Source organism: Zeus faber, assembly GCF_960531495.2.
Source record: "Zeus faber genome assembly, chromosome: 1".
Taxonomy (NCBI): domain Eukaryota; kingdom Metazoa; phylum Chordata; class Actinopteri; order Zeiformes; family Zeidae; genus Zeus; species Zeus faber.
In genome coordinates this window covers 64,279,482-64,423,660 of record NC_137193.1, presented here as the reverse complement: position 1 = coordinate 64,423,660, position 144,179 = coordinate 64,279,482, and the positions used below count along the sequence as shown (strand labels likewise).

General features: G+C 42.2%; 4 protein-coding genes across 5 annotated transcripts; 2 read left to right on the top strand and 2 right to left on the bottom strand.

The window, feature by feature from the left end:
• The first annotated feature begins 56,258 nt into the window (after window positions 1–56,258).
• Window positions 56,259–87,796, top strand: stxbp3 (syntaxin binding protein 3). Its single transcript, XM_080013941.1, has 19 exons — window positions 56,259–56,333; window positions 56,797–56,846; window positions 57,049–57,130; window positions 57,494–57,570; window positions 57,704–57,776; window positions 58,195–58,295; window positions 60,893–61,038; window positions 62,877–62,970; window positions 63,541–63,665; window positions 64,520–64,618; window positions 66,078–66,135; window positions 66,487–66,552; window positions 66,896–66,976; window positions 69,407–69,542; window positions 78,306–78,412; window positions 79,761–79,859; window positions 85,553–85,638; window positions 86,328–86,476; window positions 87,160–87,796. The coding sequence occupies exons 1-19, from the start codon at window positions 56,288–56,290 to the stop codon at window positions 87,261–87,263; spliced, it is 1,779 nt and encodes a 592-aa protein (XP_079870067.1). The 5' UTR covers window positions 56,259–56,287; the 3' UTR covers window positions 87,264–87,796.
• A 3,661-nt stretch (window positions 87,797–91,457) lies between these two features.
• Window positions 91,458–105,820, bottom strand: LOC307228587 (histone-binding protein N1/N2-like; the record flags this gene model as incomplete). The annotated part of the gene is made up of 11 exons (XM_079998295.1): window positions 105,711–105,820; window positions 104,998–105,078; window positions 104,293–104,393; window positions 103,687–103,865; window positions 103,049–103,113; window positions 102,013–102,086; window positions 101,682–101,870; window positions 95,077–95,249; window positions 93,592–93,639; window positions 91,904–91,972; window positions 91,458–91,577 (listed from the first exon to the last, which is right to left on the bottom strand). The coding sequence occupies exons 1-11, from the start codon at window positions 105,809–105,811 to the stop codon at window positions 91,458–91,460; spliced, it is 1,200 nt and encodes a 399-aa protein (XP_079854421.1). The 5' UTR covers window positions 105,812–105,820.
• A 935-nt stretch (window positions 105,821–106,755) lies between these two features.
• ctns (cystinosin, lysosomal cystine transporter) lies at window positions 106,756–116,297 on the bottom strand. Of its 2 annotated transcripts, XM_080016880.1 has the most exons (12): window positions 116,180–116,245; window positions 115,745–115,780; window positions 115,348–115,434; window positions 114,624–114,702; window positions 113,012–113,102; window positions 112,369–112,472; window positions 110,906–111,043; window positions 109,336–109,435; window positions 108,622–108,741; window positions 108,368–108,538; window positions 108,021–108,138; window positions 106,756–107,807 (listed from the first exon to the last, which is right to left on the bottom strand). In XM_080016880.1, exons 3-12 carry the CDS (start codon window positions 115,421–115,423, stop codon window positions 107,662–107,664), a joined length of 1,143 nt encoding a protein of 380 aa, XP_079873006.1. In that variant the 5' UTR covers window positions 115,424–115,434; window positions 115,745–115,780; window positions 116,180–116,245; the 3' UTR covers window positions 106,756–107,661. The 2 variants fall into 2 exon arrangements, with proteins under 2 accessions (XP_079873006.1, XP_079873007.1); XM_080016881.1 differs by lacking the exon at window positions 115,745–115,780 and having other exon boundaries at window positions 116,180–116,297.
• Window positions 116,298–116,795: 498 nt separating this feature from the next.
• mrpl55 (mitochondrial ribosomal protein L55) lies at window positions 116,796–124,307 on the top strand. The gene is made up of 3 exons (XM_080008957.1): window positions 116,796–116,961; window positions 117,097–117,361; window positions 123,867–124,307. The coding sequence occupies exons 1-3, from the start codon at window positions 116,918–116,920 to the stop codon at window positions 124,023–124,025; spliced, it is 468 nt and encodes a 155-aa protein (XP_079865083.1). The 5' UTR covers window positions 116,796–116,917; the 3' UTR covers window positions 124,026–124,307.
• Window positions 124,308–144,179: the final 19,872 nt, after the last annotated feature.

The window sequence follows — 144,179 nt, the reverse complement described above, 5'->3', positions numbered from 1 at the left end:
CTTTTGAAACTTGTGAAGTGCGGAAGTTAACAGATTATTTGACTCTGAAAGCGTAAATTACACTTTTTCAAAAGTGCAAAGATAAAGTTTGTTTTCTTTGCAGTAATTTGACATTTTATTTGCCCGTATAGAGAATATTACTTCCTTGGAGTAAGAGTAAAAACGAGTAGGTAAATATTCTCAAGTATTTTCCTAGTATAGGTAAGTTAGACACAGATTCTCAGGATACTTTGACAGAATCCCCTAACGCTAAAGCCGCCCACACATGACAAGCATAAAGCAATTATTTTGGGCTTTGTAGCTGCCATCACGCTATAACAGACTGAAACAGCCCACGGAAAAGGGGAAAAAAAGGTAGTTCATGGTTTTACTTTCTTCAAACTTACTCCAAATTAAGTACTTTTACTTGTTGAATGTGTTCATGTATACAACTCCAAGAGACACTTTAAAGAGACACTTCAAGTCAACAGAATAACTATGAAGTGAAGTGAAGTGTCTGGAATGGTTGGCATCCCAAGAAAGCCCCCATTGTATAAGATAATTACTAACAGTGCCAGGGGTCTCAAGAGAGAGAGCCCATTGCCAGGGGCCCCGGTGATAAGGGAGTTAGAATGTGAACTGTGACCCATAGTTTGGAATCAGATGGGCAACGTTGTCTCTGGACAAGCATAAAAGCACATTCCCTCATTCCGTCCGGCAGAGAATACTTCAGGCTTTGTTCTCTCATGGACGAACCATGGCAAGTTTGGTCTGATGCTGTTCTTTTGTAATATACCTATTATTTTAATCAAGTCAGCATCAGCGGTCACTCGTTCTTCATCAACATTACATTACATTTCACTGCATAAATGTATGTAAGGATGTATATGTATGTGACGAATAAACCTCTTGAACACATCAAAATCATCAAAAAACTTCAAATTGGCATCACAAACAGGATCTGTTGGGCTTCACCTGCCGATGCTGCCCGCTCCAGCAAATTACCACTTTAATACCTCAGGGTGAGTGTTTTCTCACAAATTGAGCTGTGTGTGGTTTTTCAAGCGGTAGTGTTTTGTGCAGATAGTCTGCACTGACAAGAGCAGATTGTGCGGAGATGAAGATGATGTGTTGATGTATGAAGTGAGTTTCCGTCTAAATTGGGGTTTATTAAGTTGTAAAAGACGTAAACAAGGGAAATAAGAGCGTAATAAACAAAGAAAAAGAGACATAGAGAATAGAGACGAGAGAAATAAGAAATAAGTTAAAAGAGAATTAAGTTGAAGTAAAAGGTAATAGTAGAATGGCAGAACTAGTGATAAAAAGTAACTAAATAACCATGCAAGATTAATGAAGACAGGGCCCGTATCTCATCTAAGATGAAAAAGATGAAAGTAAAGTGAAAAAGAGTTAAAAGCCAAAGGCTTAAAGGAGGAAATAAGATGAAAGTAAAGTGAAAAAGAGTTCACAAAGTTAAAGGCAAAAAAGAGGAAACAAGATGAAAAATAAAGTTTGAGAAAAGTGGGAAAAACAGGGCTGAACCAGCCTAGGAGAACCAACATTGAACATGCATGACGAGAGAATCTCATTAAAAAGATAATTTGTTAAAAGTTTGACCAGAGTGAAAATTTTGATGAAATTACAAAAGTATAAATGAGTCAACGTTAAAACATAAAGTTAAGCGCTGTTGAAGTCTTTGAAGGATCAGATGTGCAGCTAGACAGACATGTCTTTTTGTTTTTTTTGTGTGTGTGTGTGTCGGTGTCGGTTTGTGTGTGTGTGCCGCGGCTTAAGATGTGTGAAGAGATTTGTGTATGTAAAATGATGAGCCTTATGAGAAGGAGTAAAGCCAACCAGCAACAGTCTGCCTACACATGCATGTACACATTCAGAAAAGAAAAAAAAGAAAAATCTCCTGTTCTGATTTTGTAAGTAGGATTTTTGGATTATTTGATTAGTGTGTGGGTTCTTTCTTTGTCTGTTTCATGTTTGTTGTGTGTGTGTGACATTGCTTGCTGGGAGTCCTGTCTGGTTAAAAGAACAGATAGTCTTGTTAAAATACTGCACAGGTACTGCACACCACGCTCACGCACCTGGATGGCCAGAAGGGGGCCTATGTGAGAATGCTGTTCATTGATTATAGTTCAGCTTTCAACACCATTGTTCCCACCAGACTGGCTGTCAAGTTGTTGGAGCTAGGATTGAATGCTCCGCTGTGCACCTGGATCCTGGACTTCCTCACAGGCCGCCCCCAGGTGGTCAAGGTGGGGAAGTACATGTCAAGCTCCCTCACCCTGAATACAGGATCCCCCCAGGGCTGCGTCCTCAGCCCCCTACTGTACTCCCTGTACACACATGACTGTGTGGCCAGGTCCAGCTCCAACACCATCATCAAGTTTGCTGACGACACCGTGGTCGTGGGCCTGGTCACCGACTGCGATGAGAAGGCCTACCGTGAGGAGGTGGCTGACCTGTCACTCTGGTGCCAGGACAACAGCCTACACCTGAACGTCAGCAAAACCAAGGAGTTGATTGTGGACTTTAGGCGTGGATCACAATCGAGGACGCACGCGCCCTTGTGGATTAATGGGACTTCTGTCGATAGGGTGAGCAGCTTCAGATATCTGGGAGTCCACATCACAGAGGACTTAACATGGACTGTTCACACAGACACTCTGGTGAGAAAGGCGAGGCAGCGTCTCTACCACCTCAGGCAGCTGAGGAAATTCCGGGTCTCGGTGAGGATCCTCAAGTCCTTCTACTCTGGAGCAGTGGAGAGCATCCTGACAGGCAACATCACTGCCTGGTTTGGGAACTGTACTGCCCAGGACAGGCGGGCCCTGCAGAGGGTGGTGCGTTCAGCTGAACGTACCACTGGAACTACCCTCCCCCCCTTGCAGGAGTTATACACCAGGAGGTGTAGTAGCAGAGCCCGTAGGATCATGAAGGATCCTCATCACCCCAACAACGGACTGTTTCAGCTGCTGCGGTCAGGCAAGCGCCTCCGCAGTCACGCCGCGAGAACAGAGAGACTGAGACGGAGTTTCTTCCCTCAAGCCATTAGAACTGTCAACGCTGACCTCACCAGGGGTCCTAACTGAGCCATGCACTAGGCTCCACTACCTACTGTACTGTATGTAGCATACTGTACCGCATACTGTATCACTGTTCAGGGTTGTTCGTGATGCCGTATTGCTGCGCCGTACTGTTGTATACTGTGCTGTATTATCCCAAACACTACCTCACACTATTCACATTCACATGCCACTTTAATTCACATGCCACTTTAAATGCACATATCTGTATATACATAGGCATATTCCTTCAACCTATTCCATTTTATTTCAATTTATTTTTTATTGTATTTTATTCTATATATTTTTTATCTCATTCTATAAGTATTCCACTTACTGTATTACGTTTTAGGAGTCAGTTAGTCGGTCTATTAGAAAGGAATTTTCTACTTTTTATTTTATTTTATTTTTGTACTTTTTCCTAGGACTTATTGTGTGCTATCACCGGGTGCGTTGCATTACATTTCACTGCATATATGTATGGAAGTATGTATATGTATGTGACAAATAAAAAATCTCGAATCTTGAATCTTGAAATAGAAGGAGAAGCTGGTTTGGCTACCAGAAGAAAGGAGGTTTTGTGTTTCGGCTGCTGAGTGAGAAAAAACAGCTCTGATTTTTGACTCTGTGCGTGACTGCATTTGGCTGGGCTGTTCCGACGGGGAGCCAAGACAGGATGTTCACTCGCTGACGGACACTCCAAACTGGAAGTGTTGGCTAAATTTAAGAGGTGGAGCAAGGGGTGGTGCTTCATACAGAGTGGAACTTATTGACTCCCCCTGACAAGAGAGGCTGAAAAGAAGCTTCTCAGTATGATAGAAGAAATAAATAAATAAATAAATGAATATTAAAATAAAATGAAATAAAATAAAATAAATAAAAATAAAAATAAATTAAATAGGAAAATAGAATAAAAATAATTCATTAGACGTGATATTAGATTGACTAATATACTCTTTCGATTTTAAATGCGTCGTAGGAATAAAAGCAAACATTGCTTTATTTAAAATGCGCGAGAAATAAAGATGCTGATAATGTATGTCTCACTCAATTGTATTATAGTGTGTGTAAGAATTTAGAGTGGTCTTAAGACACTGAACTCTTGTGTTGTTCCTTTTGTTTTTTCTTTCTTCCTCTCATTTACTATGCTGAGTGAGCGCTGGGGGAAAGACAGAGAAGATGGAATGTGTCTGAATTGGATCATCCAAGGGGCAGATGACAAGACATCTGGCCGTTCTCTAAGACACTGTTTTCACATATAGGCTTACAGTAGTTATTTTTCTTATTTTGCGTTTGCAATAAGTTCGTAAGAGACTTGGCAACGGACGGACTAATAAAGGCATTCGCCCAATTAATGGACTATAATTTATTTGATTTATCACTTGTGGAAAAGCTGATTTGATTTAAATGCTGTTGAGTGCTGTGAATATTGGTTTCATTATCTGAGTATGGTTTACCTTGATTGAGGCTGTTTTGAGATTGAACATTGATATACATTTTGATAATTTTAGATAAATGAGTATGATCAGATGCATCAGGTGATGAACAAGTGAATTTGCTTTCATAAGTGGGAAGCTATTGGTCTCCTTTGGGGTTGGTAAATTCAGTTGGTTTTGGTTGATTGTGATTACACGGTACTTTATAAATAGTTTTAAAATAAATCAATTTGATTTACAATAAAATAAATGGATACAAAAATTACAAAAGTAATCTAACCAATTTATGTAGTGAGAAAGAATAATCCCCTTATTAAAGATATTGCAAAAATATCAGGAAACTGGAACAGGTGGCCTGACATTGAACAACCATGGCCAGTTGAGGGAACTCTTAACCCGGATGTGATTAAAACAATGCAGGTGCTTGTGTCCACATGTAAAGTAAATCAAAAGAAAGGTAAAAAAGGAAACAGATGCACGAAGAAAAGACAAACAGAAATTGGCATTCTGCAGCTGTTCTTAAAAGAGGGACAGAAATTGTTCGAAGCCGCAAAAGGAAAAAGGGTACGAAGTATACAAGAAGTAAAGAAAAATTATAAGGAAACAGAAAAATTGATGGAGAATATTAGGGCACCCTTCTCACATACTGCATCGGTAAAGAAGCCCCCGCCTTATGAGAAGGAGGTGAAGTTCCCTGATGTTTATCCCCAGCTTCCAGTGATTACACAGGAGGACAACTATCTCTTCAAAGATGAGGATGAGCAAATAATAGAGATGGGCAAGGCTACAACAACAATAAAGATGTACCCAAGCTCCAACAGTACCAAGAGAAGGAACCGTTTGGGAAGTAGACAACGAGTCAGAAGCCTGGAAATAGGACAAGAGATTGTGAGTGACTCTGACGAGGCTATTGGAGGATACGACCCAGCAGTCAGATGAATGTTGGCTAAATCGGAGCAAAAAGGAGATCGACAAGTGAGGAAAATGGCTCCAGGAACAGGTGACACGGATGAGAGTGAACAGGGTCAAAGTGATGAAGAATCTGAAAAAGAAGGTCCTTCCTGTTTTCAACCGTTAGCAGCCAGTACTGGGGTAGGAGATGACAGACGCATGGTTTTAAGAGCGATTGAGAGGAGTATAGACAGATGCCTCGAGGACAAAAGTGACTCCACCTGTCCAGAATTCAACAAGCATTGGAAAAACAATTACAAGAACTGCAAATAACGGAGAAGAAATTACAGAAGAAAAAGCCTCAAAAGCCAGACACTTTGAGGTATGGACTACACCCAAGAAAAGGAAAGAGACCCAACAAAATGTGTCCAGTGATAATTCGAGGACAAAATCTAGAGTACAAGCCTTGGCAGAATACAGACATGTCTAAAATACTTGAAAAGTTACCCACTCTTCAAGATGGAGGACATCCATGGATTTCAAAGCTGGAAGAGGTTTTGGTGGGAACACAGCCTGCCATGGGAGATATTAAGAGACTTTTGGCTAGCCTCATTGGAGTCCCAGCAATGGAGGAGATCCTGCAGGTGGCAGGCCTTAACAGATACGTGGCAACTGCGGTGTATGAACCAGAATTGTTTGCTGCAAGCAGAGGTCGGATGTGAAGAGCATTGAGAGAAGCATTTCCAACAAACGTACACCCAGACAACATCTTTATTGAGTTATTGGGACCACAGGAAAATCCAACAGCTTATGTGTCAGGGGCTCATCAAGTGTGGAGAAATGTCACAGGTAATGATCCAGATTTGAATCAAATGGAGAAATCAATTCTCCGAGCCAAGATACAGCGCTGCCTCTACAAGTGAGGAGCAAATTGGCAGAAGTGATTGGTATTGGAAGCATCACCAAAGGTGTTTATACGGATCACATAGCTCATCAAGTGGAGCTATATCAGAAAAAGGAGCATGACCAGAAGTAACAGGACCAGGAGATTCTCAAAAAACTCAACCAAATACAGTTGGTGGATAAGAAGAATGAGGAGAAGAAGGTTTATAGATGCGCAGAACAGAAGGTATTGTCGGTAGATAATGCACAGCGGCTCCCCCTAACCGGAGCAGCCGAAACAAGAGGATTCTTGCTGGTGGAATGAGGAAGTAAAAGAGCAGCTATGAAGATAAACACTGATGATTATCTTGATAAAGAGCGTCACATTGAGAAAAGTGTGCCACATATGACTTTAATGGTGGCTGAAGGATTTGAGCAGAAGCATATAGGAGAAATGATGGAAGAAGCTGCAGTATTGTCAAGAAAAAGTAGCTTATTTGGGTCAAACAATAACCCATGGACACAGAAGCATCTCTGAGAGTCATTTGGAAGCCATTCGAACGGCACCAAAGCTTAGAACAGTCAGAGAGATCATGACATTTCTTGGCATTGTGGGATATTCCTCAGCCTGGGCACAAGATTATGCCTGCCTAACAGGGGTTTTGAGAGCCATGATAAAAGAGACTGGGAATGCTTAACTACATCGTAACCAATACTGGACCCAGGAGGGTCATATGGCATTTGAGACGATCAAACAGAGGTTACAAGAAGCTCCGGAGCTAGCGCTGGCAGACTACTCTAAGAACTTTTTGCTGTCCTCAACCTGTATGGCTGTATGGCTCTGCCGGCAATACAGCCACGGCAATCCAAGCTATTCTCATTTGTAGTTCCACGTTGGTGGAACAAGCTGCCAAAAATGACCAGAGTAGGGACCTCCCTCTCTGTCTTTAAGAAGCACTTGAAGACCCAGCTCTTCAGTGAGTACCTCCTCTCCTAACCTACAATTACTTAGCACTACTTAGCAGTATTTATTGTTACACTAATGTCTCTGTCGCAATGTAGCTTGAATGTTATTCTCCCTTGTAAGTTGCTTTGGATAAAAGCGTCTGCTAAATGACTAAATGTAAATGTAAATGTTTGGTATTATTCTACTGCCTATTTGGAAGTAGAATTGGGGCTACCATGGTGCTACAGAGCAATGGTGGGAGTTAATCTAATGTATGATCAAGCATCATCAGTAACTAGGGGTTACCCAGTGACAATACTAACCCATCATAGTCTCAGAAATCTTTTGAAATTTGGTAAATGTACATTGACCATGTCTAAGCTAAGAGACTATCATAGGCTCTTAGAGCAGGAAGATGTCACCTTAAGGTGCGTCACGGTTAATCCAGCTGAGAAATTGCCAACTCCAGAAGATGGAGTACTGTATCTTTGTTGAAATGATAAGACTAGTAGGACGCAAAAGATACATGTTAGTCGTCGTGAATAGATTTTCACGGTGGACGCATGTCCAACCAAGTGTAAAGATGCTCAGTCAGTTGCCAAGCCAAGTTCTTGTGTCGTGAGGTCATAAGCAGGTGGGGGCTTCCAGATCGCATATCCTCAGATAATGGGAAAGAGTTTGTTTATAGAACAGTAAAATAAATTCAGCAAAAATTGGGAATGAAACAATTTCTAGGAGCTGTTTATCATCCGCAAAGCCAAGGTGTTTGTGAAAAAATGAATGGTGTGCTGAAAAATCGCATTGTTAAAATCTGTCAGCACACAGGTCTGAATTGGGTAGAGGCGCTTCCGTTGGCATTAATGGTGTGTCGTTCAAGTGGGCTCTGGGATTTGCGCATGACCCCCCATGAGTTGGCTACAGGTAGGCGGATGCCAACACCTTGTTTGCGCACAAGTGGAAAGGGTCCAAGCTTAGCCCTTTTAGAAGATGAAATGCGAGTGTATATTAACTTTATGGCTGCACTGCATAAGAGAATACACACATATGTCTCTGACAGGAAAAAACAAGAGGAGGAGCTAACACTAGTAGAGAAATATCCATTCTGAATATCTGATTCCGTCATAGACTCAATACTATTTTTGACTGGGAAAATGCATGGACAAAGGGGGGAAAAGGAAAATGTTAATCATATATTGGAACAATGTTAAGGTATAATGCAAAAGTGAAATTATTATACCGTATTTGATGTTTGTGCATGATACTGGCTGGTGAATTTTTCTTTCAGGACCAGTCTGAGGGTGGCTGTGTCCAGAGATCCTAACAGCCTAAGCAAGACATATTACTTTGATTTAGTATTGTCTCTTTGAGGGTTCTTTGAGGTTTCTGTGAAGTGAATACATTGGGACTTCAGGTGTTTTCTTTTTTTGCGGGTTTTGAGGGACATTGGTCTTAGGCAGGGAAAGGTTCACTGGAAGGGCCGATGTGTTGACCAGCCTGACTTTGGACAAAATTTTTGAATTATTTCTGAGGTTCTAAATGTATGCATTTATATGTAACATCCTGTACAGTTTTCTAAACCCTTCTTCTTTGCGGTTAATTGATTTGGAGTGCAATAGGTGGTTGCCTGGGGCAGAGGGACCGTGATAGAATTTTCCTGTCTTCATTGTTTGATGAAAGAACTAAGAAAGGAAGCTGCCAGAAGGGTTTTTCGCTCTCACACTCCACAAATTTATTGTGTTGCCAAGACTAAGCATTTTCAGAAGGGTATATTATAATCATTTTGTTTGTTAGTATGTGATTTCAATTAAGCCAATTAACATCATAAGTTCAATTACTCTTCTCTCTGTCGAGACTTTGTGTAGTCTCGAAGGGGGGAATATGAATTGTCTGGAATGGTTGGCATCCCAAGAAAGCCCCCATTGTATAAGATAATTACTAACAGATGGTGCCAGGGGTCTCAAGAGAGAGCTCATTGCCAGGGGCCCCAGGAGGGAGGTAGGGAGGGGAGGAAGAATTTGAGCTGTGACCCATAGATTGGAATCAGATGGGCAACGTTGTCTCTGGACAAGCATAAAAGCACACTCCCTAGTTCCATCCGGCACAGAATACTTCCGGCTTTGTTCTCTCCCGGACGAACCATGGCAAGTCTGGTCTGATGCTGTTCTTTTGTAATAAACCTATTATTTTAATCAAGTCAGCGTCAGTTGTCACTCCTTCTTCATCAACACATCAAAATCATCAAGAAACTTCAACAGTTACTACTAAGTTTTTTGGGGAAAAAAAATTCACCTGAGATGAATGTAACCACCGTGCTGTCAAAGCCCTTGCACGTGTCTGAAAAAGGGGTGATGACGATCTCGTACATTTGGGCACATTGCATGTCGGAGAGGTCACAGCCGGTGTGGCTTGTGGTGCAGTGTTTGGTGTCGCCATCCCTGCCCTTCGCAGTCACGTTGTAGCCCACTGCACCAGGACTGGCTAGCCACGTCACAGCCATGGTGTTGTGATAGCACGTCAGAGCCGCACTGATGTTCTGGGGTGCACAAGGGGCTGGTATGGAAAAGTGCAATATTATAAGTAGTCATGATGTTCATGCATTATGTCAAAATAACAACTTAAAATTAGTCAACTTTATCGACGTGAATGTTATTAGTGCATTATGTCAATATAACAACTTAAAACTAAAACTAGTCAACAACAAGAATGGTCAACAATAGTTATAGCTAAGATATAAGAAAAAGAAGAAGAAGAAGAAGAAGATGAAGAAGAAGAAGAAGAAGAAGAAGAATGCAGTGACGGCGACCAACACACACACACACACACTTCAAATGGTGGCCGGTGAAATGAGAGCTCTGCTTTTGACCCATCCTGGCTTGTCCTTCCTGCAGCCAGAGTTTGCATGTTCTCCCCACGCTCACATGGGGTTTCCTCCATGTAATATCAGTAAGGACCCCCACCAAAATCATGCAGAACATACTTGTCTGACCAGCGATGGACATTTTTAACTGGTCACATCGCTGTATGCTGCCCACTGCTCCAGTACTTCCTGGAAGAGAAGGGTCTTCAGGTGTTTCTTGAAGGTTGAGTATCGCTGCAGAGTCTAACGAGTCGGGAGCTCATCCACCATTGAGGCACCACACATGAGAAGAGTCTGGATTGAGAACTCATTCCACACAGTGGGGGTACCACCAGCCGCTGCTCATTTGCAGTCCTCATAAGCTAGTTAGCACATGGCTCTAATTTGGGAGATAACCCGCGGGGCACTGTTGGCACCGTGCTCCGGTGGGTTATCTCCCAAATAGGAGCCTTTCTGTGTGGAGTTGAATGTTCTCCCCGTGCTCACATGGGGTTTTCTCCACCTAACGTTAATAAGGACCCCCACCAAAAACATGCACACATCATCGTCTGACCAGCGATGGACACTCATCACCAGGTCGCCGGGCGCGTCCACGAATGCTGCCCACTGCTCCTCGCTGTGCCCCCAGAGGAAGGACAAGCCAGGATGGGTTAAATGCAGAGGCCTCATTTCACCGGCCGCCATCCAAAGCATGTGCATGTGTGTGTGTGTGTGTGCGTGCGTGCATGTGTTGTAGTGTGGTGTGCTGTGTGACGATTAAAGATTGTTCTTCTTAATAATTCATACTTGTAATTTACACCCTATATACACCCGAAACAATAATTTATCCTGTGTATAGTATCACATTTTGTAATTTTGTCAAATAACCTCATGTACTTAAAATTAATCATTGTCTGATTATTTATGTTTTGTGGGGGGCCTTTTGTGGCTATTTGAATCTATTTCACTATTATTTTTTTATTTTAATTACTATTTTATTTTTTAATTTTATACTATTTTATTTTACTTTTATTCTTATTGATTCAATTTGGACTGTGAAGCTTTTTTATTTTTTTGCCAGTGGAAGGCACTCTAGTCAGGAGTCACATAAAATGTACATGCTAAATAATATATATGTTTAATTTATATAGTTAGTTCATAATGATTGAATTCATTTAGCCTATTGGCTACACGGTTTGCTAATATGACACCCAGTAATATAACGTTAGCCTATCTAGCATTCACCCGAGACACTCACAGCTCACGTGCGGTGGACTTTTTACCTGTCTGGATGTGTGATGCAGCTGACTGTCTGCTGCTACATTGCGCAGCCACAGCATCTATGGTCACATCATACAGCTGTCCACAGAGCAGGGAGGTCAAGGGGCAATGGGTCTTGGTGGTGTTGCAATAGTCCACGTGCTGTCCAGCACGGACACTGACGTAGAATCTCTCCCGGCCCAGAGTCTCCTCCCAGCTCAACAAGGCGATGCTGGTACCACAGGTGTACTTGGACACCACAGCATCAGGGGTACAGGGAGCTGTGGGGAGGAGGAGTGTAAACACACAAGCTTTGCCTTTAAATGCAATATTTAGTTTTATTAAATGGATTAAATGGATCACCTGTGACAATCTCAAAAGAGGAACTGGGGGCACTGTTGCACAGATTTCCTTTGGCAACAGCCTGGGCAGAGTAGGTCTGTCCGCAAAGTAGGTCATCAAGGACACAGCTTGTGTTGAAAGTGGAGCCACAGGAGGAGGCGTGACCCAGGGTAGATGTGGCATTGACAACAAGGCGCACCATATCCTCATCCTCAGCCCAGGAGATGAGCACATGGTTGGAGGCGCAGTCCAGAGAGTGGCCCTTGATTAGTGGTGGGCAAGGGGCTAGAAGAATAAAAATATAGTTTATTTTTCTAAACTATTTTAGCACCGGGGCTCTTGTGAACTCAAAGATGAGGAAATCCCCATCCCAATTTCAACCTGTCTTTACCTGTTGTTACAGTGGTGGATGCAAGCATTGTACTGTTACAGGTCCCGTCGGCCCCCAGTACGGTCACAGTGTGGACCTTCCCGCATTGCAGTTGATGTAACTCACAGGACATATCGGTGGAGTGGCAGGAAGTAACATGAGCTTCACTGGTGGCCTGAGCCAAGACAGTATAAGCCAGAGCTCTGGATCTAGACTCCCAGGTCACCATCACCGTGCCAGAGTTGCAGTCCAGGACAGCTGTCACGCTTTCAGGATCGCAGGGCGCTGGAACAGCGAGAGAGGTGATGTATTAGCGCAGTGGACAAGATAAGATAGAGTGAAAAGAGGAGGCCTACGTGGCAATGTCTGAGTTGCATACGATGACTATTTTAAATGGTAAACATGTGTAAAAATTGGAACAAAAAAACACGTAGCATAGATTTTCCACTTATTACCAAACCAATTTATTTTATTTCTGATATTTGGGGAAAAAATAAATTCAAACCATAAAATAAGAAATGTACCCGTCATCGCAAAGACACCAGCACTGACTGAGCTGTTGCAACGGTTGTCAAGGGCAACTACAGAGAGGGTGTATTGCCGAGCGCACTGTAGGTTGGGGAAGGAACACTCATGAAGGGCTGTAGAGCAGGAGGTGGAGAAGCCTTCGGCTTCGCTCAGCATAGAAATGAAGGACACCGCACCGCGGGTCGCGCCCCAGGAAGCCCGCAGGGTGTTGGAGGAGCACTCCACCGCCCCGTGGATGTTAGAAGGAACACAGGGAACTGAGGGACAGAGGGGAAGCACAGCCAAGAAAGCAGGATAGTCGGCAAACAGAGACAACAGAGAGAGAGCGAGAGAGACAGAGAGAGAGGTAGATGTTTCACGATCATAGCAATGCCTGCAAGACAAACAAACATCAAAGAGGGCTTTTTCATTAGGGCGTGTTTTTCAGAACAATGCTTCAAAATTATGCTTGTATGTGTGCCATTAAGTGATTCGAACAACGTCCTGATTGCCCTGATTTAAAAAGCAAACTATTTCAAAAGAGAATTGTGTGTTATGGAAAAGTGATTAAAGACTTAAAGCATGGTCAGAAAAGTGTGCCTGAATGTGAACCTGAAACCCAAAATAATGCTGCATTGCATCTAGAAAAATGAAGCAAAAGTACACACACCAAAAAAAAAGGTTGAAAACTGCAAAAATCATTGATAATCATTAATATTGTATCCCATCTTTATAGTGACGAACTTAAATATAAATCACATCATTGTCAAGATGTCATTTGTCATTGACAAAAGTGGTAGATTCCCTCAGGTAGAGTAGACATCTTGTCGGGAGGAACAACAGATATCATTACCTTCTGGGGCAAATGTATTCTTTCCCAGGACAGGGGTTCGATGTTTGTCTGTGACATCATTGTGGACTCCCTGATCAATTACCTTCAGTAATCAGCATTAGATCAATGCAAAGAAATAATACAATTTGTCAATCAACATTTTTTTGTTGATCAAGTGTCACATTTTGATGAAGACATTGTCACACTTGGCTGGCATTGCTGCATACAACATTTTGCATTCCAGTTAACCTACCAGACTGAACAGCTTGTGGCGCAGTGCTAGGTCCCTCACACTCACTGCTGACGGCTTTGACGGACACTGAGTACTCCTGCCCACACTGAAAGTCATTCACCTCACAGCTGGCCCCCTCTGTGGTACAGGAGAAAGAGCTCCCGTCCCCAGCGAGGGCAATGGCGCTGTAGTTTAGCTGGATGGATCCCAGAGCCCAGCTGACAGTTAGCGAGTTAGTATCGCAGTCCAAGGTGTTGACAACACTCTGAGGGGCACAGGGACCTGAAAGAGCAGTAATATCTATTAAGATAACCTGACACTGGCTTACATTCGGTAATGATCAAATAGGTACTTCAAATAGGTTGTACATTTGAACAGTTGAATGGGTACTTTACTCGTCTCCGAATGAAAATTGAGACAAATCAAGTGGCAAATCACAACACTGCACAACTTATTAGTAAAGATGCAATAGATAAAAGATATGTAAAATAAAAAAAACAATAAACAATACATATCTGGCTAGAAATGGTAACATCTTATCCAACTAAAAGAATCTCAATAAGTGGAAAGAAGAAGTGGAAATCATTGAATCTCAGAATGGACTCTATAGCTGTCATTCAAAAAGAGAGAATATCGAGTTTTACTAATTGCACAAAAACACAAGTGCCTTTTTACTTTGAAAAAGTATACATGATTGATAATTTTTATGTTTAGACCATCTCTTTCAACTCCTCCAGCGTTTACACAAGCATTGGTGGACTTAAGGATATATGAAATGAGTAAGAGTACATAGTTTAACTACCAACGGTAAGTCTCTCTTACCAGTGACTTGAGCCAAACCCTCGTTGTCAACACTGCGACAGTTAATGTCTGAGGCTGAGACCGAAAACATGTATTCCTGGCCACAGTGTAGACCATCAAGCTGGCAGCCTAGGTTCAATGTGCCATCGCAGCTCACATTGTGCCCATCTGTGCCCAATGCCATGGCAAAGTAGGCCTCTGAATTGGGGGTGGCATCCCAGGAAAGTGTGGCTGAGTTTGTGACACAGTTCACCGACGCCCTCAGGTGAGATGGAGGGCAGGGCACTGTGAGGTAAAAGCACAAAGAAATTTGATTTCATATTTTGAGGATGCTATTTAACCCAAAAGCCTATTACGGTGGAAGCAAGAGATGAGATCATCATCACAAGTCAAGTCACGAGTCTCCCCAGAACACATATGGCAATTTCATGAAATTTCTCTGCCTACTTGTGGAGTGAGAGTTGTGGGATACTAGGACAAAAATAAAATTAATTCATAAAGTACATTTCAATTCATTTTTGAGTCAAGTTTGAGTCAAGTCGGAGGTCTCTTCCAGTGCGACTTAAGTCTGAGATGACAACAGAAGGGTCTCTCTGTCCATCCTTCCTGTGTAAGCTCTGGCTCTCTAACCAACTGTTTACCTGTATGTAATGTCACTATGACGCTCTCTGTGCTGGAGCAGGCATCATCCAGGGCAAATACGCTGATGTTGTACACTTCACTGCACATTAGCTCTTCCAGGCTGCACACCGTCCCATTGGATGAGCAACTGGAGTGATGGCTGTGGCTTCCTGTGGCGACTGCTGTGTAGAGCTTGGCGCCTCGACTGGCTTGCCATGACACCTCCACAGTATTGCTGCCGCAACTCCTTTCCACCACCATGTTAGTGGGAACACACGGTGCTGATGAAGAGTTTGTTTGGTTTACTTAATGCAGTCAGAATGAATTGTGTAGTGTAGCACAATACAGCCATACCAAGAACTTGGAATCCCCATGTGATTTTACTTGCAAAATCCTATAGTGTGAGCACTACTGGGATGGTAAAAAAGTGTGTGATGCTGTCATTTGAAAGCCTTTTGAAGATCTTTTGGTGAATACTTGCTATTAGGAGTAGAACTTTTGAATGTTCTCGTACCTTCCCTGATGACCACAGTCTTGCTGGGGAAACTGAGACAAGTTCCATTCACCGACATCACCTCCACCTTGTACTGCTGTCCACATTCCAGCATGTTGGTGCTGCACCAGGGCTCAGTGGAGTTACAATTCAGCTTGAAACCGTCGCTGCTGGTGATGATAGCGATGTAGCTTTCAACATGCCTGGATGCATTCCACCCAATGGACAATTCAGCAGACTGGCAGTCCACGCTAGTATGTACGTTTACAGGACCACATGGAACTGGATATAGTGGAGAACAGTGATTGTTGGACAATGCGAGTTTGCAAAGAAACTACAATGGAAGACTTGAGATTAATATGGATATGTCCAATTTCACACTTCATAAACAGTTAATAAATTAGAAAATAGGGATAAAGCAATGAAGCCAATCAAATAATTTCTAGATCCTCCCTTAAACGGGGATAGTTGGTTACAGAAGTGTAAATTTGTACCATAACATGTGCACCGTGGCAAAAGGACTAACAGCAGACGCTTTTATCCAAAGCGAATTACAATTGTTCAAACAACAATGGACGCAGCCATCAGGAGCAATTAGGGGTTAAGTGTCACTACAGCATGCTAGCAGGAGGAGCCTGGGATCGAACCAGCAACCTTTAGATGACTAGACGACCAGCTCTACCGCCTGAGCTACCACCCCCCATACTGTAGGCTACAGACTGAATGGTTTTGATGCTTGGCCTTGCTTACCAGACTCCATGTATATGGTCTTGGAAGGCATGCCGGAACAGACACCATCATGATGGGAGACGGACACAACGTAGAGCTGGCCGCATTTCAAATTGGGGATCCTGCATCTGTGTTTAGTGGTGCTGCAGCTCAAGAGGCCCCCTGTTGCATCTACAATAGCTGCTGTGTAGGAGATCATGTTGGGTTGGCCCTGCCATGAAATCAGAGCCTGGTTGGCCGCACAGTCCAGAGAGGCCTGAATGTGGTCAGGAGGGCATTGGGCTGGGGCGACAGGAAGAACCAAAGTTAGTGAGTTAGTGAGTGGCTCAGTGCAACTTGAATTATTAGACTAATCAATATAATTACTGGTACCCTCTTCAAATTGCCAAAAATATAGATTCACGAATTGTTTCCTCCCTTCAGGCATTACTTACCAAGCTACAGTACAGTGTGTATGCAACTGTGTATGCAAAGGCCACTCATTTTCACTCGCCTTCAGTAATTGCATTATCAGACTACATTATACAGAACCGAACCAAAACAACTTCAGGATCTGTTTGATTTACGTTGCCTCCCTTCTCATACAAATTCCTAAACATGGAGTTGAATGAAGTAAATCAACAAGCTTGACTGTACCTGTCTCAACGCTGACTTTTTCGCTGTTGGAGCTGTTGCATTTAAAGTTAGAGGCGGTGACAAAGGCAGTGTATGCAGTGCTGCACTTGAGGCCTTTGATCTGACAGGAGTTCTCCATGGAGTGACAGGTGTGAGTCATGCCACTGTCGTCCACCGCTGTGCCAATGTAAAAAACTGCACCGGCGGTCATCTCCCAATTCACCACGATAGAGTCAGCACCGCAGTCCATGGTGGCCGAAACATTTTGGGGAATACATGGAACTGCAGCGGAGGACAAGGTGGAATGGAATTATTGTTTTATTAAGCTGATAGTAGTGGTAAATATCATTGTTATCCCAATTTGCCTGTATGTGTTTTTTTTCCTCTGGATACAAATAATGCAACAATCAGTGAAGCAAACATTCAAAATTGGAGAAAGACCACTCATTTTCTCTAAATGGGAAATGTTGGCGTTGCATGAAAGTTGTGCTTGTAATGAAAGTTGTGCTTTCGCAACAATAGTGCTGCAGAAGCACAACTGGGAATTAGGAATAATCAAAGCTAATTTCTTCCAATGCCACTTGCTTACTTACTGTCTATAATGGAATGTCCAAGTGAAAAATGGCAACTACTAAAATTAATGTTTTTAGGTAGAGGATTTCTTTCTCCTCTGCCCTAACCACAAAATGTTAATCGATAGCTCACAAAAATGTTGGAGGAGGCTGAATGAGTGTGAAAAAAATTGTATGAATTCACATTGCGTAGTTATGTCAATTTAGATAATAATAGGTCTTTTTTTTGGTCAAGTGGTGTTTTAACAAGAGTTTGAGATTCTTTTTAACTCTTTATAACTCTTTATATAATTCTTTACAACTTTAGGTGCATATATCACTCTTGATTTATGTAGGGCAGTGACAGTGGATTCATTGAATTGGTAGCGGGGGTTGCCATGGGAAAGTATTACTCGCACAAATATCAAAAATATACAGGAAGTGGACTTCATTGCTTTATGGATTCTCTTTACTAAATCGAAGCATCGTGTGGGAACAGGCCACTGGCTCTACAAAGATTGCCCTCACCTGTCTCTGCCACCTGCCCCAGAGTCCTGGTGCTGGAGCACTCGTTGTCAAATGCTGTGATGTAAATGGAAAGATGCTCCCCACAGTGTAGGCCCCATATGACACAGCTTTCGTTAGTGGAGCTGCAGTTGTATCGGTTTTGGTCGCCCCGATTACCCCAGGCCTCCACAGTGTAGAACAGAGCCCCTTCCGCCACATCCCATGTGTTGACCAAAACATCTGACCAGCAGTCAGCTGATGTCTGTATGTTCCGTGGCATGCAGGGTGCTTTTGAGAAAGAGGAAAGGGTGAGGTGAGGCAAATCTATACATATATATATATATATGTACAAATATATTTATTTTCAATTATTATTATAATTTTTGTATTATTATTATTATAAATAGGGATGGGACCCTTATTGTTAGGATTTTTATTATTTTCATTGTCCTTGACACTTTTCATGATCAAAATGTCTGGAACAGGACGACCGTGCAGCTTTGGACATGGTCGATGTGTTGTTAGAACCGGGACATTGCAGACATGTCGTGGTACAAGTTTAATTCAAATCGATCCACATACGGAGCAGGAATTTGTGAAAACCTATGAAATTTGAACGGAAGTAGTTGAACTTTCGTGCATGTAGCTGAACTTTGAAAACTTCCAGTCAGGTGGTGGAGCGAGATGAGTTTGTGGAGTAAGACATTATGACATCATCATCCAATAATAGCTGTGTAGGTTGTGTCTCTGAACATCCATTCATGTCGTGCCGAGTGTAGAGTCAGTCTCTCTGCAGTGGTTAGAGTTTACAGACTACGCACGTGTGTGTCTGTGTACCGTCTTACCTGTTTGATATCCGCGGTGTTTGGCATCAAACTGTGTGACTACATGATGCGTTTTATGTACTCGGAATGCGTCGGAATACTAGGAGCCGAAAAATTTTAATTACTCACAGAAAGACGTAAACACTTTTCAGATTTCATGCAACCGTAAGCCATCGGAAAATGTAATTCACAGAAAGGCGTCACCATTAAAATTACGTAACCTCGCTTCTCTTTGTAAGCTTCTGTGAGTATGTCAATATTGCCCACATGTGATTAGACGTCAACCTTCCGTTATAACAATGAAAAAGGTTTGGTTTAGAGCCAAAATTAGAGACGGTTGTTTTCAAAAGATTTCATGTACATCAGCTTTGCACAGCTAAATGTAGCACGCTTAAAATGAGAAGGAATAAGGCATTAAATAATGAAGAGTCCTTTCATCATAAGTCAAATTCCAAATTAATGTTAATGTACAATAAATGTTGTCAGTGTTACATCACAGACAATTATTCTATTTAACTTTTTTTTAATTGTAGATTGTTGGCACAATAAGTGTGATAAAGTAACGTGCATTTATTGTGTTTGTTATATAAAATAATTACAAAGTTTGTTTATTCTTGTTCCAGGTGCCGAAAAATAGCCGAACGTCTAAGGCAATAAAGAAGCAATTGTCGAAACATCTCGCTTTAGAGGTCAGTCACACTGTTCTAAAAGAAAATCCCCCAAAAAATAAAAAATTAAAAAAGGTTTTCCTTTTTTTTTAATTACTGAAAATTGCCATTTTTAAAAATGATGACATATCGTGCGATCTTTATAAATACTATGATATTTTGTTTAATTGTTTTGTCTAGATGATTTCGACAACTGTTTAATAAAACAATTATCTGACCTGTCTTGTCATCTCTTCTCCCAATTTCCCAATGCACTCTATTTTACAATAATAAATAGTACAATTAAAATAAAAAAATAATAAACAGTTTGACTCACATATGTTCAACTGGTCAAAATTTACAATTGAACAATTTTACATTTTGTAATTCGTGTCAATATAAAAAGATATGTTTAAAAGAACATCAAAAAAATCAAGAACTTCTAAAAGTTATCATGTACAAGCCCTTTTGTCGCAGAATTATGTCACACTACACAGCATAAAGACGACTATTATGGCCGGACAATTAAAATACTGTCCTATATGACAAAATTCTTGTCAAAATTAGATTGAATATGTGTAGTTATGTAAAAATCGACAAAATGTAATACGTACCTAACATGACAAAAATGGACCAAGTGTATTGATGCCTGCAGCTATATTTATTAGGGTCTGGGCCCACAGCATATATTGTAATTGTTTAGTTTATTCTTCTTCTTCAGCCTTTTTGAATCGGCTTTTTGGGGGCCTTAAGATACTCTAAAATTCGTGAGACAGTCCCGGTGAGGCATTTGATGTTCTATGGGTCCAAGGCGTGGCCCCCTAGAAAACTTTAAAAAATCAAACCTATTCACTTTTTTTCCACAAAAACTCACGAAATTCGGTACACATATGACATGCTGCATCACTAGACTTAAAAAAAAATATGTATTGCCGCCATGACCAAAACCCAACAGGAAGTCGGCCACATTGAAATAAAGGTGCCATTTTAGTCACTTTTTTGGTCATTTTTATGCTTTGTACTTTCGGGAACTCCTCCTAGATCCATAGAACCATAAGAACTGTCAACGCTGAACTCACAAGTGGTCCTGGCTGAGACACACACATAGGCCCCACTGCCTTACTGTACTGTGCATAGCATACTGTACTGCATACTGTATCACTGTTCTGGGTAACTGCATACTTTGCTGTATTGCTGTTTTGTTCGGTGTTACTGGATTGCCATACTGTTGTATACTGTAGTGGTTATCTCGCACACACTACCTCACTTTATTCACATGCCACTTTAATGCACATATCTGTACATACATAATAGCCTATCCCATATACATAAGTCTATTTCCTTTATTTATATTTTGTACCCCCATTTTATTTTATCTTATTTTATTTTATTCTATATTATTCAATTTACTTACTCCATTACATTTTAGGAATCAGTTAGTTTCAGTTAGTTAGTCAAGTAGAAATTAGGTAGCTATTGTGTTCAGTCTCGAACATATTGTGCCAAATCACCCGGTGCGTTGCATTGACATTTCACTGCATATTTGTATGGAAGTATTTATATGCATGTGACGAATAGACCTGTTGAATCTTGAATCCTGAAATCTTGAATCTAGATGATTTATTGGGCTTCAAACTTGGCGAGTGTCTACAAGAGACCTTCATGATCAAAATGAAAAAAAAAATGTTTTTGTCACACAGCATGTGCATGGCAAAGCGTTGAATTTCATGTTCAAAAAAATGTATATGGTGTATGTGATATTTTTGTCGCTTTTTGACAATTTTTATGCCTTTTATGCTGCGATTAATTGGATCGACTTCAAACTTGTGTCCCACCGAAGCTTGCACGCCCAGGACCCCGTTATCGCTTCCTGCAGCTTTAATTATTATTATTATTGTTATTATTATTATTATTGCACATATTTTAATGACCAGGAAATTATTTTGTTTGATATATATTTTTGTCTTAGGTAGGTCTCATACTGTATGTACAGGTATGCAAAAGTCAACCACTAGAAGGTGCTGCTACACAATTCCATCCACGTCCATTTCCCTGAGACAAGTCATTAGCAATGAGGCGGAACAAGATGAATTGCAATTAATTTACAGTGTGTATAGATGGATCGTACCCATTTGGATTTCAACAGGCAGACTAATCTGGCTGTTGCAATTTCTTGTACTGGAGTAGACAGTGAAGGTATAGCGTCGTCCACACACTGTGCTGGTGAAGAAACAGGAGTTTTCTGTGGTCAAACACTTTTGAACCACTCCCTGCAAAATGAGGCACAACTATCAGGCAACAATTTATTCAACATATTTTATTTATGTATTACTCTCCATACATCCGGCCTCAGGTTCCGGCTTTCTGTCACATTATCTATAAAAAGTACAATCCTGAAGGCGGGGTTGAGTGGTATACTATTTCCATGTGCAAGAATTTATTTTACATACATGCTCTATACTTTGTCTCAGCTGTATAGTCATTTTGGTCAAAATGTTCTCTAAAAATAAAAAAACGAGCCCACCATTTTAATCTTGTGTTCTCCTGTTCTGAGAGTCCTGTGTACTTGTTGTAAAAATAAATGTAATGTATCTGAAACTTTTGTGTACCTTTTCAACCACAGCTTAAAAATAAAGTAAACATGTTGTAAGTTGTTGTAAAGTGTTGGTTGCCAATTTGCCAATCATCCCAACACTCCACAAATACATTTAACACTGTTGCTGTTACACTAATCTCTGTCGCAATGTAGCTTGAATGTTATTCTCCCTTGTAAGTCGCTTTGGATAAAAGCGTCTGCTAAATGACTAAATGTAATGTAATGTAACACGTACATTGCAACACTGCCATGATACCTCATGCTCCAAAGACAAAGAATTCTTCTGAAGCATTATCCTATAGTATAATATACCTAATATCCTGTACTTTATTAATCTTATTAATTAGTACTCTGCATCACTGGCCTCCAGCCTCCAACATACACAAAAATGATTCTTAAAATGTAAGGTGTTCCTTAAAAAACAAAAAACAATGAAAATGGAATACCTGTGAGTCAACGGCCTTGGCGTTATAGTAGTCAGAGTGATTAGTGTGATCCCAGGAGAATATGATGGTGTTGCTGGAGCATTCCCGGTACAATTGTAGGTTCTCGGGAGGACAGGGGACTAGTGAGAAAGAGGAAGCAAGTTAGACAGGAGAGCACATTAATGTTCTGTTTCATTCTTTCTGACCACCGGAGACTGTGCTTCGCACCTGGATATCCATTGATTTATTGTGCTGTGGTCTAAAGTACTTTTGCCTTGCAATGAAAAAGGAAGGAACGTTTTTTGTTCGGGGCAGTTTTTATTGTATGTCTTGCAACTCTTTAACCCAAAGATCAGCGGGCTGAGACATGGGGCATCCCAGGTGCAGAGAGAACTGCCATGTTGGCCATTCTCACGCTTTCTCATGTACGAAGGAGAATGTCTGAAACTAGGTCTTTGATTTAGATGCCCTGACACTTTGAGGAGGTAGAGGAGAAAGTCTCCAATGTTAGGGAACTATTTATGGAGGTTGTCCATATCTGGGCAACTCATTTATATGAACCCAGTTTAGGGGACATGCACAGACAGACAGCTACTCTGGTGTCCCATGTATCTGACCATTGTAAAACAGTCCAGACCGAGAGACAGACAGACAGACAGATTATGTGAATTTGGGCTTCGATATAGATAGATAGACAGATAGACAGAAAGACAGATAGATAGATAGATAGATAGATAGATAGATAGATAGATAGATAGATAGATGGATGGCAGAGACCAAATAAAGTAATTTAATGGGGTCAAACATTAGCATCAAAGGAAAGTGCTATGCAGCCTTTTTAGATCAAACGCTCTGATCCTGAAGATTACACCTCCGCGTTACTATTCACCGTATGACGTCTCAGGTTTTACAGAAACACAGGCGTATTCTTAACCGGTTGAATACAACACAATGTGATGGTGACAGCTCTATAGAAGACCCAGTTCCCAGAGAGACACCTTGAAATACGTGCAAGTCAATATCAGAATTTGAGAAGTCAAACAACATTGAAAAAAGGTAATTGAGGTAAACAATTATTCTCAAGTGAATAACCATGTTAATGCCATCATTAATGTTTTTTGTATAATATCAACATGGTGTGACAGCGGTAGTCACATGGGCCAAGTTGTGTTTACGGGTGAGCTTCCATATTTCATGTTCTGTTGTACAATTATCAATTATCTGGTGACCTGAGCACATGAGCTTTCCTCTTGCTACGGGTAGAAACTCATAATATACAGTATGTATCTAAATTGCTTATTATTTAATATTATTATATAATATATAAATGTATATATATATATACAGTTATATATACTAGTTACTGGAATTGTTGGTGTACATATTGTGGTTTGGGGGTGGTGTGATCTAAGCAGCCACACCTGTATTGGGTGTAGGTAATTGGGCCCTTACAGGGTGGCTGTACACCTGTTCAACAATCAAAGAGAAACAGGTAAATCACCCAAACCCCCCACACACACACGGGGAGAGCCTCTGTCTTGACAAGTTTCCATCTGCTCCCGGCTTGTTAAATCTTGCCACTACAATAAAGTGGCTTGTGGCAGGCGGAACTGCCACACAACTCATATTGCGGCTCACCAGTTTCAAAGGTGGTGCCTGGGGTGTTAGTCCTGCTCTCACAGCTCTCTGAGAGGGCAATGACATGAACCTGGTAGCTCTGTCCACAGCCCACTCCGAAGATTTGGCACTCGGTGCTCGTACTCGTACAGGACAACACTGTGCCATTTTTGTTCACTGCCTTGACCCGGTACGATTCCGCCCCAAACACGGGCAACCAAGACACCATTGCAGAGCCGCTGGTGCAGCTGTAGTCCACTGATACAGACATCACAGGATTCAAGGCTGCAGGCGATAAAATCAAAGAAAGTTTTGTATGACATTGTGTGTGTTTGTACCTGCTAGGTTTTACCAGGTCTTACTTTAGAAGGACATTATAAACTTTGCCTCATGAACGGAAGATCAAATTAACCCAAGAAGGCACCAAAATGGGTGATTTACTCAATGTAATTTCTTACAAACTGTTACTCTGTTTAAATGAACAGCTATAACAAGGTTCTATGTATGGAACACATTCTGGATTTTACATTATAGGATAATGAAGAAATTCCTAGAAACTAAAAAGTTCTAGAATAAAAAGTTGTAGAAGCTAGTCAGAGCATATTTGATACTTTCTTTAACATACGTTTATGTGACAGCCCTAACTAGAACATGGGTTAGAGCACCAACATCCTCGCCCCTGGGGATTATATTCCATATGTCTGAAAGCAACATGGTGCGTTGAATAGGCCATATGACCCAGATTCTAATCTCCGAGATACTGATAGCAAGGATGGTGCCGTGTGAAACTCACTGTTTGTGGTGTATGTTAAATCCGTGGATTCGCCAGGCTCCAGAAAGGTGGTGACCGAGGACACAGACACCATATAGGTGGAACACGGGAGGATGTCCTGAACTGTCAGTTCGGTGCCTGTGACATTCACCACCAACGGTCGGCCGTTGGGCTCGTCTTTGTCCCTTACGGTGACTTGGTACAGCAAGACGCCGTCCACGGGTTGCCATGTGACATTGGCTGTGCGCCTGCCAATCTGCTCTGCCATGACTCTGACTGGCGGCTTCACCACTAACGATCAACAAAGGGATTTGGTTAAAAGGGGGGGGGGAATACTTACGTCAGTTAAATTTAATTTAGTTTAGATCAATTATATGATAACCTCTAAGACATCAGTCCCTAACACAACATTTTTTTCATGTCGGGGGCCCACAAATGGTTTGATGCTAGGAACTGCCACTACAGTCATGGAACATCATATAAATAAGATAAATAAATAAGCTGTGACAAAAACAACAACTGTTGAAAACTACACACCATATGTATTGAATTTGGTGATTCTAATGTTTGGAGGCGTTATAGGGATTTACAATTTGACATTGATTTTATGAATGGCTAATAAATGTGATTCACTGAGAACAGGATCGACTTGATTGAATGCTGGAAAGGACAGCCAGGAATTATCTGGCTGCTGTTTTGCCTCCCAGTCAATGTCATGTAACCATATCGACTGATAATTTGGTCTTTCTCAATTGACATGATAATCCAAATAATTGGATTGGATGGTCATTATATCAGCTTAAAAAACTGCTTACATTTTTAAGACTTCTTAAGGTTTCCTGAATTTCATTTGCTTCATTTCAAAATGTTATGTTGAAAAAAAAAAGAAAATTGACAGACAATGTAATTTTCCTGGATAAAAAAAAAACAACTAAATAACACTATGACTCACAGGTCCTAACACTCTTCGCCCTGCTTTGCACTCCGACTCCAGCCTCGTTTGCCGTGTAGACGTAACAGTGGTACACAGTGGCGGGCCGAAGGCTTTCCACCACGGCGCTTGTATTGGTGAAGGTCAGGTTGAGCTGCTCCCCGCTTTGCTGCGACTCCAGCAACAGGAAGTAGCGCTGTGAGGAAGGCACCCGGGCCCAATCCAGCCGGATGGAAGTGCTGGTCAGTGCCCTGGAGTGCGTTATCTGAGAGGTAGCCGGGACTGGAGAAGAGAGGGGATGAGGAGAGCAGAGTGTCAAAAGTGGTGTGTTGCGTGATAAATAAAGACTGTTTCTGTTTCTTAATATGTAATAAAATCACAGAGACAAGAGGTTAAAGATGGGGGAATCGACCCCACACCCACTTGGGACAATTAAAAGAATAAAAGCATAGAAATCAAAAGTTACCTGAAGTTATAATAATAATAGTAATAATAATGATAATAATTAAAAAAAAAAATAATAATAATAATAATAATCATAATAATAATAATAATAACAATAATAATCAAAAGATAAAAAGGTATAAAAATCAGTTTGCAAATTGGAACAGGCTTATTATTGACTGGAAGCACAGAATATTTTCACTACGCTAAATGTTTTCTTCTTTCTGATTTTGAAGTATTCAAAAGAGGCTGTTGGAGGTACATCGGATTTTAACGGCCTTATATACCTTCAAACATTTCACTTCAAATTTGTAGATTTGATAGTGGGGCTGCTACATAATTTACCTGTTATAGCCGCTTGTCTGTCCTGGCACATCACAAAGAAGAACTGGAAGACCTTAATTGTAACACTGTATTTGGTCCCTGGTCTCAGACCCTGGACGGCTTTCTCTGTAACGGACGCCGTTAATGTCACCACGACAGGTGCGATGTCTGTGGAGTTGATCACGCGGAGGTCCAGGAAATAATATGTCGCTCCGATGTATTTACTCCATTTGATGTTGAGTGATGAAGGGCCAGGAGACGCTATGGACGTGATCTTGCAGTCTGGAATAAATATAGACAATCGTTGTTTAAAAAAATGAAAAAGATATTTGCTTAAGTTTGCTTCAAAAAAGGCAATAATATCCTATATGTATTTTGTAGGAATTAATATTACATTCAGTTGTATTAGTACTAATACACCTGAATCTATTGGCCTAAAAAGCCTGTCAAAACAGCAATTCACCTTTTAAGCACACACATACTGTATAAGCAACGAACCACGTTCGACTTACCTTTCGCTTTCATGTATGGTATCTGAAAATAAGAAAAAATAAACAATTTATTACCTGCATGGAAATGTTATATTGTATAATGTCTGCGCTATTTTCACAAGAGGAAAAGCCTTATAATTACCTGAGTTAGAAATGCAAATATGAAAGAAAAACCTATTGCTCCCGAGAATCCCATGTTTGACGTTAACTGTGGCATTACAATCATTTTAGTATACAAGGGAGTCAAACACAAATGGTGTTGTGGATTCTTTTGAGCGGTCGCACAAGAACTCCTGCTGCCAATGAACCAATCATTGAGACCCAGACAGGCAATGAGAGGTGTGATGGGAAGATAGCAAAAGGGCGGGAAGATGGGAGGGACAGGTGAGAGTGAGAGTGTTGGAGGATTGGAAGTATCTCTCCAACCTATCTATCTACCTATCTATCTATCTGTCTGTCTGTATGTCTGTCTGTGTGTGTGTGTGTCTGTCTGTCTGTCTGTCTGTCTGTCTGTCTGTCTGTTTTTCCATCTCTTATTTCTCTCACTCCTGATAAAACCAAATAATGAAAGAACGCTATTTGATATTAAGGGTGCAAACTTGAACTTAAACTTTTCTTTGCTCTGCAACTGCTTACTTTAGATAACCTGCATTTTCTCTGAGTGGGAAAATCATTATTTATTTGACACTTGTCAAATCTGGCCAAGTGAAGCTCCCTCCTACCCCCATCCTTACCAGTTTCAATTGTCAACACAGCACAGTATTCATGGTAGTATTTCAGTTGCTTATGATCATTTCTCCAATAGCCTATTTGGGGGGGGTCTAATTTGAGTTACGGTGATTTTGTTGAAACATCGAATAATGGGGTCAAGGTCACATTTTGTCATTTTAACATAAACCTGTGCCCTCCTGACATATAATCACTACATTTTACCCAAATAATTGTTATTAGGCTTCTCATCTACAGAACATGGATGATGATCCTATTGTTATTGTTCTGTTTATTGTTCTTCACTTCACTTCTTCACATTTTACATGCTTTGTACTTTTGTAAACCCCTCCTACACGATTTATCGGATCGACTTCAAACTTGACGGGTGTCTACAAGACACCTCCATGATTAAAAGTTATTAAAAGATTGGTGTGGCAACGCGTAAAATTTCATGTTCCAAATGATTCTAGGAAATTCACTTAACTTTGCACACTCCTCAGTCCCAGTGCGGCAATTGATATTCTATGGGTTCCGTGCATGGGTGTGGCAAAAGGGTTGGCCACGCCCTCTTGCAAAATTTCTAAACATTAAACCTATTCACTTTTTTCGATGAAACCTCACGAAATTCGGTACTCACATTCATCACTAGACTTAAAAAAAATTATATTACCGCCATTAACGAAACTCAATGGGAAGTCCGCCATATTGGATTAAAGGTGAAATTTTAGCCACATTTTGGTCATTTTCATGCTTTGTACCATTGCAAAATTCTCCTAGGCCATTTATCGGAGCAACTTCCAACTTGTTGACGGGACAAGATACCTTCACGGGTTAAAAGTTATTAAAAGATTTTCTTTTCCTCACACTATGTGGGCTTGGAATGCGTTGAATTTCATGTTCAAAATAACACTTTGTTTAAGTAACTTTTTTGTCACTTTCTGGTCATTTTCATGCTCCGTACTTTCGCGGACTCCTCCAAGTGTCCCGCCGACATTTGCACTTTGAGGACCCGGTCATCACTGCTTTAATTAGGGTCCTCATCTACCGAATGAAGGATGAGGTTCCTATTGTTTATTATTGTTTATTGTTTATTATTTTTCTTCAACAAAATTGCATCAGCTTTTTGGGGGCCTTAAGAAACTGGAAAAACTCACAAAATTTTGCAAACACGTTAGTCCTGGTCCCCCCATCGATAACATTCGGTATTCGGTGCTTGGTACGTTTGCAAACTTCTCCGAGGCGATATATCCGATCGACTTCAAACTTAGCTCGTGTCCACAAGACACCTTCACGATTAAATGTTTCGTCTTTGTCACACGATGCGGGGGCGTGGCAAAGTGTTGAATTTCATGTTCTAAAAATAGCGGTGTTTTCGTTATATTTTAGGCACTTTTTATGCTTTGTACTTTCGTGAACTTCTCCTCGGGGATTTATCGGAACGACTTCAAACTTAATGAGTGTCTACAAGACACCTTGAGTTTATACATTTTGTGGCCGCCATTTCCGAAACCCAACAGGAAGTCGGCCATATAAGATTAAATGTGTAATTTTAGTCCTTTTCTGGTCATTTTCACGCTTTGTACTTTCAAAAACTCCTCCTAGGCCATTTATCGGATCGACTTTAAACTCGTGACGGTACAAGACACCTTCAAGGTTAAAAGTTATTCAAAGATTTTGTTTTCGTCACACAATGTGGTCTTGGTGATGCGTTGAATTTCATGTTCAAAATAACACTCTGTTTAAAGTGAAAGTTTTTGTCACTTTTTGTTCATTTTCATGCTCCGTACTTTCGCAGACTCCTCCAATTCGATTTATCGGGTTCCACAGACACTTGCACTATGAGCACCTACGTCATTGCTGCTTGCAGCTTTAATTAATTGGTTATCATTGACCACCTTAACCCAGATTCCAACATGTTCTGTGAAGCCCAGAATGACATGCATTTTTCTATTCATCCTCAATGGGAACAGGTTACATCATATAAAGGTATGGCTATAAATTCACATTTGGCCTAATTTATTATACTGGATCCTTTGTTCAACCTCAGTAACAATGACCTAGGGATAAATGCAAGGGTGGGGCTGCCTGGTGAAGGGCCCTAGACGCTGCTTGACTCCATCTAAACCAGACGTACTTAGAATTGTTATCCTTATAGAAAGTGTTGCTAATGTAAAGCATTGTTCTTTATATGGAGACCTACGGAGACATGGTCCAAAGAACATTTCTTAATCACATTTCTTTCTTAGTTCATTTCCTGCGGTAATCCCATTTCCCTATTTGGACATTATGTAGGCTACATGCTGAAAGGATCTTTTATCACGGGAGAATCAAGGGCTGTGCACTTTTAGTTTTTTTACATGAAAGTGGATATGTCCCCTGCACCCGGCCAGGAAACTGGAGCTGCCTGGCTTTAACAATAGCATGGTGGATTAGGGACATGGATGTGAACACCTTGAGCTCTCATTGTATTTTCAAGCATGATACTGCTCTGATACCGTCCTGCCACCAATACGCGTCACAGTGACTGAGCATCTAATGACGTGCCAACATACTGATTTTCCTGCATAGTGATTATGTTGTGAAGTGGTTCAAAACAAATGTTTCAGCCAGAGAGATCTTAAGCCAAATGCAGTTATAATCATTATTATTATTATTATTATTATTATTATTATTATTATTATATCATCTCTTGGTTTAAATTTAACCCAAATTGATCCACATACAGATCAGAAATTAGTGAAATATCGACAAAATTTGACTGAAATCATATAAATGGTCAAATGCATTCAACACCAAAATATGTCCAACCCGGCTAAAAGTATCTTAAACACAACAATGACATAACTATGAACACGGTTGAGGTGTTTTTTGAACCATTATGTCACAAAGATCTTTTGGTTTAAACCTCATCCAAATCAATCCACATACGGAGCAGATATTAGTGAAAAACCAAACAACTTTGACCCAAAATATTCAGTTGGTCTTAATTGAGACATCACACGTCTCGTTCTATAATGAACGAGATAAGATTTACAGTAAGATGCCTTATGAGGTCATCATATTATTTACTATAAATGCACAGATTTTGATTGAGAATGTCAAGTTATACCGTGTCCAGTGTGCGGACACGAATTTGGACATGGACTCAGTCACTCTGTAGTTGTTCGATGTTACAAAACTATCGATTTATGTGAATATTTATATAGCTTTTTACCTGGTCAGTAGATCTGCTCGATTGAAATTTACATAACTTGGCCAGATTAATGAAAAAGAATAAAAAATAATCCGTTATTTATTTATTTATTCATTTATTTTTTATTTTTTTAACCTGTGCTGTCAGCATGGTGAGCATACAACCCAGAGTATTTGTATGCCATTGCATCTAGAACAGAGTTAGTCCCAAAGTGGAGTTCAAGTTCTCAACCTGCAATGCAACTCTTTATTCTAAAATCATCAAGAACTGCTGCAATAACTCTGTCCTGTAGATGACCTATAAGAGCACAGTTCTTGGTTATACAAAACCACCGCCAATCCCTCTCTTTGGAGAATGATCTGACCATGTTTGGGTCTGTAAACAACTCATCACTACTCCAAAAGGGTAAGACTCGCCACGGGTGGGACAATTAAACATAGAACCAAACAACATTTACACGAAAACATAAACAACCCCCACGCCTGGCCCTGAGGAACATAACCCAGTCTCAGGGAGCACGAGGAACCACACACTCCAGGGGGGCACACGTACAACCCACCCCTCAAGTGCAGGCACTGTCAGGGTTCGCCCGGGTCCTACCAGCATCAGCCACTAGATGCCGCCAGTACTGCCTTTTCAAGGTTGCTCTGCTTCACCTATTTCTGTTCCTGATTACCCTGCCTCATTAGATGATATGTTTCACCTGTGTCTCGTTTGGTCGTCCCTATTTAGACCCTGTGGTTTGTGTCCTCGGGCGCTCAGTCTTGAGTTTGTCTAACCTCATGGCAACGCTCTTGTTCCAAGCTCCCGAGACTTCTTATTTGTTTTTGCCAGGTTTTGTACTTGTTCTGAGTAAAACCTCTATTTTTGCCACCTCGCCTCTGCCTTGTTCTCTGCACCTGGGTTCACTCAGCATACCTCCTAACAGCAAGACTGAGCCACAACATGGACCCAGCAGAGAGCCAGCCTCCAGAGGTGGAGAGCCTGCGGGTGGCCTTGACGAACCAAGGGGCTGCGATTGGCCGACACGAGCGGGTTCTCCAACAAGTCCTGGACAACCTGCAGTCGCTCGCCCAGGCCGTCCAGCAGAGCCAGGCACAGGCTCCACCTATGGCCCCTGCGCCAGCGCTGCCTCCCATGGACCCGCGTCCTCCAGAGAACCGCGAACCACGACTGCCGGCGCCAGAGAGGTACGACGGTAACCCAGGGGGCTGTCGTGGCTTTCTGACACAATGCTCCCTGGCTTTCGAGCTCCAGCCGTCACAGTTCCCCACCCAGCGCTCACAGGTGGCATACGTGGTCACGCTACTCACCGGCAAAGCACTCTCCTGGGCCACAGCCATCTGGAATCGGCAAACCCCGGCCTGCTCCAGCTACCAGGCTTTTGCCGGGGAGATGCGCCGAGTGTTCGACCACTCAGTCAGTGGGAGGGAGGCGTCGACACGGCTCCTCCGGCTCCGCCAGGGGGGACAGAGCGTGGCGGACTACGCCATCGCATTCCGCACCCTCGCCGTGGCGTCTGGATGGAACAGCGAGGCACTCATCGCGGCCTTCCAGGAGGGCCTCAATGAGGGGGTCAAGGACGAGCTGGCATCCCGGGAGGCGCAGGAGGACCTGGACACGCTCATCGATGCAGCGATTCGGGTGGACAACCGCCTCCGGGAGAGACAAGGGGAACGCGTTTTCCCCGCTTCACCAATACCAGCGCGCAGAGCGGCTCTGGGGACGAGGCCTCCCGAGCATCTCCTGGCTATCCCGAGCTCGCCTCCAGCATCAAGGGAGGAGCCGATGCAAGTAGGCAGCACACGGCTCTCTCGGTCCGAACGTGACCGGCGGATGAGAGAGCGCTGCTGCTTGTACTGTGGGATCCCGGGGCATTTCCGTTCTTCCTGCCCTGAGCTCTCGGGAAAAGCCAACTCTCGTCCAGGGTAGGGAGAACTGCGACGAGGCCAACCTTCTCTCCCGAGCTCGAGGCGACCAGGGTCCTGCTGGCTGCCTCCCTCGCCTGGGGAGATCAACATCACTCCCTCCAAGCTATGGTGGATTCCGGCGCTGCAGGAAGCTTCCTGGATGTAGGGCTAGCAAAAGCCCTAAGGCTCCCTCTGGCACCTCTAGAGCATCCTCTCACGGTGACAGCCCTGGATGGAAGACCACTGGGTTCCGGTAGCGTGTGCCATCTCACCGCCCCCCTTTGGCTGTCACTGGAGGGAAAACATTCAGAGGTAATCCAGCTCCACCTCATCCACTCTCCTGAGTTTCCACTGGTCCTGGGCTACCCATGGCTAGCCCGTCACAACCCACATCTGGACTGGGCCTCCGGGCGTCTCACCGAATGGGGCCCTGCCTGCCACACCACCTGTCTTCGTTCTAGTCCGTCTTCTCAACCTCTCGAGTCTCCAGTCCGTGTCCAAGCTCTGGCCCCTTCCCAAGCCCCTGCCCACTCCGGAGTTCCTGTCCGTGTCCTGGCTCCAGTCCGTATTCAAGGTCCCATCCATCCCGAGTTTTCACGAGTGCCCCACGAGTATGCCGATCTGAGGGAGGTCTTCAGCATGAGACGGGCCACCACGCTTCCTCCCCATCGGTCCTATGACTGCGCCATCGACCTTCTGCCTGGCACCTGCCCTCCTCGAGGACGTCTCTTCTCTCTCTCTGGCCCTGAGACTACAGCCATGGAGGAGTACATCCGGGGGGCGCTCACCTCAGGGTTCATCCGCCCTTCTACCTCCCCGGCGGGCGCAGGGTTTTTCTTCGTGGGTAAGAAGGATGGCGGCCTGCGTCCCTGCATTGATTACCGTGGTCTGAACAAGATCACGGTCAAGAATCGCTACCCCCTTCCTCTCATGTCCACATCTTTCGAGCAACTGCAAGGCGCCACCATCTTCACCAAACTCGATCTTCGAAACGCATACAATCTCGTCCGCGTCCGCGAGGGGGATGAGTGGAAGACCGCCTTCAACACACCTACCGGCCATTATGAATACCTGGTCATGCCTTTTGGATTGGCCAATGCTCCCGCTGTCTTCCAGGCCTTTGTAAACGACGTCCTCCGTGAGTTTCTCAACCGCTCCGTGTTCGTCTACATCGATGACATCCTCATCTTCTCCAGGACCCTTCCCGAACACATACAGCATGTGAGACAGGTCCTTCACCGCCTGCTCGCCAATGGCCTCTATGTGAAGCTGGAGAAGAGCGAGTTCCACGCCACCACCGTTCAGTTCCTGGGGTTCGTCATCACCGAGGGTCACGTCCAGATGGATCCTGCCAAGACCGAGGCCGTCCGGAACTGGCCACCACCCACCTCGGTCAAACAGGTGCAGCGCTTCCTCGGGTTTGCCAATTTTTACAGGCGATTCATTCGGGGTTTTAGCACGGTGGCAGCTCCCCTCACCGCCCTCACTAGGACATCCACAGCCCGCTTCGCCTGGACTGCGGAGGCTGAGGGGGCGTTCAGGGCTCTCAAGATGCGGTTCACCGCTGCCCCTGTCCTGGCCACACCAGAGCCTACCCTACCCTTCGTGGTGGAGGTGGATGCTTCCGATGTGGGAGTGGGGGCCGTTTTGTCCCAAAGGACTCACGACAGGAAGCTCCATCCATGTGCTTTCTTCTCCCGTCGCCTCACCCCAGCGGAACGGAACTATGACATAGGGAACCGGGAGCTACTGGCAGTCAAACTGGCGTTGGAGGAGTGGCGGCACTGGCTGGAGGGGGCCCAACACCCATTTGTCGTCTGGACCGACCACAAGAACCTGACATACATTCAGGAGGCCAAACGCCTCAACTCCCGTCAAGCCCGATGGGCCTTGTTCTTCAATCGGTTCAACTTCATCCTGTCGTATCGTCCCGGGTCCAAGAACCTCAAGCCCGACGCTCTCTCCAGACAGTTTCAACCTCCTGAGCTGGTTGAACTCCCCGAGCCCATTCTCCAGAGCTCCTGCATCTTGGCTCCGGTCCGCTGGGGAATCGAGACGCAGGTCCGGCAGGCCCAAAGGAGGGAGGCCGATCCCGGCAACGGGCCCCCGGGTCACCTGTTTGTCCCGAAGGCTGTCCGATCACAAGTCCTGCAATGGGGGCATTCATCCCGCCTCACTGGCCACCCGGGGATCTCCAGGACCCTCGAGTTCCTCCGCAGGCGTTTCTGGTGGCCTACCATGGAGCAGGACGTCCGGTCCTTCGTCGCTGCCTGCACCATCTGCACCCAGAACAAGAACCCCCGGTCACGTCCCATGGGGCTGCTGCATCCCCTTCCCATCCCCAGTCGGCCCTTGTCACACCTCTCAGTGGACTTCATCACCGGCCTTCCACCGTCTCGGGGCCACACCGTCATCTTCGTCGTGGTGGACCGGGTCCATGGCTTGCCGCTTTATTCCCCTGCCCAAGCTCCCCTCAGATCTGGAGACTGCTGAGCTCATGGTGCAGCACATTTTCAGGGTGTTCGGCCTGCCCCGGGACGTGGTGTCAGACCGCGGCCCGCAGTTTGCATCCCGGTTCTGGAAAGCGTTCCACCTGCTCCTCGGCGCCTCCGTCAGCCTGTCCTCCGGTTTCCACCCTCAATCCAATGGCCAGACGGAGCGGGTCAACCAGGACCTGGAGACAACACTGAGGTGCCTCGTGTCCTCCAACCCTGCCTCCTGGAGCGACCATCTAGTGTGGGCGGAATACGCTCACAACACTCTGCGCTGCTCTTCCACTGGCATGTCCCCGTTTGAGTGCCAGTTCGGGTCGGCAGCAGCAGATCCAGGCCAACCGACGGCGCAGACCAGCGCCTATGCTCCGTCCGGGCCAGAGGGTCTGGCTGTCCACCAGGGACCTTCCATTACGGGTGGAGTCACGCAAGCTCGCGCCACGGTATGTTGGGCCCTTCAAGATCGTGCGGAGGGTCAATCCTGCCGCATACCGTCTTCTGCTCCCCAGGTCCATGAGGATAAACCCCACCTTCCACGTGTCGCGGCTCCGACCGGTGGTCACCAGCACCTTGGTGCCCACCACGAGGCCTCCTCCGGCGCCTCGCATCATCGACGGTCAGCCCGCCTACACGGTCCGCCGGGTCCGCGGGGCCCTGCAATACCTGGTGGACTGGGAGGGTTACGGGCCGGAGGAGTGCTCCTGGGTTCCGGCCCGGGATATCCTGGACCCCTCTCTGATCCAGGATTTCCGCCGTCGCCACCCGACACTCCCTGGAGGAACGTCTTATTTGTTTTTGCCCAGTTTTTGTACTTGTTTTGAGTAAACCTCTATTTTTGCCACCTCGCCTCTGCCTTGTTCTCTACACCTGGGTTCACTCAGCATACCTCCTAACAAGAATATGGCGACTTTCCCTATCACACAGTGGTGCGGTTGCTAAGCCAAGGAAAAGTGCTGAAAAGATGTTTCGAGTTGCACGAGGAGATTTGTGAGTTCATGAAAAGCAAAGGGAAAGACACAACAGAGCTCCAGGACAAAAAAATTTAATGGGAGTTGGCGTTTCTGTGTGACATCACAAGCCATCTTAATGCGCTTAACCTACAGCTTCAGGGGCGGGACTGTGTGATCACAGACATGTACGCTTTAGTGAGGGCTTTTAAAACCAAGCTGGGAGATGCAGATGCTGCAAGAAAACTTGAGCCATGTTCCGTGGTGCCAAACCATAGAAGTGCAGGTCTCTACCATTGTGTTCCCCAGTACACATTTTGCCGAAAAACTTAGCATACTTGGTGCCGAATTCACTCTGCGATTTGCCGACTTTGAAGCCCAAAGAAATTGATTTGAACTGTTCAGTAATCCATTTGCAGCTGACGTGGAAAAAGCACCATCAAACCTCCAAATGGAGCTGATTGAGCTCCAATGTAGTGAACCACTCAAGGCAAAATATGATGATGTGGGCGCTGCACAATTTTCACGTTTCATCCCCGACACAATGCCCCAGCTACGTACCCGAACTGCTCAAATGCTCTCTGTTTGGCAGTACATACCTGTGTGAACACCTGTTCTCTTTGATGAAGATAAACAAAACGTCACACAGAAGTCGTTTTACTGATGAACACCTTCACTGGATCCTAAGGATTTCCTCAGCCCAGAGCATGACCCCAGACATTGATGAACTTGTATCCAAGATGAGACACCAAGTGTCCGGTTCAGAAGATAGATAGAAAGTACTTTATTAATCCCTCGGGAAGGTTCCTTTGGGAAATTAAGTTTCGTCAATACTCAATACTTTGTCCCTTGTGCACAATTAACAAAAATGTTGATTGCATAAACTACATCTATTACAATCAACGTTTTTCTAACTACACATTTGATTTGTTCAAGGCCCTCGGTGAGCAGCTAGATGCAACTTCCCGAGTGGCCTGGCAAAATGGTTTGGCCCTATATTTATGTTTGATGAGGAATGTTGTACGTTCATAGCCAAAAATACGGGCTCCGAAGGTAAATTCACTCTCGGCCTAGCCAAATTTGAACTCCTCCGAAAATCGTTCAAAGACAATGCCAGCCATGGTCAATGGGGCATGGATTGGCTGGACAAAATGTTTGGCAAATGGGGAGCCCTACTTGCCAAAGCCAGTGTTATTTTCCTATTGCTATTTGTTATTTTTTGTTATGCATTTTCGCATTTTGTTTTTATTCGTTTTATTCTGGGTTTCTTTGAAGTTTATTTTATTCACTATTTTATGTGGAGATGTTCCATCTCCAAGGGGGGCAGGTGATGAGTCTCAGACTGGTTGAACAAAGTACTGATTCTCGTCTGGACTCTGCAAAGATAAAGATAATTTCTTATCATAAGGGCCCGTCCAGCTATGCACATATACTCACCCTTGAAAATATATATTACCAGCTTGCTCTGAGGATCGGGGCTCTCTTCATAAACAGACTCCTGTGTTAATGTACTTAAGACATTGTACCACTACTTCATAAAACTTTGTTTTTTAATCCCTAACTCTTGGTCTTCTTTCACTCCAGCACAAAACCAGACCATCATTTAGCGAGCTAGCAAGGAGGTGGCGTTCACCACAGACCATCATCTGCTCCGCGATTTGGCCAGTCAAGAGCGCCGAAGGTGAGCAGAGCCATTTTTTTCAACTCTTGGTGTGGACGTCAGAAGACTTTGGCAGTTGTGTGTTCACCCCTCCTAAAGAACCCAAAGTCATTTTGGCTGTGTTTGTGTTGAGTGAAAACTTTGATAAAGAGTGGGAATAATCATGCTAACTATAAGGGCTGCGGTCCCAATCAGCCACGGTGGGCTAATAATTTGAAGGTAGTTGTACCGTTATCAGGCATAAGACCACAGTGGGTCACAAGTGGACATAAAGTAACAATAAAAGTAAAATAGAGTTGTGAATTTAAAACCAGCCACTGTGGGCTATTATTCTGGTTATATAGCCAAGTGTGTGATATATTCTGGCACCAGCTGTGGTTGGGCTGCTGTCTAGGAAGCACTAAAATAGAGGTTGCCAAGCTGTGGTCCGAAGGTACATGTATGGACTGCGGTCCAAAACAGCCATGGTGGGGTGATATATGTGTGATTGGAGTGCACTGTGTTGTGATATGAGTTAATCTGATTTGTGTTAACTTTGTCATCATGCTGTGGTTTGAAAATTGTGTGCACAAACTGTGGTTCGGATTTGTGTTGAATTCACTATAATAAATGTTGTTGTGAAATTTTGTATTTAAAACATCTAAGGACTGATATTGAGAGGAGTAGAAAGGCAATCAAGATGTGAATGAGATACGACTATTAGCAGTCACAGAGAGCAATAGGAGTAAGTGAACAGGTAGACGGTTGGAGTGTACTAAGAACGTTTTCAGAAGTAATATTGTATTGCATGCGCTTTGTTGATGACGTGTGACTGTGTGTGTGTGACTAACCCCGTTCATAGGGAACTGCATGTATTTTCCCTTTTCTCATCTTCTTTCACTCCAGCACAAAACCAGACCGTCAACTGATTAATTACACTTCATGATTAATTTACCCAAATTAAACCCATTAATTTCTCCCGACTAAATCAACATGGAAGTGGTGCCCTGACAAGATAATTACTAATTATTCATTATTATTTTTTAAGCTTATTATTGATTAAATTATTGACAAATTATTACATATTAATTATTTAATATTATTGCAGAGGTGGTACGCTACAATTGTTGTCACTACAATAGTCCTGAGCATTTCTTAAATGCCAATTGGTCAACCCACCAGCTATGCCAAGAACGATGTTGAGGCCCCTCTCACTAGTTGAGGTCCCATTCAAAAGACTCGTTATGGACCTCATCATGCTGTGAGACTGCAGTGCATGCAGGTATTGTTTTGTATTAGTCCTAGTGGATCATGCAACACGATACCCCGTAGATGTTCCCCTGCCACAGTATTACAGCCAAAAAGGTGCAGGTGCTGTTTCAGGTCATCTCCCGAGTCAGGATTCCAAAGGAAATCCTGACCAACCAGTGCACTTTGTTTATGTCACACACACATCGGGAACTGAAGATTACTTCATGAATTACATGACGTCCACTCAATTCGGACCAGTGCTTACCATCTCCACACCGACGGTCTGCTTTAATTAAACGCTGATAGACATGATTCGGAAGTTTGTTCACAATGATCAGCCATAATGGGGACAAGTGGTTGGACCCTCTGTTGTTTGCGGTGCGGGAGGTTCCCCAGGAGTCCACGGAATTTTCTCCCTTTGAGCTCCTTTTTTTGGCAGGAGACCCTGGGGCATGCTAGACCTAATTAAAGAAAACTAGGAGGAAGCGACTGGCAACATTTTACAAATGTTAACCATGTTAACATTTGTAAAATGTTCAGCTTGGTAAATAATCAGTGTAGAGACCAGAACCACTAAAAGCCAAAAAGATTCAATGCTGAATCCGTACACACAAGGCCTTCCTTGTTAAATAGCTGACCGACCAGTTTGATGTTATTTTTGAACCAATACTCTAGAGTAGAATAAGTGGTTGTTCATATCAGAATATTAGAATTATTATCCAAATGATGTGGAGAAAGGCATGTTTATAGATTAATGTACACACCAAGAGGACTTGTTGATGGAAACTTGGATGTACTACTGGGAGTTTATTGATCTTATAACTACATAGCAAGATTAATTTCAAACCACCAGGTCCGAAAATGGTGAGAGATGAAATTCCAAATAGATGTTGGATTATTCAAGTATTGTTTAGTCTGTTTATTTTAAATGGAAAGGAAATTTAAATGTATGACATTTTACCCATCATTATTGTATGATTTTAAAGCAACAGATGTAAGTAATGATTTTTTTTTTCTTCCCCACAGAGATTTAGTTTACATACCGTAGGGGTTTGTCTGAATGATAAATTATGGGAATAATCAGATACAATCAAGGGATGAAGTTCGGTATTCACACCACTTTATTTCCTCTCTCCCAGAACATACCACTGCTCACATTCCGCACGTGCAGTCCAACCCCACCCTATTGTAATGGGTGTGGTTAAGACCCAATTGCAGCACAAAGACAGGCAGGGATATTTGGTAATGTCTTTTATTTGTAGAGCGGATGGAAGACAGGCAGGGGGCAGGCCGGATACGTCGTCGGGGGCAGGGAGGTTCGATAACGGGGAGCGCAGACAGAAGACAGGCGGGGGGCAGGCAGGATACATGGTCGGAGCGAGGCAGAGTCGGTAGCGGGAAATCAATCCGGAGAACTCTGGAGAGTCTGGTGCAAGCATCGAAAACAATCTGGCAATGGGTGACTGGTGAGAGAGGATTATATAGTGGTTAGATTGCTGATCGGGAACAGCTGTGTGCGCAGGTGAATGGAGTTGGGCTAATGAGACAGGTAAGGAGAGGGAGGGGAAGGTAGATGAAGGCGGAGAAAAGTCCATGCAGGGTGGGAGGAGGGGGGAACCTTCCTTCGTCCACTGGATCCCCGGGTGGCAGGTGACTGCTACCATGGCCCACTGGAGAACCTCGGACCGGAGGTCAGGCAGGATGAACAGACGGTCGGGCGGACATGCGCTGGGTCCGGGTTGGTCCTGGGCGGCGGCTCTGACTTTCTCTTCCACCTCCTGGGTGAGTGTGGCGACTAGACGGGAGGAAGGTAGAATGGTGTCGTGGTCAGCAACGTCTTCCTCCTCCTCCTGGAACTGCCGGGACAGGGCGTCGGGTTTGACATTGCATGACCCCGGCCAATAGGAGAGGGAGAAATTTAATCTGGTTAGGAAGAGCGGCCAACGAGCCTGACGGGAGTTCAGCCTCCTGGCGGACTGGATATACTCCAGGTTCTTGTGTTCAGTCCACACCAGGAACGGCAGCTGGGTTTCCTCTAGCCAGTGTCTCCACTCCTCCAGGGCCAATTTTACGGTGAGAAGCTCCCTATTCCCAATGTCGTAGTTCCTCTCGGCCGGGGTCAAATGCCTGGAGAAGAAGGCGCAGGGATGAAGTTTCTGGTCGGAGGCGGTTCTTTGGGACAGAACGGCTCTGACTCCCACCTCAGAGGCATCCACTTCAACCACGAACTGCCGTTCGGGGTCAGGCAATACCAGAATGGGGGCTGAAGTGAACCGTGCCTTCAGGGCCAGGAAGGCGTCATTGGCGGTGGCGGACCACAGAAATGGCACCTTGGAGGAGGTTAGGGCTGTGAGAGGGGCAGCTACCGTGCGGTAGCCTCGGATGAACCTCCGATAGAAGTTGCCAAAACTGGAAGCGGAAGGAAGCGGAAGAGGAAGGAAGTGATGGAGTTGTTTGTGGGAGTCCGGGCCGGGCCAGGTGGTGACGGCAGAGACCTTTGTGGAGTCCATCTGGATGGTCCTTCTCCCTACGACATACCCCAGGAAGGAGACGGACGGGATGTGAAACTAACACTTCTCCGCCTTCACAAAGAGTGAGTTCTCCAGGAGGCGCTGCAGGACCATCTGGACGTGGTGGACATGCTCAGCTTGGGATCGGGAGAAGATCAGGATGTCGTTGAGGTACATGAAGATGAATTTGTTGAGCATGTCCCGGAGCACGTCATTGACCAGGGCGTGGACCGGGGCACCAACGCCCCTGCCGTCGGTGAGGCCAAAGGGCATCACCAGATATTCGTAGTGACCGGAGGGAGTGTTGAACACCATCTTTTAATTTGTCCCCCTCTTGAACCCAGACCAGATGGTAGGCGTTGCGTAGGTCGAGCTTGGTGAACACCGTGGCCCCCTCCAGGAGTTCGAAGGCCAATGAGATGAGGGGCAGGGGATAGCAGTTCTTGACCGTCATGTCGTTGAGACCACGATAGTCAATACAGGGGCGAAGCGACTTGTCCTTCTTCTCCACGAAGAAGAAGCCAGCCCCCGCCAGGGACGAGGAAGGACGGATGACGCCCGCTGCCAGAGCGTCGTTAATATAGGTGTCCATGGCCTCTCTCTCCGGGGCGGACAGGGAGTACAGGCGGCCTCTGGGGGGGGTGGAGCGGGGCTGGAGGTCGATGGCAATATTGTATGGCCTGTGCGGGGGAAGGGTGGATGGCTGGGGTGCGGCGGCTTGTTACAGGCAGACCTGATGGCACGCAGAACTCCATCCCAGAATAGCCCCTGTGGTCCAATCGAGGTGTGGGTTGTGACGCCGGAGCCAGGGGAACCCCAGGAGGAGAGGGCGACGAGGTGAGTGCAGGATGCAGAACTGTATCATCTCGTGGTGGTTGCTGGACAGGAGCATGCGGATGGGCACCGTCAGATCTATCTAAAAGCTGCATAATGATACTGAACAAACTATTGATGGCATATCATTGTAGCTGTGATTACTGTCCTGTTCCAGCAGCCCCCACGGCCTCCTTTGCTCCAACAACATTAACCTTGAAAGAGACAGTAAAGTTAGGCTACATCACATTCAGCGTCCACTCAAATGGCACATTTTTCCCTGCAAGGCGATGCAGGAGCACAGCACAATGAGCAAAGTCATTAACAAATGCCTATAATATGAGCACAACCCAACAAATTGCAAGGGGTAAGCCAAGTCTTTACCGTGTCTGTGTTCCTGGTGTCCAGCTGGAGGCCCCGGCAGGAGACAATGTGCCCCAGAAACACCACATGATCCCTGGCCAGGTGGCATTTCCGTGTGTTGAGTTTCTTTTCAGCTGATTGAATCCTGGAGAAAACCTACTTAAGGTCAGAGAGATGGTCCTCAATACTACGGCTGTAAATCAAAGTTTCGTCCAGTTAGACTGAACAAACATGCCATGGCAGGCCCCTGAGCACCAGTTCCATCATGCTTTGAAACGTAGCTGGAGAATTTGTCAGGGCCATAGGCATGGCCCTCCACCAGTACAGCCTCTCGGTCGATAGTGAAGGCAGTTTTCTCTCTGTCTTCCTCTGCCACCTACACCTGCCAGTAGTCGTTAGAAAGGTCCAGAGTGCTGAACCAGAAGGAGACTGCCAGCTTGTCTAAACTGTCATCCATCCAGATACGACTGACATAAGGGCCTCACTGAGAGGGGTATAGATTAATTGTAGGGACCAACTGCACCATGGAACCAAACGGACAGGACCCTGATCTTGAGAGCGGCCCCCCCATGTGTCCCGAGGCCCTAATGACTGGCATCCTGTTTCTCCACATGCACAGCCACAATGAGGCCAAGAGGGCATGCAAAAGCCTTGTTCCCTGTCATCTGTGCCCCAAGCTGACAACAGCCTCGAGTTCTCCCCCGAAATCACCTTCATCTCTTTCCTCATTGAATACATCAGTGAATACATCAGTGTATCAACCGCCCTCTGGAAGCCGCCCTCAGCCGATAGAGAGTGAACCAATGCACCATTCTGTGTGAGGTGGTTGCCTGCATATGCATGTGCACAGTCTTATGCCAGAGCCTCTCTAGCATTTTCACATAAGCCAGCTGTGTTCAACTTCTCAACCTGCAATGGCACTTTTTCAAGAACTGCTTGCAACAACTTGTTCCAGTAGATGACCTGTGGGATGACAAGAGCACAGCTTTTTGTTACACATAACAGCTACCAATTCCCCCTCTTTGGAGAACGATCTTACCAAGTTTTGATCTTTAAACAACTAATCACAACTGCAAGAGGGAGAGAATCACCACAGGTGAGACAAATAAACATAGAACCAAACAAAATGTACATGAAAAAACATAAACATAGAAACGTCAGGTGACATGTATCGACAAAACAGAGTTCATTAAGTCCAGGATAACTGGAACAGCAATTCAGCACATGGCCTCTTCCTGGGATTTGTCAGACATCTTGTTGTTCGAGTCTGACCAATATCGATGTACATTTGGAGCAGAAATTAGTAAAAAACTGTTGAAATTTCACTGGAAGTAGAAGAACGTTGGCACAACTTGCAGGGCCCTTTGTGACATCATCAAAAGTCCAACCTTCGTCTCTCAGAAGTTATTTGCATCCAGCAACCTGTGCCCTGTGGACTGCATAGTGGTTACCACGCATAGACAAACAAACTGAAACTCAGAAAACTGTCACACTGCTACTTTTCATAAAACCCCCGCAAACTATGATCTGTCACAGAAGGCGTTTTCGCACCGCAGGAAGTTCAAAGAACCTTTGGAGGGACTAGGGCTGAGTGATAAAACCATCTTGATAATTTTCACAATAAAATATTCAACAATGACGATGAGGTAAATTTTTGATACAGTTCGAAACAGAGTCTGTTTTCTTCTACTGTTGTGGTTGATTATTAACCCCCACATGAAAATAAACAGATTATATGTTATATTAAATCACCAATATTCAAGGTATATATATAAAAAAAAAACGTTAAAAAATGTATGCTATAAAACCCCAAAAATTACAGTAATAAAATAACAGAAATAGCTTAAGAATTCAAAAAAAAAACAGGCCTAAATAGAATACCAGCCAAATACAGCTGAAACAAAGAAACAGGCCAAAGTCACATGCCCATATATGGCGCGGGTGTTCCAGGAATCGTGGAAAAAACTATCTTCCAGGAAAGGAGAGGCTTCCTGGTAACAGGACTGTGATTGGTTCACACCCCACAAAGATTGTGGTTGGTTCTTTGGAAAACCACCCCCAAAAAGAGAAGCTCTCCACTAACAGGACCGTGATTGGTTCACATCCCACAGGACTGTGATTGGTCTACTGCACTCAAAAGGGTAGGGAAGAAATCCCTAGTAATAAGACTATGATTGGTTCCTGGCGCTGAGAGGGGCAGAACATGTAATTGGAGAAGAGAACATCTTGGGTATATAAGGAAGTCCGAAAGATCAGTTTGTTAGTTGTTCTCCAACGAAACCTAAAATATTGACCTATTTAAAAATTACTATAATTATAAATTGAATCAGAAAAATAACTTAAACAGAGAATAATAGGGAATAATCTATGTGCATGTGTGTTTATGAAAAACCATGGTGTGGAAAGTATGATCCTGTGTTGAATGTTGCGAAAATCGGTTGGTGTGTGGTTTGTCTTGTGTATGCTGGAGGATTGGTTTGGCAACACAAACTACCGCCAAAGGCGTAAAAGAACCATAGGGAAAAGGTGTAAAAGTAGCATGTCTGTTCACACTTTGGATCACAGCACTGTACCTGTTACTGAGGGGAAAAAAGGGGATTTTGGGTGTCGTCCCACGCTAGATAGTAGGGAAAAGTATCAATAAAAAGTCTGCATGCGTGAGATTATTCCATAATGAGATTGGCTGTCTAACTTACAAGTTGAAAGATAAATGAGAGTTAATGGACGAAGAACACTTTAGCAAGGACAAAGTCTTTACAACAGAACACCATAACAGGGAGGGGGACCCAGAGACGCGGGGTATATGCACAAATTTTGGCTTGAACGAACATACAGAGATGAGGGGGCGCAGAGCACTGGCATGATGCTGAAACGTTGGCAAATCACCAAATTTGTTAATTTAACTCAAGTAAAAGAGGATTTCCCAAACGTTCCCTGATAGCGTTGCGTGACTGGTGGACCCCAAGAACTCTAGCACAAGTATCAGAACAGTGATCCGAGTCTGGTAGCCACCATCCCATCAAACCAAATATTCAGGGTACCGGAGGGGTTTGCTATAGAGGGCCGAGACAGACAGATTCCAAATCCATGACTGAGTATCACCATCAGTCCCAGGCGAGTTAGGTGGGAGACAGGCAAGTGGGCACACATAGTCAGACACCACGAAGGAGACGGCTCAGTAGGGTCAGAATCTAACCCCACAGGAGGGAATGAATACGTCGCCGGAGTCACCGCAGAGAAAATAATTTTACTAATTAGAACAAGGGTGCTAGACGAGGAACCAGAAATACTTAGGTCTCTATCAAGCAACGCATGACAAGGATATATGGGGACCAGCCAAAGGGAGGAGCAAAGGGCAGGGAGATGGGGTCCCCAGCAAAGCTTATCATAAAGCGTTATCCAGATCACAAAAAAACAAATTCAAAACTGCATGAAAAAATGGCATGACAGAATCCCACAGTGGCCAAATTATGGCACTTTCAACATGGCGTGTTGCAACGAGATGGAGACTAACATGAAACATCACAAAGCCAAAGACACGGGTGATAAGAGGGCAGGGAAAAGAGCAAAAGAAAGAGAAGTGCTAAGTTGGAAGATGGAAGAGGGAAGCAATCACCAACAAATGGTTAGAGCAATACGAAAGATAGTGATGGAGGTTAATAAGGAGCCAGGGAAAGGAGACAAAGGAAAAGTGAAAGAAATAGAAGAAGGTCAGAGGCCCCACCCCACAGTGACAGGGCAGTGATGTCGAGCAGTAGGTTTAAATCCACACTCAGGTTAGGAGCCTGTGTCATGACATGTTCAATCTGCTCCTGGCTAATTCCAGCTAGCGCACTCTCTACATTTAACTGGTGTTAACAACCCCTGTCGTCTGTGTCTCTGTGCCGGAGTGCCACCACACGCCACCCAAGTGGCGTTTTCCTGGCTCGGGAGGTCTTCTATCCTGAGTGTGGATTTAAACCTACTGCTCGTGAGCCTAACCAATGAGCATCAGGTGTGGTTTCTCAAACCACCCCATCCACACACCACATATTCCCAACACCAAATTGAGGCCAGACTCCCTTCCTCTCAGCTGGAGCGTGGGACCTCAAGCTGCTGTGTCGGCTGGTGAAGGCCTGGCCTGTCTTGGCAGTTGCAGGTGCTGCCACGAGGGGTGGCCTGGCTGCTGGGCTGTTGGATGGTCCCGGCAATGCCTGCTGTTCCCACTGGAACAATACCTTAAGGAAAATGCACTAATGCTAACATTTCATATCATTTAGGCAAAGTGATCAGAAAATGACATATAAATTGACTACAATACAATTTTACTACAGAGATATACTGAAGAATTCTATCTTGTTTAAATCAACTGGGTAAACACACATCTAATACTAAATATAACTATATAAACTCAAAACCAAATATAAAAGATTAAAAACATCCCAGACAGAAATCAAGAACATCTCCACCTTATATTGGCAAAAACTCTCTTCCCACATTTGACCAAAGAAGAGTAAAAGACCATTGAGGGTTATCTAGCCTATACTATGACAACGCACTAGGAAAAACCCAAGTCGTACAGAGGGAAAAATCCTGTGTGAAGCATTTCTACAATTCTAACTAGGAAACAAAAAAAATAATAAATCAAATTTTGAAATAAACGAACATAGACAGATTCCATAAATACATAAGGCTATGCAGATTAAGCAATGGTTATCACTCAATAATGACAACAGCAAAATTCATTGTGTTAACATAATGACTAACACATCCTATAAGTAAGGATAATAATAATTAGACAAACATATTCATTTTTCAACATCTCAATGTTTCAACAATCATCACAAGGTGGGTTCCAATCAACTCGTGGTATGGAGACGAAACTGTCCCACCATCATATTAGTAATCATCTTCCAAAGGATAGGTATTATACACGCTAGATAGCAGCAAGGCATCAAACACACATCTCACCACAGGTATCAATATTTTTATCAGCATAGAAATCCATGGTCCCAGGAATCTGGCGGAGTTCCAGCTTTTCCTCCAGAAGTCGCGGACCACCACGAGTCACCTGGTCGTGTAGTTGTCCTTCAAGTGGGACTTGAGACACACATTATCTGTGATTTCCCAAGCAGTGATGTTGAATATCAGACTACAGTCTCAGTACAAAAATAAATCTACGCGCCTAGTGTAACAACAGAATAATATTATCACAATGTCTAATATGTAGGAGATAATGTCCATAGAATATCGAATGCATTTCTCGAATGTTGTCTAAACCCATCTAAACAATCCATTAATAAAGTAAAATCTAAAAATGATAAATACAAAACTGGACAATCTGATCACTACTGGTTTACAGTTTGTGATGTAATTCATATGTGGCTTTTGTCAACAGAAGAGGGGCCTGACCGCATTGGTCTTCCGATCAGTACTTCATGCTGGGACAGTCCTGTCACACCATGTGATGGTCCTTGCATTACCAGTCATCACTAATGGCAGGAATGAAACTCAGTTGAGCTTACCTTCATTGGGATTCCATTCAGAAAAACATCACACACACACAATTATCACTAAACAATATTTTAAATATGACGGCTCAATACATACAGTACCAAGTGGCTCTGCCACTACAATTATCCATGCAGGATGCCTTTGAGTAGAGGAAAAACAAGGTTTGTGAGGAATCCTCTGACCTCATCTGAGGAGGAGACAACCATTATTAGACAAGAGCAAAATCAGGTATGGTGGCTTTGTTGGCTGGGTTGGCTCCAACATTTCCAGAGATGGGGTCATGTACATTATTGTAAACACAAATATTAAGATCAAAATGGGGGTTATGGCATCAAAACATTAAACTGATGTTCTGTATGTCTCATTAATCAGCTACACCACACCGTATCACAATTGCCGTACATATTCATGCAACCAAATAAAACAAAAGACAGTTTACAACAGATAGAAACACAAACACAACAAAATCCCTAATTTTTGTTGTACTCGTGAGTTTAAATCATCGTAGTTGAACTTTTCAAGAGCTGCAGTGGCAAGATCTGGGCGGGGCGAAGCCACAATGGCTATCGCTGCCAAGCAATCATGTGAATCTCCAGAAGAGGGAAGAACAGAAGTTGGAGTAAGCAAAGTTAAAGTTGTACATGTTGATGATGGAGAGGTGTTGCCAGAGAGAAATGACCAAGATAAAAGCTACGGCATGTAATAAACCCAATAACCCTAGCACCAAGTTTCCGAGCATTTTATATGACAAGACGTAATTCATCTCCATAAGATTGCAACAACACATCTAACATAAAACCATCTCCCTCATCCACAGTTAAAGTAATCCAGCAAACCCAACATGCATCTGGTGCAAAAGCTTGTTTGAAAAGCAACAAAACGTTCTCCCATCTAATGGCAGGGCAAGCATAGCCTCATTCCACAATCCGAACACAACAATAACCACAACAGCCCAGAAGGCCATGCTAGCGTGTGACTCAGAGGAGAAAAAAATAAAAATAAAATAAATGTCATGACTCAAATCGTGAACGTTCTTTTGTGCTGGCTGGAGTTATAAGGGAAAAATAAACTCAAGACCATCTTGTTCTAAGTATTTTAGGATGTCATGTGTATCCATGACACAAGCAGATCAATTAACCATCAACATTCAAATTAGTGTGCTACCATAAATAAACTAAAAATGAGTCAAAATAAATTTCCGTGAAGTGGCAGAAGAAAAACAATTCATTATTATAACATTACTTCAACGATAGGTTAACAACCTGAATGGAAAAGTGGAATGGAAATGTAATTCGCATACCAAAACATTTTAAAAATGTAGCGTTCAATACTATTTTCCTAATTGTATTTAATTTTTATTTATATCATTAAAAGTACAATTCATAACTGCAAAAAAAAAGCCTGAGATCTCTGCATTTACCAATCTAATAGAAACCTAATTGGCGTTGATCAATAACATTTGATCAACAATCCATTATCTCACAGTCAATTTATGTGACTCAACTCCTAAAAAATCACATAATTATGTGTTAAGCTTTGAACTGCTAGTCTTAGCTTTTGACCAGGGAGTATTCAACTATAAGTCACATCATTCTGCTCTCTGATTAGAGAAAATCTATAGGTTATTTGGCATTTCCAATCAAGTGAACACCTTTACCTAAAAAAAAACATATATATAATGAAAATAACATAGCCAGCATTCAAACTGAGACCAACTAAAAAACCTAGAAGGGCTATTATTATCATACACTACTCACCAAAAGTTAGGGATATTTGGCTTTCAGGTGAAATTTCTGGAAAATGTAAAAAGTTCACGCTACAATTATAGCGATTCCACCCCACAGAACTGCAAGATACACGTGATAATTCAAGTTTTGTTCCAGCAACTGTAACAAAGACGTGCGACAATATAAGAAATCTCTCATTTACTGTCACTACTGTCCATACCGAAAATATTTTCGACAATGAAGAAATGCAGAGTAAAGATATCTATGGTAAAGATACTGAAACTAAATACAGTGTGTCATGAAGAACCACAACAAACAAATGATAATTTAAGAACAAATTCATATTTAATACAAATGACTATAAAACAACAGAAATGTGTTAATACTTCAAATATTGCAGAAAGCACTGAAGATTAAACACATTTAAATGTAACTGATTGTAGTCATAGTAAATTAATCTGACAATACAAACTTTCAATTCCTTCCTTTGACAATATATCAACAAAATAAACTTTGTTTAAAATGTAACATCTGTCATTCAAATAATAATTTTAGAATAGATAAAGCTATAGTAATGAGTGACCCTTGTGAAACAAAATCCATTGTGGCCGATGTAACTGCTGCTTTAGGGCGTTCACAGGGAAATCAAAGAAAAATAAGACTTATGGTGGTGAAAAACATGGAAGAAAACTGCAAATTGTACAGTAATCATTTAAGACATGACTACTTATCAGTTGAAAATGTTTCCAATAGTCACGAATGAAATATGTTGGAAGTGAGGCTACTGAAGTTCACATACAGGCAGCGGCATAATATGCGCCTGTATTTCAACTTCAGTAGTTGTATGTTCTCGGTGTACATATATTTATTTGCTGATATTTTCACATATAATGATAACAAATGGTTAAAATATTGTACATCAAAGCTACAATGATGGTGAAATGGTAAAATGGTGACAGGAATTTAGGAATCTACGCCACGCCAGCACCAGTTTTCAAACTGGATCCTCAAATGTCAATTTGAACTCAAACTCACCCTCTTCCCAAGCCTGGCTTGGCCCCCATCCCCACAAAGGGAAAGCGCTTAAAGAAAGAATCTACAATTTTCAGTGACGTCTGGTCTGACAAGGTAGGAGAGAGTCCCTCGGCCCACTCTAAACGCCCCCGCATATAATCACAGAGCACAGATTCGGGATCCTTGGATTACGGAGCCGTTGAACCTCAAAAACTGTAATATGTACCTTACATGAGTTAACTGGACCCCGTGTATTGCTGCCTGCAGCCTTATTTATTATTATTATTATAACTCTGCCTGATAAATCTCTTTTTGACCATAGATTGAGTTTCATTTTCTTTAAGGGGCATTTATATTTTGATGATATGTTATTGATGATGAGGTTGAGTTTAAACATATAACAGTTCTAAAAAGAACTATAAACCAGGAAATTATTCCTCTCCAAAAGCTGTGAGATGGCGGGGGGGGGGGGATATTGTACAGTTCAGGTCAGTATCAGGAAGAAATTTGCAATATATGACTTAAATGATTGGATCCTATGCATGATATTGAAATTAACTACTCTTGTTTTGGGGCGGAGAGGGTATTATTTCCTTAAAACCATAGAGCATTCCAACTATTTGCTTTTGTAAATGTTGAGCTCCAAAACTAATACGTTGTTAAATAAATCCATCAAAAACTACGATATCTAACATGATAAAACAGGATAACTAAACTGTGTCAAGATGTTTGAAGATGGAGAGAGGTTTAACACTAATGGAACAAACTAGAAGACACAGCATCCATAACTATCGCAAATTCTTGTGAAAGAGACCCTGTGCATTGAAAAGAACAAAAACAATTTGTTTTTCAAACCATTTTTCAAAGAAAATGGATTTTCTTTTCGCCTGTTGTTCTAGGGAGAAAGTGATAGAATGGCAGTTAAGCTGCTCTTAAAACTTAAGTGAAACTGGGAAGGTTTACCGGGCAGTTTATTTTCATTGTAATCACATTTTGAAATAAACTCAAGATGCCCAAAGATAAAATAAATAAGGTTTAGAATATGAAACCAGATGGAGTTTTTAGAGGCCACCGCCTTTGGAATCCACCGATTTTTATTCAAACTCTCGTTTGTTTTTTGTAAAATATTAACTGAAGGTTTCAAATGTTGATTTGTGAATAGGATATTTGGCTGATAATTAGTAGATACATTCTATATATTTATCTCAGCTTTTTCTCTTAAAAGGATATATATATATATATATCCCCAGCCACGAGTGTGGACGCCTCCCTGACCAACCAACTGAACTCCTTTTATGCGCGGTTCGAGTCTGGCAGCAACACCGCTAGCTCGCCGGCTAATTGGAATTACACCGCTGGGGATGAGCGCGCACTCTCAGTGTCCGTGCACGAGGTCAGGAGGGCTCTGATGCGGGTGAACACCAGGAAAGCTGCGGGCCCAGATGGCATATCTGGGCGAGTACTGAAGACCTGTGCTAACCAGCTAGCTCCGGTGTTCACCACAATATTCAACATCTCCCTGGCTGAATCAGTGGTCCCATCCTGTTTCAAGAGGTCCACCGTCGTTCCTGTCCCGAAGATCGCCTCTCCAACCTGCCTGAATGATTACCGTCCGGTGGCCCTCACCTCGGTGGTCATGAAGTGTTTCGAGAGGCTGATTAAGGATTACATCTGCGCCTCCCTCCCCCGCACCTTGGACCCGTTGCAGTTTGCGTACCGGCAGAACAGATCCACGGATGACGCGGTCTCCCAGGTACTGCACACCACGCTCACGCACCTGGATGGCCAGAAGGGGGCCTATGTGAGAATGCTGTTCATTGATTATAGTTCAGCTTTCAACACCATAGTTCCCACCAGACTGGCTGTCAAGTTGTTGGAGCTAGGATTGAATGCTCCGCTGTGCACCTGGATCCTGGACTTCCTCACAGGCCGCCCCCAGGTGGTCAAGGTGGGGAAGTACATGTCAAGCTCCCTCACCCTGAACACAGGATCCCCCAAGGGCTGCGTCCTCAGCCCCCTACTGTACTCCCTGTACACACATGACTGTGTGGCCAGGTCCAGCTCCAACACCATCATCAAGTTTGCTGACGACACCGTGGTCGTGGGCCTGATCACCGACTGCGATGAGAAGGCCTACCGCGAGGAGGTGGCTGACCTGTCACTCTGGTGCCAGGACAACAGCCTACACCTGAACGTCAGCAAAACCAAGGAGCTGATTGTGGACTTTAGGCGTGGATCACAATCGAGGACGCACGCGCCCTTGTGGATTAATGGGACTTCTGTCGATAGGGTGAGCAGCTTCAGATATCTGGGAGTCCACATCACAGAGGACTTAACATGGACTGTTCATACAGACACTCTGGTGAGAAAGGCGAGGCAGCGTCTCTACCACCTCAGGCAGCTGAGGAAATTCCGAGTCTCGGTGAGGATCCTCAAGTCCTTCTACTCTGGAGCAGTGGAGAGCATCCTGACAGGCAACATCACTGCCTGGTTTGGGAACTGTACTGCCCAGGACAGGCGGGCCCTGCAGAGGGTGGTGCGCTCAGCTGAACGTACCACTGGAACTACCCTCCCCCCCTTGCAGGAGTTATACACCAGGAGGTGTAGTAGCAGAGCCCGTAGGATCATGAAGGATCCTCATCACCCCAACAACGGACTGTTTCAGCTGCTGCGGTCAGGCAAGCGCCTCCGCAGTCACACAGCGAGAACAGAGAGACTGAGACGGAGTTTCTTCCCTCAAGCCATTAGAACTGTCAACGCTGACCTCACCAGGGGTCCTAACCGAGCCATACACTAGGCTCCACTACCTACTGTACTGTATGTAGCATACTGTACCACATACTGTATCACTGTTCAGGGTTGTTCGTGATGCCGTATTGCTGCGCCGTACTGTTGTATACTGTGCTGTATTATCCCAAACACTACCTCACTCTATTCACATTCACATGCCACTTTAATTCACATGCCACTTTAAATGCACATATCTGTATATACATTGGCATATTCCTTCTATCTATTCCATCTTATTTCAATTCATTTTTATTGTATTTTATTCTTTATATTTTTATCTTATTCTATACGTATTCCACTTACTGTATTACGTTTTAGGAGTCAGTTAGTCGGTCTATTAGAAAGGAATTTTCTACTTTTTATTTTATTTTCAATTTTTTCCTAGGACATATTGTGTGCTATCACCGGGTGCGTTGCATTACATTTCACTGCATATATGTATGGAAGTATGTATATGTATGTGACAAATAAAAAATCTTGAATCTTCTTGAATATATATATATATACACACACACACACACACACACACACACACACACACACACACACACACACGTCGTGTGAGCCCTGTGTAGTTTTATAGGTTTACTGTTAATATTAGTATGCTGATTTATGCAATGTTGACTGGTAATATGGCGGTGTGCTTCATGGACTATTTGGGACAGTGGGATTAATGTTTTTGCTGGTGGGTAGTTGTTTTCCGTATGGTTAGGCGCTAACCAGCAAGACCCGGCTGATGGCAACGAGACGCAGCTGTTGCTAATGGGCGAGAACGGCGGACGGCAACCGATTGGTTGCCCTGTAATGGACAGCAAATAAGAGAGGCCGATTGGCACTCGTTGGCAGGACAAGTACACCGTGAGCCGCCACGGGACGACGACGACGACGACGACGACGACGACGACGACGACGACGACGACAGTTGGTCAAGGGGTTGGATATACTGGCAACAAGTGAACAATCAGTTCTTGAAGTTTGAAGCAGGAAAGCGTAAGGCTCTGAGCAACTTGACAAGGGCTAAATTGTGATGGCTAGACAACTGGGTCAGAGCATCGCCAAAACGGCAGGTCTTGTGGGGAGCATGCAGGGGTTAGTACCTACCAAAAGTGATTCAAGGAAGGATAACTGGTGGAGGGTCATGGGTGCCCATGGGCTCATTGATGCACGTGGGGAGTGAGGTCTGGTCCAATCCCACAAAAGAGCTACTGCAGCACAAATGTAATGCTGACTGATAGGTGTCAGAACACACAATGCATCACAGCTTGCTGTGTATAGGGCTGCGTAGCCACAGACCGGTCAAAGTGCCGATGCTGACCCCTGTCCACTGCTGAAAGCACTTACAATGGGTACGTGAGTGTCAGAACTGGACCATGGAGAAATGGAATAAGGTGTGATCAATCACATTTGGATGGCTGCGGTTAGGGTCCGATCAGAACGAGCATCTGTGGGATGTGCTGGAACAAGCCCAATCCATGGAGGCCCCACCTCGCAACTTAAAGGATCTGCTGATAATGTCTTAGTGCCAAATACCACAGGACACCTTCAGAGGTCTTGTGGAGTCGATGCCTCATTTTTACTGTTTGAGCTGTGTATTTTGTTTAATTTCACCCTTCATGATGAGTCCAAAGAAGAAGGATGATGGGGAAAAAGAAAAGGGCAATGATTCCCATTAAAACTAAGGATATCATAAAAAAAGGTGTATATGGGAAAAATTGCTTCGACATACGACCGTTCTTATAGAACGAATTAGTTGTAAGTCGAGGTACCACTGTGTGTGTGCGTCTGTGTGTGTATATATGTATGTGTGTGTATATATATATCTATCCAATCCATCTGAAACGCTATACCGCCAGAACAAAGAAAAAAGTAAGGTTTCTGTGAGAGTGTGACGTAAAAAAAATGTGGTCACATTTCTGTTGATAATATTGTTGCGTTGTGTTTTTTTGTGGGAATTTAAATATTGAATGATATGCATTACTACTAGACAGTAGGGGGCAGCAGAGCCCAACACGGCCGTCCATGAGTGCCTAGATGCAGAACATGGCGGACGTCTGCACACACTTAATATTTTCAAATTTCCATTATATCTAGTTCATTGAACCATGAAAAAAGATTAAAAAAAAGAAGGTAAAAACAAAATATAAAAAAGAGCCCTTACGGTCCTTATTGTTAGTTTTTTGCATTAATAATCTACAATAACAAATGCAGAAACCAATACACGGCATGCATACAGTTGTATAAACAGATATACCTATGTAAATAAAATAACGTTTTATAAAACTTGACATTTTTTTCGGGGCTGTTTAGATTTTTATTAATTTAAGGGATTCCCAGTAAAGTTAGAATCGACGGCGTTCATACTTCCATATTGGATAGAAACGACGTCTGGCGCACACGTCCTGATGCCGATGACGTTAAACGCAGGAGACAGGAAGTGAGTGCAGGAAATAACAGTAAAGATGGCAACCGGTTCAGATCACGGCCTAAAAACAGTAGTTTGGGAAAGTAAGTTGATTGTTCAATACTGTACAAATGGCTATCATTTGTCCAAAGAACGCCTCTAGCCGGTATAGTCGCGTTTGAACACTTTTGGATCGTTTTAGAGCTATTTCCTGTCATTTAAGTTTAGTTGCGCTGTTGACCGCCGTGCAAACTCCGACTTCACAAAATAACAGTGGTTAAGAAGCTTGGACTCTTAAACAAAAATATTTTTGCACAAAATTTGATTGGCTTTCTTGTTGCATTTAGTGAGCAGTTAATTTCAGTAAACTCAATCGTCTGATAGAGTCACCACCTTATTGCCTGCTGACAACCTAAGCGCTATCCCTGCGTCCAATATGGCGTACTACGTGATTTACAATGGCTTCTCACGCATACTATTTCGTCATAGAGCCGCGCCATTTCCTTTCAGCAGTTTCAGGGTGTGTGTGTGTATTTTCAATGATATCCATGGCATTTTCCCTTCTAGAATTAAAGGAAACAATCATTGCGGATTGTCGAAAGTCTGAAGTATGGAAGGTAGGATATATATTTAATTATCTTCTTTTTTACCGTTCAATCTCTGCTTATGGGCAGAATGCATTGTCTTATCCTCTTGGCTGTGGGATTTCACATTTTGTTACATCATTGATGAGAAATATACTCTGTTTCTGTCTTGTTAAATAGATGTCTTAAAATACTCCTTTTAATTGCATGTAATTTCTTCATCTTGCTTTCACAGATATTGATTTTGGACCCATTCACCACCAAGCTTCTCTCGTCATGTTGCAAAATATCGGATTTGACGTCAGAGGGAATAACAAGTAGGCAGCATTGTTGGATAGTGACATGAACCAGATTGCCACAGTAGAGGCATTCACAGGCTTCACAGGAAACAGGCTAGGTTTCTGTCACATAATCAAAACTATTCACAACGAATTTCAAATCTGTACAAATCTACATCTATCTATCAATCTATCCAAGGCATTGCTGATGTTTTCTGATTGTCATAAAAAATTATTATTAGGAATCATTAGACTTTAGCTTTTCCTTTTCTAAATTATTATAAAACCTAAGCAGTTTAAAAGTAGGAGAAAAGTTACATTTCAAAAAACAGGTTTAGTGCAGGAAGAGTGTTTTAAGTAGACACGTGTCTATCAAGGATTGCATTTTTTTTTTTCTTTCAGTTGTGGAAGACCTCTACAAAAGTAGAGAGCCTGTTCCAGAAATGCGGGCTATCTACTTTATGACACCAACTGCAAAGGTTTGACCTTACAAAGCTTGTAGGACATTCCACTGCAGATTTATACCATTCTTGTGCTACATTTTTGCTTCACAATTTTGTTCAAAAATGTTTGTTAAACAACTAACTGATATATGTTTATATTTATTTGTAGTGTGTGGACGCCTTTATTGCTGACTTCAAGCTGAAACCCAAATACAAAGCAGCATATGTTTATTTTACAGACTGTGAGTAGCTGAATCTTGTGACATAACAAAACGAATTTATACATATCAATTGTAGGAATGAACCCGACTCAGAATTTTGTCAGTCTAATCAGATTTGGCTGTTCAATATGAATGTTCGAGTTTTCGTTTTCCGAGTTCCCGTGAACGCAGCATTGCTTCCTGCTTTCAACGCACTTTTAACCAGTGTCTTCATCTTCTAACGTAATATCAGAGAACGAGTCCAATAGTTAATCGATCGCGGATGATGGTGTTCTCTCAGACGGGTTAAAAAATTAAAATAAATGCCCCCGCCCCCAAAAGTGGGCAGCCCTAATCAATTGCATATATTGATTACAGATTTTATGCCAGAATTGGGATACCATTTGACACATTTTATTTAATATAAAACACGTACACTAAATGAGCTTTCCTCCAACAGACTGCCCTGATGAGTTATTCAACAACATGAAGCTTTACTGTGCGAAATATATCCGCATCTGTAAGGAAATCAACATTTCCTTTTTACCATATGAGGCACAAGTAAGTGTTTGTCCTTCAGGATTTCATGGTTCTGCTACTGTTCATTAACTGTTAAAAAGCTAAATATGGAAACATCCTTTGCTTTTTATTTATATTTTTCCAACCAAAATAGTTTCTTATAACCTCTTGCATGGAGTGACCATTAGAACTCTTAAGGTGGAGGTACACTTAAAAAGAAGTAGAAGTTCTTGACCAAAATGACGTCTTCAGATAAGAATAAATTGATGCAGCGATCTGGGGTCTTGCCGTGTTCTCAGCGCAAGCCCCAGAGGTGAACTTTGTCTTTGATCTTTCTCTCGTTCTGAGAGCTCCCCTTGTCTTGATTGGTCCAAATGCCGTTGCATCATGCCAGGGGATGGACCTCCCTTTCCAGGTCATGCAACCACCTCCTTTTCCTGGGTCAACAAGCATGTTTCTTTCTGTTAATTTCTGGAACCGCACCACTCGGAGCATGTTTTATGTATCCCACAAACATAAACCAGTACTCAAATAAAAAATGGTAAACAAGGCTGAATCAGTCAGTGTGTGTCTTCTATTTCTCCTCCAGTAGTTTCCATGTACTGGTTTTATTGTGTTTTTATTCAAGTTGTATTGTTTTCATTAGTTTGTACTTGTATGCTAAAAACAATTCAAACAAAGGACATTCAGCCCTAGTTCAGGACAGTGGGTTTCGTAATGGAGAGAGATCTTTGTCTTTTGTTCTTGCATTTTTTTAAGTGTACCTCCACATTTTTAAATCACAGGTTTGCTATTTTCCAACAGAGGCCTTGTTGAAATGTTGGTCCCCATCATTTAGAACTGTTCATAGCACATCACAAAGCACGGTGTTCAAAAGGCTTCAGGTTTTTTTGTGTACTTCGGATGTTTCATTTTGTAATGAGATGGTAGAAAAGGCTTCTGGCAACTCTGCCATCGATGTTGGCCATAGGCGCTTCAGAAGAACCCAGGTGCCACTTTTGCAGTAGCATCTGGGTTCTTCTGAGTATTTCTCACCAGGTTTCAGGCCAGTCTTTCTATAATCTGGGGGCCTCCGTTTTTGTCACTATACTAAATCCCTTGGTTATCTTGATAACCTTGGTGATCCCGTCCGATGGCTTCTCCTATCATTGCTATGCAGATGACACTCATCTCTTGTTTCCCAAATCTCTGCATGTCTTCAAGACACTTACGCATGAATGTCTGGTCACAACCTGAAGCTCAAGCTCAAAAAAGACAGAGCTTTTTGTCCCTGGGAAGGACAGCCCTCACATAGACCTCTCCATTACCTATCAAGAGAACGTATTTCCTGCTCAATGTCAAGAACCTTGAGCTAATTCTCGACAACCAACTGCCCTGCGCCGCCCACATCGCTTCTACAACCTGCCCCTGCAGGGCTTTCCTCAACATTTGCAGGCTATGCCCCTTGCTCACGAGGGAAGGGACGCAAGTCCTGGTTTAGGCACTTATCTGCCGCCTAGACTACTGCAACGCTCTTCTGCCTGGACTATGCGCTATCTCGGCTTGGATCAAATATTAGATGCTGGTACTCTTCTACAAGACAGTACATCAAACTGCCCCTCCATAACTACAATACCTGTTCAGGTTCTAGACTTCAGCTCATTTGCTCCGCTACGCCACCCTTCAGGCTGCCTAGCTCCTCCATCGCTATGTGGACTCAGAAGTCGCTTGTCCCAATCAAAACTCTTCTCATCCCTGGCGCCACAATGATGGACCGAGCTCCCCCTTCTATCATAACGGCTGAATTGTATCCCATCTTTTGTCACAGACTGAATACCCATCTCTTCAGACTATACCTGGAGCACCCCACCTGCACGGACCTGTCTATCTCATAAGGATCCCTTTACTTTCTTCACTTGTTTTCCGAAAATAAGCTCTCTTACTCTATTAATGTTACTTATTCCTAGAGAAGTGGTCTGATACTTCCGTCAAAATGTACTTATTGTAATTCGCATTGGACAAAAGCACCTGCTAATTGACATAATGACATAATGTGATCTTTATGTTCATCTTCTTGGTTTTCCAGAACTTGGACTTGATTTCAACTGTTCCAGTTCAGGGTTTTATTGACTCTTTAGCTCTTCGGTAAATCAGCTCTTTTGGCCATAAACAGGAAGTTGCGCCGCATCATTTTTTTCAGGCAACCCACTGTAGCCACTGTTACACTTTTGATGTATAGCAGCAATGCAAAAAGTAGTTTTAAATAAATTGGTATATAACTATCACATTATTTAAAACATGCTAAAAAAAATAACAAGAAAAACAGTAATGATTTATAATAACATTATTGCACTGTGACTTTTTTGAAAAAGGCGATATAAAACGTTTTTGTAAAATCTAACATGTGCCCCCTTGCACTGCATTTAGGAACATTAAGATGCTGCAGCATAGCAATTCTCAATAGTAAAGTTTCAGCAGGGTTGTGTGACGTTATTAACAGTTATAAAAATAATCATAAGCTGTATATTCACAAAAGTACATTTTCGTATGTAAGGAGTGTGTCTCCGTAAGGAACTATTGGCAAAAAAAAGGCCTTAACAGTCAAAAGAAGCGCACAAAATGAAATGGAGAAATTTCTAACCCCTCAGTGTTTTCTTTAGGTGTTCACATGCGATAACCCGGGGGCTTTCCAGAGCATCTACAGCCCTCACAGTCAAGACAAAAGGAGGACAATGGAGACTCTGGCAGACCAGATCGTCACTCTGTGTGCCACTCTGGACGAGTACCCAGGAGTTAGATACAAGAAGTAAGAATCTCCCTACTTGCGTTATGCCACTCCTTAACCCCTGTTACCTTTTACAACAAAAGCTTTTTTAAACACCAATGCTCTGACATGTATTAACTCTGGTCCAAAACAAGATGTCATTGTTTAATTTGTTTGTTTCAGATTGAATTTTAACCTGCATGGTCTGCAATGTCCTATATCATACTCATCCTCCAGTGCAACCCCTGATTAATATATTTGTATATTATGTTTCATACAATAATACACAGCTAGTGATGTTAAATCCAGTACGGTGGAATGCAAATATTTAGGCACCCCCACTAAACCCCTTTCACACATGCAGACTTTCCCAGTAATGTTCCAGAACCGTTCCTGCATGAGGTCAATTGTGAACAGGAACAGGAATGGATATTCCAGGAAATCTGTTCTGGCAATTTGCCACCCCCAAGCCCTTGTAACATTTCCGGTAAAATGCCGGTACAACTGTGTTACGGCTGTGCTGTGAATGGAAGCAGTAACATTGCAACAAGCAAGTAAAGTAGGGGTGGAGCCGAATACGGTATCGGCTGAACACAAATAGTGGGTTTTTACAAATATTTATTTTGTACAAATACATCACACATACATCCTCTTTGTGCGTGCAAGTGAGCTTTGTTCATTCGTCGCTCTGTGTGCTGCTGCTCCGTCTGTGGCTCTCTGGTGTGGACCACACCGGGTGACTTCTGCTGGACTGTCCCTTGCCCCATCTTTTCCGGAATTATCATGGCATGTGTGAAATCATGGCATAAGACAAAGCTAACCTGACGTCTAAATGCTTCCTGTAGTGAGCTAGGAGTCAATTATTTTGGAACAGTATTGGGCCTCCTTGCATATATGGCATATTTGAGATCTTGCCACAGATTTTCAATGAAATTTAATTCTGACTCTTTCCTGGGGGAAACGTCATGGTTGATTTTGAGGTATGCTTAGGATCATTGTCTTGACAGTCAAGACTTCTATGTCTTGATTGACAACATTAGCCCCTACAATATGTTGATATTTGATAAAAATCTGTTCTTCCTCCTCCCATTACCATATCTTCTATGCCACCAGCTACCATAAATCATAAGGGATTCCACCCCAGGCTTGACAGTTGGCAAGGTGTATTTTTTCTCCAAACACTTCTTTGGTTCAAGTTCAAGTGGTTATTTGTCACATACATATACATACAGTCATACATACATGCAGTGAAATATCATGACACCCGGTGATTACGCACAATAAGCTCTATGGTCAGAAACGTAATTTTTGGTTTCAGCAGCCCAAAGCATATTGTTCCATGAGGCTTCAGGCTTCCTTTCACAGTCTCGTGTTATGGTGGATGTCTTTGTTGGCTAAAGTGTGTTGCATTGTTGTCTTATGAACAACCAGACCTGTATCCGCCACTGTTTTTTGAAGCTCTTTTGCAATGATATATGGGCTTTATTTAAAAAAAAAAATACATAGTCGAATGGCAATTTGAGAATTAGACTACCGGTAGTTAATTTTTTTTTATATTCTAATTCTATTAGAATTTGGAATTTCGTTCCTGCAGCCCTAATGGTAACTATTTTGACCTGGGGTGTCCACATTGCATTCCGTTGTAATAAGGGCACTACACACCAAAGCCCAGTCTTACCAAACAAATTCACATTCGCTTAAGCAAAGAACCTCAGGCAGTGCCATCATTATTCTCCATAAAACCCAGCACCGAATAGCATTGTTGGCTACTGATTTGCAACCACTCATGTTACTACTTCACAAAGGGTATCAAGTCAATGAGGTATTTTTTTTTTTATGTACTTTGCCCACTCTGTTATCTTGTGCCTTGTCATTTCAAGGGATGGCAACTTGGAGAATGCCAAGTACCTGGCGGAGCTGGTGGACAACAAGCTGTCCAGGCACTACGAGCTAGATGACAATGGAAAGAAAAAAGTCAGTGCTTTGTCCTATCACCCCCCCACCACACTCAATCACTGACTCACTCACACTTCACCCCACCCTTTAGGGAAAAAGAAAATCCAAGAAGCAAATCAGCCTGAGCTTTTATTTCTAGTGTCTAGGGGATGGTAGCTCAGGCGGTAGAGCTGGTGGTCTAGTCATCTAAAGGTTGCTGGTTCGATCCCAGGCTCCTCCTGCTAGCATGCTGTAGTGTCCTTGAGCAAGACACTTAGCCCCTAATTGCTCCTGATGGCTGTGTCCATCGGTGTTTGAACAATTGTAAGTCGCTTTGGATAAAAGCGTCTGCTAAATGACTAAATGTAATGTAAATGTAGTGTGCAACAGTAATGGCTTGAAGTGTTTTTTAATCACCTAAAAGAAGATGTACAGATTTTGACCTCAGAATCCCTTCAAAACTTGGAACATGTGGACAAAATGTGTCGTTGCCTTTTATTTAATTCTGCAGACTGGAAAAAGTAACCATAACAATTGACAGTATAATTTTCTCTATGTTCCATGTGTTTCATGTTAATATATATTGCTGTGTATCCCCCCTTCCACCAGGGAAAAACCCAGGCCCAGCTGCTAATAGTCGAGAGGTGCTTTGATCCCGTCAGCCCCATACTACACGAGCTGACCTACCAGGCCATGGCCTATGACCTGATCTCCATTCAGAATGAGACCTACAAGTAGGAAGACCCTTCTCCACCGTCTCTCTGTGTTCAATAATCCACTTACTTTAAATGGGACTCATTACGCTAATTTTCAACAAGTTAATATAGGTTTCTGAGGTCCCCAAAATGTTTTGGAACAACTCAAATATAAAAATACAACAAAATGATGCATTCTAGCCATTCTAACATGCCTCTAAATTCGTCATGACTTTGTTTAAGTGGGAGGAGCTACCCTCCTGAGGCCCCAAGTTCTGTGAATCAATGGGGGTTGAGCACAAGTTCCGGGTTCTGTGGGCTAATGGGGTTTGAGCTTGACTTCCGGGTTCCATTTTATTTAGTCTTTAGTCTAGCTTCAACTGTTTCACCTCATCAGTGCACCAAAATCTGTTTCTGAACAAATTTGAGCGAGAAACATTTTAAATTAAATAAATTCATTTACAATAAAAATACACTACCTTTATTGGTTTTGTTTGGAGTAACCTACAGCAGATTGCGCACCGCAGCCTATAGTCTATCTACTGCATATATATGGTATATATCTTTTGAAAGAAACTCACAGCAGAATTATATTTTAAATACTTACATTTCCATCTGCAGGTTCTTCATGGACAGTTGGTATTAATTCCTTCAAAATTATTTTAAAAGATTTGTGCTGGTCTTTAAGCAAACAGAACAGTAGGACTGAGACGACAGCTCACAAAAACTGGGTTGTCTTATTTCACAGTTTGTGTATTAATAGGCACATCAGAGACCCGAATGTATGTGCTTAAGCACTGAAAAAAGGAGTTCTTAATAATTAATGATTAAAGTTTTCTTTAATCCCATTGCCATATCAGATCACATTGCCATATTCCTTTGCGTGTGCTCAGGTATAAGACCAAAGATGGCTCAGAGAAGAACGCCCTGCTCAACGAGGATGACATGCTGTGGGTCAAACTTAGGCACATGCACATTGCTGAGGTCTCAGAGTAAGTATCTAGGGGCGGATGTGAGCTGCATTTATATTCTGTTGTACAGTCAATGACTCGAGAGCCAGAAAATCGATCCCTCCAGTAATTTGGGATCTCATTTATTCGTAAAGACACAAATCCAACTAGTGGCTCCATTCGTGAAAGCTTGCAGTTTTTTTTCAATGCTCACAATTTAGGGATGTTAACAGGGATGACTATCAATTAATTGCTAATAATTTTATTGATAAGATTTCAAATTAAACAATTAACTGACAATCTACGATCTTGTTGTAATTGTATCAACGGGAGTTTTCCTCCCGCACAGAGAGCGCAGGGTGTTTAAAAAGCTGGCACATTCTCCATTACAGTCCCTCACTGGAACGACAGGGGGCAGTATAGAAAAAAATACCCAGTGGAGCAGGAAGTAGTTGTAGAAATATAAGGAGGCTTCCAGATGAATGACAAATAACAAACATGGCTGGGCCTTAAAAACGGGAGCTTGATGCTGAGGAGGGAACTGTATTTTCATTGTTGCTCAACAACTAACCCTCATGCGGGCCAAGACGAGTCAGAAATATTCCTGTATGCGCAAACCAGCTCAGTGTGTCTTACCTAGAATTGATTCATATTGAAATGAAATGAGAAACAGCCCTCGCGCCAAGTCACAAAATCTCAGAGCTGCTGTCGCGTAGATCCCCACTCGCTATGGCACCAACCCCTGATGACTTCATTAGCTTTTGTTATCAATTAATCGATGATTGTTTAAGGTTAACAACTATCGATTAAGGAAATTCCTTTAAATTTGCATCCCTTTTGCATCCCCATTTTTTAATGTCAATATGACATTAAAAAATGTATTGCGAATTCAGCCAATCATTGCATTTTCCGGATAAAATGATCCAATTCACAACGATTTGTCCTTGCAAATGACATTACTGTAGCAATTTTACCAAAACCTCCTGCCTAGCCACTTGCTAATGCTATCTACACTGACTGATGACTATTATAGCAATGCAAATAAACAGATCACATTTGCCTCTCAAAATAAGATTGTGCATTACAATTTCCCAATCTTTTGCATGAGAGCGATGGAGAAAATCACCGACTAACAGTCACATTTCGAGGCAGAAACTTTCAAAGATATACTTTTACATTTTCGCAAATTGAATTCCCTTTCCTTGAGAAAAGCTGTTGCAAATTCAATTGTTTTAGGAAGCAATAATTGCAAAATAGAACTCCACGAGGAACTGGAACCTTGTATTGTTGCAGCCAAACAAAGAACTTACTTAATTGCCATTATATTATAGATCATTATTTTGTCAACAGAATAACTTTTATTTTTTTTGTTGTGTCATATGCTTCCACAATGTGATTTGATGAGTTGTTTTTTTTTTATAATTTCTCATAATTGATGTTGAACCCATAATTTTCTGTTTTGTTTTTTTTATGTCTGTGTATATATATATATATAAAAAAGGCAAATCCCAAAGTTGGTAAAGGAAATATCTGCCAATAAGAAACAGCCAGACGGAAAGGTACGGCATCCAACCTTTTTTTTCAGAGTAATTTCCACCGAACATTTGTGAACTCTTGACCTCTCTTTGAGGCAATATTTCAAACAGGAGTAGCTTATTGATTTATTTAACTTAATTAATAAATAAATAAATTAATTTATTTATTTATTCATTTTTTTGTCTGTTTGCCATTAGTATCCATCTATATGCTAATCTAACATCATAATCTTGCCATATTTTATGACCTTGATATCCATCATTTTAACATGAAATATCAATAATCTTTCTCTTAATATCCATCACCAATTCTGGATTGATCTCATTTACTTAATTGCTCTCCAAAAATGGATGATTCAATGTATTTTTTCCCAGATCACAATAAGTGGTTTGTCCCAGTTGATGAAGAAGATGCCCTCATTCCGTAAACAGTTGACTCAGGTATGTTGGTGGCCAGTATGTCTCATGTCTCTATGCATTCGTCTCTGTGCTTTGCCTAAAAACAAAGATAAAAAACATGAGTTTGTTGTAGTCTTGGATCTTTTTCCTTAGAGGGTCACAATTAACTTTTAAAGGAAAAACTGAATATTTTAAATATTCTAATAAAATATGTTTAATAGATGAATCATAACTAGTAGCAGGTCAAAGTTACTATCGTAAAATTGAATTATAAGAAGATTCAAGAAGATTCAAGAAGATCAAGAAGATTTTTTTGGGGGGGGGGGGGGGTAATTATAACACACTCTATCACACACTAAGCTTTGCCTTTCTGTCCTAACTCCAGAAAACGGTTCATCTGAACTTGACCGAAGATTGCATGAACCACTTCCAGAAAAACGTAGAGAAACTCTGCAAAGCCGAACAGGTCTCATAACCCTCTATTATCAATTTCTATGTGTTTCTATGTGAATGTACAGTGGGGGAAATAATTATTTGATCCCTCACTGATTTTGTAAGTTTGCCCACTGACAAAGAAATGAACGGTCTTTAATTTTAGTGGTAATTTTTGGTAGGTTTATTATAACAGTGAGAGACAGAATATCACATTAAATAAAAGCTAGAAATTATTTTGCATTTCATTGAGTAAAATAAGTATTGAGTAAGTATTGAGTAATCCCCTATCAAAACATGACTTAGTACTTGGTGGAGAAACCCTTGTTGGCAAGTACAGAGGTCAGATGTTTCTTGTAGTTGATTTCCAGGTTTGCACACATCTCAGGAGGAAAGTTGGACCACTCCTAAGGTTTCGAGGCTGTCGCTTGGCAACTCCAAGCTTCACCTCCCGCCACAGATTTTCTATAGGATTAAGGTCCAGAGACTGGCTAGGCCACTCCATGACCTTAATGTTCTTCTTCTTGAGCCACTCCTTTGTTGCCTTGGTTGTATGTTTTGGGTCATTGTCGTGCTGGAAGACCCATCCACCACCCATTTTTAGTGTCCTGGCTGAGAGAAGGAGGTTGTCACCCAGGATTTCACGGTACATGGCCCCATCAAGTCGACCTGTCCCCTTAGCAGAGAAACACCCCCAAAGCATAATGCTTCCACCTCCATGCTTGACGGTGGGGATGGTGATCTTTGGGTCGTAGTCAGAATTCCTCTTCCTCCAAACACGGTGAGTCGCATTGATACCAAAGAGCTCGATTTTGGTCTCATCTGACCACATCACCTTCTCCCAAGCATTCTCTGAATCATTCAGGTGTTCATTGGCAAACTTCAGACGGGCCTGCCATGTCCCTTTTTGAGCAGGGGGACCTTACGGGCGCGATTTTAATCCATTACGGCGTAATGTGTTGCCAATGGTTTTCTTGGTAACTGTGGTCCCAGCTGCCTTGAGATCATTAACAAGCTCCCCCTGTGTAGTTCTGGGCTGATCCCTCACCTTTCTCATGATCATTGATACCCCAAGAGGTGAGATCTTGCGTGGAGCCCCAGACCGAGGGAGATTGACGATCATTTTGTGTTTCTTCCATTTTCGAATAATCATGCCAACGGTTGTCTCCTTCTCACCCAACTTCTTGCCAATGGTCTTGTAGCCCATTCCGGCCTTGTGCAGGTCTACAATCTTGACACTGATGTCCTTAGACAGCTCTTTGGTCTTGCCCATGATGGAGAGGTTGGATTCTGATTGATTGATTCTGTGGACAGGTGTCTTTTATACAGGTAACAAGTTGAGACAGATGTGTTTTATACAGGTAATGAGTTGAGATTAGGAGTACTTTCTTAAAGCGAGAGGACTAATCTGTGGGAGCCAGAATTCTTTATGGTTGGTAGGGGATCAAATACTTATTTCACTCAATGAAATGCAAAATTATTTATACATTTTATTTAATGTGATTTTCTGGATTTTCTTTTTGATATTCTGTCTCTCACTGTTATAATAAACCTACCAAAAATTACCACTAAAATTATAGACTGTTCATTTCTTCTTCAGTGGGAAAACTTACAAAATCACTGAGGGATCAAATAATTATTTCCCCTACTGTACCTGTTGACTGACAATGTCGTAAAATTATTCCAAAAACCTTGTGGGGGCTTTAATGGCTTGATGTGAAATATAACTTTGAAGTGAGTAAATTGCTTTTCAACCATATGAACTGAGCCTCAAGGCTTCCATAACCAAACGCAGTCTGTGTTGTGCTCAGATACAGTATGTCCTTTAATGGACATTTCAGTTTTGAAATTGAGAGAAGTTGAGAAATTGCCTTTTGTCTATGTTACCCAGATTCAGATGAGAAGGTCAAGACAGATTTTATCCTTGTGTGTCCAGAGTTCATATAGTGATGCATAAAGGCTGCATGCTAACTGTTTTAGATCAATACAAAGGCTGCAGGGGGAAACAACAAGCCCAGTTCTAGTGATGTTAGAAATGCACCCTCCAACATCTTTCAAATCTTGAGTTATTTAAGCAATATGTCTAGAACGTCTTGGGTTGTTCTTGAGCGGACTCTCTTTCATTGTCCCCAAGGAACTATTCAAGTATGGAAAAAAAATATATTGTTCCTTTGGCAATCCAAATATCACAATGAAATCTTGTGATATTTACTTTATTTACCTTACTTTATACGACCACATATTTTATTGTATTTGATTAGCTTATTTTGCTGTGCTTCTGTAAAAAGACCAAACACTGCATCACAACAGTCTTATGTAGAAAGCTTTCATTAATTGGTAGAAAAATTCATGGCTGCTCTCAAGTAGGCTGTTGTATAAAGCTGAATGTATTTGGTCTCAATGTTCTGTTACATGTACAGTATAGATGAAGGGTAAAACTTATATACATTCGTATCCTGCATAGGATCTGGCAGTTGGCTTGGACGTGGATGGATTGAAGGTGAAGGACCCAATGAGGACCCTACTGCCTGTACTTCTCCACCCCCACAGCACCCATGATAAGATCCGGGCCGTCTTGCTCTACATCTTCAGCCTCAATGGTAGATCACACCCCTGTTGCTAGCACTCCTGTCGCTGTAAACTGCCTCTTCCAGACCTGCCAACATGCCCACATTTTGTGTGGCATTTACGCACACAAATGCTACACAAGACTTAAGACTAGGAATGCAGGGGTTAATTATTGCAGTTATCCACTGCCAATTACACTGAGCGACGAGTGTATCCTTTGGTTCTGACTAATAGCACTGTGCATGTGATCACAGGGATTTTGGTTTAATACAAGTAAGAAACAAAACTGAATGGAAAACAAAACTAAATCAATCTAAATCTTTCTCGGAGACCAAGGTACAGTGCTGGTCTGTTCAGCCTGTAGCCCGGGTCTGTCTCAACTTGCCTTTCAGAGCTTTAACTGATTATCAGATTATGTTACATATTACTACTATTAGGGCTGTCAAACGATTCTAATAATTAGCGTGATTAATCTCATGATATTGGTGGAGTAACTGACGAGTCAATCAGGAAGAGTATATTTGAGTATAAAGAGTATTAGTTTGTTAAACAAATGTGTGTGGCTCTTCTGCTCTTCTGTTATCCTGTTTTGGGACAGCATGAGGATGCCAAAACTTTTGTGATTATTAAAAAACAGAAAAAAAAGAGGAAGAGTGGACTTGCGGTGCGCTTCCCGGTTCAGACGACTAAGTCGAGGAAAATAGAAAGTTACAAAAGGAAATCTTCAGCCAATAAACCAAAAAAAAGAAACAAGGACTTTAAAAGATAAGGCTCCGGGGCAAAGAGAAGATGGTGTAGGTATTTATCCCGGAGAACTCGAGAAGATGGAGCTCCGGGTCTAAAAGGAGTTGCTGTGTGTAGAAAGTTGCCCAGGGAGACTCATTGACAAAATGGCTATCTACCGGTTTTGTCACTAGGTGGAACGGGGCATTTCCTTAAACCAATCCCTCGGGATGACATCACGTGTCTTCGCCTGATGAGCATTTTAGGATTACTATCTATTCTATTCGCTATCGATATATCTAATTTACGCAAACATTTCACACACATTTCTCCATTTGACCGTCAATCCATGATTGAACATTGTAGAGTAACGATGTTATATCCCAAATTAAATCATTTTCGAGGATTTATGAATACATTCAAGCATTGCATATGTTTTTACATCGCACCCATGCTACATTTAAGGAGATGTAAACATTGGTTTAACACTTTGGCAGAACAAATTAATACTTGTACTTATTAATAAAAGAAAGGTATTTAAAAAAAACAAACCTCTTATATTCACTTATTCGAGTGAAGCGCACAATATAGAGTGTGGAGCGCAGAGAGACGATGGGGGCATTCTTATCTTTCCTGCCACTTGGTGGTGGTAATGGTTCATGAAAGAAATGCCTTGAGATCCTGGTGTGGATATCTCCACCATTTCTTGGCGTAGAAAGACAGGGTTTTGATCCACTTGAATGGAAACATTAGTAGCTTAAACATAGATTAGTTACAGATTGCTTCAATTAAAAACTCAGGTTGTTTAAGAACAGAGAATGACTCTAGAGAGGTTCTCGAGGTATGGTCAGTTCATGGCAGGAGATGTGGGGTAAATTCACACCTTTGTGCAACTTTGGTGGGAGACAATAGAAGAGGTGACGTGTGTGTTTTACACAATGGCAGTGAGGTTATCAATTAGGCCTGGGCCGATATTAGATAATATGCAATATCGCGATATTGGCCATCATAGACAATATTTTCACAGTATCGACATATCGCCCCTCCCCCTCCCTCGCTCCCCGTGGTCCCACGGAGGGACAGACAGAGCTCATGTGGCCGTATGCGCGCAACAGCGAGGAAGCAGATGAAGGATCTGGACGAGGTGATTAATGCAGGTCTAACGGCACAGACGATGCACACTGCGATGGGTTGCCCACTATCGGCATGCCAAAACAGTGTTTTTATTTTAGATGTAGGTTATTTAATTTTAAGTGCGTATGGAACGGTATGGAACAAAACTGCGTTATGGGGACACTTTCTCCGTGCCTCTCCCCGATCACCCACTCTCCATGCATAATAGGCAGAAAATAATCTTAACGAGTGTATGAGTCGTGCTCTGTCCCCACACTGTTTTTAGTTGTTTTATTTGGAGGAACAGGGCACGGCAATCGGGGCGCACAGAGAGCTGTGTTCGATTGACACACATCAATAACCCTAACCCTATTTGTGACCCACCGCATCGTTTGAAAGTGGAGAATCAGAGCTTCCAAACAAGGTGTCACTTGTGCAAATTAAGCAAATATTTTTAAAGCTATGACTTGTTAATGACAAGGGTGTGGCAAACTGTGATTCTGAGATAATCACCTCCAAAGTTTCACTTTCACCAGGTTCATTCATTCAGCTCCCAGAATGCAAATGGGGTTAGCAGACAAACAAAGCCTCATGCCTACTTAACATACACACAACACAACTCATTTTGTTTTTAAAAAATATTTTATTTAACAATAAGAATGTGCATGTTTTATAAAAGTGGAATTATTTTGGAGTTTAAAAGTACGGACAACACAACAAAATGTAGAGTATCAATAATGTGCGTCTGAGAAAATCTGTAATCTGAAAATCTGTCACCAACCTCAACGGACTTCATCACGTCATGAACTTCTTCCGTTGTAGCAACAACGAACATATCGTCGGTCTCAACCGGTGGTTCTTGAAAATATTCCATTTCATTGTGGTACGTTACATAATGATTACTGGAATTTTAGGTAACATCAAATTAACCATAGCTAATATTTATGGCCCCAATGAGGACGTCCCAAATTTCTTTCACAATATATTTTCGAAACGCTTAGAATTCTGTGACTCCATTTTTATACTGGGAGGACACTTTAACACAGTACTGGATCCAAGTTTAGACCGTTCACAAACCAGAAATAATCACCAGCCCTGGCGTTCACCGGACACTATAAAACAATATGAGTGATCTTGCACTTTGCAATTGTTGGAGATCAAATAATCCACATAATAGAAATTACACATATTATTCACCACCGCACTAAAGCTTCTCTAGAATTGTCTTTTTCTTGACAAGTAACTCTGTAATGTCCAAAATCACTAATCCTGAAATCCACCCAATTGTATTCTTCAATCATGGGCCGATTAGTTTCAACCTCATAAATGAAACCAACCAGAACCCTCCTGGCAGGTGGCAGTTTAACCCCTCACTTTGCCGGATAAAGAACTTAACCATTTATTTTCCAGAGAATGGACTTCCTTCATTGAACTGAAAGACTCTCCAGAAATGTCACCATCCTTACTCTGGGAAACGGCTAAGGCAGTTCTAAGAGGTAATATTATTTCAATCTCCACTCAAAAAAAGAAAGGACAAGAACGCCAAAATAAACTCGAACGATTAAATGACTTGCACTCCCAACAAGCCCACTCACCCATTGAGCAAATCCGAAATGAGATCCAGACAATTACATCTCAACTTTATAATATCATCCATCAAAAGACACAATTCCTCATGCAACGAACAAGAGCAAATTATTTTGAATTCAATCACAAATCAGGTAAATTTCTTGCCAATCAATTGAAAAACAATCGAGAAATACTACAGCCATCAAAGATCCACAGGGTAGGATAACAAGCAAGAAATCACTAACATATTTAGAGACTTTTATAATAAGCTATATCACTCGGATAATGAATATAATATATCAAACATTTACTCATTCCTTGATGATATTGACCTCTCTAAACTTTGGACAGAGCAGGCTACCACATTAGATCAACCACTTACTCACTTACACCACTTAATATCTCAAAGGAACAACTTAAATACTGTTATGGCCAATTTAGATGCCGAAAAAAGCATTTGACACTTAATTGAACATATCTCTTTTTAACCCTCACAAATTTGGCTTCGGAGAGTCACTCATTCAATGGATCAGAATCCTGTACAACTCTCCATCTACTTGTGTCATCCCCAATGGTTACACTTTGCAGCGTTTCACTCTACAACACGGCACAAGACAAGAACGTCCACTGTCCCCGTTACTATTTACCCTTCCCTTTACTATTTGTCATCTTTATTGAACCCCTCGTGGCGGCCATCCGTCAAAATAGTAATATCGATCGGTGATATCGGTACCCAATATTATCCCTACTGGAAGTGTTCAATGTCTAAATTCTCAGTCATCCCAGACTATTCACTTAATTGGACTAAAACCACAGTCTCCCACTCAGTGGGGAGGACTGGATTGGCGTAACCCAGAAACTTCAATGAACCATCACAACAGGCAACATTAGATACCTTGGTATTGATATCTCCACCAATCTGTCAGATTTGTCTACCCTTAACTTCACTCCATTGCTCAAATCAATTGAAGAAGACCTCATTCGATGGAACAAACTACCCATCTCACTAATTGGTAGGATAGCAGCAGTGAAAATGAATATAATACCAAAAAATAGACAATATATTTTCAATGACCCCGGTGCAACCAATAGTACATTAGTTTAATACTCTAGTCTCAATAATCAATCCATTTTATTGGAAATACAAGAAACCGAGAATTAAACTCACAACACTACAGAAAAACAGACTGTGGAGGTCGAGTAGCCCAAACTTCAGATATTACTGTCTAGCGAATCATCTTCAATTTATAATAAAATGGTTACAACCAGAGCAACTACTGGATCATGGTTGGTGAGACATTGAACAAAACAGAATTTCAAGAGTTGTCAATATCTGATCTCCCATTCCTAACTGAATAAATACGGAAACATAATTACTTTAAAAACCCATTCATCGCAACACCCCCTACCACGGGTGTTAGGGGGTCCGGGTGGTAGTTTCCTGGGTTGAGCTGGCCTGTCTCCGGGGGGGTGGTGCGGTGCTCCTGCGAAGTGCCTGCAGCTGGCGTCCGTGTGTTGGTTTGAGGCGTGGTTGCGGGGGGTGCGGGTTGCAGGTTCGGGTCTTGGCCCCTGGTTCCCGGGTCAGCGCGCCGGGGCTGGTTAGACATTCGGTCTGGTCCTGTGATTCAGTGGCCACTGGATCACAGGACCAGACCAAACGTCTAACCAGCCTTAGCCTGGCCGGGTGTGCTTGGCATGGGGCTCACCATGTGGCCTCCTTCGTTGGGGGGGACTCCTGTTGTCACACAGGGCTGCCGGGGTACCTTTAGAGTGCTCTCTGTGCGTGACTGGCGCTTGTCACTGGGGGAGCGGGCTGTGGGTGGGGGGGCTGTCTGCCACCCTCTGTTCTGGTCCGCATGCTCGGCAGCCACGGGCTGACCAGGGCCCTATTGGGGGTGCGGACCTTGCCATGTGCCTGCTCCATGCCGGGCCGCTCTGCATCTGTGGCTGGTCACTATAGGTGGCTGCGCCCCAGCCTGCTGCGTCCCTGCGTTGATCTGGTTGTGTCACACCAATCCTACTCCAAACACACTCCACCGGACCAGGGTCTACGGAGCAGGAAGGGTGTGAGTGATTCGGGTTCGACTTGCTTAAAGGAGTCGCTAACATTTGGGTGCCCAGCGCTGAGCACACTCTTCTATGTGGATGGGCGTCTGGTCGGCTGTGGTGGGGCGGGCCTCACCCTTGCGCAGGGAGTGGGTGGGCGGGCATGGGGATCTCGCTGGCTTGCCTGCGGGGCGGGCGGTTCGGTCGGTCTGTCAGTGCAGGGTCTGGCACCCACAGCCCGGGTTCTGCGCCTGCAGCTGCATCTTGTGCCTACACTTGGGGGTGGGTTGTATGTGTGTGACCTGGCGGTGCAGGGTCTCGTGCTCCCTGGGACTGGGTTCTGCTCCTCTGGGCCGGGGGGTTGCTCCACAGGCTCCTGGCTTCTCTGGGGGCCCGAGGGTCTTCTGTGGCTGCGGGGCAGGGTGCTCGGGGCTTTCCAGCTGTGGAGTTCAGGGGGGGTGCTTCGGGGCCCTTCCCGCTGCTTGGAAGCACCACAGCATAATACTGACCTTACACACCAGAACCAATTGGGATAAGTACTGTGTACACACACACACACACACACACACACACACACACACACACACACACACACACACACACACACACACACACACACACACACACACACACACACAGGGTCCCATCACACACACACACACCACCAATACCTGCTTTGAATGCACCCAGCACCCTCCTGGTTGCATTCCTCTCCTTTCTTCCCTCATTTACTGCCATAATTATGACAGGAAGAGGCCACGTGCCCAATTGCTGTTCCAGTCTTCCTGGACCTGATTAACTCTTTTTCAATACATGTTGCCGTCTGATGTTTATGTTTTCCGTGGAAATGTTGTTTAGTTTTATGTTTAATTGTCTCACCCGTGGTGAATCTCTCCCTCTTGGAGTAGTGATTAGTTGTTTAAAGACCCAAATATGGTGAAATAGTTCTCCAAAGAGGGGGATTGATGGGGGCCCTGTATAACAAATGTGATGTGCTCTTGCCATCCTATAGGTCGTCCACCGGACAGAGTTATTGCAGCAGTTCTTGATGATTTAAGAATTAATAAAGAGTTGCATTGCAGGTTGAGAAGTTGAAATGTACTTGCAGACTCTGTCCGAGATGCAATCGCATACAAATACTCTGTGTTGTATGCCTAGCATGCCATGTATGCCCCCCCTGTCAACAACGACGATGATATCATGTATTACGATATTTGGGCGTGACTGCATCACAATACAACATTTTTGATATCGCCGATCAGATAAGTGGTTTCACATCTGTCCGGGTTAGGGTTGGCCAAGAAGGCCGGTTTGTGGAACCCCAGGGGGTTTTGGTGTAGATCCCCAGTGATTCAGATTTGTTATCCTTGCAAATCTGTGATGGGTTAATCCTTGATAATGGAATAAAGTCCAGTAGTATGAGGCAGTGTCAGTACACAAATTATAAAAATCAGGAGTTTGTAACTGAAAGTTGGTATGTATCTTTGTATCAGTTTCTTTAAAAAGTCACTTACTTTCAGGGAAAGCAATTTAGTGTAAATGGAATAAAGTCCATTTTATTAAGTTTCGACCACTTTAAGTGGAAATCAAATTATCCGGACATCCGGAGTTCATGTGCGAAAACAGCTTATGTCTATGATTGCGCAACCGAAATAAATAAAGTCAAACGTGTGACAATTTCAATTTACCTCTTCAGTGAACATGACTTCTTTATTCCCTTTTATTTCCAAAGGGGGGGTTGATCATTTCTATGTAGCGCATTGAGGAAAATGTAAAGCGATCTGGTTGTCTTTGCAGCAATGGTGCAGAAAATAATGCACTAGGGGGGAAGCTGAAAAGTTGTCTATTGCTCCTTTAAGGACTGGGTTAAAAAAAATGGTGAAGCTATCTGCTGACTAAGCTATCTATCCGACTGCTACACGCTACTTGAGTGGCGCTTTCAGGGCCCTCTGACACAGACACAGGCAGAGATGTTGCAAACACACCAGTATATTGTAGTGATGGGCAAGATGGAACAAGCCGGGAGTAGATGGGCACATTACTAGAGGCTCTCGTGTGTGTGTGTGTGTGTGTGTGTGTGTGTGTGTGTGTGTGTGTGTGTGTGTGTGTGTGTGTGTGTGTGTGTGTGTGTGTGTGTGTGTGTGTGTGTGTGTGTGTGTGTGTGTGTGTGTGTGTGTGTGTGTTTTGCTCGTTGATTGCTCTGACCAGCAACAGGTGTACGGCCACCCTGATCCGTGGCCCAACTACCTAGACCCAAGACAGGTGTGGCTGCTTAAACCACACCACACTATTAACCCTTTCCCACTGCGCCAAAAACCCGGTAACACCCACTAACATTCATTTGATTTGTCATTAGTGGGCAGATAACAAATGACCCTGCTATTCACACAGGTTTTTTTTGGCTCTGGCTCAATCAGTTCTGATGTAAACACAACACCTAGGTTTCGGTCCCGGGTCAAATGACCCTGAAATTCATTCAGGTTTTTATCAGTTCTGGCTCAGCTTTGATGTAAACACGACACCTGCTAATTTTGGCCCCTTGCGAGATGCAGCGCACGTTGAAGTTCCGGACGCTGGTGGGTTAATAGACAGGAATATCTGTGTATTATTAAACCATTTCATATTCTATTTAGAATTCAAAATCAGAAGTTAATAACTTTTTTCCCCGCAGGGAGGACCATGAAATTATTTGAGTGTGGGGACCACAGTGGAGAACCCCCCCCGCTACCCGCCGGGTTCCAAGCCCCTCCAGCACTGCCCCAAGCCACTCTCTGAACCGAAGGAGCATCTCTGCTCCCCGCCAATAGATACACGAATGATCCGATTCTTTTGAAAGGCTATTTTGTAGGAGCGAAGGGAACCCGAGTCTTGCTGGGTGATGAGCTGGGTTTTGTTATTTTTTTTTCTTAAGTATTACAGTTGTATGCTGTTGTTTAAGTTGCTGTCTCCTCTACTGATTTTTTCCCCAATCACACTGGAACCATGACACGCCGCATTTGCAGCGCGTTCATGAAGTTGAACCTGACACACCAGGAAAAAGAAAAACACCATTTCACCTGGCAATGGGAATCGCCTATTTTAGTGGGTTTACCGTTTAAAAAATAAAAATAAAAAAACATGTATACCCTCTCATTTTGGTGTAAAAACTATCTTTAAATCCATGCCCACTGGCATATTGAAGGTTAATTTATAAACCCAATTTTTATGTAAATGTATGAATGGCTGATCTTATTACAAGACAAGATTTTCTGTAGACGTTTCATCCCATTGTTTTTTTGTGTATCTATGTATTCATGCACCTAGGGCTGTTTTCTCTTGCTTTATGTTTACTTCTTGTGACCTAGGAACCACAGAGGAGAACCTGAACAAACTCATCCAGCATGTAAACATTGAGAATGACCGAGAGTTCTTCCTGAACTGGAAAGAACTCGCCGTGCCCATAATCTCATCGGTATGTGAGAGTTCTGACAAAAACTGTTACAATGACTGTTTTAAACTGCTCGCCTGATTGAAGTCATAATTTTGAATTAAGTCATTATAAGGCAGTCCATTAGCACCAAGCAAAACAGCACTTGTGTGAATCAGTTGTCTATAGCAAAAAAATCTTCCATCTGAAGTTTTGCTTAGTTTTTCGCTATGTTCCCTTTCACTCCCCACTGACGACACTGGCTAGTGGTCTGGTATTGGTGAGAATGCACTTTGTTTCTCACTGGTTAGTAACTGAGTGCCATGCACCATCTCAAAGCAAGGCAACCAAACAACCATTTTACCTATGGAGAATAATTGAATGGTGAAGCAGGATGTGAAATTGCTTGGAGGTGGCCTTTAGCAAACAGCGCAAACATAGCTCACCTCTCCAAAATGTCAAAGGCCAGCGCAATTGGGAGAATCTGCGGTCTAGTCTGGTAGTACTGATGTTTGGTGAACACTTAACTTAAAGTAAAGACCCAAGAAGCGAAAGCACAAAGAATGAAATTGAATGGAGGTTTTCAGGTGGGTTTACCTTGGGTTAACCTTTAAAACAACTTAAAAACACTTAGGGGTCTCCTTTTGGTTTCATATTTATTATTGTTTGATTAAATGCAAAGCTGCACTCTCTTGTACAGGTAACATTGTGAACAAGTATGTTGGCAGACACTGAAGCAAACTTATTCACACAACGCAAACCGGTAGATGCAGAAGTGTGTTTCAGGCAGTGGTAGAAAAAAATACTCAGACACACTTGAGTAGAAGTAGAGCTATCTAAAACCACTCTGGTAAAAGTGAATCACTCATTAGATACTACTTGAGTAAATATCGGGCAGGGGTCTCCATTTCTAGGCCAAAAAAACCCAAACTATCCATTTCAAAACATGAAAAGTAGTCCTATTCTGCGGGAAAACCACGGATCTGTCAACTCTGAACACGGGCTCGAGAGTGTTTGTTTACCCTGTAGCTACCCTTGTAGCTTGCTGCTAGGTATGACCCTCGATTTGCTTACATGAACCTTCTGATCACTGGTTTTCACTAACCTCATTACCTACCAGTTTTCCTCTGATTTTATTTTGTAGCGAATAACCAAGTTGTTCAGGGGAAATGTATGAGTAAAGGTATGCCTTTTTTGTGGCTAAATGTAGCTAATAACTTAAGTACAGTAACAAAGTATTTTTACTTTTTTACTTTACACCACTGGTTTCAGGAATGTACTGTGTGAATTGTGAGTGATTTTGTCCACCAGTTTAATGTAGATTAGGGTATTGAGATTTGAGTATCTAACCAAATGGCCAGATTCACATTTCTGTTTCCTTTGTTTGTCCGAGATGAATTTGTTCTCTCGCAAACCAATGAGGCGCGACCGCTCCGACGAGGAGACCTACAACCTGTCCAGGTGGACCCCTGTCATCAGAGACGTGATGGAGGTCAGTGTGGCTTCCAAATCACTGGAATTTATAATACTTTATTTGTGGTTAACATTGGAGGTCTGACACAAATTCAAATAATTATGAATAGTTGTGTTTGTTCCGGATTGGAACTTTGACTTTAGGTGTTGCTATAGGACAATGCTTCTAAGTGGGTTCCAGATGAGATGTTGGATAACAACGAAAGAAAATAACTTTCAGAAGAACAGAGAATAATTGTCTCTCTCTGGCCAAATCTGGGTCACTATGCTACCTTGACCTCCCCATTTGAATTGCATCCATGTGAGAAATTATGAATGGAGGTGTGAAAGCAGGGCAAAAGAGTGATCAAGAGTTCACCCCAGTCCTTGTTGTTTGTTACATTTACATTAAACTGCTAGCTGTTGTCTAAATGTTGGTTGGATTTTCTGTTATCCGGTAATGGCCGGCTTTTGACCGGGAAAATCTGTTGGAAGTGCGACATAAATCTCTCCAGTCATAATGTCCAGTGAAAAAAATTCCCTCTGAGCACAATTTGAATTAGTGCTGGGCGGTAAAACAATAACGATAACAATTGCCATATTTTTTTTCTTGTGTCGAAATAACCATTTAGATTCTGTTATATTATATATTATCTGTTCATTTCCGCGTTCAGCAAGTTGCAACTGAAAGCCAATCAGTTTGGACGATCTAAAGCTGACATTTCACCTCTGACCAATCACGTTTGTTGATATAGAAATAAGCCCCGCCCGCAGGATGCGCTTGTAAACACAGTAGACACATACACGGAACAGAGAGCGTCCAAAACTCCAAGAAGCAGAAAGCTGATGTATCGTTGACAACAAGGACACATCCGGAAATATGGACAATTACAAAGCGGTGTCATACAATCTGCGGAGGGCGGTGAAGGACGCTAAACGGACGTACAGAGAGACTGTGGAGCTACAGATGGAGCAACGGGACACCAGACGCTTGTGGCAGAGCTTGCAGACTAATACTAACTACAAGAGCAGCTCCTCCCCAGCCACGAGTGTTGATGCCTCCCTAGCCAACGAACTGAACTCTTTTATGCGCGGTTTGAGTCTGGCAACAGCACCGCTAGCTCGCCGGTAAATTGGAGTTACACCACTGGGGATGAGCGCGCACTCAAAGCATGACGTCAGGAGGGCTCTGATGCGGGCCCAGATGGCACATCTGGGCGAGTCTGAAGACCTGTGTTAACCAGCTAGCCCCGGTGTTCACTACAATATTCAACATCTCCCTGGCTGAATCAGTGGTCCCGTCCTGCTTCAAGAGGTCCACCGTCGTTCCTGTCCCGAAGATCGCCTCTCCAGCCTGCCTGAATGACTACCGTGATACCGTCAGGATCATGAAGGATCCTCATCACTCCAACAACAGACTGTTCCAGCTGCTGCAGTCAGGCAAGCGCCTCCCCAGTCTCACAGCGATAAGAGAGACTGAGACGGAGTTCTTTCCCGCACGCCATAAGAACTGTCAATGCTGACCTCACCAGGGGTCCTCACTGAGCCACACATAGGCTCCACTACCTTACTGTACTGTATGTAGCATACTGTACTGCATACTGTATCACTGTTCAGGGTTGTTCGGTGTTACCGTATTGCTGCACCGTACTGTTGTATACTGTGCTGTATATCTCACTAACCCTACGTCACTTTATTCACATGCCACTCTAATGCACATATCTATATATACATAATTAGCCTATCCCATATACATAAGCCTATTCCCTTTATCTATTTCATTTTATTCTATATATTTTGATTTTATTTTATAGTATTCGACTTACTGCAGTACATTTTAGGAATCAGTTAGTTGGTCAAGTAGAAATTCTTAGGTAGCTCCTGTGTTCAGTCTAGGATAGGGGTGCCCACTCTTTTTGGCTTGCGAGCTACTTTTGAAATGACCAGGTCAAAATGATCTACCTTCATTAAAAAAATGCTAAATATATTTATTTATATGTATATACTGAGTATATTCATATATACAATATATGTTGGCGTACCTTGCATCCCTGCATGAACCCTTACGGCACAATAGCATTAAATACATTTCTGGACACTACCTTACTCTGATGACTTGCATTGAATGGAGCTGGCTCACATAAATAAGTAGAGCCGAATAATGCAGTCAAGGAGGTAGCACATTTCCTCATGTTTGGGTAATTTTCCTCTGTGAGTAAGTTCCAAAACGGTCCATGAGCCCTGGACTTGAGCTGAATGTCAGCCTGTAGTGTCAACATCTCATCCTCCACTGCAGATGAGTTCAGGTGAAACAGTGTTGCAATTTTTGATGCGAGTGAATCAACCTCAATATCTTCCCTAAATGGGAAGCACATAAATGTAGCGATTGGCTTGAGTAAAGCACCTTGAAACAGTTTGTCAAAGTCTGACAGACAGTTTTCAATCTGCTCTGTGTAGCGCATTGTCGGGGCGCTCCTGGCGCCCCTCCCCTCCCTAGGGTCTCCAGCTTTGATGCAAGATCATGTTGACCACGGTTTTGTCTTTTCCTTGCAGATTTTATTTTTTTAAATGTAATTGTTATTTTTTGAATGGCGTTCGATCTACCCGCACTACCTTCGCGATCTACCGGTCGACGTATTGGGCACCCCTGGTCTAGGACATATTGTGTGTAATCACCGGGTGTGTTGCATTGACATTTCACTGCATATATGTATGAAAGTATGTATATGTATGTGACGAATAAACCTCTTGAATCTTGACATACAGTGGGGCAAAAAAGTATTTAGTCAGCCACCAATTGTGCAAGTTCTCCCACTTAAAAAGATGAGAGAGGCCTGTTATTTTCATCATAGTATACCTCAACTATGAGAGACAAAATGAGAAAAAAAAATCCAGAAAATCACATTGTCTGATTTTTAAAGAATTTATTTGCAAATTATGGCGGTAAATAAGTATTTGGTCAATGACAAAAGATCATCTCAATACTTTGTTATATTCCCTTTGTTTGCAATGACAGAGGTCAAACGTTTTCTGTAAGTCTTCACAAGGTTTTCACACACTGTTGCTGGTATTTTGGTCCATTCCTCCGTGCAGATCTCCTCTAGAGCAGTGATGTTTTGGGGCTGTCGCTGGGCAACACAGACTTTCAACTCCCTCCTAAGATTTTCTATGGGGTTGAGATCTGGAGACTGGCTAGGCCACTCCAGGACCTTGAAATGCTTCCTACGAAGCCACTCCTTCGTTGCCCGGGCGGTGTGTTTGGGATCATTGTCATGCTGAAGGCCCAGCCACGTTTCATCTTCAATGCCCTTGCTGATGGAAGGAGGTTTTCACTCAAAATCTCACGATACATTGCCCCATTCATTCTTTCCTTTACACGGATCAGTCGTCCTGGTCCCTTTGCAGAAAAACAGCCCCAAAGCATGATGTTTCCACCCCCATGCTTCACAGTAGGTATGGTGTTCTTTGGATGCAACTCAGCTTTCTTTCTCCTCCAAACACGACAAGTTGAGTTTTTACCAAAAAGTTCTATTTTGGTTTCATCTGACATTCTCCCAATCCTCTTCTGGATCATCCAAATGCTCTCTAGCAAACTTCAGACGGGCCTGGACATGTACTGGCTTAAGCAGGGGGACACGTCTGGCACTGCAGGATTTGAGTCCCTGGCCCTAGTGTGTTACTGATGGTAGCCTTTGTTACTTTGGTCCCAGCTCTCTGCAGGTCATTCACTAGGTCCCCCCCGTGTGGTTCTGGGATGTTTGCTCACCGTTCTTGTGATCATTTTGACCCCACGGGTGAGATCTTGCGTGGAGCCCCAGATCGAGGGAGATTATCAGTGGTCTTGTATGTCTTCCATTTTCTAATAATTGCTCCCACAGTTGATTTCTTCACAACAAGCTGCTTACCTATTGCAGACTCAGTCTTCCCAGCCTGGTGCAGGTCTACAATTTTGTTTCTGGTGTCCTTGTACAGCTCTTTGGTCTTGGCCATAGTGGAGTTTGGAGTGTGACTGTTTGAGGTTGTGGACAGGTGTCTTTTATACTGATAATGAGTTCAAACAGGTGCCATTAATACAGGTAACGAGTGGAGGACAGAGGAGCCTCTTAAAGAAAAAGTTACAGGTCTGTAAAAGCCAGAAATCTTGCTTGTTTGTAGGTGACCAAATACTTATTTTACCGAGGAATTTACCAATTTATTCATTAAAAATCCTACAATGTGATTTCCTGGATTCTTTCCCCCCATTCTGTCTCTCATAGTCGAAGTGTAGCTATGATGAAAATAACAGGCCTCTCTCATCTTTTTAAGTGGGAGAACTTGCACAATTGGTGGCTGACTAAATACTTTTTTGCCCCACTGTACATCCATGGTTTGGCATTTATTTGGATATTTAAGTTCCGACCCAAAGCAGACAGTAAATATTCATTGCGTTGAAAAAATATGTAGACAAGGGCCGAAGACGCACAACACCACAAATGTTATTTATTTGTTTAGACCAACTTGCCATTTTTATTTTGTTTTGGATTTGATAAAAATTGTATTCAAGTGAAATGTTAATTAAATCAGCTGCACTTGTTGACATACAGAATTTTTAAATTAGATTAAGTTGTAATATTCTTTATCAATTGTTTTTAAGCTCAATAAACATGAAAATATTTGACCGGAATCTCTCCCATTTGTCCAGGATATTGAGATCTTCCAGGACACGTGGACCGGCAACAATTGTCTGTGTCTGTGTGTGTGTGTGTGTGTGTGAACTTGCTGTCAGAGAGAAGACAGAGCGAGGAAGCGCAGCTGGTACCGGTATATCGGTAGTGCGGAAAGTTTGTATTAAACGTTTCAAATATTCAAAATCAATATGTATAGGAAAATAGATATTTTTGATAACACTAGTCTGCAGACATTTGTCTCTTGAGCGCAGGCATCGGCAGATGGCGATTAGCTCAAAATGCGCACGTATCGGCCCAATTAATCGGCTGACCGATTAAGCGGTCTGCCACTAATTAGGGGTCCATCTCCTAAAAGAGCTGCCGCTTTGGAGATGCTCTGATCCAGAAATCTTGTCATCAGAACTTGACTCTTGTCAAAGTCACTCAGATCCTCAGCTTGCCCATTTTTCCTGCTTCCAACACATCAACTTCAATAACGGACTGCTGCCTTTAATTGCTGCCTTATATATCACACCCCTTGACGGGTGGCATTGGAATGAGATGAGCAATGTGACTCACTTCACCTGTCAGTGGTTTTAATGTTGTGGCTTATCGGTGTATATAAACACATATTAATCAAATATATAAAAATATAATATATCAAATTCCCTTAACGAAACGCACCAGAGAGCTTATAGATGGGATGCCCAACACGATTGGCGTAGTAGATTACACCATATGTGCATATTTTTTATTCCAGCCAAAGTGCAAACCTCGGGGGAGACGGTGTCCAATGCCTCCACTACTGCAGCTCCTCCTGTTTTCTTATCTCTGCGCATGTGGGTAACAACAAATCTGGCTAGTATGCAGGGGACTTGAATCTGGCGGTGATTTCATGTATCCAGCTGGAAACTACGATTTTAACATTGGGTTGAAAAATAGGGGACCTATCTTTTAACCCCCTTAGGGCCAAAAGCATTCCAGCAACTCTATGTGCTTGACTTTAGGAGCAATAGCAGCATGACTCCTGACAACTTCTCAAATAGTTGTGATTTCTACAATGTTTTTAAATGTGTATTGTGTCCAGGATGCTGTGGAGAACAAGCTCGACATCAGAGAGTGGCCGCACCAGTCAGAGTGTCCTGCAGCCTGGAATGGCTCTGGGGCCGTCAGGTGGGTTTAAATGGGGGATGACACCCAAGCACAGGCAAAGGATTTGAGCATTTATTGTTGAACCTGCTTCAACTGCTTCCAAGGCCAAGCTGTGATTAAAGCGTGACAGAAAAAGCTTGACAGCATTAATCAAGTAATAAAGAAATAATTCTTCATTCAAAGCAACGGAAGTAAACCCTCACTTCCCTCTGTATTTTTAACTGTTGGTCTCAGCTGCACATATAGTGGTGGTATTATTGGACAGTGAGGCATTTTTTGTTGATTTGGCTCTGTATTCCAACACAATGGATTTGAAATGAAACAATCTGCATGAGATTGAAGTTCAGCTTCTAAGATTTAAGTGTTTACATTCACGTCAGGTGAACAGTTTTGGATTCATAGCCATTTTTAATACATAGTCCCCCTATTTAGGGTCATTTTTAGATTCAGTTCAGATCCATTGTGCTGGTGTCCAGAGCCTAAATAACAAAACAATTATACTCAGCACTGTATTCACATAAATCAGCAATGTTTGACACCCATTTGTCATCAACTTTTTTTCTTTTGAGCTAACACACGCGCGCGCGATGGGTGCGTTTCTTTAAATGAGGCCGCTCTCATCAGCAAACAAACAAAATCACAAAGCAAACTCTGCTACTGAATCTGATCTTATGGCTGTCCTTTGTGCCTGTTCCATAACTGCTCTGTAGTGCACGTCAGAAGCACAAGACGAACTCACAGGATGAGCGGCGGAGTGGCTCGCGGCTCATCATTTTCATCATTGGAGGAGTCTGCTACTCGGAAACCCGCAGTGCCTACCAGGTCACTCAGGCGGTCAAGTCCTGTGAGGTCATCATAGGTAAGCCGGGGCTATTGTGTGAGATAGCGTTCACACAGAAAAGGGTAACCATGATGGATCTCTCATCCTGTGGATAGTTGAACTCAGCTGGCACAGTGACTCATTTTGTGGCCGAGGTTGTCTATTTGCCATTTATTTGATGACATTCAGATGGAAAATGTTGCGTTTACGCCCACTGCTGAGTAGTGCCAGTACGGCTGTTGCTGATAATTTATTTGGAAATACTGTCTCTATATTATACTACATGTTTGTACTTTCATCCAGTGTGCTTTAGTATGTAAGTGGTGTTCTTGGACTTAACTCCATCTTCATATAGCTGCGCCACTTCCTTTCAGCACATTGCGGGTTAATGACAACGCTGCACAAAGTGTTTTCCAACATCTTGTAGGATACACTTGCCAGAATGGTGCAACACTGCATCAATTTCACAAGATGTAGTAATGTGTCATACAGTGGTTTCAGACACACTGAACACTAATTTGGTGTACTAATTAGTATGCGTGTATCATTTTTCACACAGCGTGGTTCTATGCATGTACAGGCTGTAGAGATAAATGCAGAAAAATCCAATATTTTACTCAAAGAACAAACTTGGACAAGCTTTATTGGGGTTTTTAAGCTCTGAATTAATGTGATTAGTTCATGGAAGAGGCATGTTTATCAGTTTTTGATTTTCATTGCAGGGTCTTCCCACATTGTGACCCCCACCAGTCTCCTGGATGACATCAAGATGCTGAATAAAGGCCCCATGGAGACCTTCACAGTAGATGAAAGAAGCAATGCCTGAGGGGTGGCCTCCCGCCATATAACCCCTTCCTCTGCCAATGCTTCAAACCACACCCCATTCTCTCAGCTTTCTCAATGGAAAAATGAAGGGAATTCATTTCTTTGTTTAACAATGTTTTCTTCTCTTTAGTCTGGGCCTTGTTGTGGAAGAACTGAGGACGCTCATCTCAATTTGTTTCACATGTTCCATATTTTGTGGATTCCAGGAGTTCATGTTGAGGACAGTTTCATACCTATTTTTTTTCATGCCCAGAAGTGACCGACCGTGAAAGATCTGGCATCGGTATTTAAACGGTAGTATCTATTTTCGTATTCATTGAGTTTTAAGTGAATTGTACTTAGGTTCTATCTTTAGTCCCACGACGAAAACTTGATTTAACATTGTTTAAACTGTCTGCCTAAGTCAAATTTACATACATATGCACTTAATCCCAACACCATTGTAATCACATTATGTAACAATCAAGTCTTTTTATCAGCGGTATAATCTTTTGTCTTGAATGACCAATGAATAAATGAAAATTATCAATATTGTATCATTCTGTCATAATCTACAATTATGGCTATTCTCTAGCAAATTAAACCAAATTAGATGAAACATTTAGTGTATCCCCTTTATCTCAAGTATCTACAGAAAACCTGCATTTTTATTAAACTCTTGGTTCTGGTACAACCCTCTGAATCAAATACACAGAAATGTGGTTAATACAGAGACTAAATTTAGTACAGAGAAGTGAGATGCAGCCTTCAAGTTTCTCAGTAGCATCACTAAGCCGTCACTCTTGCTTTCTCCTTTAGCAACATTGATATTGTGGTGATCATATAGGATTTATTTATCCATCTTAAATAGTTTATGGGACTTACTTGAGTGCCATTACTTTTCATGACAACTTTCACTTATTCTACTCTATTCGCGTATACTAGCGGTACTCACCTTGGGCCTCATTCTTGAACAGTGCACCGCCCAGATTTATGCGGTGCATACACATGGTTTAGCAAAAATTTGGATTTAACAATGTTAACACTTGAATTTGTTCTTACTTTAGAAGAACATTTTTAACTTCCCCAGGCCATGCGTCAAGTCCTGGAAAATGATATTGCTGAACTTTACTACATGTAAGTGGCATATTAGAATCACAATTAGGAAAGAAGATAACAAACATAAAAATAAGAAATATTTACTACCAAAATTTTTTGCGTGTCTTGATTTGTGTTTCTTTCTCCCACATGCTGGACTCTTATCCCGACCCAATGTAATCATGCACGTGTTTTTAGAGTGCGAAAGTGACACAGCATAGGCTACTTGTGGTGCCAAAAGGGAGGCCTTATCATGAATAAACCTCTTGGATCTTAGGCCTGTGGTCTGTATCTGGCTACAGCTACCACCAGAGGAAACTTAATAGGGGCTTGTCTTCGGGGAGAACGCGGACCCAATCTGACTAACAACCTTCAGGCGGACTTTTTTTTTTTTTTTTTTTACACAGTGATGTGGGTCTTTGTACATCTGCCCTTGGCTGGAGTTGCAAAGGGAGGTACATACTTATTGTGGTTGTTTTAGCAGCAGCTTGGCTATTTCTTTGATTCATCTGATGGAGTGCTGAGGTTATTTTTTTTTTTTTATATTATATATATAATTTTTTTTTTTATACATACAATGACATCAAATAGATGAAAACTGTTACATTTCTATGTTGTCTTTTTAATATCTAAAATATATTTTGAATATTTAAATTGGTGTTCCAAATTGGTGTTTATCAAATTGTACACAAATTAGGGTTTATATAATTCCTGGAGACCCTCTCTGCCCCTGTTATCACAATTTGTTTCAGTCTTATAATTCTGTCCAAGAGACTCCATAACCACAGCACCTTTGCTCATCAAGAACCTTACAGAAAGGTTTGTAAACATGGCCATCTCTGGTAGTTTAAATGTTAGGATCTCAGTGAGCACGCTATGTTCTAATTTGGCAGAGAATTAAATTACCCATGGTGGAAACTAACAAAGCACAAATAAAGTCTGGCACACTACAAGTAGTACGACATGACTACCAAGACAATTCTTAAGGTTCTAGACAATTTTAAGCTTGGCTTAAGTTGGCGTCAACTAGAGTCTCTCCCCTCTCAAAATCCAGTGGAAACCCCCCCCCCCCGCCCCACCCCCCCCAAAAAAAAAAAAAAAAAAAAAAAAAAAAAAGTATACCCAAATCAAATTTGAAAAGCACACTTTGAATGTTTCTCTCAAATCTTATAATTGTAATGTGTCCCCCACCACCTTTATTTTGTGACTTGTGTTAATCAAGTTTGTTACTGTATTGCCTATAAGTCAAACAATTTTACAATAGCAACTTCTGTCCAAATTTCAAAAGACCTAGACACAGCCTCTGCAAATATCCTTTATTTTCTTAATACAAGTATAGAAAAAGAATGACAGAAATTGATGTAATTTACAAAACCAGAATTGAAAGGGAGATGGACAGGCATACTGTGCCATTTTGAGATCAGGGAGTCGAGAAACTGTCCAGCCGAGCACTCCACAGAGGTCCAAGTCTTCGCAGGCTAATAAAACATTATTATTATTTTTTTTAAAGAGTTCAGGCCACAACAGCAGGTTGTTGGTTTTTTTCAAAAGTTGTGTAAAATTTGAATAAAGTAGGTCTTAAAAATGTATCCGAAATCATAGCGGCAATTCAAACTATGTGTCCTGATTTCATAGGGGATATTTTATGCAAAACTCACATTTTCAATGGTTGTGCTCTTATAAAAGAAAGGAGTTAATACCAACTCTGCGAAAAATAAATTCTGCTTTGCGTGTTTCCACGGTAGGACCGTACTGTAGGCTACAATGTGGCACGATGGCGCAGGGATTATCTCCCAAATAGGAGCCTTTCTGTGTGGAGTTTGCATGTTCTTCCCGTGCTCACATGGGGTTTCCTCCACCTAACGTCAGTAAGGACCCCCACCAAAAACATGCACACAACATCGTCTGGACATCGATGGACACTCATCACAAGGTCCCCGGGCGTGTCCACAAATGCTGCCCACTGCTCCTGGCTGCGCCCCCGGAGGAAGGACAAGCCAAGGATGGGTGAAATGCAGAGGCCTCATTTCACCGGCCACCATCCAAAGCATGTGTGTGCATATGCGTTGTAGTGTGGTGTGCTGTGTGACAATTAAAGATTCTTCTTCTTCTACAGCGTGTGATCCACGCCATGTTTCTCCAAACAAAACGTAGATTGAACCCGGGAAGCCATGCTCAAACGCCATTCGCTCACATCCCGGAACTTGTACTCAACCGACTGAACAATACCAACTGGTCGTAGAGCTGGACGTAAGTCCAAACAGTTGTTTAACAGGTAGGTCGTTAACTGAGGAGTACCTGTATTAACTTGGTGGAAAGGAGCATAATAGGTCCTCCTTAACAACAAATTTTGATCTACAGTATTTGCTCATATCTTGAAAGTGGACCCATTACCACTCAGATTATGTGTAAATTATGCAAAATCAATTCATCTCATGACATGTAGGCCTAAATAGCAATCACAATTTAAGTCTTAAAACTATATATATATCAATTACATTATTTTCTCAAATCGTTCAGCCCTCCTAGAAGTCACGAGTTACTCAGATGGAGGGGTAGTTCAAATTTTAATGTGTCTAAATGCTATGTAGTACTAAGACACCAAAAGCTGAACAGCTTGTTTGAGGACATGTTTTCTGAAACCTCACAAAAATAAAAATTGAGTGAATTGTCTTATTTCATACTTAGTGTGTTAGTGCTTGTGCAAATGTATCTGCACAAGCACTGAAAAAGTGAGTTTTACATAATAGGTCTCCTTTAAAATTGCCTAGGAACTTGTGCATTGATGTGAAATAAAATAAATTGTTTCATACCCTTGAATCAAGGACACATTAACACACCTTATCACGAAAGTCTTGAGGCTGTCATAAACAAATGTAAAGCTACAATGGCTTGATATTTCAGTCTACCTGTGCCTTCATGTGTCAAGCCCTCAACTTGTGGGGGTTACTACAGAGATTAAGTCCTCCCAGACTAACTGGTGGGGATTTAAACAGCAAGTGGATTTCTAGGATACACCGCTGCTGAAAGGACAGAACTCTTGCCTAAGAACTGCTTATCTACAGTATGACATCGATATTCAGTTTCACTCACCTCCTTTGCCTTTTTGGCCTGGATTTTAATTGCCGGCACTGGAGTCTCCACTGCCATTAATTGCAGCTTCCCGTTTGGCCTGCTTGGCATCGGCATCCTTCACTAGACTACCCGCCTCCTCCTCCTCCTCCTCCTCCGGCTTCCTCTGTGTAGAACAATTAAAACATAGGCCGGAGGCTTCTGGAAGGGGGCCTTGGCTTGAGACACGATGACAGCAACAATTACCCTTACAGTGAGAGCCCAGAACAGCTCTTTTGCACAGACAACTGCCGTTCACTTTCTGCTCAACTTAAAAAACACGTCAACGGCTGAGGCAAGGTGACCTGACTAGTACATGAATTAAAAAACAACAAACCCAAAAAGCTGCAACAACATCCTAGTTGCAAAAGAACAAGGGACAGATTAACTGCAGCAGAACATCCACCTTATATACAGAGTGTGTTCCAGATTTAAAATTCTGGTAGGACTCACCTTTTTCCTGATAAGGTGGGAAATATCTGAAACTGCTTTGGATGATGAGGCACCATCAGATTGTCTGATCTGGGGGGAAGAAAAAAAAAATAATCATGGTTAATTGGATGGAAAATGAAATTGTGCGGCTTAGTTTTACTTTTACCAATTAAAGCTTATATTCCAATCTTATCTGTGGAACGATTTTGCCATGGCAGACTCAATAAATCTTAAAAAGCTAGTAAAAAAAAAAAAAAGTTTAATTTCTGAAATATTCTGCCTAAATATGCTTTCTCACCAACAAAATTACACAATTACAACTAAAAATGTTAAGATTAATTCAACCGACCATTTAACATCAAAAACACCACCACAAATCACCGTCCAGCAGACTCTACGTAGGCACGAATCAACCTGCCTATTACGTCCTAGGCTCCGCCTTCATGTGCAAGCTTGCAGTGACATGTCTAGCTGATTGTGAGCTAGCTGACAATAATGGCCGACCAGTCCACTCAGTAGATATTTTAGCTCAAACGCTAATCGAAATGAAGGCTAATTTAGTTGAGGATGCCCTTGCAACCCTGCAGTTAAGAAACGGAGGTGTTCAGACAAAGCAGTGAGCGAAAAAAACGTACGTTTGAGGCGCGAAAACGCATAGGGAGGGGGGGGAAATAAATAAATAAATAAATAAAAGCAGTAACTGACAAAGAAACCAGACTTTACAGTACCTTAAGGGCGTTCCTTGCTTTGGCAATTAAAGAACTAATTACTAATTAAAGAACACGCGTAAGATTTTACTCGTCTTAAATCAATCGTAATTGGGGAAACAAAGCAAACCAGTCACCTTGGAGCAAGCAAAAAGTATTGTACACACACACACACACACACACACCGAATGAGCACTTTTAAGCATTCGTAGTCCAATTCATCCTCTTGTGCAAGACTTGGGATAGCTTTCAGACAGACCTAGTTTTCAGTCCAAAAATAGAAGATTTCGCTCTTCCATGGGTTAGTGCACTGATGTGCACTAATGCATGTGCCCATTGTGCAAGCTTTGCATACATAGTTATGACACTTTTTTTTTTTTTTTTTTCTTCACAATTTGTCCAATAAACTAATCATTGGAAACCTGGTCGTTAATTAAAAGGTCCTAGCGCAAACTCTGCCCTGGAAAGTGAAGCGCATAGCTACATGTCAGAAATCTCAAATCAGCATAGTTAGGTTTGCAGCCTAAAAACTGTATGACATGCAACACCTGAGCTAGGTTACCTATCTAAATGTAGTGCAAGTGTGCAACAGAAACCTAGTACACAACAGACAACTCTTACATGTAGAAAGACCAGCAGTTCCAACTGTCAGAAGTAGTACCGTCTAGCTGTATCCAGACGACAGTATAATCTTTTGCTGCGATTACCGCATATTGCGAGCATTGACAAAGAAACTAGGACCTTATAGTACAGCTAACAACATTTTCTGTGTCGCATTTGGGGCAGACTTGTTTTTATGACTGACTATTTGGTTCGACCACTTCATTTTCTAATGCATTTTCCTGAAATAAAAATTTGGAGGAATCAGATAGTCAAAGAATCATTTCAGTTGTCTATGCAGAGCTATGATTCTTATTAGTAAAAAAGAATAACAAAATAGCAGTAGTAGAGTGTAAATATTTGGCACCAAAAATTTCCAATATATCTGAACCATGTCCTTACCTGGCTGGCTGTTGCAAATGGGAATGCTGAAGAAGTGAAATTACCAACCTGGAAGACAGTCATCTGTTTACTTCAGCGCACAACACTTAATTCAGCTAAATACTGTTTGAATTCAGGAGGGAACTTTTTTTGTGGGTAAGTAATGTCAATTTAATTGTAGCATCACCGCTACATGATTAGTCTCCATTGAAACCTAATTCAGAGCTCATTGCTTTACTTCATGCTGCTTTATCAGGTTGGGAGTTTTAACAAAAGTGTTCACTGTTTGTCAATTAGTTTTGAGTCATATCCATACATACAATTCAGCAGAATGCAGGAAATGAGATCTGACACTCAAATTTGTGGGATAGGGCAGAGACCGTCACCACACACCGGCCTTATCAATACTTATTAGTCAACAATACGGGACAGGGGAAAAACTGGTTAAATAAAACATGACAATTTTCCAGTAACAAGTTCTTAAAAATCTCCAAACTGAATACATTGTATCTGGGTCATTTGCATCCCTTTGGTTCTGATTTACATTTATTTTCAAATGAGCTTTTCTGTAATAAAAATAAGGAGGAATCTTTTAGAATCATGAAATTGTCTACAATGGGCTATGGCTTCATTATTAAAAAAGACTTCACTGTAGATGGTGGCAAGAAAATTTAATATTGAATAAATATTTTATTTCACATAATTTGACTAGTATGAAGTGGAAGCCCCACCTTAGAACAGATTTCAGGACACACACACACACACACACACACACACACACACACACACACCTCAACAGCAGATTGGCGCTGCTATTAAAAGTACCATGGTTGAACACATTGGTACAGCTGCAGAGGACCAAATTAAAATTTCTTCCTTTAAAATGCTAGGTATAAACACATTTCCTGGTCGCAGAACATTACAGTAACTCCTTGTAGCATCATCCCGACATGAGCATTCTCTGTTAACCGTAGTTTGTAGCTCATTTCAGCTGTTTTTTCTAAACGCATTGAATTACTTTACTTCGTTCATCCTTTTTCTCGACAAACTATTGATTGCCCAGTTACCCCTCTGGTTGCTGGGGTATTACCGAAAGCTTGCTTATGCATTAAGCAACACTTTTTATGATAGCCTGGTTAATGTCTAATAAAACTGTTAGTATTCAGCGGTCATATAAGAGACCAATGATTGACTTCAGTTCCGCACGATAACCTCCACTTCATACTCAAAGACACTGTGGGGGAAAAATAAAAGAAAAGTCATCTTGACAACCAAAAGCTGATGGAAACCAACTTGAAACTGTGGACAATAGCGTTGGGGCCCCGAAATGTCATTGTAATTTAACATACTTTCAGCACCATATTCACTTAAACTCCTCAAAACTGACTCAACTGAAACCAATGCATTACTTCACAATACTGACCATAAGATTATACAGAACAAATCTGCATTTTGATACCATATAAAGTGTTAAATTGTTTCATGTCAGCTGCTGCAGTTACCCACCAGTGTTTGTTGAATGGCCTGGGAGGCAGCGCTAGCAAGTCTCTGGCCCTCCTTGACATCCTCCACCTTCTCTCTGATGTCAGGGAGAAGCTGCTTCAACTCCTCCATCTCAATTCTCTCCGCCAATGCCCTGTCAGGGCCATCCGCTATATTTACCGCATCCCGTAGCATGGCTGAAGGACAGTTTAGAGTTGACACAGGATTATTCATAACCTTGAATCAAAGACACATTAACACACCTTATCATGAAAGTCTTGAAGCTGTCATAAACAAATGTAAAGCTACAATGAATACATTCGTTTCATCTCATTTTTATTGGCGCCAACGCGGTCTACACCGCATCCCAAATTATTACATCTTGTATCACATCTTTATGTGTTAATGAAACAATCACACCCCCCCACAAGAGATGAGTGAGATGTGATACATGTGATACAACACAGATTCGATAGGGCCCTACATTAAGTGAGTGCTAAAAGCTGACTGGAGATTTGCGAGGGAAAAAAACAAACAAAAAAAAAAAAACTATAGCTCAAGTCTTCAAGTCTGGATCAGCGGTTCTAGACCAACCAAGAAATCAAAACTGATCACTTTAAGGCCCAAGGAAAAATGGGCACTTGGTGCATTCCAGTCGCTTATAATTGTGTCCTCTCCTTCATGAGCACTGGAGTCAAAGACTGGTAGGTGAAAGCAAGCCAAGTTGTATTTTTTGCTACCACCGTTGTGTTAAAACAATAAAATATAAACAATTTACACACACACACAAAATATGAAGTGAACACAGTACAAAAAGGAGAAAGGACAGGAGGAAGAACAGAGACACAAGCTGGTTAGAACCCACTCATCCTTCCCCACACACACACACACACACACACACACACACACACACACACACACACACACACACACACACACACACACACACACACACACACACACACACACACACACACACACACACACACACACACACACACACACACACACACCCCTCATTGGAAAAATGATGAAATTAAAAGCAATTTTCTTATGTATACCTGCATGCCTTTGGTATGTCAGAGTAAAGCAAAGAAACTGTGAAAAGAGATAAATTATTGCTAAAGAGAAATGATATTCTAAAATGGCCTGGACAGATTTGTTGGTACCCCTGAGAAAAGATTAGAAATAATTGGATTATAGGGATAAGTGTTTTCTTTAATTGGTTTCACACATGTCTTCAATCTTCTAATCAGTCATTCAGCCTATTTAAATGGAGAAAAGTCGTCACTGCTGTTTGGTGTCATCATGTACACCACAATGAACATGGACAAGAGACAGCAATGGAGAGAGTTGTCTGAGGAGATCAGAAAGAAAATTATAGACAAGCATGTAAAGGTAAAGGCTATAAGACCATCTCCGAACAGCTTGATGTTCCCGTGACTACCGTTGCAAATATTAAGAAGTTTAAGGTCCATGGGACTGTGGCCAACCTCCCTGGACGTGGCTGCAAGGGGATAATCGACCCCAGATTGAACTTCTGGAAGGATAGTGCGAATGGTGGAAAAAGAGCCAAGGACAACTTCCAAAAAGGTACAAGCTGAACGCCAAGGTCAAGATACATCAGTGTCTGATCGCACCATCTGTCGCTTTTTGAGTGACCGTGGGCTCCATGAAAGAAGACACAGGAGGACTCCACTTTTGAAAGAAAGACATAAAAAGCGAGACTGGAATTTGCTAAAATGCATATTGACAATACACAATGCTTCTGGGAGAATGTCCTTTGAAACATGCAGTCTGGAGAAGGCACCCCTCAAACCTGAGACAGCTGGAGTAGTTTGCTCAGGAAGAATGATCCAAACTACCTGTTGACAGGTGCAGAAGTCTCATCAAGAGCTACAGCAATCAAGCACTGCTTGATTGCAGTAATTGCCTCTAAAGGTTGTGCAACAAAATATTACGTTATGGGTACCAACAAATTTGTCCAGGCCATTTTTGAATATAATTGAACAATTAACCCTAACACTTCAGAATTGTATCATCTTTCAGGAGGAATGAAGCATTGTTTCAATGAGCTGTAAGGATACCAACAAATTTGTCCACGTCTGTATATTGGGTAGGTCCCAAAACAGCTGTCCCGTCAAGGCATGGATTCCACAAGACCTTGGAAGGTGTCGTGTGGTATTCGGCACCAACACGTTAGCAGCAGATCCTTTAACTCCTATAAGTTGCGAGGTGGGGCCCCCAAGGATCAAGCTTGTTCCAGCACATCCCACTGATGCTTGAGCGGACCCTAACCCGGCCATCCACATGATGCAGAAGTAAACGTGATTTAGAACAGACCACCTTCTATGGTCCAGTTCTGACCCTCACCTGCTCATTGTAGCTGCTTTTGGCGGTGGACAGGGGTCAGCATGGGCATACACAGCAAGCTGCAATACACTGTGTTCTAATACTTCCCCCTACGGGCTATTCTATCATAGCCCGTAGGGGTGTCACGATTGTCCGAATCCATGATTTGAACATATGCCCCCCCCCCCCCCACACAGCACTGATGGCTACGCTAAGCCTTTTTCACACATGGCTCCTGGTAAATTACTGAGCTAACGTTTCCAGCACAGCAAGTGAGTTTCACTATTCACACATGCAGCTACAGTGAGGAAAATTTCCATCTTGCACCTTTTCACACATGCCATGATAATGCCGGAATAGAATTGGCAAGGGATAGTCCAGCAAAACTCACCTGGTGCGGACCCCCCACGCCAGAGAGCGACAGAGCATGTAGCTCATTCACTTGCACACACAAAGAGTATGTATGTGGACCCAGCATGTAATGCCTATGAAATAAATGAGGCAAGTGAGTAAATATGCGGCCAACTGACCGGGCGGAGATGCGCCGTGGCCCCACGTGTACCAGCCAGCCAGGGGGGAATCTTATAACCAGTTGCCATTTTCATGCACACAAAGTGAGAACACGAAACTCCTGCAGCGAACGCCGTCCTGTGGCGTTGCAGCGCAGGTCCACCTGCGGACACTCTCTCCCATTTGTAAAACAGAATTTTTTATTCCCCCCCCCTGTACAGACCATTTTGGAAAACAGTACAGATGCAACCGTACAGTTGGCTCACGGTTCGGTATGTATCATCATATTTAGAGGTCATGTAACTGTACCTTTATATTTAAGAAAAAATAAGTTACGTTTAAAAGGTGTAAAGAATATTTATACTAGTCTGCAACAAATCACTAGTGTAATACTCTGTGTGTACGTCTGCGGGGGGCGAGAGAGACTGGGGTTCAAGTTAATTGGTGGGTTATAATTTGCACAAGTTCATCTGATTGTAGGGGAGTTGAAATTTTTTTTTTGAAGTTTCACAATATGAAAGTCAGTAATATAGCTAGCTATTATTTGTGTGGAAAAATACTGTTCATACCTGTTCTTTACAAAAATAACATTGAAATAAAACCTCAGTCAGAACAGTGTATGTGTGCCTTTGCTTTGTGAACCTGACAACGGATGTGCTTCTTTTCCGACAGGGCACCTTCCGCAAGGGAGTAGCATAGGCCATGTCTTACATAGAGAGGGAAACATTTGCCGGTGATGTTGACAAGATGGCAACTTAAAACAACATAAAACATGACCAAAAAAAAATTAAATTAAATTAAATTTAAAAAAAACTCATCACCCAGCGAGTCCTTCATGCCTACAAAAGAGCCATTCAAAATAATCAGCTCGTTCGTTCGTTCATACATATATGTATGAATGCATGTATGTGAAAAATAAACCTCTTGAATTTTGAACAACGTGGTGACGAGAAGTTCGTAATAAAGAGGGGCACTGCCATCCCAGGGGGTTATTTTCCAACTGGACACCTCGGTGCCACTCGTTACAAAAACATTTTTACGTAGTTTTACCTTGTGTTTCTCTTGAAAAGGTTTCGTAGCTGTGCTCAGTTGAAAAACACACTTCTCGTGCAAAAATAGAGAAATTCTGCACGGCTCCCGTGCAGCTGACGGGTGCGTTTTGAACCGTAGGGGGGCGTACCGAATGGATTGATAATATACCATTGCATCACTATAAACATTAACGTTTTTACAATGTTTTGAATAGGACATTACCTGTTTACCGGCGGATCTTTACTGCCCCAATATGGCGACCATGTCAGACATTACCCACAAAAATAGGAGGCGAATCGAACCCACTTGTGAGTTCAAAGTTGAACGCTCATTTCGGTCAATTTCGAAACGGAAGAGTGACACCCTTATAGCCAACATTAACTTTTTCAACAATTTGTGCTACAGTAGGTTTTCTGTGGGATCGGCGTAGACGGGCTGGAGTAGCTCCCAAACGCATCAACGAGCCCACGACCCTGTCAATAGTTGTCCTTCCTTGGACCACTTTTGGTCGATACTAAATACTGCATAGCGGGAATACACCACAAAGCCAGCTGTTTTGGGGATGGTCTAATTCATAATTTGGCCCATGTGAAAATCTCAAATTCTTACATTAGTCCATTTTTCCTGCTTCCAACACATTAACATCAAGAACTGACTTTTCACTTGCTGCCTTATACAGTATATCCCACCCCTTGACAGGTGCCATTGGAATGAGATGAGCAATGTTCTTCACCGTCACCTTGTCAGTGGTTTTAAACATGTTTAACAACTAGAGATGCACCGACTGCAATTGTCTTGGCAGACTTTTTTTTTTTTTTAATAAGTCTGACCTGCCGATTCCAATTTCGGCTGATTCCCTATCAATTGTGTGTTTTTATAACTTTGACATTGTCGTCCGATCTTTGAGTTTATATACGTGATCGGAGAAATCAAATCTTGTTTGGTCTCATTGGTTATTTCTGCTGTAAGTCAATTAAAAATACACTGTATGATCTGATCACACTCATGTGAGCAGACAGCTGCTGCACATATGGACTACCCCTGCAACTTTCAGTTACAATAGTGAGATTGCTGATTTTAACACTGTTTATTATTGTTCATTATTCACTATGGCACAATAATAGAACATGAAACTGCCACCCCGAGTCCCAATAGAATACAACATGGTATGGTCACTGAGTTCCAAGTAAAATAGAATATGGGACTATCACCAAGTTTCAGTGTAATGCAACCTGTAACTCACAGAGTGTTACGACACATGTATGCATAACTAACATGGAAATGTCCAGTTCAAACGTCAAATTAAAGTCTCACTGTTAAGTGCAAATATACCTTTTAGTCTAACCTTTCATCACGGCCAGAGCACCGCTGTGACAGCAGTAGACACTCAGTCTGCACAATTCTAGAATATTGTCAGACAATAAATTACACATCTAATCTTTGTTTACCTTGAATTACCTGCAAACAGCCGACATTTTTACACTCTTTTGAGCGTCAACTACGCAACATTATGTTGGTATCGGGTTTGAGAATGGGAGCATTTTTACCAGTACATGAGAACTGTATCAGCCATGTAAATTTGACAAGCACAGAATTTGAAAATATATCTGATCTGCCGGTCAATCGGTCCATCTCAGGTTTTATGTTAACAATACGGTCACATTTTTCTGCTTGATTTTTACTCCCCAATTCCCATTTTACCTCAGCAATGCAGAATTACATCTCTGTGGATAATAAAATACCGCTGCGTATCAGTGGATGTTGAGTGGGAGGGGTTACAGAACCGCAATGTCCAATCTGAGTGATTTAGTTAAATAACAGAAGCAAATGTACAGAATTGTTATGTATTGATTGGACCTTGTAAGCAGGTCTGCTTACATTTAGATTTGTTTATTTAGTATTTTGGGTCTATAAATTAACAATGAAGTCGCAATATTTAACTCCATGATATTTTCTTCTAAAGTACTACTTGACTTTCCCTTTAAAATTAAGCTACACATTGTTAATTCTAGAAGTTGTATTACTGATAAATGCTTTGGTAATAGACAGTTGAGATGAAAAAAAGAATATGACTGTTGCATGTCGATTTCAGAGGTGCTTTCATTTTCAGTAGAGAGCACCAGTGCTCCTATTGGAAAAAGTTAGTCTGGAGCCCTACATTAAGTGCAGATATTCTAGAGAAACTGCATCTACCGGGTCCTGCACCTGGAGTTTTGTAGGGCAAACATGCGCAGTAGAATTTACAGATTTTGAGCATGTTGACTGATATCTTAATGCCCAGTATCATGGGTTTATTAACCGGTGGGGAAAAATTCCTCACTGAGCCGTCCCACTGTGAGAGTGAATGAGATATCTCTGGCCGCCAGACTTGGAACACACTGGGGGAACCCCTGCAATATGAAATGAGGCCCATTCATTGACATTTGTCATATCATTTATAATTGGAGATTCATTTCACCGCATCAGAGAACTAATTTTAAGTCTGAAAGTTAGCAAATCAATGCGAAATGGGGCACATGCTAAATTAGAAGCAGGGCAGCCAGGCTGATGGGTGCAGGCAGAAGAAATTATGAACCAACAAAACGTGCTGGTCCACGTGTCCTTAAAAGGGAATAAATTTTACCGGACAGATTTAAAAGTCTGATTTTAACAGATTTTCCTGGTCAAAAAAACGGTAATTACCAAATAAGGGAAACTCTGGTTGTAGCGTCAGTGTTTAAGATAATAGATCTTACCAAGACGGTTCTCTATGACCTTTATGGAGCTGTTGTAGTGCTGGATAGCTTGGCTGTATTCCTCCATATAGCACAGCGTGGTGGCGACATGGTAGTGGCTCTCAGCCAGCAGGCGGCTGTGGATGGGCAGGTGCTTCAGCTGCAGGGACAGACACTGCTGGAAGTCCTCTAGGGCCTGCTGATTATTGCCTGGGATGGGGGACACTGTTCCGCTCAGCCGATACAGATGCAAAGACAAATTGTTCCAGCTGTATTGGAGGCATCAGGGCTGCGTTCTGAGTTTGCAGGAAGATGACAACGATGAAGTAAAGTTAACAGGGAAATAACCTACCAGACTCCACACTGACTTCACCTAGTTTGAGGTAAGCCTGGGCTGCCATCAGCTGATCCTCCTTGACTTCATTTCTGAGGAAATAGAAATCAAAAAGGGCTGCATAAGCAAACAAAATGGCAGAATTATAAAGAAGCATTAATTGTTGAATGTTCATTTACAGACCTGCCCTGGAGCACTTAACCAATAAATAGATATAATTTGGCCAACATTATCCTCCAAAAAGTAGACTAATCTGAAGTAAACAAGTGGCTTTGCAGTGCATGTGGAGTAACGTCATCTAATAATGTAACAACCCCAACTTGAGATACGTTTTCTACATGTCAGTTAAGGGGGCCGTCCATGTTCTCCCAGGACCCATCAGTTTACAAACACGCTGCATTATGTGTGTAACAATATATTGTGGCACAAAAACATGAAAATCTGCTCTGTGGAGCACAAAAATATAAATGTCCTCATTTACATACTTTCACCACCATCAGTGGATGATAGCAATCATGAAACGCAACTCAAGCATTGAAACGTTAGGTTGACTGATGTCCAGTTAGTCCCAGGAGTGTAGTGCTGAGTAGTTCATAGCAGCCATAGCTATATGATCGCAGCAGGAAAACTGAGTATTACTTTAAAATAAAATTATGAGAAACTAGACTAAACAGAAGTTATTGCACATTTTATGCGAAAGAAGTAGTCAATTTATCAAATATTTGCTTACATTCAAACTTTATCGAACTATGAAGTGTGTAATTCAAGCAAGCGAGGGTGAGTGACCAACTCAAACAGAAAAGGTTAACAAATCAGGAAAAAGTCAAGGTCAAGCCTTTTAACTTAACTTTTAACACTACTAATTTACAAGCCACCAAAAATAAAACTATTGACAGAATTAAAGGATTCCTGTGAGAACTGCATTCACAACTCAAAGCCAACTCTCTTTCACTGGAGGTCCTGCCTCCGAATAAAAAATAAAATAAAAAAAAACTCAGAATGAAATTGCACTCATCTTGTGTCTAACTTGGGGGGGGGGGGTAAGCTCCGATACCTTTTGTAGATCACTTTAGCCACCTCTAGCATCTCCCATGCCAGCTGCAAGTTTCCAACTTCTTCCTGTCAAACAAAGGAAACTTTAAATAGTCTCATAACATCTATTAAGATGAGCGTAATTGCAGTGAAAACATGCCTTGTCATCAGAATTTCCTTCATCCTCTTCATCATCATCCTCTTCCTCTGTGGAGACAGTTATAACCGTTAACACCTGTTCCATCATTTTTCTGAAAGTAACCGTGGGACAACAGATTTGACTAAACATGCATCACTATTCCATCACCAAAGCCCCCTTTTGAGAGGCCAAACCCTATTGTGGCAAAACACAAATTGTGAGAGGAAAATCAATTGCATTTCAGTCTCCCATAACAAAGTGTGGCCTGTGGGAGAAGGAAGGGAAAGAGAGAGAAAAAAAAAAGTGCAGTTTCCAAAGATACTGCCCTCATCATCCAGAACCTCAGGTTCTGCCTTCAGCTCAATGCCAGTCTCTTCTGTTGGAACCTCAGATTTCATACAGTCTACTCCAGCACATGTGGTGGAAATACCAAACACTATTAGACAGCAAGACTTTGTTTTGATCCTAACTTTGCGTTATACATTTATCAAAGATCCTAGATGTTTTTCTTATCCATTCACAACAAGCTCTGGCTGGCTCTGCTGGAGCCATGACTTGGCTATAGCTGTCTCCAATTCCACTTCTTCACAAGTCTCAAAGTCAGCTGACTGGGTTTTGGTGGAGTCTGATGCTGTGACTGTCTCCTGTTGGGCGATTGCCTCATACACTTGCCTTGGAAGTTCATCTCTGGTTTTCTCTGCTCCAGGGAAGCACATGTTTGTCACCACTTGTCAAAAAAGGTTCATGTCAGAGTTCTCAATATTTGGCCCATGTTGTTAGATTCCCCATTTGAGTGCAATACAGATTCTGGATTGTTAAAGTTGGTCGATGCCGCATAAGGAACCATTACTTATACTTAATAGACAGACAATTAGTTTGATTTAAAAGACCATGATAAATAACATGTTAAGTTTTACATGGTCAAAGAGACCTGGAAATGCAATGTTTTTAAATACCTGATGTTCAATATGGCATACTTTATTTTACTGAGAATATTCTTATTCTGCTTTGGGTGTCAGATCCCAGTTTTGACTGATCCCTACACTGAGTCAATAGGCCTGACTTTAAGCTCCCACTTACATTTGTTAATCAATGCTCAACTAGGAAAATCCTCAGATACTGACCACCAAGGTTGTTGGCACTCTTGATGTTTGAATTTTCAGGTTTACCCTCTTCTTCAGACTCTGGAACACTTTCCAAAGCATTACCAAGAATGGAATTTTCCATCCTGTGGCAAAGAAAATGCAATGAAGAGCAGAGCTAACAGGAAGGCAGAATGGCAAGGCTTTGTGGCAGGAGAGCAAAGAAAATGAACACAAGTTTTGACTTTGTTAAAAGGACTATGCTTAATAGCTTGGACTGCTCAGCTGGGACATAGGAGAAAAATTACTTTTTGAAAGTCTGAGTGTTTTAAAATTAACCTGAGCATACCATATTAAGCATAAAATTAGCTGAACAATTATGTAGTCTAAAGAAACCTTGTTCCAGTGACATTGACTTCTACCAGACACTTGCATGTGACTGAATAATTCTGCATTATATTGGCTAATGATTTATGGTTCTCAACATTTAAAAGCTGAATTATGCGAAGGGCAAATGAAAGTTGTGCTGTTAAGCATATTTACCATCGATTCACCCCACCCTTATAATTCATTTTGCAAATTATACAGATTTAGATACCAAGTCAGAAATTCTGTTAAAAATGTCTCTTTTTTTCCTAATAGGTTTGCAACTGTAAACAACATTTATACAAGAAATCCCTTACACAGTTTAAAATTTAGATTGTACAAGTTCCAGTAGCCCAATTCCAAAGGGACGGGAACAAAACCAACCTGGCCAGCTCAAGCAGAGACTTTCCACAAAGGAAGAAGGCCTCTCCACATTCATCTGCAGTGTCTCCATACCTTGCTGCCCTGAGGATATGGGGTGAATTAGACTTTGGCGACTGGACGAATATATCGGCAACCGGTGATTGGTCCTTTTATTTTGTTAATTTAATGGTCCGTCTGTCTTTCAAACCCGCTGCGTCGCCACTGACAATGCTATGATTCGCTTCTCTTGTTATCACTTACTGATTTCACACTCAGCCAATCATAAACTAGATTACTATCCACAGCAGTCCAATCAGAGGCGAGATTCTCAGACAGATCCTATCAGCTTCAAGCCATGTGCAACTTTTGGATTGTGTTCACGCTTTAGACTTGCTTTGATTTGCCAGTTTTGTTCTGCATGATGGTTGCAAATAATTGTCTAAGACTAAATGTAAATTAGCGTTGAATTAATTTTAGTACCAGATTTATCTGAACCCGATCAGTGACAATCGTTCGCAAAACATATCCGCCATTGTCGGGTGCCGGTAAGAATATTTTGACATATCACCCAACCCTAGGAGGGATAAAATAATATTAATATTGGTGGCAATGTCAGCACTTCCAATAAGGGCATCTGATTGATTTTACATTTGGGAAGGTTGATCACAAAATATTTTCTTAAAATTGCAGCCTAGACACCTATAAAACGCCCCTAAAATCGCATCCCAACTTACAGCATTCTAGAAGCCTGCTGGAAGACATTGACGGCAGAAACAACATCACCCATCACCAGATGCCTGTTTCCTGTGGCGATGAGTTTCTTTGCCTCCTCCATTACATCATTGGAGGATGAGCTGCAGAAACCAAAGCAAAAATAACTTTGAATGTCAACTTTATGTAGATAGTGTACATGTGCTGTAGTTGTCTGTAGCTGTCGCTCCCTGCAGCTGCCTGTAACTGCTCGCATCAGGTTCAAAGCCTGGACGCTCAAATACTACACCGATCAGTTAGTTGTGATTTCACCTGTCACGGTGACAACACCGAATGGTAAGGGACGGGTATACAAATACTTGCCAGGCCAGTGTCAAGTCCATCCAGTCAGATGCTAACTAGCTTTGTGAATTGGTAGGCATTGATCGACGTTCTCACAGCGCTAACAAGCACGTGGCTTACCTTCCAGTTTCGTCTGGCATTGACAACTGGATTTGTTGGGCGACGGAGGGATCCAATTTGGCCTGCTGCGAGGGGAGTCTGATCTCTTCTCGCTGCCTTCCCTCTTGCTCTGTCGGCATGCCTATACAGAGGATATTGGCAACGACCAGACAACTTGGACGCAAGAGATCGGAATAGAGCCAAAGAGTGGGCGTGGTCAAATGCGTCCCGGAAGTAGAAATAACCCCCCCCCCAAGTGGCAAGGTGAACAAGGTGTGAACAAGGTGTATTACGTGAGAGATCCACTACAGAATAGGGAACCGGATCTTCGTTTCGTTCTTACTTAATGTGTGAGAGGTGGGGGGCAGAGGACTGTAACGCCTGCCACTGTAAATGACATACATTACACGTGAAAATGTTTTTTTTTTCTAATTTCGTTAATATTTATATTAAAACAAGTTTTAAATTAAGAAAATAAACAAGTAACAGCTGTCAACCCTCTAATTTCCCCCTGGATTCCCTGGTATTTACCTTTCCCGCTGTCCTCCCGTTATTTACATATCCTGTATTTTTAACCTTTCTAAAATAAAAAAAGTTGATGGCGCGACACATCTCACAGTATTTTTATTGTAGAGGTATTTATTGTGATTAAATGAAATAACAAAAAAAACAACTGCGTAACGGGGAGACTGTCAGTCACTCTTACGTTCCCATAATATAAATTATAAAAAAATAATATAAAAACGATATATATCAAATTATTAGACACACGTTATACACATTTTCTTATTGCACACAATCGTTTACATTTAGGGATTATCTTCTTATTTTATAGTCTTATCGTTTCAGTAATTACTTTAATAACTAGTGGTGTATCAGTATCATAAATATCTCAATCATTGTGTGTCAACCAGTCAAAATAACAGATCACAATCATGAGGGTATAATCACAAATTAACCAATACTTGTGCACACCTATGTGTGCACATGGGAGAGAGTTTGAATTAAATAAAAAACATTTCAAGTAAAGAGCTTTCAGTGCCAATAGTGGGGAGAAAATATCCATAAGTACAGCGCATATAATAGAGTAGGTTTATTGGTTGCATACAAGAAGTGGAGGTTTTTTTTTCCACTGCACTGGTCACTGAGATTAAGAGCTCAATGCCCTGTACATAAAAAAAAAAAGTTAACAAGACCATTAAAGATAACTGATGTTCACCACATGATACATGGAGCTCCAGGGAATAAAGATTTCATAGGAGTTCCGTGTTTTCACCAAAACATTTTTGTCATGTCAAAAAAGAGCATCGAGAGATTTGTTTCTATGGCAGTAAAAAGAACACAATGATGACTTAAAAAGACAAAGGCTTTCCCATTTCAAAAGTGACAATGATCCATTGCTCTACAATTACAGCATGTAGCACTATTGTGTGTGTTTGATTTCAGATAACTGGTAGTCCTGGCCCACCTAGAAATGTATATGTGCATATACATTGTTTACTATTTAAGCCATTTGGCCAGGTATGTCGCATATTAATCCTCTTGGACACCCACAGCTTCATACAGGCTGGAATGTTTGTAGAGCACATAGTGCTGAACCATGAACAGTAAATCGAACGACACCGAAAACAGTCCCAACCCGAACTTGGTCACATCGCCAAATATCAGTGCCCACTCATCTAAAGAGAGAAGGGGGGGGGGGGGGGGGGGTTGGTGAACAAAGGAAAATTGGATGAGAATTTGTTGGTATCATCATACTATTTTATTATAATTGAACAACTTGACCATTTCGATGTTACAAATGGATTAATGTAGAATAAATTAGAAAAAAAACCTATAATTTAATTCTCAAGTCAACTAAACAAAACAGTTTTGTTTTATCTTGATCTTACTGTTGTTGAAAGACTGGAGGACCATCTGCAGAATGCTTAAAACTCCACCAGTGAAATCCAGCAATACATTACCAATGCTCCACCCTACAGTACTCTGTCGCCTGTAGTTCATATATGCCTGCAGCACACAGACACGCAATAAAAACCATATTAGTTATTAATAAAGAAAAATTTAAAAAAAGAGAAAAATTCAATCCAATGAAGATTTCACTTTCAAGACACGTTTCAAGCAAGCAAGTTTAATACCACAATTTTTTTTTTTTCTCAATTCATACTATTTGGGATTGTGTGTCAGAGAGAGAGAGAGATTGAGAGAGAGAGAGAGAGCGAGAGACAGAATTACTCACTTGTGGTATGTATTTTATCAGAGTGATCGAAAGTTTGATGTAAGAGAAGCAGTAGAGGTAGTCAAGCCAAGTTATTTTTTGTGCTATGGCCACAATCAGGCTGATGAGTGCAAATGTCCAGCTGATGAGCAAAAAGACGACTGAGACGCGGGATACCCTTTGACTGCCCCTCTAGGAAAAAAAGAAAAAAGGCGGTCACACACATGCACAAGTACACACATGTACTGTAACACTTTCCTACCATAAGAACATACCTCATATACAGCAGCCTGACAGACATACACCAAACAAAGTAGGACAGCATGAAGACTAAAGAAGACATCATTTGCATTGACAGGGTTTACTCCATTAGGGTTCTTCTTTAAAAACTCCTCCTACACACACACACACACACACACACACACACACACACACACACACACACACACACACACACACACACACACACACACACACACACACACACACACACACACACACACACACACACACACACACACACACACACACACACACACACACACACACACACACACACACACACACACACACACACACAGCAAAAGAAGAGGACCAAGATTTTTCTCATCATTCAAAACGTTTTGTTATCGACACATATCTCGATCTAAGGATTTCTAAATAGCTACACTCATTGATCTTATTGTCCTTCATGTAAAAGAGAAGAGCGCTTTTGTGAGAGGCTATAGACTAAAATTGCTTGTTTTGACCAACCATGGGATACAATGCCCACCAATATGTGTGTGGTAACAGAGTAGAATGAAATCTGTTGTTTCACTGAATACTTAAAAGGCATATAGATTTTAGATTAAAAGATAAACGTGAGATAAGTGTACAGATCGCTTTTTTTTACCCCATGGTATTTACATTCATTTATGGTTTACCATTTTACAGAGTCTGACATTTTCTTTGTTCATTACTGTAAAGAGCATTGTATATGATGAAGTTACCTTGATATAAGGAACCCAAAACAACCCGATATTGAAGACACTGTAGGTGATGAAGCCGGTTAAGTTCAGAGCCAGGAAGTCAAAGTTCAATCCTATAACACTGAGAAAGAAAAAGTACAGATCTCAAACTCAACAATACGCATGTGACAATCATGTGAGTCTAAACATTTGCTCCCTTGGGACTGCATTTAAGCACAATAAGAAGCCGCGTCACGACGGGAGGTTTCACAATCATGTGAAATTGTTGGCACCTTTCATCAGTAGAGTTGAGGAAAATGAATAGTCTACCTTAATGTTTATGTTTTGATGCTCAAAACAAATAAATGGCTCTATTTCAAAAGTTGTATGTGTTTTATTACACAATAATATAGGCTTACACAATACTAATGACATAAAATAGAAAAATACAAATCTCAACTCAACCGTGACAGCGGTGGGTGAGTGGGTGAGTAAGAGTGGGTTGAAAAATAGTTTACCAACCTTTTGAACTTAAAGCCTGTATACAGTACACCGATCAGCCACAACATTAAAACCACTGACAGGTGAAGTGAATAACATTGCTCATCTCTTTCCAGTGGCACATGTTAAGGGGTGGGACATATCAGGCAGCAAGAGAACAGTCAGTTCTTGAAGTTGATGTGTTGGAAGAAGGATAAATGGGTAAGCATAAGGATCTGGGCGACTTCAACAAAGACCAAATTGTGATGCCTAGACGTCTGGGTCAGATCAGCTCCAAAACGTCAGGTCTTGTGGGGTGTTCCCTGTATGCAGTGGTTAGTACCTACCAAAAGTGGTCCAAGGAAGGACAACCGGTGAACCGACGACAGGGTCATGGCCACCCATGGGCTCATTGATACATGTGGGGAGCGAGGTCTAGCTCGTCTTGTCCGATCCCACAAAAGAGCTGCTGTAGCACAAATTGCTAGATAGAAAGATGTCAGAACACACCATCGACCGAGTGCCCATGCAGACCCCTGTCCACTTCCGAAAGCACCTACAATGGGCACATGAGTGTCACAACTGTACAATGGAGCAATAGAAGAAGGTGGTCTTGTCAGACGAATCACGTTTTCTTTTACATCATGTGGATGGCCGGGGTTCGGGTTTGATCTGATCGAGCATCTGTGGGATGTGCTGGAACAACAAAGCCCATCCATCGTGGCTCCACCTCGCAAAATACAGGACTTAAAGGATCTGCTTTGAACGTCTTGGTGCCATATACCACAGGACACCTTCAGAGGTCTTGTGGAGTCCATTCCTCGATGGGTCAGAGCACGAGGGGGAGCTACACAATATTTGTGGTTATAAGTGGTCTAAGTGGTATAAGTGGTGGTTATAAGTGGTATAAGGTCTATATTTCCATTATGGTCAGCTTTTTTCTCGTTGCAGTCAATTATTGAGTGGGATGCCAGAAAAATTTCTGCTCCTCGACCCACAAATACAGTGAATATCACAGTTGTTGAAGTATTCAATGACCGTTGCTGGACAGCAATGTTCAGTCAAACTTGTGGAAAATTGAAGAAAAAACAGATAAATATTGGGAAAATGCTGACAATGACACAAATGTTACCTTTTCCTTCTCCAGTTTTCCCAGCATTGTGGGTAGAAAGAGATTGACCAAGCCACAAAGTAAATCCATCCAATCACCTGGCTGAATATTGACAGAAGGTTGCTGCGAACAACCATGAAGCGGATCCTTGTGGCGAAACTAGAATAGCAAGAAAGAAAATGTGTCAGCAAGCAGCGACAGAGCGAAAGACTGGGGAGCTAAAGCTATTTGTGATTATACTTCTAGAGGAGTTTTATTGACCTTATTTGAACAACGGTCATTTCTCACCGATTTCACATTTAGGGTGAGAACTACACATGGCTGAGCATTACATTACATTACATTTAGCAGGCGCTTTTATCCAAAGCGACTTACAATTATTCAAACACCGACGGACGCAGCCATCAGGAGCAATGAGGGGTTAAGTGCCTTGCTCAGGGACACTACAGCATGCTAGCAGGAAGAGCCTGGGATCGAACCAGCAACCTTTAGATTACTAGATGACCAGCTCTACCTCCTGAGCTACCATCCCCTTGCATGGCCTGTGCATGAGCATGGCCTGTAACAACTGGAAAGTAATGACATATCTCTTTACACGCATGATATAATAATGACAGCCAGAATGCATTATCTTTGAGTATGTTGAAGTGGTGGAACTGGTTTTCTGTCTCTAATTGAAAGAGAAACATGGCAAGTCTTAAATCACAGTACTTAGGTTATAATTAATATCCAGGTGAAACATTATTTTGCACCAATATTTAAATATTATCACCCTCCTAACCGATTCCCAGCAGTAAGCACCAAAAGGTGACAAACTTAAGGGGAGTTTATAAATGGATTAACAGCAAAAAGAAATTACGCACGCACACGCACGCACACGCGCACACACACACACACACACACACACACACACACACACACACACACACACACACACACTTTCTTAAATACAACTCATGGGGTGACACATGCAACCACACATGCCTTTTATTTCAGGTATGTAAGAGGACAGCTAGCCCCCGGGTGAGGTCTTCTTCCCAACCCAGAAGTGCTAGCCTCAGTAAGCTAAGCTGTTTACAAACAAAACAGAGTAAAGAAATATAAATGTTATATTTACTGTAAAATAAACTCTAAAATGATGAATGAACGGTGTTTGACTGATTATATTGTATTTAAAGTAATGCTATCATTTTTCCCCAGCCTAATTGTGTGCACCCCCTAGTAAAAATGCTATTACTCTATACGTTGAACAAATACTGACTCCCAAATCAAGTACTAGAGTACTAATGCCCATCCCTAACGTCGTCAACAAATCTGAATATTGCCATGATATGAATTTTTTACATTCATCATTCTAAACAGTATTTTAATCTTGTCTGTTTACGGTTAACGAAGATCGGCTATCGGTCAGAATTTTTTCTAATTTAGCATTCCCTATAACACACGATTGTTAAAAATCATTACAGTACACTCACTGAGCCTACCTTTCAATTTCTGTGCCATTGCTGAAGAGATAGGTGGTCACCTGACCAACAGAGACGGATCTCACTTCAAAAATCACTGATGTTGTATCTGCTTGCAACAAGACCTGAAGACAAACATGTCACCAAGGAGTAAGTAAAAAAACAAATGATTTGCTGATGTAAATGATGTAGAAATTAAATACAAAGATCTTTTTTTGTTGTGATTGTACAATTTTTAAGACCACCCTCTAATGTATAGTTTCAAGTAAATTGTCTGCCTACAGAGGTGGGGTATGGGGGCCTGTTCTTGCACTGCCAGAAAAAAAACTGCTAAACAAAAAAGAACGCATAGTGATCTGCAGGAAGGGAAAACGAAAACACCACCATCCCATCAGCTATCGCCTGGCAAATGTAACCAGAGAATTTGGTTCCAACCCAAGCAGGCGTTTTGCCAATATGGTACTCACGCTTATTTGGTTAAGCGGCCCAGAGCTTTTACCTCCAAGCAATAAGGCTGTTAATGTCATACTCGGTGCAAGTCTTTGGAACTTCTTAATGATTCTGTCTTCCCTTAGCATCACACAAACAATAGCATGTGATATCGGTTGTGATTGAAGCCTTTCATTTCCACATTTTGTTTCAGGCATAGGTGAAGGTTCATTACCTGCTGAGGCAGTGTGATGATCAAAGAATAGTTCTGCTTTGAACAATAGGTCACATCAAATTGGATCACTGCTGTCTGGTTGACAGAGTGGCTGTTAAGAATCAAAAAGAAAGTCATTTCATTTAAATTCACCCGGACAGAGCTTAACCCTTTGTTGAGCACCTATTGCCAAGTATTGATCTTATATTCTGGTGATACTTTCCTGAGTTGTAATCATAAGTTTTTGCACCTTTCACTGTACTAATATTCAGTACGCGGACGTTCAAAAAAAAGGTTTCACCATCCCACATTGATTGTTACTTTGGAGCAAGGCAAAACCAATTGCAATACCAATACCAATTACAGGCTAATCTTTTACCTTTAAAATCATAAAGGTAGCTTTAGCATCTATTCATGACAATGCTGAAGAAATTTTATTTAGCTTCTTATTTACAAATTGTTATGTCAAAATATGCTATCCCACTCGAGAGAAAGAGGGATCGAATCTGAACAAGAAAAGCATTGCATTTGAGAAAAAATTTTAAAACGACCTTTCGTTTATGACTTTCTCCCCCTAGTCACATATACCCTATATGATTTACCAAGGACGTTGATGCAACAGTACCGTGGGCTCATGGTGCAGTATGTATCACGGTTTTAGGGCCACAGTAACAGTACAATTTTGATATCTTTATATTTAAGAGAAAACATTTTTGGGGAAAAAAAAAATACACCTCTCGCGCCAAAATAGAGAAATGCTGCGGTGCTCCGTGCGGACCCCGCATGACTGACGTGGCCGGTAGAGTCGCAACAGTAGATTCAATAGGAAGCAGCACTTACTGCATGTCATGCCGCAGCGCCAACAGACGTGTACCATTATATCGTAATACTGTGGTTCACGGGTGTCTATTCAACCGTAGGGGGTGTTCCGAACGATAACATACTGTGTACCGTTGCATACCTAGTACACACTGGAGGAGTCAAGACATAAGACAACATCAAACTAAACATTGTTCTCACAAGAGTTCAAGACTAATCTGGAACTGATCCCAAGAGTTTCTGAACATCTCAAATCAAATGGACTGAGGGTGATGGGACGACCCTTAAGACAAGAGATTTCAGTTTGATTCTCTTCAGGCAATTTGTCCGCAACTCGAAAATCCTATCTAAAGTCAATTTTTTACAAGGCTAGGGGATGACCGAGAGTCCTTGGTCCGAAGACCACAGTAGCCTTGTAGGGATATTTGATCTACTGTAGTAAGAAAATAAATTAAGAAAGTGCAGACAAGTGTAGAGGTTAAAGAACCTGGGAGGAGAATCATTTACTCTATTCGGCATCTCAATGCAAGTTCGCAGTGTAAATACACCACGGTTTTATTCTGTTTTATTCTGTGCACTGCACCATGTCAGTAACCTGGCCACTGCATTATATGACCAGAGCTCAAGAAGGAAGAGTGCAGAGGGGACCTTCTAATACATCCCAGATGAGATCCCTATGAGAATCTGCCGCCAAGGTGAAGATTGAGGTCTCTACGCAATAAAAGTGAGAAGTCTCAAGACAGCTTTGTGCCGAAATGTGCGAGGTTGCTAAATGACAAAGAACAGCTATTTGGACACAAACTGTTCTCCTTACCTAGATGTGACTGTGATGTTAGCTGAAGAATTCTCTTCAAGGCCAACGGAACCAGGAGCAAATAGTGTCACATTAGAGCCTAGTAGATGGGGGTCCCAAATAGAATAGTATTATCTAACATTTCCTCTTTAACTAGCTGAACATTCATTCGCTTATAACAATAAGCCCATATCCTGCAATTTGAGCTCTCACTCTGTTATTTCACACATGATTCAATAGAGGACCACATATTTATTAAGGCTTAATTGAAATCATTGACATTATTACATAATCATCTGATCATGATTACTTGAGCTAATTACAATCTATTTTTTTTTTTTTTTTTTTTTTTTTAAACAATCAAGTTGTTAAGGTTCCATAATTATGTTTAAGTCAAAAAGTCAAGGGAATTTCAAGCCAATGGCAGAAATGCTGCAATAACAGAATACAAAGTTGATTTATGTCCACCAGTTGAAATGAGGAACATTACCCCTCAACCCAAATGTTTATGATCCAAATTTCCATGTCAATAAATGGCTGTACTTTTATATTAATACAGGCTTATAGTATGATAGTGGCATCAAAATAACAATTATTTGCATAATAAACGTCAACTAAAACGTGTTGACCGTGCAAGAGGTTGAGAGAGAGAGGTTGTAGGAAAGGGTGATTGAGTACTAGATTTAGAAACACTACTCAATTCACTTTTGCTGAAATATCCAATGTATGCGGTCCCGTCACTTGCCAGATATGTTGCTCGGCATCATGGAAAACAGCAGCACCGCCGTCAATAGCCACATTTCAACTCTGTCTGTAGCCATCGCACTCAGCACTCCACATGTGAAATCATATATTGGAGGATTAGAGTGATAAAACGAACTAATAAAATAAACAACAATCAATCACAGCAGGACGAATATACGACAGAAAGAGACCACTAGAAATCAATGACGGGCATTACTATAATCCCGTTTTTTAAAGCTGTTTCGGAGTTTAAAATGGTAGTAAATAGAGGGCGCATCTTCCAAATGATTTACAGCTTTTTTTTAGATACTTAGATACTATTTTAGGTGATAAAGAAATAGCTTCAGTTTACCAGTTCTTAAAGTAAAGCGTATATGTAAAAATAGACAACTGCTTACCTGTAATTAAGGCAATGTCGAATTTAATACCGGTTCCTACAATAAAAGGAACTTACGTGAACATCCTGCTTCTAAACGAGAAACATATCCGTTTCGTATTTTGTTTATTAAATTCCCAATAAATACATTTTAAAAAGAAAACTGCCGTACTCTTCCTTAACTAACCTTATAACTTATATTCTTACTCACTGACGCTGAAGAGATCGACAAATTACATGAGTAAATTCAAGGCTGACTTGCTACGGCAGTTCAACCTTTTGTCAAATTACTGAAACTCGAAAACAATAAAGGAGAAATTGGCCACCGATCACCTGATGTGTAGTCGAAAAAAAAACGTCCACAGAGGAGTATTCGGAGACAAGTGCCGCAACTAAAAGTAAACTTTGGTTTCAAGTCATATTTCGCGATAGAATTTAACTTTTTATTTGTACTTACGTCATAGTATCCAGCACACCATAATCTGGCGCAAGCGTCAATACTTTTGCTTGCGTTTGTAGGTTCTTGTACTTTCTTAATTTATTGGCGGCTTACATCCCTGTGCGGCGCATTACCGCCACCTACTGAAGAAAAATAGTAGTGATCTAGTCCTAATTTCCCCGCTGCTGAAGGGTGATTGAAATGTCCCCCAGTCAATTTTATTTTCTTCCACAGGCGATTTAATAAAGGTTCCTGGGAAGTTAACATCAAAAAGATTTGTCGACGTTTCCTTCGAAAGAAAAACAGCCTTTTCTTAAAAAAAACACTCCACATCGAATGCTCGTCTTGCTAGTTTAACTGCATCTGGATAAATGATAATTCAAAATGTCGTATAAATCCAGCATAATCAAGTTTAACAGTCAAGCGTTTGAGTTCGGTTGCTATGTATATTTACAAGATGAAAACCAGAAAATGAAATCAAACAGTGTACATGAAAAACATGTAACAACAATTTTAAAACACTGGGGGACTCCGAATGTTATCGATTAAAATCTAGACACCTCTCCTTCCTGACGTGCCGGATATGTCTGTGACGTAACATACGCCGTCCTCGCGTGGTTTCGGGGACTTCTCTCGAGATAGTCTGCTGCGAAAGGTCGACGTCGGGTCGAGGGTTCTGTCTCCTTTGAGCGTAACATCGCTAGTCTTATTAATTTGTTTTGTTTTATAGGTTTAACGGTGGGAAGGAGCGCCGAAATGTCTTGGACGAGGGGATTGGCGACGCAGAGACTTTTCCCGCGGTAAATAAAAAGCCTTTTTGATCCATATTTACATGCTTGATAGCAAAGTTAACCGTGTTGCTTTGATGCTAACGCTAGCGGACCATACAAGAAGGCAACGCTTGTAATGGGGTTGTGTCTAACATGTCTTTGCAGGTTTTTTCGTCTCAATGCTACAGAGAATAGATCCCTCTCTACGTTGGGTCCCCATGTTGAAGACTGTTATGCTGTGCCCGACCACTTGTGGTCAATGTTTCGGGCTGCGACGTTCCACACACACACTTGTCACCTCAACGCCAACAAGACCTCCATTGTCCGTTATGGCAGACAGAAATACGAAAGAATTTATCCTGTTCTGCTGGTCCGGCCTGATGGCTCCACTATTAATATCAGATACAGAGAGCCCAGACGAATACTGATGGTAAGTTTGACCGATTCTGCCTTGCTATGCTTTGCTTTTAACTCAAGCATTGCATATGTTTACTGCAGCCTAGTTATTAAACACTGGCCCTAGGGCTGGGCAATATTGACAAGTAACGTGACAAATTCACATGTTTATATGGATATAACCAAGCGAGTAGAGGCATCGATTAGAACAATCTATGAAGTTCAGAAAAGTGCAAAGCTTTACTGTAATGAAGCCTTTTAGACAACATTTAACTATTGTGATAGTAATCAAAAACAATCAAAAACCTAACCGCAATATTATAACAATGTACTGTATTTATTGCCCAGCCCTTACATTCCCAGGTGTGTTCATTAGCAGGTTATCATGCTTTATGTTAATTTGTTTTGGCATTCCATTTCTGTAGATATGCCTATATATATATATATATATATATATATATATATAGATAGATTCAAGATTCAAGATTCAAGATTTTTTTTTTTTTTTATTTGTCACATACATATACATACTTCCATACATATATGCAGTGAAATGTAATGCAACGCACCCGGTGATAGCACACAATAAGTCCTAGGAAAAAGTACAAAAATAAAATAAAAAGTAGAAAATTCCTTTCTAATTGACCGACTAACTGACTCCTAAAACGTAATACAGTAAGTGGAATACTTATAGAATAAGATAAAAAATATATAGAATAAAATACAATAAAAAATAAATTGAAATAAAATGGAATAGCTAGAAGGAATATGCCTATGTATATACAGATATGTGCATTTAAAGTGGCATGTGAATTAAAGTGGCATGTGAATGTGAATAGTGTGAGGTAGTGTTTGGGATAATACAGCACAGCATACAACAGTACGGCGCAGCAATACGGCATCACGAACAACCCTGAACAGTGACACAGTATGCGGTACAGTATGCTACATACAGTACAGTAGGTAGTGGAGCCTATGTGTATGGCTCAGTTAGGACCCCTGGTGAGGTCAGCGTTGACAGTTCTGATGGCTTGAGGGAAGAAACTCCGTCTCAGTCTCTCTGTTCTCGCTGCGTGACTGCGGAGGCGCTTGCCTGACCGCAGCAGCTGAAACAGTCCGTTGTTGGGGTGATGAGGATCCTTCATGATCCTACGGGCTCTGCTACTACACCTCCTGGTGTATAGCTCCTGCAAGGGGGGGAGGGCAGTTCCAGTGGTACGTTCAGCTGAACGCACCACCCTCTGCAGGGCCCGCCTGTCCTGGGCAGTACAGTTCCCAAACCAGGCAGTGATGTTGCCTGTCAGGATGCTCTCCACTGCTCCAGAGTAGAAGGACTTGAGGATCCTCACGAGACCCGGAATTTCCTCAGCTGCCTGAGGTGGTAGAGACGCTGCCTCGCCTTTCTCACCAGAGTGTCTGTGTGAACAGTCCATGTTAAGTCCTCTGTGATTTGGACTCCCAGATATCTGAAGCTGCTCACCCTATCGACAGAAGTCCCATTAATCCACAAGGGCGCGTGCGTCCTCGATTGTGATCCACGCCTAAAGTCCACAATCAGCTCCTTGGTTTTGCTGACGTTCAGGTGTAGGCTGTTGTCCTGGCACCAGAGTGACAGGTCAGCCACCTCCTCGCGGTAGGCCTTCTCATCGCAGTCGGTGATCAGGCCCACGACCACGGTGTCGTCAGCAAACTTGATGATGGTATTGGAGCTGGACCTGGCCACACAGTCATGTGTGTACAGGGAGTACAGTAGGGGGCTGAGGACGCAACCCTGGGGGGATCCTGTATTCAGGGTGAGGGAGCTTGACATGTACTTCCCCACCTTGACCACCTGGGGGCGGCCTGTGAGGAAGTCCAGGATCCAGGTGCACAGCGGAGCATTCAATCCTAGCTCCAACAACTTGACAGCCAGTCTGGTGGGAACTATGGTGTTGAAAGCTGAACTATAATCAATGAACAGCATTCTCACATAGGCCCCCTTCTGGCCATCCAGGTGCGTGAGCGTGGTGTGCAGTACCTGGGAGACCGCGTCATCCGTGGATCTGTTCTGCCGGTACGCGAACTGCAACAGGTCCAAGGTGCGGGGGAGGGAGGCGCAGATGTAATCCTTAATCAGCCTCTCGAAACACTTCATGACCACCGAGGTGAGGGCCACCGGACGGTAGTCATTCAGGCAGGTTGGAGAGGCGATCTTCGGGACAGGAACGACGGTGGACCTCTTGAAACAGGACGGGACCACTGATTCAGCCAGGGAGATGTTGAATATTGTGGTGAACACCGGAGCTAGCTGGTTAGCACAGGTCTTCAGTACTCGTCCAGATATGCCATCTGGGCCCGCAGCTTTCCTGGTGTTCACCCGCATCAAAGCCCTCCTGACCTCGTGCACGGACACTGAGAGTGCGCGCTCGTCCCCAGCGGTGTAACTCCAATTAGCCGGCAAGCTAGCGGTGCTGCTGCCAGACTCGAACCGCGCATAAAAGGAGTTCAGTTGGTTGGCCAGGGAGGTGTCCACACTCGTGGCTGGGGAGGAGCTGCTCTTGTAGTTTGTTATTGTTCGCAGCCCCTCCCACAAGGGTCTTGTGTCCCCCCGCTCCATCTGCAGCTCCACGGTGTCTCTGTACGTCCGTTTGGCGTCCCTCACCGCCCTCCGCAGATTGTACGACGCCGCTTTGTAATTGTCCATGTTGCCAGATACAAGTCCGTCGTTGTAAGCGGCCGTGCGCGCATTCAGAGCGCAGCGGATGGATTTATCAACCCATGGTTTCTGGTTTGGAAATATCCGAACTTTCACCGTGGGAACGATTTCATCCGCGAGCGTAGCCACAAAACTCACTACAACCTCCGTAAACTCACTGACGTCACTTGAACTTGCTTGGAACATGTCCCAGTCTACGTCAGTCAGAGCGTCCTGAAGCGCAGCCTCTGATTGGTCCGTCCACCGCTTCACTTCCCTCGTCATCACCAGATCCCGCGCGATCAGAGGCCTGTAAACAGGAAGCAGCGAGATCGCGGCGTGATCTGATTTCCCGAAAGCAGGGAGCGAGACGGGCTTGTATCCGTTCTTGTAAGGAGTGTAACAATGGTCCAGAGTTCTGTCTCCCCTGGTGGCACACGTGATGTGTTGGTGGAAATTCGGCAGAACTTTTTTCAGGTTGGCCCTGTTAAAGTCCCCAGTCACCACCACAGCCGCGTCGGGATGTCTGTTCTGAAATCCGCACAACACATCGTACAGAACCGACAGAGCTGCGTCGGTGTCCGCTTGCGGTGGGATATAAACAGCTGTAATGATGACCGTGCTGAATTCCCGGGGGAGATAAAATGGACCCAGGTTCGGCGAGCAGGAGTGGGAGAGGAATTTGGTGTTGTTGGCGTTACACCAGCGGTTGTTTACCATTAGGCAGACGCCTCCACCTTTGGATTTCCCCGACTCTCCCGTTCTGTCGCCGCGGAACACGGAGAAGGCCTCGGCTGGACGTATGGCTTCATCCGGCACCAGTGGGGTCAGCCATGTTTCCGTCAGGCAGAGGACGCAACAGTTCCTCGTGTCTCGCTGGAATTGAATCCTCGCTCGAAGTTCATCCATCTTGTTCTCCAGGGACTGGACGTTAGCAAGAAGGATGCTTGGCAGAGGTGGACGGTAAGGTTGCGTCCTCATTCTGACCGAATGCCGCCTCGTTTACCTCGGTGCTTCCTCCGTGGGCCGGCTCGTGGAACAGCGACTCCATTTTTGTTGTTGTAGTTGTTGTTGCGAGTGTTCCCGCGTAGGATATACGCGATATACGATATACGCGATATATATACACACACACACTGTATAATTTTTTTTTTTCCCTGTGTTGGCAGCATGCTGGGCATACAACACAGAATATTTGTTCTCAACAATATAACTCTTTATTATTCTTTAATCTTTAAGAACTGTTACAACAACTCTATCCTGTTGCGACCTGTGGGATGACGAGCACAGTTTTTTGTTATACAGAACCGCCACCAATCCCCCTCGTTGGTGAACTATTTTACCATGTTTGGGTCTATAAACCACTAATCACTACTCCCAAGAGGGGGAGAATCACCACGGGTGAGACGAATAAACATAGAACCAAACAACAACATGCACATTAGAAAACAAAGTTAATTAGGTCCAGGAAAACTGGAACAGCAATTGGGCACGTGGCCTCTCCCTGTCATAGTTATGACAGTAAATGAGGAAGAAAAGGAGAGGGATGTAGCAAGGAGGGAGTTGGGGTGTGATCAAAGTGTGCGTGTGTCCACTTGAGTCTACAGGACTTGTCCAAATTGGTTCAGGTGTATAAGGTCAGTATTATATCGTAACACCTGCAAGCAGCGAGAAAGGCCCGAAGCCACCCCTGAGTCCCGCAGCCGTACAGGCACCCCACGGCCGAAGGAAAGGCCCCGAGCACCCCGCCCTGCAGCCACAGAAGACCCCCCCAGAGAAGCCGGAAGCTTGCAGCGCAACACCCAAGCCCAGCCCCGAGGAGACCCCGCACCTGGCGCCCGCGGAACCCAGGCCGCGGGCGCCAGGCTCAGGGCCAGGTCCCGCGCCGACAAACCCACACCCCGCCCAGACCGCAAGCCGGCAGGGCCCACCCGCACCCCGCGCAAGGGCGAGGCCCGCCCCGCCACAGCCGACCAGACGCCCCCATCCAGCCACGAGCACCCATCCACGTAGTTGAGTGTGCTCAACCCAGGGCACATGGATGGAGTTACACAGTAATAAAAGTAGCCCATATTTCATTCAATGAACCAACCTTGTTTTTGGATATTGCCAAATTTTCCCATTGAGATATATTCTATTAATGAATGTAACCATTGGGATGTGGTGACATTATCTCTGTTTTTCCAATTGAGTAATAATATTTTCTTGGCAATAGTTAAGGCGATCAAAATGGGTTGGTGGTTGTAGAGGTGTGTTCTGGCGCAGGGCCAGGGAATGAGGAAGAGGAGGCAGGTGGAGGCAAAACAGTGCTTGATTGGCTTGTTTTTAGTCACAGTCTTTGAACAAAAATGAGGCTCGTTGGCCAAAATGATAAATTAAAGGCTCGCAGGCCAGTATGAAAATAGTCTGTTAGATCTGCGCTGAGTGGCGCTCCCGCCGTGGCGTGTCTGGCAGCTTGGAGAGCGGGCTTGTCCCACCCGGTCCTACCATGTCCCGCAAACACGACAATCCTCACTGCGGGGTCAACAAACCATATATTACTTCCTGGTTTTGGGATTCGACGAATCAGTGGAGTCCCACCATTGATTCGCTTAATCAGCAGCAGCTGAGTGGGTGACTGAGGAGGGGTCACTGAGGAGACATACAGATTGGGAGACTGGAATGCTGTGACTCAGAAGCGTCGATAGCTTCTTGGTGATGTTGGTCCAAGCCCGAAGGAATTAAAGTAGTCATCTCTGGTATTAAAGAAACAGTGAGAACAAATGTCTTTATCCACAAAACCCATTTTGAACATTTTGTGATGGGTGATATGAGCTCTCTGCATAATGTATTGGATGAGTTGCATTTGCGGTCATAGAAAAGGTGTTGTTGCAAATAAGCTTCCACAGGTTGATATCAGTGGAAACAGCAAGGTCTCTGCATGGTAGGTAAAGATAGTGTCATCTGTTTTTAGTAAAAGTTTGTATATTCTCGAGAAGGGATTTTTTTTTTTTAATTACCTATATGAGTAAGATGTTCAATCAATTGTAGGATGTTGTTCGTCAATTTGATTTGAACTTTTAGAGACTGCTGTAGTTTAAGGACTTGTAGGAAACTCTGGCCAGCGGTATTATACCTTTGGGTTAAGTGTGGGAAGAATATAAGAAAATAGTTTTCAAAAATGTGTTCCTGATGAGTAATTCCTTGTGTATTCCAAGACCTGAAGATTGACATGTCTGTTTTTAACCAGAAAATCCGGGTTGTGCCAGATTGGCATGAGTTTGTTTGGAGACAGAGTGTGACCACTGAGTTTGAGGAATCTCCACCAGGCTGAGAGTCATGTGATTAATGGGTTTTTAAAGCAGTTATGTTTCCTTATTGATCACTAAGGAACGGGAGATAAGATATAGATAAATCCTGACATTCTGTTTGTTCAATGTCTCGCCATCCATGGCCCAATTTTTTCTCCAGTTGTAACCATTTAATTATAAATTGAAGATGTTTTGCTAAATAGTAGTATCTGATGTTTGGGGCTGTTAGGCCTCCACAGTCTTTGTTTTGCTGTACTGTTGCTAGTTCTTTTCTCGGTTTCTTGTATTTCCAATACAATTTATTGATTATTGAGTCCGGAGCATTGAAACCAATTTATTGTTGGTTAACATTGTAAATTTATAGTTTATTTTTGGTAGTATATTTTCACTGCTGCTATCCTACCGATAAGTGAGATTAGTAGGATGTTTCATCGAGCAAGGTCTTCTTCAATGGATTTGAGCAATGGAATAAAGATAAGATTAAACAAATCTGACAGATTGGTGAAGATATAAATACAATAGTTATAATAATTGTGTAGATATGTCTAATCCAATTGTTTGTTTTTCCCTGAAAGATGCCAGTGGACCTTTCTACTCTTTCAGAGGAGGAGCGCAAATCTCGGCAGAAGAAGAGAGAAGTGAAAAAGACTACAAGACAGACGATGGACAACGACGAAGATAACTTTAAGGCTGACGATTATCAGCAGTTTTGGAAGAAATTACCTCGTAGTTGAACTTGATTATTTTCTTTTTTTCTTTTTAGTTTATTTTACTGTCATCAATTTCCTTCAATATGTTTTGCTCATTGTGGAAGTTTCAAAGACCCGTTGGCAAGGGGAATCAGAATCAGAAATACTTTAATAATCCCAGGGGGAAATTACTTTCCCTACTTGGCAATAATTATGACTGGAAATTACTATTTTGCACAAAACTAATATTGATTTTGGAACTTAATCATGTTTATTACTATTGGTTGGTTGACAGGCTAATAAAAATGTATCATGGACAAAATTCAACTGGATTATTTTATATGAATGTAAGTAAATTGTCTATAGAAGATGCCTTAATCCTCCTGCCTTTATCCAGTAGGTTTATTTTCGCCAGGTACATTTACATATACAAGGAATTTCTTCTGGTGAGATTTGGTGCACTTCAGCACAGACCATAAGCATTAAAAATATAAAGCTTAACAGTCTGGGGAAAAAAAGCAGAAAAAAACATAATAAAATAACAGGATAAAAAAAAAAGCAGAAATGTCAAATATATACAAATAGCCAAAAATACTAAACAGAAATTGATATTTAAGATATACAAATGTGATACTATACACAGGATAAATTATTGTTATGGTGTATAGGTTAAAAATGATAATTATTGCTAAGTAGCTGCCTTACTATTAGATAACTTCAATGGCTCATTGAGTCAAGAAGCACCACCTCCAACACTAAAGGCTGTGATACACGTAGCAACTTAACATCAATGTCTACCAATTTCAATTTTATATTGAGAAAAGTCAACTACAGCAGCGATTCACAACCTATGGGCCGAGGGTATTGCAAGTGGGCCGCCAAATCATGAGCAAACCAGATTTTATTGGAAAAAAAAATACGAATTACAAAAACAAAAAATAATACAAAAAATAATTTCATGGTATTTTTCTTTAAAACCTTCAAAAATGCATCATCACTGATAGATAGGAATTAATGTGAGGGTATACTACGTCCAAGCTGGACCACAATTGATGTGCACCTGTACATTCTTGAACTTGAGGTGATAATCAAAATGGATGGTTGGCTAGCATCAGGAACGCTGATATGGAAAGGCGGACAGGCGGGACAGTCCTGCATGTCAAATAAAAAGGAAAGGTTCGCAGAAAGTATAACGCTGAATATTTATCATTGAGATTTTTTTGGACAGGCACAAAAGACGAACCGTTAGCTCTGTGCCTGGTGTGTTCCGAGATTTTATCGAACGAAGCTCTGAAGCCATGTAAACTGCCGTCACCTCGAGACAAAACACCAACAGTACATGTCCAAGCCGCTTGAATTTTTCACGAATAAACTCATGGAGTATCAGGGCAAGAAGAAAGTCATTGAAACGTATTGTATGGGCACCTAGAAAGCAAATCCCGATCTGTCCAACAGATCTGTGCTATTTCTGATGCCTTTCCCGACGACGTATCTCTGTGAAACTGGCTTTTCGGCGCTTATGGCATTGAAGATGAAATACAGGAATAAACTGAAAGTTTAGCGAGACCTGAGACTGTTGTCCCTTAAGCCAGACATCAATAATTTAGTTGTCTGCCATGCAACATCAGCCTTCTCATTAGGTGAGTTAATATTAATGTGGTCCTGATAGTGTAAGTTTTGCGTTACGAACGTTACGCGAAAGTTCCACAGATATAAGGTTATTTTTAACCCACCTCTTGTTTTGTTTTACCACTACTGCACTGCATATACACCTCTGAGAACGCACTGTTTGGCTCCCGTATTACTTCTGGTTGGATGTGGGCCGCAAACACTTTTGAGGTTTTCAAGTGGGCCACGTGTCCGAAAAGGTTGGGAACTGCTGAACTAATATCAGGAAACAGCAGATAAATAGCTATCCCTACTGGGTAACATGGACGACTACACCCCAAATTCTCCAATCACACTCCAGCTTTTCCTGCCCTACTGTCTTCCTAGGGTCGCTGAAGATCCTTGAGGAGCTGGATAGCGGGCGTAGGGGCAGGCCACAGCTGATAGGCTGGTGGGTTCATAACATATTTCAGTCAGTCAAGCATGTATAATAAGGACGAAGCAAGAGGGCTTTGTCTATGATCATAGAACTTGAGTCAGAGTAAGCTAATTATCGATTTCTTCCTAAACTTTAGGTAAGAGACTTGTGTGAGACAAATGTTTATTTTGTTTATTAAAAAGATCCCCATTAACCGATGTTATGGCAATCATAGTAAATAGTGCGTATATTATAAATAAATATATTGCATCTATTATAAGAGTCAGTTGAAACCGTTAATCACATTATTTAATAACCAAATCATATTTTAAATCCCCTGACAGCGGCAGTGTGCCTGAGCACAGGGGGGCCGGGGAATGGGGACTGGGAAGGCGCATGAGCAAGTCTGCCGCCTCTCAGATGGCCACTGGCTTTACAGTGGGGAACAGGGTTTTACAGGTGGTAATCCAATGTTCCGGGGAAACAAGGAAACAAGATGAAACAAGATGCCCCTATCTTCCTTACGCCACATTTCAGTGCAAATTATGTTGATTAAATTTAATGTGTACATTAATAAAATAATAATAGGGCCTAATAAGTTTAATTGATGTAATGTTCAACCAGTATAATTAACAGGTGACTCGCTTCATGCATGCGCACCGTGTAGAGCTTGCAAACTACATTTAAACTTTAAAGGCTGGAAATTAGGTTTTGTATTTATCTGTAACGTAGCACAGTGTTAACAATGTTAGTAATAACATTCTTTCTCAGCCCTGGAACTCAAACCATTTCTGATGCCCCAAAAACATAATTAAAACATAATTCCTCAAACATAATTAAATGAATATCGTAAACGTGCAACGATTAGTTGACTGATGGCTTGAACTTTATGAGAGAAAAATGCACATGATAAATCTTGTGAATGATTTTTTACATGTTTTATATAGGACAATAGTCTTTTGTGTGTTACGTAATTTTTAAAACACATTGCCTTGGGGTTTTTAAATGAGTCCCTCAGAGTTTATATGAAGAGACTGTTTCCTAAACAATGCCTATTGTCCTATTGGAAAAACCAGATACCATTCCATCCTCACTCAACCTTGTGTGGAGATAAGGGTAACTTGACAGAGCCTTGTGTGTCTTTTATGACATAGTCAGACTGTACCTGTGACCTGAGTTTGACTGTTAAACCATGTATGAGCTCCTGATTTATTTGATTTGATTATTGATGATTGAGTTGGCATCATCCTGTAAATGACAAGCTAACCAATGTTATACAACCTGTAATCAGTATAAAGCCCTCTTTGTCAGTAGTAGGAGTAGACTGGTCAAAACACTGCTTTGGAGCAGCTCTGAATCTTTATTCTCTTTATTCTCTTTATTCTGCAGAATAAATATCTTTAATACTCAACTGTATAATACTTAATACAGTTTTGTTTTCCTGTAGCGGGCAGATTAACCTCACCGACCATGCAGAAAAATTTCTCCAACAACTGACAACTAATAGTCGACTAGGAAAATCTTCAGTCGGGGGCAGGCCTAATTATTTTATAAGGCGGATTTTATGGGGTAAATTATTCCAGTTGGTTATGGCTCTGTTAGTGACAGGTTTTTTTTTCAATTAGTTAGTCCTTAGGCTTGGTACCACAATATGACTGTTACTGGCATATATCATTGTGTGTGTTATTGCAGTAAACTATTTGGTCAAATTAAAATGTTGGCTTCTTTGAGTTAATGGTGCAGCTGAAAAATGTGGCCATACTTGATCAAATCATTAGCTCAAGGGTGAGCCATGAGAGGCTGGAGTGCAACTTTCAGGTGCTAGAAATTTGTTTTGGATGCATACGACCAAACTATTCAACAAGGTGGCTCAAAATTAATTATTTAGAAACTTTACCCAACATGTGTGATTGTACATAACACTTTCTTGTGACTGCAAAGCCTCAGCCCATTTTTCTAACAACTGTATTAATGTGTTATGTCCATGGTAATTGTCAAGGACGCTGTTGGCACCGTGCTCCGGCAGGTTATCTCCAAAATAGGAGCCTTTCTGTGTGGAGTTTGCATGTTCTCCCGTGCTCACATGGGGTTTCCTCAACCTACCATCAGTAAGGTCCCCCACCAAAAACATGCACACATCATAGCCTGACCAGCGATCGACACTTGGTACCAGGTCCCTGGGCGTGTCGACGAATGCTGCCCACTGCTCCTGGCTGTCCCCCTGGAGGAAGGACAAGCCAGGATGGGTTAAATGAAGAAGCCTCATTTCACCGGCCACCATCCAACACGTATGTGTGTGTGTATGCATCTGTTGTAGTGTGGTGTGTTGCATGACAATTAAAGATTCTTCTTAATTAGTGTATATTTCCATGAAAATAAGAATCATTGTGTTGGTGTTACCTTAGAATGTGCCATTTTTATCTACACTGGGAGCGGGTAGGCTTTACAGAGGCCGCCATGTAGCACCGCTATGTTTCTTCTACAGTAGCCCAGAATGGACAAACAAAACACTGGCTCGAGAGAGGGCCTTTCGCGTTTTCGCAAGCTCACCACTAAATGCCACTAAATACTATACACTGCACCTCTAAGAAGCTCGACCACCAGGTTTGGTGAGAGGGGATTGCAGACTTTGTTTTGCCTGCCCATTCTGTGTTGAGGAAAAACTAAATGAAAAGAGGAGGATGCACATTTGTAATCTTGTATCTGCTTATATTTGGATTGGTGCTCACTTCCAATAAAAAAAATGATTAAAAAAAGAAGACGCTTCATTTATTTTGCATGAAATGTTCAAAAACAATTAATTAAAGTATAACCATCACAGTTTATTTTCGTTTCTCATAGTTGTATGTTTAAGTAATACCCTTATCGAATAAATCATCTTTCAAAAAGCAGTTGCTTTTCTAACTAAATAATTTCAAAGAATTTGAAAGTCCTATCTTTGTTTCTGTTATATCATTTGCCCGCTTACCAAAATAAAAAAAATATTCTGCTGCCTTGTTGCAGGAACTGGGGCTACAAATGCATGAGTTGCCTGAGTTGTATGGCTTATTTCAGTCTCACTGCTGTCCATTTTGCTGCTGCGATCACATAACTATGGCTGCTATGCGCTACTTGACGCTACACATCTCGGTCTAGAATGAATATTAGGTGGTGGTTTAGACGCTTGATTCGCGCTGAATCATGATTGGCATCATCAATTGATGGTGACCGTATATGGTGTCAACGGCAATCAAGTTGGATGTGCACTGCACACATTGCCACTTCTCCTCTCCACTGCAGCATTTGCACTTTGTGTATTTAAAAAAGTCAGTAATTAACAGAATCAAGAATAAATAGATGCTTAATGTTTGGCAAATCAATTGGTGTTAATGAAAATGTTTTCAGAAGTAGCCTATTAATGACGCATTCACCTCATAAATCATGACACATTGCTCTCCCCTACATGAAGAACATTAGTGCTTTTAATAATAAAAAAGTATCAGTTTCGTTAGTGGCGGTTCTGGCCCTGGTATTACATGGTATCGGATTGAAACCAAATTTTGTGGTATCTCCTACCACTAATAGGTAGTCATCACTTACTTACTGAAATACCTAATATACAGTATATTTCACAAAGCTTGTTTTCATGCTGAACCAGAGTAATGTGCAACTGTGGTGTGTGGATGGGAGGGTTTGAGCAGCCACACTTGACACTCGTTGGTTGGGCTAACGAGCGGCAGGTTTAAAAACCCCATCCACACACACACTCAGGATAAGAGCCCTGTCATGACATGTTCCATCTGCGCCTGGTTCATTCCACCTAGCCTCCTCGCTACAATAAATTGATGTCTACAACTCATCTTCGTCTGTGTCTCCATGCTGGAGGGCCCTGAAACGCCACTTGGAAGGCATGTGGTAGGCAAAACTGCCACAGCAACCTTTATAAATATTTCCAGACTGTTCCATTAAGTCATTGTAATAGCTTCCCAATGAAATAGCTGACTGCGTAAAGTGATTGATGACTGACTGCTGAATAGATAAGAGATTTTCTTACTCTTACCACAGTAGCAACTATCAAGTGGTCAACAGTTTCTGGAAACAACTAAAAAATAATTTGATCCGTCAGACTAAATATGTCTGTTGGAAACAGATCCCCCTCGAGATGCTGCCTCAGGATGCTGCCGGAACCACCGGGAAACCATGGTGTTTTACCTTATCAACTCCCTCCAAAACCCTCTGGTTCCGGGGTACCCCTGGCTCCACAATCCCCAGATTGACTGGTCGACTGGTAGCATTACCTCTTTATCTCCTGGTTCCTACCAAGGCCGCAAGGAATCTAGGTGTCATTATCGATGACTAACTGACATTCTCAGACCATGTTGCCGCCGTCTCTCGGTCGTGCCGCTTCGCGCTATTCAACATCCGAAAAGTCAGGCCGTACCTGACCCAATATGCCACTCAACTGCTGGTACAAACCTTGGTGATTTCCCGCCTCGACTACTGCAACGCTCTCTTAACAGGCTTGCCGGCTTGTGCGGTGAAGCCACTGCAGATGATACAGAACGCGACGGTGCGACCGGTGCTCAACCAACCACAGAGGGCACACGTTACTCCGCTGCTTATCGAGCTCCACTGGTTACCTGTAGCCACTCGCATCAATTTCAAGTCTCTGATGCTTGCCTTCAGAGTGATTGTTGGGAATGCTCCCACTTACTTTAATGCTCTTGTAAGAGCATATCTTACCCCCCCGATGATGCATTTGTCAAGTGAGCGTTGCCTGGCTCTGCCGGCTGCACAACCACGCCAATCCAGGCTATTCTCATTTATAGTTCCACGTTGTTGGAACGAGCTCCCAAAAACCACCAGAGCAGGGGCCTCCCTCTCTGTCTTTAAATACTTAGCAGTATTTATTTATTGTTACACTTATGTTTCTGTTGCAATGTAGCTTGAATATTACTCTCCCTTGTCAGTCGCTTTGGATAAAAGCGTCTGCTAAATGACTAAATGTAAATGTAAATGTAAATCACCGCGTGGAGCACCCATGGCCATTGCCTCCATTCCACCTCGGTCCCCTTGTCTGACACTCCTCCAGCTACGTTCCAGAGCAATATTGGGACCTGGCCCAGGTTTTCAGTAAACAGGGTGCGCTGTCCCTACCGCCTCACCGCCCCTACGACTGTGCTATCGACCTACTGCCAGGCGCTCCTCTCCCCTGCAGTCAACTATACAACCGCTCCTGGCCTGAGCGGGAAGCCATGGAGACCTACATACCGGGATCATACGGCCCTCTTCGTCACCACTGGGCGCATCGATTTTCTTTGTGGCCAAGAAAGACCAGACCCTTTGTCCCTGCATCGACTTCAGGGGCCTTATCACAATATCACGTTAAAAAATAAGTATCCCTTGCCTAGACTCTGTATTCGTCCCCCTCCGGGGTCCACCAATTTCTCCAAGCTCGACTTCCACAATGCCTACCACCTGGTCCGCATTCGAAGAAGAAGAAGAAACAGTCTTTATTTGTCACACAACAAACCACACTACAACACATGCTTGCACACACACGCACATGCTTTTGATGGTGGCGGGTGAAATGGTTCCTCTGCATTTAACCCAATGAAATACACTGCGCCACCGTGCCACGACAGGAACAAGTGGAAGACCACCTTTAACACCACACTCGGACATTTCGAGTACCTGGCCATGCCCTTCGGCCTGTCCAATGCCCAGGTGGTGTTCCAGGCGTTAATCTATGATGTCCTTCGGGACATGCTAAACCTGGTTGTCTTCGTTTACCTGGATGACATTACGATTTTTTTGCAGTCCTCCACTGAATACGAGATCCACGTACGCCTGGTCCTGCAGCGCCTTCTAGAAAACCGATTGTTCATGAAGGCCGAGAAGTGCGTCTTCCTTGTCCCATCTGTGTCCATTCTTGGTTTGATTATTGGCAAAGGAAGGATGGAAATGGACCCTGAGAAGTTGGCTGCAGTGGCAAAGTGGCAAACCCCCTAACAGCCGGAAACAACTCCAACACTTCCTCGGCTTCGCAGATTTTTACCGCTGTTTCATCCGGAACTTTAGCTGCATCGCCGCTCCACTCTCAGCCCTCACCTCCACCGCTGCATCATTCAAATGGCCTCTCGCTGCCGAGACCGCATTAAAAAAAGCTTAAGAGCCGCTTTACGTCTGCCCCGGTTCTGGCTCAGCCCGATGCTAACCTCCAATTCATGGTGGAGGTGGACCCCTTGCACACAGGGGTAGGAGCGATGCTGTCCCAGCGCTCCTCAACAGATGGTAAGCTCCACCCCTGTGTGTTCCTGTCCCGTAGGCTCACCCCACCCAAAAGAAACTATGACGTGGGCAACCGGGAGCTCCTCGCTGTTAAATTGACACTGAAAGAGTGGCGCCACTGGCTCGAGGGAGCGAACCACCCCTTCATTGTCTGGACAGACCACAAGAACCAGGGCCTACATTCAGTCGGCAAAGCGGCTCAAATCCGGGCAGGCCATGTGGGTGCTATTCTTTGGCCGTTTCAATTTTTCTTTGTCTTACCACCCAGATGCCAGGAACACCAATCCCGATGCCCTGTCCCGCGTGTGCACAGTGAAGGAGAACAGCATGGACCCTGACCCCATCCTTCCAACCACCTGTTTTTCCACTACTCTCACTTGTGAGATCGAGTTGCTGGTGACCCGAGCACAGAAGCACCAGCCCGACCCAGGAACTGGACCCCCCAACCGTCTGTTTGTTACTGACTCAGCACGTTCCTAGATTCTGCAGTGGGCTCACTCATCCCGCCTCACCTGTCACCCTGCGGTTGGTCAGTCTATCCTCCGGCTTCCACCCCCTGACCAATGGCCAGACCGAGCTGGCGAACCAGGAGGTGGAGGCCATGCTCCGCTGCCTCTACGGCAACCAACCCCTCCTCCTGTAGCGACCAGCTCCTGTGGGCCCAATACGCCCACATCACCTTGGTCAACGCGTCCACCGGCCTATCCCCATTTCACTGCTCCCTGGGCTTCCAACCCCCTGTTCCCTTCCCAGGAGGTGGAGACCTGCACCACTAGAGGCCGCTCCTTCCTCATCTGCTGATCCTCCCTTTGGCAAACTCCACACACACATCTGAGACCTATCATCATCAACCGCGGTAATTATTCTCCAGCTCCCCAGTCACTCATCGCCAGATTGTCAGCGAACTTACCCGACCTTTCCATCCTGCTTCATCCAGCCCGGTTCTCTATCCCTCCACCTGGAACCTGGATCCCTCCTTCCCAGTCCTCACCGGTCCTGTCCTGTCCTGCTAAAACTGGTCCGATAGTCCTGGCAGCTAAGACCCGTTCCAACCCGACCGGACGCGACCGCTCCTGTCGTCTCCACTGTCTCTGAATCAACCTCCTTCGTTTAGCCCTGTCTGCCTACCCTCTCTGTGCATTTGGGTCCCTCCTAGCCTTGATCGTAATAAGTACATACATCACATGAATGATCCGCACCATACTCTTATTTAACTGAATGATTCAAAAATCCCTACCACATATTTTGCTGAAATAAAAGTCCAGTGGAGTCAACATTTAACCATGGGTGGCCTATGTTCATGACAGAACATTCATTTCTCAATTGGGGCTCTTCTTCTGGATCTGGTGTGAGTGAGAGTGGGGTGAGGGAGTGGCTTTTTTAAATTTAAAATATATATATTTTTTAAGTCTTTCTGTGGAACTGTGTTCCAGGGTTGGATGATCAACAGGACAATGGCAGTGATGATAAGAAGAATGATCACATAGACGTGACCAATCTTTTCTTGTAGTGGCTTATCTTCTTTGCGGAGACAGAGGTAACTAACACATACTCTGTTAGGATCGTGATCTCAATTCACGTCCAATGATTCTCCGTTGTTGTTTTTCTGGTCCTCTGGAAGGTTGCAGACTTTCTTTCAATGAGATGTGTGTACCAACGTTGGTCGTACTGCCACTTAAACTGCTGCTGCAGTGGTGAGGAGGATCTTGAACAGTCCCAGGAATCTGGCAGAGTTCCAGCTTTTCCTCTGGAAGTCGTGGATCACCACCCAGTCACCGGGTCGGAGGTTGTGTAGTGGTAAGTGGGACGGTTAGGGTTGCTTTGCTTAGACTTAGACACTTGGGTGAGAGACAAACATTATGACAACGTTTTTTGGTCTAGGTTATGCAAGGTTTTTTAAATTTTCCTAGAACGAATTTCTCGAATGTTGCCTGAACATAATCCCATCCAAACAATCCATAAATAAAGTAACATTTAAAAATGGTAAATACTGAACTGGACAATCTGAGCACGTATGAATGACATGAGTTCAGAGAAATTTTTTATCTAGGGGTATACTAGCTACCTGGCTAATAAAAATCTCAATGAAACAAGCGAATGCATAAAAACTCGATAAGCGTAGTATGTGTGTCAATAAACGCGAGATAAGTGTTGTATGCATGTTGTACATAACATGTTTAACTAGCACACACGATGAAACAGTCCCAGATGAAACAGTAGTGTTATAATCTAAATATCTGGTGGGATTGCTGGACAGGATACGGCAAGGCTTGTAATTAATTTGTGAATAACTAAAAGAGACAAATCTGTATATGTGGTAATAACCTTTTTTCTTTTTCTTTTTTTCCCATTTTCTCTCTCTTCTCACTGTTATTGACCTTGCAAATGCTTTCATTCACATCCCAGTAGATGAGGACTCGCAATCTTGGTTTGCTTTCGCTTTTCAAAGGAAACGTTACACATGGACTAGCCACAGGGATATGCTGAGTCTCCAGCAGTGTTTTCTGCTGCATTAGGTGAAAATGTAGCTGGTTTAGAATTTATGAATGACAGCACTATGCACATCCACTATGTAGATGATTTACTGATCTGCTCATCAGATGAGGAGTCATGTATTGCAGATACGCAGGCCCTCCTAAAGTATTTAGCAAAAAATGGTCACAAGGTTTCTAAAACTAAACTCCAGCTGGCACAAAAAGACGTTTATTATCTGGGTCATGACATTTCATCACAGAAATACCTAAACCAAAGACTAAAAGGCAGGTGATGGCCTTTTAAGGTTATTGCCGCTCTTGGAGTGTGGATTATGCAATACTTGCCCAGCCATTATTAACAAAAGCTAATGGGAAGGGGTTGTCGTTGTCAGATGGGGTTGACTGGAGCCCTGAGGCGGAGGAAAGCTTTGTTGCTCTTAAACAAGCTCTTGCATCTGCCCCATGTTTGGGTTGGGGATGGTTTTATGTCTGCTGTGTTGTTACAAACTCAGTTGTGTTTCATGCCTGTCATTAGTAATGATGGGAATGTGAGGACGATCACATGGTGATACAGGACTGTCTCCACATGAAGTGCTGGAGGCCAATGCAAAGTAATGTCATATTGTATGTCTCTCAGCCGAGTGTTGAAGTCTGTGGTCCCAGGTCAAAGCAGCTCTACCCGTCCCCCTTGAAGGACCACTACAGGACCTCTGACTAGGTGACTGGATGGTGATCTGCAACTTCCTGAGGAAAAGCTGGAACTCTGCCAGTTTCCTGGGACCATTCCAGATCCCCCTCACCACCGCAGCAGCAGTTAAGGTGGCAGAGTGACCAACGTGGGTACATGCATCTACATTGCAAGAAAGTCTGCAACCTTCCAGAGGACCAGATAAACGACAACAACGGAGAATCATCGGACATGAACTGAAATCACGATCCCAACGGAAAGTCATCGTACGTGAACTGAGATCACGATTTTAGTGGGGTATGTGCTAGTAACCTCTGTCTTCGCAAAGAGAATAGGCCACTACAGTACTTGTACTTGAAAAGGATGGCAGACGGTCAACAGGAAAAGATTGGTCATGTCTGTGTGATCATCCTTCTTATCATCATTCCCATTGTCCTGTTAATCATCCAACACTGGAACACAGTTCCACAGCAAGACTTAAAAAATAGCCAGTCCCCTGCCCCACTCTCACACCAGATCCAGAAAAAGAGCCCCAATTGAGAAATCAATATTTTGTGATGAACGTAGTCCACCCATGGTTTTTTGTTGACTCCACTTTACATTAATTTCAACAAAATATGTGGTGGAGGTTTTTGAATCATTCAGTTCAAGAAGAGTATGGTGCGGATCATTCATGTTATGTATGTACTAAAATGCCTCACTCAGTGCAAGCACCATTCCTTCTCTCCCCTATATCAACGCCATGGGAAGAATCTAGATGTTTAGCATGGGCTACACATTTTACAACCGATAATAATATGACTTAACTAACGTATAATCGTATTGATAGAGATACCGCTGTTGAAATGAAGCAAAGCTGTGAACTGGTAAAAGTATTTTACTATAATCCTTCTGAAGGGCAATTGAACTGCACTAGTGTATGGAGAACATTGTTTACTACTGTAACTGTTACTGTAGCCTACTCAACTTTAGTCCATTCATGTGCTGAAATTATTCATCACTTATGTTTTCAAATTGTTTGTTCTGATAGAAGAAGTAACTGTTACCCAGTATCCAGTAGGGATAACAACTGCATGTAACCAAACTCAGATAGTTTATACAATGGGACAAGCAGCAATTCCTGACATCTATTGGTTATGTGGACACATGGCATATGCAAGTCTGCCCAAGAATTGGACCGGCATTTGCACACCAATTATGTTGGATATGCCAATTTACATGTATAATCTGACCAAGATCCATCAAGCTGTGCATGTGAGACAATCGGGGACATACGTCTGTGACATCAGTTCCAGCTGACTCTAAGATTGTAGGCAGAGCAGAACATTTTTTTACATCTATAATTGCACCTGTAGGTGTATTTGCAGCTTTTAGGTGGCTAAATATCATACATTATAGACAATTACTGTATATTAATACAACTATCCTAGCAGAAGAAGCTGTTAAACAAGAATTAAGTTTGATCCGTTTAATGGTTCTTCAGAATCGTATGGCACTAGACATAATGAGTGCTGATCAAGGAGGTGTATGTGCTATGATAGGGGAGTCGTGTTGTACTTACATTCCTGCCAATGATGGAGAATTAGGGAACTTGTCTTTAGCCATACAAGCTATGAAAGAGTTACGTGATGATTTAATGAAAGATCAACCTGACACTTGGGACCCATTTACTTGGCTAAGAAATGAACTGGGACAGAGGATTTCTACACACAAAAATATTGATACCTGTAGTGATAATGTGTTTGATGCTATTCTGCTGTCTAGCCTGTATAATACCTCTGCTTCGTAAGATGATTACTAATATGATGGCGAGTCAGTTTGTCTCCATACCACTAGATGATTGGAAACAACCTTATGATGATGACAGAGATGTTGAGACATTGAGATGTTGAAATGTAAAGATGCTTGTCTAATTATGTTTATCCTTACTTGTAGGATGTGTTAGTCATTATGTTCACACAATGGATTTTGTTATTGTCATTATAAAGTGATAACCATTGCTTAATCTGCATGGCATTATGTATTTGTGTAATCTCTTCATGTTTATTTTGTTTATTTTACAATGTGATTTATGAGGTATCCTTGAATTCTGTCTGGGATATTTGGTTATGAGTTTATATAGTTAAATTTAGTATAGGATGTGTGTTTTCCTAGTAGATTCCAACAAGATAGAATTTAACAATAACTTTGCAGTAAAATTGTATTGCATTCAATTTATATGTCATTTTCTGATCCCTTTGCCTCAATTATATGAAATTTTAGCATTATTGCATTTTCCTTGAGGTGTTGTTCCAGTAGGAACAAAATGAGGGAGTGTGAGAGAAAAATGCATATGATCAACTATTTGAATGATGTTTCAGAATCAGAATCAGAATCAGAATCAGAATCAGAAATACTTTAATAATCCCAGGGGGAAATTACTTTTGTTACAACTCCAAATCTACATACAACATATTTACATACAACATATTTACATACAACATATAATAATTATTAAGGAACATATTTATATATAAATATATATATATATACATATCTATATAGATATGTATATATATATATATATTTATATATAAATATGTTCCTTAATAATGGTAATAATGGTGTAAAATGTACAGTTAATGCTTCACATGTTTTATATAGGACAATAGCATTTTATATGTTACGTGGTTTCAAAACATTGCCTCTGGGTTTTTAAGGAGCCTCACAGAGTTATGAAAAGAGGCTGTTCTTTCTCAACAATGTCAATTGTAGTATTGAAGAACCAGATCACATTCCATCCTCAACCAACCTTGTATGAACATAAGGATAAGTGGACATAAGGGGACATAAGGAAGGCTTAAAAGAGCATTGTGTGTTTTTTTTAATGGCATAGTAGGAGAGAAAAATGGTTGAGGGGCACAGTGTTGGTCAGGTGTAAATGACACCTGACCAATGGCACACAACCTCTCTTTGGTATAAAGCCCTCTTTGTCCGCAATAGGGGTAGACTGATCAAAACACTGCTTTGAAGCCTGACTGTATCTTCCTCTTTATTCTGCAGAATAGAAATCTTGAATACTCTCAGTATTGTTTTCCTGTACGGGGCAGATTAACCTCACAGACCACGCAGGAGAATTTCTCCAACAGTACTCATGAGTTTAAATCATCGTAGTTACATTTTTTAAGAACTTCAGTAGCAAGATCTGGGCGGGGAGACGCTACAACAGCTATCACTGTCAAGCAATCATGTGAATCTCCATAAGTGGGAAGAAGAGAAGTTGGAGCAAGCGAAGTGAAAGTTGCATATGTTGATGATGGAGAGGTGTTGCCTGACAGAAAATAGGCAGTTTGCTTCGTCCCAAGTTAAGGCTACAGCATAATAATGTAGTAATCAATCCCATAACCCCGGTACCAATTTTCCGAGCATAGTATGCAACAAGACGTAATTCAATTCCATAAGATTGCAACAACACAGCTAACATAAACCCATCTCCCTCATCCACAGTTAAAGAAATCCACCAAACATAACATGGAGCAAATGCAAAAGCTTGTTTGAAAAGCAACAAAATTTCCATTTCCAATCAAGTGAACACCTTTATTCAAAAACATATGTGTAACGACAATAACATAGCCAACATTCAAATTGAGACCATCTAAAACGTAGAAGGGCTATTATTAACATATTTGCAAATCAATGAAGCAATTATTATGTCTATTAATCTGTGCCTAATGCTGTTTCTACTTAATATAATTATAATAATATAATTTCATTTACTAACTATTCAAACATTTTCCTAAAATTTGGGAAAATTGTTTAATTTAAATTTGCCAATATTCTTACTAGAATGAAGTTTTTCTTTGAGAACATTTAATAATTTGTATAATATCAGGATAGAAAGATTGATAAAACAATGGCTGAGAAAACACAGAAGCAGCCACCATGGTAATCACACAGATATCATTTTCCAGCAGGACTTCAGGTGGTCAGTCATTCCACAGCTCTCAGGTGCAGTCATTCACTTTGATGTTTTGGAGGGGAGGGGAGGAGCAGCAGTAGTCAACGCTTGCATTTCCTTTCACATAACAAAACTTTGTTCGTTGTTCAGAAAATGTCCCAAGTTATTCAGCTTGATGTTGGTCAAACTGAATCTTTGTATACAAGGTCTTTACAGATCTTCTCGGCGATGCAGGAGTAGGCATGTCTGTCAGCAGTATATCAGGAAAATAGAAAAGTCCTTTGGGCCTATGTGAAGCCCTGGGGTGCTTAATGTGTTTGTTCTCAGACATTATCATGAGAGGTTTACCACTGTAAAAGGCAGTGTCATAAAGATAATCACTCCAGGGTTCTCTGACAACAGTGTCCCTGATTGATAACACAGTAATCATTAACTCAGCTTCTGAACATTGCTTCAACAACTAGGTGAATTTAGGAGAATGTCATATTTAAATAAGAACGCATCAAAATGATTCTGTTTGTATAGGGCACTCTATAATATCTGATGCTTTCGTAATTTTTTAACGATGGAGCTCAATATGGGGTATAGAACTAAATTAAATTAGGTTATTTCCATTTATATACTTGCAGGCATTTCATCTCAAAATAATAACAATTGAGCCAATTTGAAAGTTGAATTTGCAAATCAGTTAAATTCAAATAGTAATAATATCATTAATTTAGAAGGAACTTTGAATGCTGGACAAGTTATGGCCTTAATCAATTGTAAAGCAATTCTCTTTGCATTTCATTTCAACCTGTCGTCAATCCATCAAGTCTTCCCAATCAGACACAATTACTTCTACACTGGTCAAAACTGCAGCCAGTGGATTCCTGCTTAAAACTGCGGAATAAAACATTGAATAGACGGGTTAGTTAATCCATCAATACACAACTACAACATTAATCGATCCACAAGATATTTTCAAGTTTAAACTAAAAAAAATGTAATGCCCAAATTAGAAGGCATTGAAACGGCCAACTTATTGCACATTTATTTTTATGTTTAAATTTTTAGTAAGAGAACATACACAATCCATTACCTCTCTAGTGTACAAAACAAAACAAATATTCCTCTTTGTTAAACTACTTGCTAGTATTATACTGTATGTCAACAGCAACCTTATTTACTGTCAAATCGAGTTTATTTCTAGAGTAAAAATATAAAAAGGATTTTAATGCCGTTCAATAATATTTAAACAATTACCAGCCTCACCGAAAAAAAAGTAACCGGTAAGGATTTGAAACACACACTATTGACTACAAACACTATTGTATATCACAACAAAACTGACAATTCACTCTTGAAATATGACTATTTAATGTATAGTGTTTAATCTATACTATTTACTTATTTATCATATCCTTTAATTTAGAATTACCAATTGACTAATTCTTTATGACATTGTGTTAATCCGTTACTGCTTTAACACTGCAGACTACCCCTCTGTGGGATAGATAAAGGTTTATCTTATCTCAACCAGCAGATCACTTTGACACAAGAACACAAAAAGGAAAAAAATAAGTAAATCTAAAAAGAATAACTCAAACTTTAGAAACCAAAAATGAATGCATTTCTGCTGCTACTATGTATCATGTCTGCTCTTCGAGATGTTTTAAAAATATATTTTGGAAGCAATTTTTTCCAATTCATATTGATCAATTTTGTTTTAGCAATTTGTAATGCTTTGCGATAAAATCTATTAACAAAGCACAAACTATAGTTCTAAAACAAAAACTCATCATACTCCACAGCTTACCAACGTCGCATTAATAAACCAACAGACACTTAACAGACTCACCACACCACTATGATCAATATCACAAGTATTTCTCTATGCATAATCCAAACCATTCAATATCTATTCATACTACTTCAGCATAGACTACTTAAATTCAATTTGATTTTAATTTAGTCTGCTAAACACCACAAGTAAACCACATAGTTCACCATTTGACTGTTAGATAAATCTTTCAGTCCTAGAGCTTCCTCTGCTGAACCAATATTTTACTAAAATGACTTTTACAACTCACTTTGCTTTCCAAGTTCCATCCTAAACATAGAATCCCAAATGCATCAGATGCTAACGTTCCCTCTTTCATTGTCTTTCACATCAATTTCCATCTTCCTTTCAGTCTATCAACTAACTTTACAGTTCCCTCTCGCCTTGTTATAATTTTTTCCAATTCATTTAAAGCCTACAATATCCTTTCCAGCTATCCTACCAGATAATTAGATTATAACACTACTTTTACAGCAAGGACCCATGCATGAAACTAGTTTGATATGTTATGTACAACACATACCACGCTTATCTCCTGTTCATACATTCGCTTGTTTCTTTAAGATTTTTATCAGTCAGGTAGCTAAACATATCCCAAGACACTGATAGAATCTCTCTGAACTCATCTCATCCATACGTTCTCCAGAGTGATCCATCGGCCAGGGAGTCACACGCCCCAGACACCAATTCGATCAACCAAGATTCATGTGAATCACTGTAAATAGTGTTGTTTAGTTTCTTGATAGGTGTGATGTGTGATGTGAGTGACAGCTGACGCTGACTTAATTAAAATAATAGTTTTATTACACAAATCAGCATCAAACCAGACTTGCCATGGACGTCCTGGGAGAGACCCGAGCCGGATGGGATCTTTGCCAAGTGATGCTCTGCATTCGCTTTTAAAGCTGTACAGAGATAACATACCACATCTGGTTCCAACACATAGGTGCCCCTTCAGCCTTAGTCCTGTCATAAATCTAAACATTTCCTCCTCTGGTCGAGCTGGAGGAATCAACAAAATTTCTCTCCCATAGGACCTCTGAATAGACCCATTGTTGTGTTCGCTCTTCGTATGACATCTAGGCAATAAATCTACAGTAACATACGTTACTATTATTGCCGCACTATATCTCAGCTCTGGGAGCTCAGTGACCTATTCACCTCGAACCTTCCAGACACCTCAATAGTCACACAATGGGTCCTTGAACTCTGTCCTCTCCCTAACTATTCAAAACTTACTGAAACTACTTAGAAGGTGTAGTTTCTGGATGATTTTGATGTGTTGATGAAGAAGGAGTCTCCGCTGACGCTGACTTGATTAAAAAAAATGTCACCTACCCTCAAGGCTTTTGCTAGAAGGGAGTAAAAATACTTTTGGGCTTTCTTCCCCTCAACGCTTTGCTAGAAGGGATCAAGAATAATATATAATAATTATGTATTAAATAATGTCAACTTTATGATTGAAAAACATTTAAAAAAAATTATATTAAAATAAACAAACAAAAACAATGATTCTCGTGATCGATGCAATATTGGCCACTTCATCCACAGCCCTCCAGACCGATATGTCCGCTGCGCTTCCTATCCTGCACAGCATGCAGTTGGCGACATGTCTGTCTGAGCGGCGGGATTTCTGAGTTTAACAAAGCTGCTTCAACGATCCTTGAGATCCCATACAATGTTTAAGCTTACTCAGAGCTATTTCCTTCACAATGGCTATTTCCTTCGATCTTCCCTGATCGGTACAATATCTAAGCTTACTCAAAGCTTTTCCTAATCGGTATAATATCTCAGTGAGTCCTCACCTTAATTTGTTCGGGAACTTGTGTTTCCTCTGCTGGATCTGCCTGTCATGTCCAGACAACTCCTTCTTGGATGTCTTACTGCCGGTCCCTGACTGCTGTTGTACACACAACCTGGGCATGAAGAAGTCCAACAGAGTCAAGCAGAGAGTCTCATCTTCATCACCAGATTGAGAAATTCTCCTGCGTGGTCGGCGAGGTTAATCTGTCCGCTACAGGTAAACAAAACTGAGAGTACTAAAGATATTTATTCTGCAGAATAAAGAGGAACATACAGTTGTGCTTCAAAGCAGTGTTCTGATCAGTCTACTCCAACTACTGACCAAGAGAGTTTTATACCAAAGAGAGGTTGTGTGCCATTGGTTAGATGTAATTTACAAGACTGGGCCCCACAAATGTCTCCCAGTGATTTAACAATCCGGTCACAAGTACAATCCTACTATGGCGTAAAACAAACACATAAAGCTCATTCGAGCCCCCTGGGGTTATCCTTATCACCATACAAGGTTGAATGTGGATGGAATGTGATCTGGTTCTTCAATATTACAATTGATATAGTTGAGAAAGAGCAGTCTCTTTACATACACTCTGGGAGGCTCCTCAAAAACCCAGAGGAAATCTTTTAAAACCACATAACATACAAAAGGCTATTGTCCTACATAAAACATGCAAAAAATCATCCAAATAGTTGATCATGTGCATTTTTCTCTCACAAGGCCTCTTCTGTAAACTAATTACAATGTGACCGCAGACATGCATTGATCAATCCCCCAGGAAGCAATAGTGTTATTTCACACCCACACACTAATTATTTAAATTCCCGTAGAGGAAGCCCCCCCTCAGCTGGCAACATAGCTGAGGGGGGGTCCAGACTCACATGTCTGGACCCCCTGAGTTTTCCTTCTGTATAAATCTGATTCTTCATGAAAAGTATGTCAGAACTTAAGATAAAGCGCTGTTGGAAGTGTGTCTAAGATTCTCATTTTATTCTATTGAATAAATCCATTAATAAAACCCAGTTTTCATTCTTGGTAGTGGAGCCAGGTTAATCTCACCAGATCCGCATTGAAAATTCGACAACAATATGTATATGTGTGTGTATATACTGTTGATATATCTATACTGTATGTGTGTGTGTGTGTGTGTGTTTGTGTGTGTGTGTATGTGTATATATATATTT

What these genes read in the sequence shown, in the direction of transcription:
- stxbp3 (XM_080013941.1), top strand. Translation starts at nt 56,288, where the DNA reads ATGGCAACCGGTTCAGATCACGGCCTAAAAACAGTAGTTTGGGAAA. An exon ending in AACTCTGCAAAGCCGAACAG is followed by an intron (nt 66,977 to 69,406) that starts GTCTCATAACCC and finishes TATCCTGCATAG; the next exon opens with GATCTGGCAGTTGGCTTGGA. An exon ending in TCATCAGAGACGTGATGGAG is followed by an intron (nt 79,860 to 85,552) that starts GTCAGTGTGGCT and finishes TATTGTGTCCAG; the next exon opens with GATGCTGTGGAGAACAAGCT.
- ctns (XM_080016881.1), bottom strand. Translation starts at nt 115,423, where the DNA reads ATGGCTACAGACAGAGTTGAAATGTGGCTATTGACGGCGGTGCTGCTG. An exon ending in TCATCACACTGCCTCAGCAG is followed by an intron (nt 112,473 to 113,011) that starts GTAATGAACCTT and finishes GTTTGTCTTCAG; the next exon opens with GTCTTGTTGCAAGCAGATAC. An exon ending in GAAAACTGGAGAAGGAAAAG is followed by an intron (nt 109,436 to 110,905) that starts GTAACATTTGTG and finishes TTTCTTTCTCAG; the next exon opens with TGTTATAGGATTGAACTTTG.
- mrpl55 (XM_080008957.1), top strand. Translation starts at nt 116,918, where the DNA reads ATGTCTTGGACGAGGGGATTGGCGACGCAGAGACTTTTCCCGCG. An exon ending in ACGCAGAGACTTTTCCCGCG is followed by an intron (nt 116,962 to 117,096) that starts GTAAATAAAAAG and finishes ATGTCTTTGCAG; the next exon opens with GTTTTTTCGTCTCAATGCTA. An exon ending in AGCCCAGACGAATACTGATG is followed by an intron (nt 117,362 to 123,866) that starts GTAAGTTTGACC and finishes TTTCCCTGAAAG; the next exon opens with ATGCCAGTGGACCTTTCTAC.